Consider the following 144,179-nt stretch of genomic DNA (forward strand, 5'->3'; position numbering starts at 1 on the left):
CATAGGATCTCCACTTTACAGAAGAGGAAACAGAGGCTCAAAGAACAGATCTGCCCTGGGGCACATCGATAGATTTTTGGATTTGAACTCAGATCTGTCTAATTACAGAGCCAATTGGGTTTCTGCTACAGCATGACCTTTTGGATATTTGACGAACTTTCCTGCAGCACAGGTAAGAGCCTTCTGGAATGTGCTCCAACAGGCTGAGCAGGATCCAGTGGGCAAGAGTATAGTAGACAGTGGGCTTGGTGGCATAGTGTGTCCCATGAGGGAAATGATCTAGCTCACTGAGTGGTGCTTGGGGACAGGCCTGTGCAGAAGTCAGGAGCTTACAGAGAGGATTGCATCCAGTTGGAGGTTAAAACAACACCATCTCTAAGGCCCTACTGATTCCAAGACTGCAATCAGGACGAGAGGGGGAGGAGACAGCAGTCTTTTCCTGAAGAATGCAGGTGGCAGATAATGCTTAGTGTCCCAGGAGAAGCAGGTTGCACAACAATGTGAATGCAGTTAATGGCAATGAATTGTACACTTAAAAATGGCTAAAATGGTAAATTTTTTCTTGTGTATATTTTGCACACACACACACACAGACACACACACACACACACACAAAGTCAGTAGAAGAAGAAACAAAAAAAAAAGATAGATCTATGGTTAGACAAACAACACACCCAAACACAGGAAACATCCAATGTTATCAGACTGAAGGACGTTTGGTTTCACCCCTTAGACTCCAGGCCAAAAAAAAAAAAGCATATTTGCTACATGACTGTACATGCCTTGGGATCTGACTAGAGAAGGACCCAAAAGGAGTCAATAGCATTATTTGCTCACACACTGTGGTGATGGTACCAGCTCTGCGATGATAGGCCACTCGGAGTCCCTCTTCCTCTGTAGGTCAAGATTGACCCATCGACCCACTGAGGTTTAGTCATAATTATTAAAATCAACAGGTTCCTATCTTTAAGGTGTTTCATCCTTACCTTGCATGGGCTGCAAGAGTTCAGGTGATTTGGACCCTGCACGTAGGGTGGGAAACGGAAGGTAGAGAGACCCTAGGGAGGAAAGGGGAGGCTTCAGGAGTGACAACTAGTGGGCATGATTTCACCCCCTTTCCTGCATGGTGTCTAAGAGAACACATCCAGGGCCCTGTGGGTGATGAATGGTCGATCGTAGACCAAGAAATCTCTTCAGAGAATATGTTTTTTTTTTTCTATCTAAAGTCAAGTTCATTTTTCTGGCTTGGATTCCTTCAGATGAGTCCAAGAACTGGGACTTTGTTCTCATAAATCTAGTGTTCTTACCTGCCAAAAACTGTATTTAGGAAGAGGGGCAGGGACCCAGAGAGGCAGAGGAACAATTGCAGGAACAGACAGCATTTGTCTTGACCGGGGGAAGAGTTTGCGTTTTCCTCCCACCCCTGTCCCACTCTGTCCTATCCCCATACCTGCCTACCCCTTGGTTATAGTCAAAAGCTTTTTCCTGGACTCCCTGTACCGGGTTCTCCAGACTTCAAGCTAGACATTCTTTTGCAGCAAAGTCCTCCTGAAATCCCTTTTCCGACATTTCACATTCTAGTTGACGACCCTTTCTTCCCGAATGTGAGCCCCCAGGTTGGCATCATCACATCCCTCAGAGCTCACCGCACCTCCTTTCCCAGCCCTGTCCACTCTGTACCAGCCCCCGTGGGCTTCCCCCAAACCCATCTCCTTAACAACCGACCCTTTCTGGCCTCTGTGCTTTGTCATTAGTCATCCCTCCCATCATAAAACTGCCTCCCGCCTCATTAATTCAGGGCCACCACCTCCTGCCGTGCCCAGCTCACTGCCTTTAGGACACGCTCCAAAACAGCCATTTGAGTATTGGTTCACTGTGCCCTGTGTCCCCCGGTCCAGAGACCTTCTGTTTAACCATCTCCCTGGTTTTCTATCAGCATGTGATGCAAGGTGAAAGCAGGAAATTATGGGGGTGGGGACAGGCCAGGGAGAAGGGAGGGGCCGGGGAGGAGGGGGAGACCTAACTTCTTTGACAGCTCTTCCAACGATGATCTCTCTGACCTCCACTTTTAAAGGCACACGGTGCTGCCATTCCTGAGCCTTTGGAAGCTTCTGGGCTGCTTCTCATCTTTCCTGGCACAGGGTTAGCAATGAGCTTCCCATAGCTGCTCAGTCAGTTCCTACTTGTCCATGTGCCATCTTCCAACGTACAGCTACGACTGACTCCTTCCTCCTTTTCTCTACCCTTATGGTCTTCTGCTTTTCTTTCCCAAGCCCTCTCCTGTAACACTGATGGAGTTTCATGAACATGGGTGCAAACAGTCTTCTTTAACCAGATGTCTTGTGTGACTATTTACATTTTGTTGCTAACTTCTTTCTGGCTGAGTGTTCTCTCCTGGTACATGACAGACCTCTGGTCACTGTCGTTGCCTACCTAGCAACGTGATTCTCCGGGAAGACACAGAAATGGTGTTTAGCTGATGACCTGAGCAGGCTTTGTTGACTTTGGAGGGTGGGACTGATTACACGTGAGCTGACCCTGTGCCCTGTGAATCACTGAGCTTCCTAGAGCATCTTAGTCTGGGTGGTCATGCCAGCTGAAGCCCTGGGGAGGACACAAGGCTCCTTCGTCATTGGCCTGTTGGGCAAGCTACAGGTTCGTTTGAGCTACTCCTCTGTCATGTGTCATAGGTGTCCCAAGGGGGTCTGAAGAACCCTGCTTAGAGCCCTCAGTCTGCTTCTTCTCATTTCCCAGAGGGAAAACAGAAGATGCCCCAGGCACAATAAAAAAAGAATCCTCCACACCTCTGGATCACCCTGACAGATGACACCCCAGTACAGGAGTTATTTCTGAACAACAGAGGAGCTGCCAAGCTCCACCCTTGCTCTGGGCTCCCTCCATCCCACACGCTCACGTCCTACACAGGCTTCTAACCAGCCAGGGGCCCCAGAGAGAGATAAGGAAGAGCCAACCCAAGTTGGCAGGTTATTTCTTCCTTCCTACCTGTGTTGGTGGAGTTACGTATATGGGTGGAGAGTTTAGGCCTTAATTCAAATAACCAGAACTGAACACTCTAACTTTAATGAGGTCCTAGAAGCTTGGACCTATTTAAGCAGAAAAAAAGGTGACTGTGGTTACAGCAAGGAATGTACTACCTGTTCACCCAAATAATACATTATGGATTGAGTCCCTTCTCTATGCAAACCCTGTGTTGGGACCTGGGGGTACAAGGATGGCAAGTAGATATTGCCCTGTGCTGAGAGAGCTTAGAACCCATGGAAGACACAACAGGCATGTGTGGTGACTTCCTCGTGGCGAGTGTTCCACCAGGAGTGGGAAGAGAGTCATGCGGGATCCCAGACTAGGCATCAAGGATGGTTTCCATGCAAGGCGGCATCTGAGCCAAATAACAAGTTAGGTGCAGGAAGCAGGAAGGGGTCGAGCTGAGCTCAGAGCTCTCACTACATCCCATGTGGCCAACAGCTGGCGGGTTTGGGTACAGGTCAGAGGGATCAGGACCTTACATGGGGCAACACTTAACCCAAAGCACAACCAAGAGCCACGAGCAAGTTCCAAGCTGGGGCAGTGACTCACATTTTGGAAAGATGTCTCTGATGGCCAAGGGCAAAACAAATTGGGGTCCATGGTGGGGTGAGGGTGGGGGTCTATACAGTGTGGCAAGAAGCCCAGAGCCCAGTAGGGTCTTGGCAACAGAGTGGTGTCCTCCACGAGGTAGTGCAGAGGAACAGGACTCCTGAGGTCCTCAGGAGGTGGAATCACTGGGATTTAGAGATGGGGGTAAGGCTGATGGAGACTCAGGGGGTGAGGCTGATGGAGACGTCTGGGTGATGGTCATGTTTCCAGACTGGGCATCTGCATGGTAACATTTACCAAGATAGGGACACCTGGGGGCAGTTCAACAGAATTGGCTGTATCTTTCTTACTTAAAAAAGCAACAATAAGGGGCACCTGGGTGGCTCAGTGGGTTAAAGCCTCTGTCTTCAGCTCAGGTCATGATCCCAGGGTCCTGGGATCAAGCCCGGTATTGGGCTCTCTGCTCAGTGGGGAGCCTGCTTCCTCCTCTCTCTCTTTCTGCCTGCCTCTCTACCTACTTGTGATCTCTCTCTCTCTGTCAAATAAATAAATAAACTCTTTAAAAAAAAAAAAAAAAAACAATAAGAACAGAAGATGCCCCTTCCTGGAAATACCATGAACCTGAGGAAGGGGTCAGGCATAGACATTTTGCTGCCCAGCTCTTCATCTTAACCCTGTAATTGGACTTCATGTGCAATAAAGCACCAAGAAAACCCAGCTCCTCAGGCTGATGTCGTGGCATCCCAAAGCTAGATGTGATGACTTCAGATGTCGCTCCTCAGCCCCACATACTGCCCTGTATGTGTGCATGAGCATATCCCAGGCATCATGGCCCCTTGGCTTCTGAGACCTGGTACATGATGTCACCCGCCACCTGGAGCTCAGCCCCCAGCCCTCTTCCTGATGCCAGACCTCACTCAAAGCCCCCAGCTCCTCAGGCCTCCTGAGATCTTTCTTTGTCTGAGGCAGAGCCAGAGACTGTGCTCTTCCATTTCATGACACAAAAAGGAAATATTAGGGTGAGCAAAAAGATGGCACACGTCCTCCTGCACAAGGATGACCATTTGGTTACCTTGGCTTTAAGGTCTGGACTTGCCCAGAAATGGGAACGTTCCTCTAAAAGTGCTGAGCTGGGTTTAGCATGGAGAAGGACGCAGGGCTGACAAGGACACAGTCTCCGTTAGCCAGGAGGGACAACGGGCACTCACCTACGTCACTACAGTATCAAGCTGACCGTGATCGGTGCTGCTATGGGCTGAATTGTGTCTCACAGAATTCACATATTGAAGTCCTAACCCCTCAGCACTTAAAAAGGTGAGTCCATTTCAGGATAAGGTTTTTTAAAAGTAATTAAGTCAATAAGATCACGAGGGCAGGCCACGAGTATGACTGGGATCCTTCTAAGAAGAGATTAGGTTACTGACACACACAGAGGGCACAGAAGGAAGACCCCAGGAGGACACAGGGTGAAGACCACCATCTACAACTCAAGGAGAGAGGCCTTGGGAGAAACCAACCCCTTCTGGGACATGCAGCCTCCAGAAATGGGAGACAATAAATCTCTGTTCTTCTAGCCCCCAACTCGGTGGTACTTTCTTAAGGTCACCTGAGCAAACTCCCAGAAGTGCCATAATAGAGGAAAACCAAAAGTGCTACCAGCATGCAAAGGAGACAGAAATCGAGGCTTACAAAGAAGGAAGTCAGTGGAGGAGTTATTTGTGGGGGTTCCAGGATAGACTGGCTGGACTCAGGCACCCCTGACCTGCCAGTCGCCTCAGCGACTGTCCCCACCAGGTGTGGTCACAGAGAGGATCAACTGAGATCAACGGGTCTGTAGAGTAAGCCCACAGGAAAGAGTAGGTATTGCTTTATTAATTATTGTAGAGGAATCGTTCCTCACATAAGCAGAGAACACAAGAAGAGAGCACCCAAGAAGCCAGGGCTTGAGCAGGGGAAAGGTGAGTCACCTGCGAGAGCCAGGAGAAGGAAGATAGGACGGTGGAATGCAGGGCAGGCAGGAAAGCCAGGGAATGCTGGATTTCCCTGCCGGACTTTTTCTCCAGTAGAGAAAAAAGAACTGTTCAGGGTTCCTAAAGCAAGTCGGAAGCAGGGCAGGGAATGCTGACCAGCTAGTGGAAGAGGAATCTGAGAGAAAGGCAAAAATCCAGGCAGACCAGATGCAGGTTTCTCTGATGCAAAGAGGAGCCCAGTGAGTAACTGAGGCCCTTCTATTCATTGGCCTTAAATATTTATTTTAATGTTTGCATGCATAAACAATGCAAAGAGCCCAGATGCAGTCACTCCCTCCAGCTCTTAAAAGATTTCTGCAAAAATGTTCCTGGAAGAGACAGTTAATGCCTTTGCTCCTTTGCCCTGAAATTGATTTCTGAGCAGCGGGGCCCTGCACTTGCGAGCTGGCTGTAAGTGGGGTTCCTTGAGCCCCTCACACCTTCTGGGTGGGGATGTGATGAAACTTTGGGAGCTTGGGTTTTCAGAGAGAGAACAGTCCCTAGAGAATTCGGCGGGGAGGTGCCTGATGAATAAAGAAATGGGTGCTCCCAGGGTCCCGTCCATTCACCAATACTCTGCCCTTTAACCCTATATCAGAATGATTCAAGCATGAGCCCTGCCACCTCTTGGCATGAATGGAGCCTGCCTGTGCCCACCATCCCTCCTTTCCTGTCTACCTTGTGTTATTTGGGTAGCAGAGAGGTTGAAAGTTGTAGGTGGCTAGAGTATGATCTAGTTCAATGCTCCCATTTTGCAGATGAAGAAACCGAGGCCCAGAGAAAGGATCTGCTCAGTCTTTCAGTCCATCATTGCCCGCAGATGACACTGGAAATCAGACACCATGACTCCCAGCCCAGGGGGTTGTCCTGTCTGGCGCCCACCTGAGAAGCGTTGACCCACAGAAACATAACGCAAGCCAGAGACGTTGTTTCAGTCTTTCAAGTCGCCACATTTAAAAAGTGAAAAGAAACAGATGAAATTCACCTCCGTCGTGTAACAGCCGATGTGTGCAAAATGCACAAACTCCCTCAGTCCACACCTCTCATGCCACAATCTCGAAGCATGCTGTGCGCCTGCTTGGGCTTGGCAGGGAGGAGGGCAGGGAAGGGGTGGGGGTTGGTCAGACTCTGAATAGCAGCCTTTCCAAGAAAAGCAATCAATGTGCAAGCCCACTACGCCATACATTTTGCAGAAAGTCTGCACTTCTCTCGGGAGCATTAAGCATATAGAGAAATATCCTCATAATGAATGTGTAGGCCGTGGTCGACATTGTCCCAGCCTACAACACACAGAGGACTTTTCATCCAGGCACCCATTTCCAGTGTGCTTTTAGCTGACAAAGGACTCCTGTGGGCTGCTGGCATTCCAGTTATCTCCTGAGGTGGCTGGAAGTGGGTGGCAATGCCAACTTCTGGGAAGAATGTTGGAACAGAAGGGCCTGGGGAGAGAAAGGGACTGCCTCTCATACTAGAGCCCATGTTAGGTCAGCCCAGATGACTAACGTGGCATTCCCTCACTTTTTGGGTGCAGGGAACTATACCAACTCGCAGAGCTTCCAGAGTTCTATCTGAAACTGTAGCCAATGTCAGAGCTCCACTCATTTCCAACAGTCTGGAATTCCATTTCAATTCCTTTAAAAAGCAGTGGCCAACCGGCTTGGCCTTCACCTTGTCCAAAGGCATCAATGTGCATCTCGGGACTAAGGGCTTCTCTGCCCCTCTAGATGAGTTCTTTTGTTAGGGCCACTGAACAGATAGACCAACCAGGGCTGATGATAAATAACAGATTCCCAAAGGAACAGAACTCTCAGAGCAAGCCTGGTATACTCTCCACGACCAGCTGGCCCAAGGCATGGCTTACCTGACAGCCATCAAAGCCAATGCTCAGGTCAATGGAATTCACAAGCTCCTCTGACAATTGGTGGTCTCAGAGTGTGGTTGCAGAGTTTGCTTCTAGAGTTATTACTTGTCTCAGAGGGTAGTTGCAGAATTTGCTTCTAGAGTTAATACACACACATGGCCAGTGAGTCCTTGAAATGTGGCTGGTCCAAACTGAGAAGCCCTCTAAGTGCAAAATACATACCAGATAGCAAAGGCTTCAGATGAAAAAAAAAAAAAAAAAGATGTCAAATATCTCATCAAAAATGTTTATATTCATTCCATGTTGCAATTATTCCATCTTGCATATATTAGATATGTATTATTTTAAATGAGACATGTGGCTCACATTGTATTCCTACTGGACAGCAATGTTCTAGTAGAGGCATTTGCTCTGAAAAGCCACTTCCTGGGATTTAATTCCAGTGACACTGTATGGGATTTGACTAGCGGTGTGGGGATTGATGGCGTAAGCTTGGTGGCTGGTGACCAGGACAAGGATGTGAAATGGAAGGGCTGGTTGAAAGCACTAGAGCAACTGGGGCCCCCCTCTGCACACCCTCCCCTGATTCATGGCCCTGGAGGCCATGGCTTAAATTCAAGTGAGGCACCATCACCTGGAGGCAGGTCTCTCTGTTGGAAACCTGCAGCAGGACATCTCCAGATGAGACCTGAGTTACGTGATTGCTTCTCACCCTTTGGAATTGGAACATGAACTCTAGAGCTGAACCTTGTTGACACAAAGCATCCTTATAATGATGCAACTGATCTGTATCTTGCTTTTGGTGGTAAATGCACAAAGCTATGCAGGGATGGAAAGAGTTCCGTGGACGTGTGGTGATGAGGACGGCACAACCATGGGAGTGTACTAAATGTCGCTGCATGGTATACTTAAAAGTGGTGAAGATGGTAAATTTAGTTAAGTGTATTTTCCCACAATTTTTTCAAAGTCAGGGACTTTGGCCTAAAGATCTAAAGATCAATAACTTTCCTTCCTGATTTACCCTGTTCAAGAAGGTAGAACCAATAAGCCGTAGAGCTTGTTAGCAAGACCCGGGGTCCCAGCTTCCGGGTGATTGACCTTAAGAGAAGCAGAAGAAGGGTGTGTCCCTGGCACACCTGTTGGGAGAAGGCATGGACCGCCCTGGTGTTCCAGTGCCCAGGTCTCCCCTCAAACATGCTCCATACCCAGATGAGTCCTTTATGCCACCCACAGGTGGACCCCCAACCTATTAGTATGGAGGTAGCCTTGATCAAAAATGCTCATCATTGTGGGTGTCAGAGAGCCAAACGTCTAGGTGGAAGTATCAGTGCCTAGAGCTCCAAAGGCACTGGGAAGTCAAAGATTATTCCTGGTAGAGTAAATCGAATCTACTTTACCATGTGAGATGGGATTGGCATTTGGGGAGGTATTTCTCAATATCACCTCACTCAAGTTGCAAGGTTTTTCTTAAACAAACTCAGGGGGCTTGACTTCATGGGGCCCACCCAACAGTTATAGTCAAAGCAGCCCCAAGTTTCCTCGTTCACAGGAAATATGTAAAAGAGCCCACTGAGGGGCACCTGCGGGGCTCAGTCAGGTAAGAGTCTGCCTTCGGCTCAGGTCATGATCCCGAGGTCCTAGAATTGAGCCCCAAGTGGGCACCTTGCACAGCAGAGAGACTGCTTCTCCCTCTGTCCCTTCCCCACCTCACGTTCTCTCTCTCTCTCTCTCTCTCTCTCAAATAAATAATTAAATAAAATCTTTAACAACAACAACAACAACGAAAAGAGAAGGGCAGGGAGTCTATCTGTACCCCAAGAAATAGACCACCCAGAGATCTGCTGCTGAGTCACCAGGAGACACCAGTCAGCAGGGAGGAGGGAGCTGCCAGGCTGGGAGTGTCTCTCTTATCCCATCATAAGAGAGCACAAGATAACAAGGGTCCAATTTTGGTAATGGGGTCAATCCAGAAAATAATGACTTCTTTCCCCTTAAATTCACATTAGGCTGGCCAGAGCCCCTAGACTGCCCAGACTGTGTATTAAGAATGCCAGACAGCTCCGCCATAAATTTCAGCCACAAGCGCATGTATTTAGACCCAAAGTTCTTCATCCCCTCTGGTCTTGACCTCCACCATGGCCATCACCCAGAACCTGTGCCAGAAAGCAGTATCAGTGGTTCTGCATCTGACCTGGACAAAAACATGTGGACATCTATAAGATTCTGCTCCGTTTACGATGTCTCCTTGGCCACTTTACCATGAGCCAAGAGATTCAACTGTTTATGAAAAACAGTATTGTATTCCCTCTTGGTCATCTAAGTCATGGGAAATTTTTGTGCGGTGATGCATAAATCCCAGAAAGTTTGGTTTAAAAAGTCCTCTAAAGTGTGGGTGGTTCCTCAAATTTGTCCAGATTTACTGAATATCCTGTGTCCATAAAACAGGCCTGAAGGCTTCACCCGAACATCCACCCCCAAGAGGCCCTTTGGAATCATGGGCTCCCCCATTACGGAGTTTGGACAGCTGACTGTTACATGGAGTACTTTCAAAGTGAGCCTACAAAGCCCAAGTCAGCAGAATGGCTGGAGAATATGATGTTTTGATTCCGTTAAGGACGACCCTCCCATGATCCAAAATCCCTCTAATGAAGTCATTGTAGTAAGTCCCACAATGAGTTAACTGTTCTCTTTGAGAAATCCGTCTTTGGGTTTTTTTGTTCAGTCTGTCCTTGGTGTCTTATTCAATCCATCAACAAGTATTTCATGAGCACCTGTGTATCGAAGTGTGACAAGGCCCCTGACTTCTCGTCCCTTCTTCCAACCCTCCTCCCCCTCCTCAGGGAGTTTCTCCCATGGTCTTCTTCCATGACCAAGTGACCGTTGAAGAGCATTCAAATAAAAGCTCCCAAATACTGAGATGGAAAGAGGGAGAGCTGTACTCAGCAAAATTGGTCTTAACCAGTTTCTGTAAATACACAAACAGTGTGTGTTTAACCCCACCTTTGTAAGTATATATTTAGAGATGGATAAATAGGTAGATAGACAGATATTCATGTATATATTTCAACACAATAAATCTGAAAGCAGGTATACAAAACTGGCCACCGCATTACCCGACAGCATTTATTTTCTTTTCTTGTAGCTTCTTCTCGTATTTTTTCTAGAGTAAACACATATTGCATGTGAAATGAAAAATTACAAGTGGGTTTTCAAGGAAACACTAGCATGAGAGGAGATGGTAAGTCGGTGTGATAACCACTGAAAGAGGTTTATGTGTGTGTATAGTTTGCAGGGGTGTTCTGCGTTCTGGCTGAGATCATAGACACTCTGCACATTTTAGGGAAAAGTAAATTTTGTTGTTTTTCCTGTGTGACTGGGATTAAAATTATATATGTGTACCTGTACATTATATCACTATATTTAGTTATCAAAGAGCCTTGACAACCATTAGCATCATCAATGCCTAGACCAATCTTACCCACTACACTAACTGATCTTGACAATAGGAACTCTATTACCCACACCAGACCCACTAATCAACAAATTTCTGTGTGTTATTTCTATTCACCACGTGAAGCTTAGGTGTTTCTATTCCCTGATCAGGATGGGCTTCCAACGCAAAATGAGTCTTGGCTGGTGCCCTTATGAAGTCTTTTCAGCAATTAGTCTATTATCAATCCTTTTAATAATCCACATAGCAAATGATATCCTTGCAATTATATGGTATCTTTGCAACTTCCTTGGAAAATGAGGAAAGAGTCTTTCTGGCCCTGCCTTTGTTGTTCTGCTTGGGCAGGAGCCCAGAGGAGACTTAGGAATTGAAATTGATCTACATAAGAAAGAGCGCGACAGGAAGGAAAGGGTGGAAAGGCCCAGAATGAGGAAGGAAGTGGAAAGAGTTTGAAGAGGGGAGGGAGGGGAGAGCAGGGAAGATCCAGTACAGCTGGAATTCTTCTAAAAAAAAATATATATATATAAAAAAAAAAAAAAAAAAAAAAACGGGGAGGAGAGAGAGGAGAGGCCAAGAGGGTAGACAGCATGAGTTATAAGAACGCCACAATGTGACACACATTTGGCTTCCCTCCTCCCACCCAAGAAAACCTTCAGCAAATTTGCATTACTCCTCAAAGTTTGTGTCTCTTTGGCATCTATTAGTTGTCAGATCAGGAATCATTTTGCTTTGCTAGATGGGGAAGCGAGGGGGTAAAGAAGGTCGGGGGAGATCCCCTGGGAAGCATCAGGAACAGCCAGGTTCCGCCTTTGCTGAGTGGCCCTGCCCCCATGGTGCCACCACCCCTGGCATAAGCCGTGGCTGCATGGAGGCCAGCGGGAACCAAGTCCCACAGACTGGGGGGCTCCAACAACAGAGATCTTCTGTCTCACAGTTTGGGAGGCTAGAAGTCCAAGGTCAAAGTGTCACGGCGCTTGGTTTCTGCAGAGAGCTATGAGGCTAGGAGCGGCTCACACCCCTCTCCTTAGCCTGGAGATGGCCCTGAGGAAGAAACCATGGCCTCCCCATGGTTTCTTCCTCAGTGAGTGTCTCTGTGTCCAAATTTCCCCCTTTTTATAAAGACATAAGTCACACTGGATTAGGCCCCACCCGAGGGACCTGATTTTAACTTGATTACCTCTTCAATGACTCTATTTCCAAATAAGGTCACATTCTGAGGTACCAGGGCTTCGGACTTCAATGCATGGTGGGAGAGACAAAATTCAACCTCCAACACCCACTGGCAAACCCTTGACCTCTTGCTGCAGCTTCTACCTTGGAGGTCACACAGGGGAGTCCCTCCCCTTTTCCTTCACAGGTGCTCATCCTCAAGTCCAGGTCTCCCTGTTCTCATAAGGTATTGCACAAATTCCTCTGAATTCTGGCTTGGTGACCTAGCCCTTCCCCATTTTCAGCCAGGACATGGGGTTTTATCAGATGCTTCCATTTCTCTGGGAAATTCTGTAGGGATTGAGAAGAGAGGAGACTCTCCCAGGTGGGCTCAGATCCCGTTGAAGCTGAAGCTATTCTTTGTTTTGATGCCCCTGATTCCAGCTTCATCCCTGGGGGGCTGGGAGGGCTCCAGTGGAATGGACAGGAGGCTCTACTCCTATCCCCTTCGCTGCTCTGGGGTAGACCTGAGCCTTGGCCTCATCTCTCAGGGAACTCCCTGGTCCTTGTGGGGATGAGTTCACTCCCCACAGTCCGGCATCTTCACCCTAGATGCCTGGGAGGATCCGCAACTGGAGAGACGGGTGAGCGGAGCGTACATCCAGGCGGGGCAGAGTCCCTGGAGTAAAGGCCAGGATGGGGATGGACAACCTGACAACTGATGGAAGTTGGAGGAGGGGCCAGCTGGTCACCAGGTGTAGCAAAAGGTTTGCATCAAAACCCAAATTTCCTGCATGCAGTACCGGGGAGAACACAGCTCACAAGAGTAAGAATTTACATTTGAAAATGTCTTCAATTGTGTCTTAGGGGATTCGTAATCGTAGGGCTTCTTAACACAAGTGGTTTTCCCATGGAGGTCCCAGGGCGTGCTAAGGCTTCCTGTGCAGTCCTGTGGCCTTCTCCAGGGACCAGGGAGAGAGACAGACGAAGGGGTTCCAGTGCCCCTCCCCTGCTGTACCCCAGCCTCCCCCCTGGCTCCTAGCAGATGCCCCACCCTCACCTGCCTGATACACCCTGCTCCCCCACAGGATATCATAGCAAAAAAAAAAAAAAAAAAAAAAAAGTAAAAACCATATATTATATGCAATAAAAATAGATATTATTATATTTTAGATAATATATATTAATTATATGTTATGACTTTATATATAAAATATACATTGTTCTACATATATATAAATATACATATATATGCATCAATTATTTGCCTAATGAGATCTCCATGCATATAAAATCGTTCAATATATAACTATTCGGCTTACTTGTGATTTCATCTCAGGATCGCATCTGCTACATGACGTCAGCGTGGAGGGCTGTAATTCATTCCTGATGAGAAAGATCCTCTTCCACATCACAGGGAGCAGACTAATTTGAAAGGACCACTGTCTCCAGGGGAGATGCTCCAGCCGTCAAAAACTAGAAATATTTGGAGGCAGATCAACCTTGGCCTCGGATGCTTCTGGTGGTTCCTACTGCACCAAATCAGTGTTTCAAAATTAAACGCACTGATCTGGCTGCCGCCAAGGGACACCCCTTCCGGGAAAAGAAGATCCAACGTGGCAGGGCTGCGCACCTTCTGTGAAGTTGCAAGCTCCTGCTTCAAAGGCTATGCCTCCTAAGGAAGGAAGAGCATGGCGGTGGCGGGGGTGGGGGGCATTTCCCTGACACCCTGGTCCTGGGTCACTAAGTTCCTACATCTGGGGATAGGGTGCTCTAAGCAGAGTGGCTCGAAGGAGAGACACCAGGACCTGGCCTGCTCTACAGCCCACGTTAATTCTGTTCCCCAGCCTTTCGCGGGGTGCCTCCTGTACTGAACAATGTGCAAAGTATTCAGGTTGAAAGGGGAGAAAGGGGCAGGCCTTGCCCTTAGGAGGCTTCCAGTGTCGTTGGAGGGATGGAGCTTTATGCACAGACGATAAAATCCTGTGCAAGGTACTAGCTGGAAGGTGCACTCTTCTAGCCCAGGGAGCACCAAGGTGAGGCAGGGCCCAGTCTGGAAGCCCTGGGAGGCTTTCTGGAGCAAGTTCGTATGCATTGCCTTGCAGGACTTGCTTTATTGAGCCTTGGTTTATAAATATCTCCGGCCAACACAAATGCACTTCCACAAAAGGATAGAATTTCAGCATTAGAAGAAACCTTCATGTTCATTAACCCCACGGCTGGTCTGATGCTCGAAGCCCTTCTAGGATACATGCACGGAATCGTGGGTTGTTCTTTTCTGTGTGTGTGTGTGTGTGTGTGTGTGTGTGTGTTTCCTCTCAAGACAGGATGCTCACTACCACCTGCGGAGGGGTTTGAACCACCCCAGGACACTCATGCAGAGGCCCCAGTTTGCAGAGCCTGCTTCCAGCTACGGGGAGTATGAAGGCTGAGGAATGTCCCCCGTGTGTCTGGCTTGTTCTGCCTGCCCGGGGCCCCAAGCTCAGGGATTCCGGGCTCTCAGGTTGCATCTCGGGTGTTGGAATGGAGCGGCCAGCTGCCCGCGGTCACTCTGAAGGCACGCAGCAACTCAGGGCATGGCATGTGCCCTTCAGGACAAGCAGCACAGCCCGGCACCTGGGGCCCTCCCCAGGCTGTGCCCCTCCTCTGCCCTGGGGCCCATGGTAACCGCAGCCGTGGCAGGGCCTCGCCTGGTAGCTCGGCTCACCCCAATTAGACCCGCTGTTCGCTCTGCTTGCAGCATTCTCATCTCACATCGTTTTATGTCTGCCGTGGCCCCAGGGTCCCCGGTCACTCTTCCGAGTGCATCGAATACTCCAGGTCATGAGAGCACAGGGGCTGGGTCCCTACTGAGCTGCTCCCGGTAAAGCCAAATTATCCTCATTAATCCCACCTCCGGTCCCCAGTCAGACCCTCTGTGTCTTTCAGTGCCCTGCCCTCTCTTCCGACCCCTTCCTTTCTTGGCATCCCTCCCTGCCGTCCTCCCCGCACGGACCCCCAGCAGAGAAGAATTTTGTTCCATCGTCTCCGATAACCTATGAAGCACATAGTAGGTTTCAGCACGCGTTTGTCAAATGAAGACGTGAATACAATGTGAACCCGGCCCTCGCCACTAAATCTCACAATTACCCAGGGACCGGGAAATGACAACGCATCGTTGCAAACAAGCAGGAGGAGTATTTGCAAGGGTTGGAGGCTCAGAGCCCATAACCATGAGTCCTCCCGAGACATTTGATTGCTTGATAAACAAGATGTAAACACAAGATGCGTTTCTTCTTTCTCTGCTCCTTAGCCCTGCCATCCAAACATGGAGTCAGCTGCCTTTGTTAGAACACGTCTTGGGGGCGCCTGGTTGGCTCAGTGGGTTAAAGCCTCTGCCTTCGGCTCAGGTCATGATCCTAGGGTCCTGGGATCAAGCCCAGAGTCAGGCTCTCTGCTCAGCGGGGAGCCCACTTCCCCCTCTCTCTCTGTCTGCCTCTCAGCCTACTTGTAATCTCTGTCAAATAAATTAAAAATCTTAAAAAAAAAAAAAAGAAGAATACACGTCTTGGTTTGTCTGGGCTTAAATAAGTAGAAATGAAAACCGTGACCATTGCATTTGTGCAGCGATGTATAATCTTCAGGGAATTCTGTGAACAAAGCCATTGTGTATGCCAGTGATAGACTAGATGGCTTCTGGAGCTTTTTCTAGATCAATCCCCTTGTTTTATGGAAAAGAGCAGAGATTCCAAGTGACTTCCCCAAGTTCCTGCAGAGAGGTGGACACGGGGCTGGTTACCCCATTATCCCACGTTCAACCTGCTCTGCCCAGCCAGCTGCCTCTCCTCCAGCCTCTCCAGGAAAGACTCCCTCTTTCTACAGCTCCCCTCCAGGGATCTTCTAGACAACATCTTTTCTTTCCGGGGCTTATTCAGAAAAGATACGTGACGATGACAAACCATCTGTGGCTTTCCAACCTGTACCTGGAGTTCCTCCAAACCATTTGCTCCTGATCATAGGCGCCTGGTACGGCTTTCTCCTGCTCCCACAGTGGAAGCCCGCAGAAGTGGAGCTCTTCCCTGGTGGGATTGTCTGATGAAGATCTAGCCTCCATTTAAGAAATTTGGGAGGGTCGGGGTGCCTGGGTGGCTCAGTGGGTTAAAGCCTCTGCCTTCAGCTTGGGTCATGGGATCAAGCCCCGAATCGGGCTCTCTGCTCAGCGGGGCGCCTGCTTCCTCCTCTCTCTCTCTCTCCCTGCCTCTCTGCCTACTTGTAGATCTCTGTCTGTCAAATAAATAAATAAAATCTTTAAAAAAAAAAAGAAAGAAAGAAAGAAAGAAATGTGGGAGGGTGCCTTCTTGGAGCATATTAATTTTAGTAAGAACCAATTCTAACATGATTTCTATGCAAATAGAAATATAGTATTAGTGGCCATGGAGGTAAAGTGGGTTTCTTTTTTTTTTTTTTTAAGATTTTATTTATTTATTAGTCAGAAAGAGAGAGAGAGAGAAAGCACACAAGCAGGCAGAGAGGCAGGCAGAGGCAGAGAGAGAGGCAGGATCCCCGCTGAGCAAGGAGCCTTGATGCAGGGCTCAATCCCAGGACCCTGAGATCATGACCTGAGCCAAAGGCAGCGGCTTAACCCACTGAGCCACCCAGGTGTCCCGTAAAGTGGGTTTCTTAATGAAAAAAAAAAAAGGAAGAAAAAAAACCACCCTGATTTGTAGTGTTTGCTTATTTCTGGGGTGTAGATACTCCCACCATGGTTAATTTCCAGCTGCTAACATTCATTTGAGAGGAGCTGGAAAGAGATGTACACAGTTTTCTCTTATCAGCTCTGCTTGCTCTAGCCACCACGTTTCCTGAGATTTTTTTTTCTATGAGCCAGTGCCTTTTTAAGCTCACCTCACTGTAATCTATCTCTAAAAAACAGTGGAGTAAGGAAAAGACTTTCCTGACGGGTTTTGGGAGGACTGAATGAATACACACAAAGTTGACTCACAGCAGTACCTGGCCCACAGGAAGCACTCGAGAGACAAACACAACCATAATGACCACCATTGCAGCACACGTGATCTCCTGTAATCTCTTCAACAGCCACAGGAAGCAGATGCCCATCAAACAGCTGGCAGGAGCCTCTCCTTGGTGAGCAGGTGTGTAGGTACAGTTAAGAATATTGGGTAGTGTCTACTGCTCCGCTGGGGAAAGCAAGGCGACACAGTCATCTCTTGACGCCAGCACCCCAACTTCCCAGACCTCCTGAGGATGGGTGTGATGGTTCCTTTCTTGTGTCAATTTCACTAGGCAAAAGGATGCCTGAATAGCTTATAAAATGTGATTTCTGAGTGTGTCTCCAGAAGAGATTACTATTTGAATGGGTGGACAGAGGGTAGGTCCATCCTCACCAATGCAGGTGGACCTCCTCAATGTACTGGGGGCCTGAAGAGAACACAACAGTGAAGGGAGGGGGAGTTCTCACCCTCTGCTTGAGCTGAGACCGATTGGCGCCCTTGGTTCTCTAGCTTTCAGACTCAGACCAGGACTTACATCATCGATCTCCCCAAGAGAATTAATCAGTGTTCTTGAGAGGAGCAGAACCAGTAGGATATATAGAGAGATGTACAAGAGGACATTTATTAAAGGGATTGGCTTATGTGCTTATGAAGCCTGAGAAATCCCATCATCTGCCCCCTGCAAGCTGAAAAATCAGGTATAATTCAGCCTGAGAGTGAAGGTTCGAGAATGGGGAGACCCCCGAGAATCAAGTAGGTGGTCAGTTGGAGCCCTGGGGCATTTCAGCATCAGCACCCAGGAGGAGGTCCCACAAGCCTGCCCACTTACAGGTGCATCGGGCCCCTCTTGCCACTCTCCCAACCCAACACCTGTCGGTTGAGCTTGACACTGAGTTGCTGGGGAGGGCTCTGAGGTTTCCCTGGGCTGAACGCAGGCAACTTCCTTATCCCCCCCGAGCAGTATTCACAGCCCAGTCACTCCTCACCTGCCTTTGTCCATTTCAAACACATCTCAACGTGGTCTTTGAAAAAGAGAGGTAAGTGTGCCCGGCGCTGAATGGTGTTCACTGGCATGTGTAAACGAGGTGGGCTCATCTTGACTTATTAGTGTCAGCTCTGGGCACCTTTATTCCCTGATCATGAGGTTTGGATGGTTCTGTGGCACTAGATGCTTAGGGGAGGGGGGCAGAAGGCAGCCAGCTGCTGACTCGTGACTGCTCAGTCAGAGTGGGGCTGGTTGGGGGTGAGTCTGGGGCTGTCTTGTGGCTGCTTCTCCGAGGAGCTGAGTTCTGCTTCCCAAGGTCCTCACACACTCTCAAAGACGGTCTCTCCTGAAGGCTGCAGACAGCACCCTTGCCAAGTTGCCCAGGGCAGGGGTGCACAATGGAGGCCTGTTCCTGTGGAAGCCAGGAATATTCTATGAGAAGAAAGCAAAAGGAAAAAAATGTCTAAATATCTGTTTGTGCGTCCTACACCTCACCCACTCCAAACATTAACTTCATACCAAGCTCCCACTGAATCGGTGTCCAGGGACTTCAGGCAGCCCTCGGGCAGGTCAGGAAAGAACCGAGGAAAGTCAGCCATTTTTATACTAGTTCTGGTGAATGTCAGCCCCACAGCAGCCCATGCTTCATGCTTCAGGGTTTTTTTTAGGGGGGGGGGGCATTGGGGGGCTTGTGGGGGAGGTTCCTTTCTCTGTTTTGTTTTTTGTTTTTTTGTCTTAGTTTTTGATGAAATTATTTGCCACCGCTATATTCCAAGGGTGACGAGAGTGGAATTATTTTTTTTTCTGACTTGCATTCTTCTCCTATTTTTGATATTATTTTTTTTTTTCCTAGGTGAAAAGGGCATAACTTCAGCTGGCTCCATGAACTGGTAAATTTACATTTTGACCCTCCCTATCACACCTGTTAAGGATCACCTAAGCCATGGCCTGACTTCAACAAGTTTGGTTGCAAGCAGGGTTATGGCTTCAAGGGAGGTGAAGGAATACAGCTTTTATCTTACAATCACCTTGTTATGAGATTTAACCTTTGAGAAGGAAGATAGGCTGTCAGCTGACAGGATCAAGAAGCCCACATTCCATGCACCATTCTGGTCACCCAAGAGAAAAGAGGGCAGTTTCACAATCTAAAAATCACTTTCAGACTTACCCAAAGGCTCAGTGACCATCGGGAAAAAATTACAGAAAGGTCCTCAGAGCTTACTCTTATCAGAAGGAAAGACGGATTTTAAAGCTGCATTAGTGAAAATAATTTGATTCTGGCGCATAGACAGGCAGACAGATCAATGAGCCAAAATGAAGAGTCCCAAAAGATACTGGAAAACAGGTTAATTTAATGTGTAAAAAAAGGGCAAACGTCCAATCATTGAGGGGAAAATGGATTATTCCACAAATGGTCTTCTTTCATGTCCTTATAAAAAATGTCCTCATACTGTGTGCTTAAAAAAGAGAAAAGTCACGAAAATACCAGAAAAGAACACAAGATCATTTTTTATGTCATCTTGGAAGAGGAGACAGTCTTTCTCTTAAGACAAACTCAGAAGCCGTAAGTACAAATATCGATGAGGTAGATTGTATAAATATTTAAAGTTCGTTCATACCAAAAACACTAAAATGACGTCAGAATACAAATGAAAAGATGGAAGAAATATTTGGAAGATAGCTTATGGTTAAAGGACAGATATATCAAGAGCTTAATATGAAAACAGGACTCCTGAACCAAGCCAAAGGCCAACAACTCGAGTTTTTTAATAAGCAAAACTTATAAACAAGAACTTCACACACAGAGGGAAAGAGAAATCGCATATTTAAAAAGGCAGATTATAATCTATAAAATTTGTTACTACACTGTCAAAAACTATTTTTTGTTACTAATTAGGGTGACAAAGATCAGAACTTTGATAATGCGCAGTGTTGCCTAAGATGTGCGGAAACCAGCATTCTCCTGGACTGTGGAGGAAAGCATAGACAGGTGCGACCTTTTCCGAATATCTGTCCAAGTAAAAATGCACACACCCAGCAACCGCACTTGCAGGAACTCATCCTGGAGGTCTTTGCCCACACTCCTCACCTTTGTCAGAGCCAGAGAGAACTGAGTCCACCTAGACGTTCACCGAGATATTAAATTGGTTAAATGTTCGTAGCATGCACTATGAACATTCACACAACAGTAAACTCTGCAGCCCTGTAAATGAACGTGGTGGCTCTGTGTGTTAGAAGAGAAACAAGCTCCAAGGTTGCCACGTGAAAACCAGGGGGCGGAACATGTGTGCCTGCGCATGCGCGTTTGGGTACGCCGTTGTGCATTTGCGCAACAAAGCTTTACTGAGCCTCCTCCGCATGCAAGAAGCTTTTCTACACAGTGAACAAAATAGAGGAAATCCTCTTTTCACATATATAACGTTTGTGGAATTCACAGCCTTATTATATTATATTTTAGCTTTTTAAATCAACGGGGAGAAGAAAAAGTGGACAGGATGGAAAGTCATGTAGACAATAAAGAGATGAGGGGTCCACGGACAGAGATGTCACCGTAAGTCAGGTTCTCAGAGGAAAGCTGAGAAAAGCCAAGGTTTGGGGATGGTGAGGGAGAGAGGCTTCACACCTGGATGAGGAAGAGCTGTCCTCCTAGAAGAGGCAGCGAGTGCAAAGGCCCCAGAAGCACGGTGGTAGGATAGAGGAAGAGCCAGGAGCCAGGGAGGCTGAAGCAGTGGGTGCCAAAGAGAGCAGGAGGGAGGCATTCCAGAAGAGAGAGGGCATTGAAGAGCATCGGATATTTGAGGGACTCTGACTTAACACCCAGAGATGTGACATGATCTGACCCCGGGCTTTAAGAAAATACAGAGAAAATTTCCAAACAGATGCACACCAACCCGTAATGGTGGTGGCTTCCAGGAAGGGGAAGAAGAGTATGGGGCAGGCAGGGAAGAGTGGGAGAGAATTACTTTGCCTTATATTCTGCGACCTGTTTCGTTTCTTAGTTTTACTACACACAAACTGCTTTTTCCAGTAAGAGCTCCTTTGCCCTGTGTAAAATGCAAAATAGAAGACCATCCCTCAGAAACGGGCCCCTTTATTCCTGGATGGCTCAATAATCTAGAGGTTGCCTTGTTAGGCTCCACTCCCTCACATGGGGAAAAAGCTTCCAGAGTTGCAGGTGCCTGGGGAGGGATGCCAGGAATTGGAGGAGATATGAGTTGTCCTTCAAAGCACTGTGCACAAAAATAGAATAAATAGATGGGAACAGGTTGGGCTAAGAGATGAGCTCAGGAAGTTGCACAAAACCCAAGTCTGACCTCTCTTGGTGTCCACACAAAACCAAGAACATCCTGGCAGGAGGACATAGATGCAAACACCATCTGTCTAGTGTGTTCTGTGGGGAGGAGGGAAAAATTTTATTTTTAATTTAAAAAAAATTTTTTTAGGAAAATCTATGGCTCACCAATTTGTTTTTTGTTTTTTGTTTAGGAAAGAAATTGTAAAGGGGCACCTGAGTGGTTCAGTTCATTAAGCACTCAACTCTTGATTTTGGCTCAGGTCATGATCTTGGGATTATGAGATCAAGCCCTGAGTTGGGGGCGGGGGTGTGTCCCTGCTCAGCAGAGGGTCTGCTTGAGATTCTCTCTCTCCCTCTCCCCCTGCTTATGTTCACTCTAAAATAAGTAAACAAATCAAAGAAAAGAAAGAAAGAGAGAGAGAGAGAGAGAGAGAAAGAAGGAAAAAAGGAAAGGAGTTGTAAACAGCAATCCACTTTTGAATATACCTGGGATGCCCCCACCTTGTCCTCCACAACCATTCATATCATTCTCTCTCTTTAAGCCTGGCTCTAAAATCTTCACCTCTTCCAGAAAGCTCTCTCCAAGGAATTCCACCTACCTCATCCAGTCTACCATGAACTCTTCAGCACTCAAGCCACCGGGCCCCCACTTACCTGGTCCATGGCAAATGTCAGCAGCAGACCTGGAAAACTTGAATGTACTGAAGTCAAATACTTGACCAAATCAATGGGCCTCTCTGACCCTCTGTCTCATCTTCAGAATAATCGCATGAGATTAAAGGATCTCTATAAAATGATCTCGAACAAATCTACTCAATCATTCATTCTATGGTTCTAAAGCAACTGTTTGTTGGGATAGCCCATGACCCAACTCAGAGAATGAGTTGCTGAAAATGGAGCTCAAAGTCTCTGAGCAAGCCCAGCTTTCTTGTTAATAAGGACAGAGCCTTTCACATCAATGACTTTGAAGGTGACAGTTCTGATTTGGTATGAAAGTTCTCATATGTACTTTTTAAAATTATTTATGAGTTCCTCAAAGGCAAGCCTCATATCCTACTTTCCCTCATGTGCTCCATCTTCAAGGTTCAGCATTGAGTTATTGATGAGCCAGGTCAGTGAGAGAGGAAAGCCAAACTGGTTTTGGCCTCTGCTTATAGATTGAGCTGTTGCTTTGCCTCAAACCCTGCTATGGCTGTCCATTGCTCTTAGGGAACAGGTTTGTCTTCTGGTTCTCATTTTTCAAGGTGACCCACCTTCACCCTCTACCTACCCCCCAGCCTCAATGTGGGTCACTCAGCCACCACCCTTCCCAACTGGAACACCTCAAAGTGATCAGGAAGGGCTGATAGATGCCTGTGTGGAGTGGCCATGCTGTCTGGTGAGGAAAACAGTTCTGGGAGTCAGATATAATTTCTCTGCTTGTGTGAGCCTAGGACCTTCTCTTAACCTGGGTTTTCCCCATCTTAGGGTGGTTGAAGCATTAAGTAAGGTGCAAGAACACCCTGAAAATCTGTTTCATACAAACATAAGGCATTACTCCACCAAGCCAAATCTGAGGGCAGACTGGGGAGAAAGGAACCCTAGAGCTCTAAGATTTTGTGGAAATCAAACAAGCAAATCAAATCAGGAGGCACTGATTACAACGAAGTGTCATTCAGCTATTGAGAACAGTGAGTTAAATCTCTACCTGTTGACTTCAAGGACATCCATGAGGTATTGTTAAGTGAGAAAAGCTGAAGAAATGCTTTCGCAGGACACATGGCTGGCTTGGTTGGTAGAGCATGGACTCAATCTCAGGGTTATAAATTCAAACCCCACCTTGGGTGTAGAAATTACTTAAAAATAAAATCTTGGGGGAAAAAAGAAATGTATTTTGTAAAATCCTATCTTTGTAAAAACAGCGATTTTTTTTAAAGAAACATTAATTTAGCCATTTCTACCAATAAGGCCAGCATTGTCATGTTATGCTACTCAGGGAGTTTCATTCTCATGAGAGTCTATGTGAAACTGTGTCCCTACCCCCATCATTTGTGCCATTCTCAGCCTATGCAACTGTGCAAGGAATCCTGAATGAGACACTATGCAGGGACCTAGAGGACATTAAAAGAAGGATAAAGTGGTCACTACCCCTGCTCTCCTTCACAGTTATCCTGCTTTGAGATCACTTGAACACCAGGATCTCTGATCATCCTGTTCGAGCATTTCAGAGGCCAGAACTCTTCCGCCCATAGGCAAGTAAGTATCTTGAAAGCCTACTGGAAAAGAAGTTCAAATATGGGGCTCCCATACATGATAGCCCACTCACCTCAATTTCCTCAGGAACAGGTCCTCAAAAGTGACTGAGACACTCAAGGACATAGACATGAGAAGATGAGGGGAGGGGGTTCCCTCAGGAAAGACATCAAGACCAACTGCACGAATACTAGGTTTCCGGAATAGTGGAAAACCTGGAATCAACCTTCGTATCCATCAGGAATGGATAAAGAACGCTGGCACCTCAAAGTGATCCAAAAGGATGGGGGCAATTTATGCACCACAACAAGGAGAGATGTCAAGTGAAAAAAGCAGAATATGTATAGTGATTGCATTAAAAATAGCTTATGAATTATGATACGCATATATTATGTATATGCATATACTAATTGTATCTGCTTTGAAAAAGAGTCTTCATGGTTATATGCCAGCTGTAAATAATGGTTACTTGCTGGAGTAGACAAGGAGGGAGACAGACTTCTACTATTTACATTAGACGCTCAATAAAAGCAAACTCTGAACTTATGTCAGGAGTTCTTAACATCTTTTAAATAAAATGTATAGGATGAAAAAAGGAAAATAATTATTTTAAAAACTAAATAAAGTATTTTTAAAAAACAGATCTTTTGGGGCCTCCTGGGTGGCTCAGTGGGTTAAGCCTCTGCCTTCGGCTCAGGTCATGATCTCAGGGTCCTGGGATCGAGCCTTGCATCAGGCTCTCTGTTCAGCAGAGAGCATTCTTCCCCCTCCCTCTTTCTCTCCGCCTGTCTCTCTGCCTACTTGTGATCTCTGTCAAATAAATAAAATCTTTAAAAAACATATTTTTTAATTAGACTGTGGATTTTATTAATGCACTACATAATGTAATGTAATGCATTAATAGATGTAGCAGCAAGATGTAGCAGCAAATCTAATGCCTACTACCATTTCAAAAAGGCAAGGACCATACATAATACCTCAAGATGTCTATGACCATCATGTGGCATGAAAATGTCTGTGCTTCCTACTGGTGACAAAGTCACAGGTACTATGAACCCCAATGTGCCAAAACTCACTGAGAGGTCAGTGAAAATAAAGATACAATTTTTTTGCTGTTCAAGTTCATGGACTCCTGAATTCTATTTGCGAACCTCAACTGACGAACTCTGATCGTTTCTGCCATCTAGAACATCAGCACTTCTATCTTGGTCAATTCTTCCTTCTCTTCTCAAGGGACCACCTTGGAGAATTTGATCCATGCAGATATAGGGGATGTTCTTGAGGTGTCCAGTGTCAGTGAAATAACTCAAATTCAGATACTTCTCATGGTCTTCCCCTCCCCCCCACTTTCTTGAGATATAATTGATATTTAAGGTACACAGTGTATTGATTTGATACATTTATGTATTGCAAAATTATTACTACCATAGCATTAGTTAACACCTCCCTCTGTCACGTAATTACTTTTTTATTGTACTGAGAAAATTTTAAATCTTCTCTCTTAGTAACTTTAAATAATAATACAATACCATTAGTTATAATCACCATGCTGTACATTGATCCCTAGAACTCATTACCTTATAACTGGCAATTTGTACCCTTTGATCAACATCTCTCCACTTCCCACCCCTGGACCCCTGGTGACTACCCTACTTCTATTTCTCAGAGTTCAGCTTTTTTAGATTCCACATATAAGTGATATCCTACACTATTTGTCTCTCTCTGATTTATAAAATAGGTCTTTGAGACTTTGCCTTCCCTGGTTAGTGATGGTGGTGGGGATGATGGTGAAGGTGGTAACTGTGGTGATGGTGGTAAAGGTGATGGTCATGGTGGTGATGGTCATGGTGGTGATAGTATTGATTAGTGATGGTAATAATAGTGGTGATAGTGGTGCTGTTGATGACAATGGTGGTGGTGGTGAAGGTGATGGCCATTGTGGTGATGGTGGTGATGGTAATGGTCATGGTGGTGATGCTAATAATGATAATGGTCATGATGGTGATGGTTGTGGTGATGGCAAAGGTGATAGTCATGATGGTGGTGGTGATGATGGGATGGTGGTGGTGGTGAAGGTGATGGTCGTGGTGGTGATGATTGTGATGGTAATGGTCATGGTGGTGGTGGTGGTGGTAGTGATGGTGATGGTTGCGGTGGTGATGCTGGTAGTGGTAGTAATGGGGGTGAAGGTGATGGTCATGGGAGTGGAGTGGCTGCTATTGTATGTGTTCTGTCCAAGAGCTACTCACTCATGGACATCAAAATGTATAACTTCCCCACACTCTGGAAGCAGGAACATAAAGAGGGTGAGATAAAAGCCTTCTGTTCTACTGAAGAGTTCTGAAGCCCCAAATGCACTATGTTCTGCTGAATATTGTGATTGTCTTTTCCAGGCCAGGGAAACTAAACTGAATCTTATGAATGAGGCAGTTGGTATTCCCCGTGACAATTTTGTTTGCTATCAAAAACAGAGGGATGTTATCGACAGGAGGGATGTAGGGTAGAGGTGGCTCTTATATCTCCAGGGATAAGGTGGAATTGGACCTGGATTGTGAGTTAATGAAGATGCACTGAAATCCATATTGGAGGCCAAACTGGCCCTCACCAGGGAACAGAAATCAGACTGAGACTGGTAGGCCTTCCAAAATAGATGCTTCTGGTAGCAATTGCTATTTACTCTGTCATGCTTCTATGATCCCGGGTCTTCAGAGAAGATTTGTTGACTGTTACCATCTGGGCAGAGCTGTGCTTCAGGCGGCTTCAGGGACCCCCCCACCCCAAGGCTAGGTTGGGAAGAAGCCAGATGGTACTGACCTAGAACCTTGAGGCAATGCTTCAGGGTGAGATGGGTGGCCAGACTGACAGGTGGCCATGGTGCATGGAATATCCAAGCACTCATCAGAGCCCCCCACAAAGTACCTGGGGACTTCCTGTTGTCCTCAGGTTGGAGGCTCAGACTTCCAGTATCTGAACATTAGGGGTCATGCTTCTCCCAAAGTTTGTGAATTCAAGGTCATCTTAGTCACTTATGCTTTGTGGAGACTGAGTCACTTAAAACAAGTATCATTTAACTTCAAAATGACTAAATAGGGGCGCCTGGGTGGCTCAGAGGACTAAGCCTCTGCCTTCAGCTCAGGTCCTGGGATTGAGCCCTGCATCAGGCTCTCTGCTCAGCAGGGAGCCTGCTTCCCCATCTCTCTCTGATTGCCTCTCTGCCTACTTGTGATCTCTCTGTGTGTGTTAAATAAATAAAAATCTTTAAAAAAATAAAAAAATTTTTTTTAATTTTTTAGGACTAAATAAATAAATAATTATAAGATCACATGGAAGGGAAGAAAGGGGGTTGAGGAAGAGATGGGAGCAGGACAGGAGCTCCATTGGTACAACCAGAGAGAGGAAGGAGTTGGAGCAAGAGCAAAGACAAGCAGGGGGAGCCATGAAACAGCACATTGCTTTCTCCCTGGGTCAAAACACACCCCTTGTCCCAAGTCCACAGAGGGGCCTACAAAAACCTGGAAAAGCTAGTAGGAAGCAGGGCTGTCTGTCATAGAGAAGAGGAAAGGTCGACTTGATCCTTTAGCTGTGGAGACCTGGGGAAGTTGCATTCAAGCCCAGTAGGCTAAGGGTCAATGCTGGAGGCCTGGGCTTGGCCCCTGGCCCGGGGTCTTATGGGGACAGTAAGGGAGCCCTGAGGTCTCCTTCGAAGCTGCCCAGCCCAGTCCTCTAGGACAGAAAGGCAGGCAGGAAGTGAGTGTGTTGGGACAAGCAGTGTGCAAATGTGTATTTGCAGTGTGCACTGCCTCTGGGCTGCTGCAAGGGCTCCAAAGGGAGACACCTGACCCCGAAACACACGTGAGCTGGAAAAAAGAGTTCCACAGTGCAACAGAAACAAACATGAAAGTTAGGGGCCAAGCAATCAGCTGGAGGCAGCTTTGCATAGTTTGAAAAACTCACCAGGCCACTAAAAAACAATCCAACTTGGCCAAAAATTTGCCATGACTTTTTTTTTTTTTTTTTTAAATGAGCAGCTGTCCTGTTACTAATCCTGCCTCTTTCCTTAATCTCTTTTTCATGAGACTGGAGGGAACCAGTCAGGAGCCTAAAGCAAATATACTGTCATTGAAGCCCAGGGTTCCATTGTGATTGTCCTCTGTCTCCAAGGCCAGATGTAAGCCTGAGTGTGCCATGTTCACAGCTGGGCCCCCGGCACGGCACCTGGCACAAGCAAGCCCTTGGTGCCCATCGGCGTGGCTGCAAGCCTGAGAATGGGAAGGGGGGAGTAGATCTGTGAAATTGCGTCCCTTCTAACAAAGGTTAGAGAAAAAATATGGCCAACTTGGAATTCCATCTTGTAGACATGGGCTAGTCATTAAACAGAACCACCAGACATTGAGTTTTAAGAAATTGCCTCTTGACCCTCCAGTATCCTATCAGGAAGGGCACATGAGAGGTACGTGCTGCATTCTTTTCCTGAATCGTAGAACCAAGACTAGAAGGAACTTTAGAGCAAAGCTGCCTACTCAATGCAAGCTTTGTACAAAACCAGGTCAAGTGGTTTTTCCAGCCTCTGGACATTATGAAAGAAACCACTTCTTCTCAGGGCCTTTTTGTTCCGGGTGTTCGGATTTGCTATTGTAAATCATCTGATCAAGAGATAGTTGAGCACCTACTACATGCCAGGCTCTAGGAGTATGGCAGTGGGACTGACCTTGTCCAGATCTCATGGCACTCTCAGACTCTCCACCCAGGCTCTGCTGCTCCAGAAGCACACAGTGAATGGGCTCTGAAGAAGTATGCCCCATGTGGAGGCGATTCCAGTAAAGACTGCTTCACAGGAGAGGGTGACATAGCTGAATCCGTGGGTCAGCAACCAACAGCCAAACACATCTGCCCAGCTTGAGGGTACAGCAGCAGGACAGCCTCAAGGAAATCTGGGTAGAGGGGAGGATGTGAGGACAGGGGAGCAACCCCGACTTGGAGTTGGGAGCCCAGGTTCCCATCCCAAAGGATTTCACTTACCCGAGGGTTCGCTAGCTAGCTAGGCAAGCAAGGATGTAATCCTATGGAGAATAAAATGGACAAGGACAAGCTGTAGCACCCAAAAGTGTGAGCACACTCAGGGCACACTCGGGGCCAACTTCTTTCCAGCTGTCTGTCTGGTACTATGTTCACCCTCCACAAGAGTCCTCCCAGCCGACAGGCACACAGAAATTATTCCACCGAGGTGGGTTGCCTGAAATGTTGTATCTTCTCACAACTCTTGTCTACCCCAAATAATGCAACATTCTAGGTGGCTGAACAACTGAATCTAGACAGGAAGCAAGTTGATTCCTGGAGTCTTGAAGGCCCGCAGATACACTTCCTAGAAGGGCTTCTGGTGGGGTGGGAATTTTTATTGGCCCTGGAACAGAAAACCTAGGAGAAGAGATGGGGGTCTCGACCTGAAGCCCAGTATCTTTTTCATGGCACTGTTTATTCTACCCTGTCCCATATGGAAATCGGGTCTTGGTTGGGTCATGCCATATGGGGGTGGCAGTGGATTCCGCTTAAAACTGAGGTGTTCAAAAAAAAAAAAAAAAAAAAAACTGAGGTGTTCCTGCATTCCTGCTGGCTTTGACGGCACCCCACCCCCAAAGCCCCAGAGAAATTACACATGCCTGCTCACTCCGGGAACATGCCCGGCCCAGCAATGTCTGACAGTTTGGGGACACAGTAAGGAGCTGGCTGAGGCTCTAGGTCCCAAGTAAAAGATTGGGATGGGGGAGGGGCTGGTGAGGGAGGAAGAGGAAGGATTTCCGGATTACTTGACAAACATAAACCCAGGCCTGAGCTTCCGTCCCTGTTCTGAGGACGCAGGATCACAGCAGATCTCAGGTGCCTGTTTACTCCCACCATCTCCCCCATGCCTCTCTCTTTCTGTCTCTGTTATCTGGCACCGATAAAGTGCGGGCTCTAAAAATGTGTGGTCAGTCGTGAAGGCTGGGCTACTAAAAAGCTTCTAGGAATGAATGACTCAGCCAAGGCTGAAAAGAGCCACATTGTCTAGATGCGTCCCTTTGCTCACACACATCTCACAAAGAAAGCACTTTTATGACCATTTTACCACCTCTGTTGACCCATGGAGTGAGGCTGCAGTCTTGGGATTCCTGCTGCTTCTGGTTTTCTGTCTCCACACACACACGCTGTCCATCCCTGGTTGAGATTCCTGTGCTGTATCTCCTCCTCCATGAGACTTCTCGGCTATCTCCGAGGACCCTCATCAAAGCCCAAGGGTCAAAATCCCTACCTCAGGGTCCCCGTGTTTTGTTCTCCATGTCCTGACAAAATGACTTAAGGGGGACCAACGTGAGGTCTTTGTGGGTCCTACACGAGGACCTTGGGTCAGGAAAAGGAGGATTAGCTTCTCATGCTGTGCTGGTCACATGGGCTGTTAATAAAGTCCACCACTCTTGAAGTCCCCTCCATCTTGGTCCCACCAGGCATCGCATTCCAGTCAGAGAGCTCCCAGGCCACCCTCAAATATCTGGCTCGGACACACCTGGGCCAGCAGGTTTATGTAGTTAAGCTCCTGGAGAGCTTTACGGAGGCATCCTATTTGCCAAACAGCCTAATCTTCGAGACGTGCTCCTGGGCCACAGCTGAGACATTGCAGCATGTGAGACTATCTGATGTCCTTACAGACCCACCAGAGTGAAAACGGCCAGCGGCCGAGGTCAAGCATTACTGTTTAAACACCAACGGTGGAATTTGCAAATGGGTAAATACCATTTTGTGCGCAGGAGCCAAAGAATTTGTTCAAAAACAGCTACTCAGTATGTGTCAGGAGGCGGCCTTGGTTACAGAGCAATGGAGAAAGGGCAACAAAATACGGATTCCGGTGTTTCGTAAACCGACCATGGCAGGGAGACTAAGTGAAACGGCTCTCCTGCCAAATAGAATAATTCCAGATGCCAAGGGGATAAATTAGAGGCTGCAGTCTGTGGAACATCAGAGAGAGCTAGCCTCTAGTCTCTAGCTCTCTCGTCCCCTCTTAGAGATGGAAGTTTAATATGTTCAGAGAAACTGGAGATGGCCCAGACCCCTCCAGCTTGGACAGGCCCATGAGCTTCCGTGAGGAAGAATCCCCATTCTGTTCCATGCCCCACCTGCTCTGGTCAGATTTCAGCCCCCGGAAGGACTGCACGCTTGTTCTGGGAGCACCGGGAATCTATCTCAGGTTCTCATGAACAAAGCTGGTGCCGCCGAGCATCCACTGGCCTCTGGCAGGCCCAGGGCAGTGGGATCCTGCGTGCTGGGGTGTTGTGAAATCAAGAAACTCTCTCCCCCTCCCTTTCTGTGCATACTCAGGGCTTTCTAGGGTTTTAGCAAAAGAGCCTTTTAGGAGGATTTTGACTCACTGCTCCCCACCTCCATCACGCTCAGGGAGGTCTGGAGCAGAAGACAATCTAAGCAACAGGGATTACTGAGGATAACCCTCCCTCCCCCAATGTGGAGGCTTCATGACTGGGTCCAGCTGGTCTTGTTGAACTGGGTCTTTCCTGCAGTGCTCATGCAAATATAGTCACAGCTGGTCAAATCCCCGTGTGGTGGCTGGGCCTGTGAACCCCAGCTTGGGCTTGAACAGAGCCCCCATTTCAAAAGGAATTAGGCTTTTTCTTTTTTAAAACTGTTTTAGGAGGCAGTGTGTCTGGACTAGAGTCCCAGATACAAGCAATTTTCATCACAACGTAAGGTGTTAATGTCCTTCCACTCGTGCTTCTGTTGTTATAACAGGTTGGGAATTAATTCAATCTAAACAGTTACCTGTAAAACCATCATTTTAATTTAGAGAATATACAGATACTTCTGTAAAAACTATTAAACACCTAAAAAAAAAAAAAAAACTTAAAGAATAAAAAGGAGTAACTGCTTTGCCCTCAAAGAGGGATTGGAAGAAATAATCCCAAATCTCAATAAACTTTAACACTCAATGCTGGACATTTGCTGAGACTAGCTTTGTTCATGAGAACCTGAGAGACATCCCTGTGCTCCCAGAACAGGCAAATCTACTCCCAAATCTACCCAAAATATACTCTGGCTTTAAAATCCCATGAAAGGAGAGGAGAGAGAAAAATTCTCATTGGGAGGAATTTACCACCTGCTTCCATGTCTCTAAATGATCCACGGACACGAACTACAGTCATTCACATTCACTGGAAACCGCCTATATTTGTGCAAGAATTCATTCTGGCCAAGACCTGGCAACCCAGGAATGGGTCCAGGGCTTCTAATTTGTGAATCTGTCCCGACGCTACTCACAGCAGCCAGAGGTGAGTGCTAAAATTTCCGCAAGATTCCTGTATGGAGAGAATGCATGTGTAGGGCAAACTTGACTTCTTCAAATGGCATTTATAGCAACTTGCCTCTACATGTCTGTTAGGGAAGCAAGATGGGTATCAACTGCTTCATGAATGTAAATACAGAAATTCAGGAGAAGCTACCAATGGAGGCATGCTATAGTCAATAGATAAACCCCAGTCGTGAGATCAGCTAGGTCTCCCTATCATAACCAGATTCCCCTTGCATCTAAAGACAAAGCCTGTCCGCTTTGAGACTAAGTTTAACATCACTTGCTTTGGGGCATAATTGGGAACTGCCCAGAGCATGGATGTACCAATGCTAAGTGTGGTCTGACAAATTACAGCTGGGGTTCAGCCAGGAACTTCTCCCCTGCCAACTCGACTCCACAAGGCAAACCTTAAAGTAGTACAGGGGAGGAAATCCTCCGTTTCTCAGCAGGGGACACTCACGCCCCCACTGCCGCTTTGTAAACCCACCACGGAGTAAACATCTCAATTCCAAGTTCAGGTACCTGGTGGAACAAGGTGGGCTCACTCAGAACACCAGAGTGCTAGTTTTGAAGCTAATGTATTCCTGGCTTCAAGTCTATCCTTTCATCCAACCTGAGATGTTGGCATTCAGGATTCTGCAAACCACATTCCTGCTTTCCTCCCTGATAGGTTCTGCCCATAGGGGGTATGGGGCAGTGAGGGGGAGCTTTGAGGCTGGAAGAGGAGGAAGGAATTCTCTCCTGGTTTGCTTCCTGTTTACCCCTCTGCTGGCTTCCTGTCCCTGTCTGTTTCCACTGGCAACGCTTCTTGTTCTCTCGGGCAGGGTCAATTCCTTCCAGAAGCATTTGAGTCCAGGTTTTGGTTTTCTCCACCATCACAGAATCAACTTCAGCCAAAGAGCTTCCCCTACACAGAGACTGAGATACCCTCCCTGCTGGAAATTTCCTCCAAGCTCAAGGACACCAGAAGCCACTGAGGAGTATCCCCCATCCTGCCCAGTCTCAAAAATCTGAAATTGAGCCCACATGCCCACTCTCCAAGTGCCTAACTTTTAATAAGTCCAATATCTTGTCTTTGCTCCCCCAGCCTTGGGAAACCTGCTTCCTTGCAGGTGGCTACCTCCACTAATACCATTGGGTTCTCGTCCCACCTTTCCAGTTACCTGGTTAGTAATTCTTTGTATTGGATTACCTCTGGTATAGTAACCGGTGTGGTTTCTGTGTCCTGCCTGGACTGGAACTCATTCATCCTCAGTTAGGTTCTAAGCATATATGGCAGGAACTGGGGTGTGGAGTTTCCCAACTCCTTCTGACTGTGATGCTGGAGGGGGTATACCTGCCCATCCACGACCCACATTCAGATCTGGTTTATCTCAGCCAACCTCTGCACAAGTAGGGACAAGTTCACATTTAAAGGACATAGGGAAATTTACAGCACATGGAGCTTAATTACTGTACGATCTTGGTGGGGGGGTGGAGGGATGACCGCAGGAGCTCCCTGCTAAACACTTGAATGCTTCTCTTTGCTGACTAGCAGGGAGCTGTACGGAAGCAGCCTCATCATGGGTTTTCGAGAGAAGATGATCTTGTTATAGTTTGCAGTGGGATTTTCTCTGGAATCCGTATGGAAGTGCCTTGGCTCTGGCATAGCGGTGGGACCTGTGGCTGGTACAGAGTAGGAGCTCCACACTGATAACATGGTCTCTGACCTCATGTCCTTCAACATCAGGTTTCCAGGGCCCTTAGACGACTTTTTCCTTTTCAGCTGCGTAATGCTGGCCAGCTTGTTCTGCCTCGATGACGGTTGGCTTTCCTCAAGTGCCTGCGCATATTCCAGATCTCTAGCTTTGCTTTTCTCAATGAGTCTCTTCACCAGCGGGGACATATATGTCACATAGGCTGGCCAAGGATTGTGTTTCTCAAGCACACACAGGGGAAGCCCAATGTTCTCTGTGAGTTCTACCAGCAAAGAGAAAGACAGGTGATTTACAGGAGCTTGTCTATAATAATCCAGTTCTTCAAAGAACTAGGGGGTATTAGGACCATGTTTTGAACTTTACCCCATCATGCATAATTGGTCTTATACCCCTTGTATTCAGTGAGAATAAAATCAAAGCCAAAGATGGGAGATTGAATGACATTCCATGGGGTATATCAATTAAAAAACAGCATGGTGGTAAAGGGTGGAAAACTTGGGAGTCCAGCGGGCTGGGCTTCAGACCTTTGTATAATATTAAACTGTTTACACTCTGGACTTCTATTTCTTTTCCACCAACAAAAGTGGTTACCAAGAGGCCACTGTAAGGATTAAATAAAGCAATATATTTTAAGGGCTTGGAATGGTTCAGCTTAGGGCCTAAAAACATGGGCTCTGCGATTAGACTGGTTGAGCCCAAATTCCTTCTATACCCATGCAATCCCTGTGAACCTGAGGAACCCCTTAGCCTTTTTAAACCTTATTTGCTTTCAGTGCAAAATCATGGTTAGAATATAATCAATTTCATAGAGTCTTTTGTGGGTTAAAGGAAATGTAAAGCTTTTCGCACAGTACCTGGCACATAATAATCAGTAAATGGTAACTATGAACATTTTGGCTATGTCTCCTCTCCTGTACTATTTTGTTTAATCCCCCAGTTAACTGAGGATGAGCTCGAGGCCAACCAGCTTGCATAGCTAGTGAACAGTGGGTTTGAATTCAAATCTAACGGGCTCAGAAATCTATAAGCTTTTCACTATAGTTCTGGCCAGAAGTTTTGAGTATTTGGGGTAGGAAGGCTTTCTTAGAAAATTCTATTTATGAGTTTAACAAGCTTCTTCCTTTGTAGATACCAAATCATGGGAAGGTCATTCCCTCCCTCTTCCCTCCACAACTTCACTCTGTCTAGCAGAAATGCCTCATGATTTCTCTCCTGACGGTGCTACATTCCTTGTTTTCTCAAATGGTGCATACTTTGGTCATACTTTTTCAATAGGGGTTTGGGAGGCAAGGAAGTTAAAAGGTTGATCTTGCCATCTTCAATGTAAATTCTGTGAAAAACACTATCATTGGGCATAATCAGAGAAAATACAGATCATACAGTTATTCCCAGGCTGCCTTGTGGACATTCAGGAGCCAAGCTCACCTAGGGACAGATCTGTCAGTAAAGAATGTGTTTTGAAAGGCTTCATTTCCCTGCAAAAGTTGCATATTATTCTGCCTAAGGCAAGGTGTGTGACATCACCTCTCATGAAAAGAAAAAAATAAATGCACATCGAAGCTTCCAAATGCAGACTCGATGGTTCATCTTTGTCTCCTCCAAGCAAACGCAAAATGCCAAGATCTCAGAGCCTGGATAGCTCAGTCAGTAGAGTATGCACAAGACTCTTGGTCTAGGGGTTGTGAGTTCAAGCCCCAGGTTGGGTCCATGGAGATTACTTAAAAATAAAGTTTAAAAAAAAATACAAAGTATCTTGCAGGTTGAGGCATTTGTTTGTATCTGGCAGAGGTGAAACTATATTTGTCTGGAACAAAATGAGTAAAAACTCCTTCATCTCCCAGGCATGCTTTCTACCTGTATACTTTCTACCTGCATAACAAGAGTGGCCACCCTGAGCCCCACCTCTAAGTCTCCCCACCCCAGATCTCTCAGCTTTCGCTCTCAGCTCACAGCAGGAGCTCCCATTGCTAAGGTCCCAAGCCCTACCTTCTTCTGTCTTTATCTTTCGTGCATCGATCACCTCCATCACTAAAGAGTTCTTCACATCGAAGGCCCAAAGACCTTGGGGGAAAATAACACTTATTAGCCAGGGCTAGCACAGAGTGAACTGAGAGAAGAGGACGCACTTTCCACGGAGCTGGGGAGGGGCTATGTGGGCTCAACACAAGAGGTCAAAATAAACATCATTTTCTCTACCAGCATCCATGCATGGTCATGTTACTGGGCCAAGCTTCTGTCTCCTGGATGCACTTCTCAGCCAGCATTTCGGGGGAGGTGGTCACACCCGTGGGCAGTTTGATGGGAAGTGTGGTCTAGTGGTCCTCAAACTGTAGGATGCACCTGTCTAGAGGGCTTGTTAAGACCCTGAGTGCAGAGCCCCAACTCCAGAGTTCCTGATTCTACAATCAACGTTCTAAATCGTTAGTGGGGAGGAAAATGTTGACCATCTGTGAGGCTTTATTATTAACCCCTAGTGACAGGAAACAGATCCAGGAGGTCTCTGTAGGTCCTTTCCAGTTCTAAGACTAGAAAATGAACATGTCGGAATTTTTAGCCAAACATTTGTTATTTTATAAGTTCTGTCTGGCCATCTCTGTGGACCTTGAACATTTGAAATGCCATGGAACATTTCTACCAACACCTATGAATGTCCAGTGAAAAAAGTCTCAGATGGTTTTTCCTAAGTTCCCAGGTGATGCTGGTGCTATGGGTCAGGAGATCACACTTGGAGAACCTCCAGTCTAGAGCAGGGCTTCTCAAACTTCAGTGAACACTAACATTGCCTGGAGAGCTTGTTCAATCAGACACCTGGGCCTGCCCTGCGACTCTGACTCAGCATGCCAGGGGAGGTTGCTGGTCTGATTCTGACTCAGTAGATCTGCTTGGGAGACCGGGGAATGTGCATTTCTAAGAAGCTCTCAGGGGAGGCTGCTGCTCTGAGAACCACACACTGAGTAAATGCTGCTTTAACTGAATAATGATCCCATGCGTTTCTTTCTGCTGCAGCATCTGCAGGGGTTGACTTGCTGGTGTGTGAAACATTCCCCTGAGATAAGCAAATTCCCAGGTTTTCCACCTATTTTTTTCCTCCTAACCAAGGAAGTATGTTACTGACATGGCCAACCTTAAATCCCACTATATTTCTAAAGTAAGTTATTCCCAATGTCAACATTTTATTATAACACACTTAACAAAGGATAGCACATCCTAAACATTTATTCATATTCTTTTAAAAAAAAGTTACTTTTTGTCAAACCTGCTCAGATCCAGGCCTTATGAAGTCCCTTCTGTCTTAGTGGCAATTTTTCATGACAACACATTTTTAGGAGAATGCACAGTATCATTTTTCTGAGGTTAGAGAATAATAATGTTCACATGAATCTCTAGCCTACAGCTTCCGGTAATAATGAACAACAAAAAAAGAAAGTTCTATATCTCCTTCGAAGGCCGACCATGGATCTCAGGACTGCAGACCACTCATCCCAAGTCCCCAGTAATGAAGAGATTGTCAACCCAGGGCTCACCCAGCACACCTGTTCACCTCCAAAGGAAGAGATTTCTTGACTTATCTGCCATGCGGCAGAACTTTTGGAAATGTATGATAGGATTCATCCATCGTACCAGATGATGGGGAAATGTTTTGAATTCATGATATTTGGGGGGTTTGGATAAGGCTTTTTATCCTTACATCTAAGTTTCTAGCTAATAAACCCCAAAGCCTCAAAGAGGCTCCGTTCTCAGCAAACCGTTTGTTTCATTACGCACGTGCATTCACATAACCCAACATCTTGCCCAAAGCTTCTCACCATATCTCACGGGACCCCCTACAAGAGTCTTCTGTGGCTCTTAAACAATTCTACAGAGTGGTAGGGTTTTGCTATACCTGCTGATGCAGGAACCAGGAAACTACAAACCCAAGGCAGGGAATGTTTGAGACGGCCTCAGAACTCATGGGGAGGACTTGTTTGTTTGTTTGAAAATAAAGGAGAAAAATAGTTGACATTAAGTCTGAAGACAAGCTGTGGGCTTTTATAATTTCCTTCAACTCTGGCACAAAGGTTCCATTTTTGTCTCCCTATAAATGAAATGCAAACCAGCAGTCTACAGACAGAAACAGCATTGATGGGAGGGGCAGGAGGCATAACATTGAAGTGGGTTTCTTGTTTCTCCTACAGGCACAAAGGCTTATGTTCAATCCACTGGGTTTTCAAGCCCAGCCCTTCCCACCCCAACCCATCTCTTGTCCCACCATTTCCAGAACCTCATCTGATATGCTGCCCTTGCCTTAAATAAATTCAAAGGAGTGACACTTACCTAGAATCTGTCACAGATTTGTGACCCTGATGGTGTTCTTAATGTCTTAGGACCTCCATTATCTCTCTGCTCTGTTCTTCTCACAGAGGTTATGGTTGTTATAATAAACTGTCCAGAAACTAAAGTGCTTCTAAACCAGCAGTCCTCCAACTTTACTGCATATTGGAATTACCGGGGATCTTTTAAAAATTCATATGTCTGGTTCCTACCTGCAGCACTGTGATTTAGTTGGAATGGAATGGAATGCAGCCATCAGAATTTAAAAGCTTGGTTCTAGTGTGCAGCAAAGTTGGGAACCACTGTTCTAGGAACCAAATCAAGAAACACTGACGATTTGTAGGGTATTCATTACTTAGAAATAGGAAACAGGTTTAGGGGATCATTTAGTCCTTTTGCAATTTTAAGAGATACTTTCATTGAAGGATCCTTGGATATATATGTATAAATATACATATATATGTATATGACTAAAAGTCAGTGCCCTTTAAACATTTAAAAGTGCGTTTCCACTATTACCTGCCAATACCAGAATTTACTTGGATCAAAGGACAGCCAGAGCCTTTAAGTACTGAGCTAAGGAAACTGGCTGTGAATAGCATTCTCATCCAAAGCTAAATCTCCCCCTCTGTCTGTGGCCACAAGCTGCATCCTTATCTCAGGAAACCATCTTGCAAAGGGATTTTGTGGATTCCAGGCAGGACTGATGGATGAGTGCATTGACACAAGTCAACCCCACTCAGACTTTCTAGCCCACTAATGCTGTGGAAGTAATGCTCTTTGCACGCTCATGAAGGGCAAAACATTATCTTAATCCAGTGTTTCCTAAACCACGTCCCATAGAATGCAAGAATCTCTCAAGACATTAATTGGTGTTACACTTAAAGAGTGGGGAAATAGAGCCACCCTGTAAGGCTACGTAGATTGTTTAATCCAGGGGACAGAGCAGGCATGACTCAGTCAGGGAAGTTTGAAGAATGACCTGTTCAATAAATTCCTTTAGTGCCGGAACTTCTCAAGAGCCTGTAATATGCTACCTTGCCCTTTTACCTTCCAAAAGGGACATCGCTATGCAATACCCCCTCATCTCATTTGACCAGGACTTCATCCATCCACCCATCCATCCAAACACTGGATAGAGCATATCATGGAACTCGTAACCAGTAAACATTTGCGTGGATTCTAAAGCAATGTCCTTCTGCATCCTTGTTGTGGAACTCTGAGCATCAGACACAGCGATAACATAAGAGGACGGAAGGATGAACTTGCTCAAGGTATAGCCAGATCTTCAATGATGCCCTTCCGCTGAAATCAGCCTCAGAAACTCAGTCCTGCAAAGGAGTCCACACCAAGAACAAGCCAACATGAGGGCCTTGTGCTCCATTGGAAGCTAGATCTATTTTCCTCTTTTCAGCCTATCTCCTCTCTCCCCTGCTCCACACTGCAGGCATCTCATCTTGCTTACCTCTCGTCTCCCACTCCTCTCCTTGAGCCACACCCAAGAGTCGTGTCTGGCCCCAGAAGGAGAACAATTTCCCAAACAGGAAACTGATGTGGGGTGTTGTTTCACCTCTGCCTGCTATCTACCCCCACACCTCGCATATCCTCCCCTGCCCTCTGTTTCCTTTTCTGCCCTCTGGCTACTCTTCATTTATTTTGGCTGAAGAGGAAGCGGCTACTTGGGTTATTAGCATCTTGGAAGGTTTATCTCTAAGATCAGCAGAAATGTTCCTGGGCAGAAATCAACTTGGTACAGTGTGCGGTTGATGTGTTGGTGTCCATCCTAAGTGGCCTGCCCAAGAGACACAGACAGCCCCCCTCTTATAAGCCAAATGCCTGCTCTGACCTCCTGCATTCCAGGGACATACAGTGCACATCCAATAAGCTTCCCATTAACCCTGCCTCATCATGACTGTCTCCATCTCACTACTCTACCCCATACCATGGATGTTATGGAAACCCTTGTCATAGTCTTACCTCTACCTGTTCAGCTCTAGGGGGATACACACATTATAATGGTTTGATGTGTCTTTAAGGACACTGATATGGGGTACATAGGGGTATGCAGCAATATGCTGGCCCACTTGCTATCCTCATCTCTACCCCTCCCCGAACACATACACTCCAAACTCCAAGGAGAGGAGAAACAAGCCCATTACTGCACTCTATTAAGTTGTACCTGATGGACAGCTTAATTGGTAGTTTTCAGCATGTTCTGATATAGACCATGCCTCTCTCTGGGGGAAGCAACTGTCTCTAACTACATCTAGGGTGGGGAGGTGGGAGTTTATTCAGAATTGCCCAACATCTAAACACAGACCTGGCGTTACTGAATCACCATTTATGGTGGGTGGGAGGGGGATACACTGCTTCTGGAAAATGCATCTGTTCTCTACACATTTTCTCTAATGGTTATGCATGTGCCTTGAGAGAGACGGAGCGGAAATAAAGTCCAAGTACCTATGGCCAAGCGATATCAATTCATTCACACAGGCATGCATTCAACACCGAGTTCCAAGCACTACACCTTTAATGTGTGCGGGTTGTGCTCACCCAAAACACCTTGTGAATTCTCCACGTTCACCCTTTGCTGTGGGGTCATTTCTCCTCAATGTCAAAGGCCTACAAGGCAGATCTGTTTTCTCTGCCAATAACAAATCAAACAAGAATAATCCTTCATCAGTCTTATTCATCCTCAAGGAAAAAAAAAAAACAAAAAAAAAACCAGAAAAGTCTCTGTGCAGAGGTCAAGGCAAGCCCCAGGAGGCACTCTGCAGAGGGTTACTGAGCATCCCCAAATTCCACGTACCGCAATGAGGGCTGGAGATACAAAGCAGAACTGGGCATAGCCTTGGTTCAAGGAATTCGCAGCCCCTTGAAGAGGGCAGACCACAAGCTTCCTAGCTCAGCCTGGGTGAGGAGAGATGTCAAACAACAGATTGGAGAAGAGAAGATGTGTTTGTGCTGAGCCTTGGAAGACAAGGGAAATGATGGCCAGCAGGCATGGTTTAAATGCCAGCCTCAGTGTTGTCAAATGTTGAGTGGTGTGCTCAGGGTCCACATTCTTTTTCCAATTTGCAGATCATAGAGGCTATTTCCAAATGGTATCCTTTCTGCATATGAACCACAGTGCTGAGCTGGCTGAAGGAACACTTTACAAATTCACTACAGGAAGAATCACAGGCCATTGTATACCTATCCGGCAGAGCTACAGATCTGAATTTTATATTTAACCCAAGGTCTACTCAGTCATAAATATTAAAATATCCATCTTAAGATGTAATATGAAGACCCATTAGGCACAAAGCACATGCGGACATGTTATCTGTAGCTCAAGTTCCTAATCTTAACACCAAATTTCCAGAACAAGCCAAACAGGCATAATCCGAGGAGAGCTTTTCAACCTTTCCTTTCATGGACATTCTGGGGACACCTGTGCCTGGATAAGCTAGACAGGTAGGACAGATGTGGAAAAACAGGCAGCGAGAAATAGTCTTATAATTTCCTCTTCAGGAAACCAAATATGGAAGGCTGTCCCAGCAGTTTGTGCACAGAGACCCTCCCTCTGCCTGGAAGCTGGCTCATGAGCCGTGGGACTATGAAAATGTGGGCCCCGCGATGTTTAATCAATCAGAGAAAGGAAGTCCTGCTTCACGGGAACAATGGAGCATTGTGAACCTATGTAACACATGGGGGAAACAGGCAGGCATTTCCCAGGACTGGCCTCCCACAATGGGCCAGGCCACCCTCTTTGGAAATGCTCAGAGCACTAGAAACCCAGGCCAGCGTTTGTTTTGAAGAAGGTGAGTTGCATTTGAGACATGGCCTTGAAACAAAACACTAAAGTAGCTGCCTTCTATAGGATTCAATTGTTCCATCAGCCTATTGACAGTACGTCCGTAGCATCACATAATCACCCCAGTTCGTGCCAGCATGTGAGAAAATCCACTCATCGCCCGTGGCTTGCACCCAGCCCTTGGGTCACAGACAACTCTGAATTATAATTAAATCAAAATTTTCGAACGCTGGGGGGTTGAGTTGTCCCTACCTAAACCACAATCCCAACAAATCGTCCTCCTGAAAACTGAGAGATTGACTGTGCTTTGTCCCAGATCCCCTTGTTCATACTCAGCGACGACCTCGGTCCTAACACAACTCACAAAGTGGAAATGAAGCAAAAGGAAGAGGTGATGTTTGGGACCGAGGCCAAGGAAGGAGAGCTTTGAAGATGGGTACTCAGTGCTATTACTGGTGGACCGTTGGGTTAAGGAGGCTAATTTCAGTACTGTGCTAAGATAGTTCTATCTGATTAGCATAGTCCCAGACTCCTTCCTGAATGCGGCCAGCCCCCTCGTGCACTGGCAGATTGTGGGGAAGAATCAGAACAAATCATCACCTTTCTTAAAAAAGCAATTCAAGGCGTGTGTCCTGTCAGTGATGGCCAGTTGCATCTTGCTGTTTTTATTTACATGTGATCTCGTAACAGAGATCATACACCAGCACTGTAGAAAGTTTGGAAAATATTCTTTTTTTAATTTCACAATCCTGTTTGCCAATACACAACATTTATTTGAGCACTCCTGTTCTTGGCTTACATGGTGATGGACACAGGATGTACACATCCTTCTAAATCCATCCTTTTTGTCCTAACATGAAGTTTGTATTTTTTCAAATGAGGCAAGATGGGATTGCGAGGGAGACAAAACATAAGACTTTTTTTTTTAATTTTTTTATCTTTTTTATTTTACTTTTTTAATTAACATATAATGTATTATTAGCCCCAGGGGTACAGGTCTTTTTTATATCTTTTATATTTTTTAATTTTTTTATTAACATATAATGTATTATTAGCCCCAGGGGTACAGGTCTGTGAATCACCAGGTTTACACCCTTCACAGCACTCACCATAGCACATTACCTTCCCCAATGTCCGTAACACCACCACCCTCTCCCTACCCCCTCCCACCGCAACCCTCAGTTTGTTTTGCGAGATTAAGAGTCTCTTATGGTCGGTCTCCCTCCTGATCCCATCTTGTTTCAGTTCTTTTCTTTTCTTATCTCCCAAACCCCCCACGTTGCCTCTCAACTTCCTCATATCAGGGAGAGCATATGGTAGTTGTCTTTCTCCGATTGACCATAAGACACTCTTAATCTCACAAAACAAACTGAGGGTTGCGGTGGGAGGGGGTAGGGAGAGGGTGGTGGTGTTACGGACATTGGGGAAGGTAATGTGCTATGGTGAGTGCTGTGAAGGGTGTAAACCTGGCGATTCACAGACCCTGGGGCTACTAATACATTATATGTTAATAAAAAATTTTAAAAATAATTTTAAAGATTGTATTTTCTCATGTTCTTAAAGTCCTCATGGTTATTTTAGAGGCTGCTTCGTAATCCCATCAAGTGAATGACCTATTATGAATCATGCCTGCATTTGGGGATTTTAAGGTGTTCCAATTTTAGCTGCTGTAAGTGATGGCAGTGTCTTTTAAATGGAGAATTCATTGGTGCCCTTCTGTTGTTTATAAACCTGTATATAGCAAGGTGCTCAGGAAATGTTGGCTGCTGGGTTCTAGTCTCCCAAAGATCTCAGTACTGCCAAAGCCACTCTCCTCTCAATGCTGAGAGGTGACTTGTGTCCTCCCTGCTCCCCTGTCTTCATGGACAAAGAGCAATTGGGATATTTGTGGCCATAGTCTCTAGGGGTCCTACCATCTCCTAGGTCTGTCGTTCACTGGAGCACAACCCATGATGACGAGGTCAGAAAGAAAGACAAAATCTGGGAGTGACTGCTCCCAGTGCCAAAATGAGGCCGACTTCAGGCAGAACTGTAGCTAAACTGTTCCCTGCGCCCCACCACCCCATCTGGAAGGGTCAGGAGAGAAGTCAAAAAGAATCAGCTCCCTTGGGGACAAGACCAGCTGTGCACGGGGAAGTTGTTCCCCCAAAGCCACCCACCAGCTGCAATGCTTTAAGACTATATGTGTTATCAAGGAGCTTGCAATGAGATCAATGAAAAATACTCTAAATTTTCCAGGTATGGTGCCTAGAGCTCAAAATTGTAGGAGCCAACTGAAAGCCAGTCAACAACTGTCTCCAAACAAAGAAGGTACAAAATATCCCAGCCAACTGTCAAGACACTGGGTGACCGTGGAAGGAACCCAAGAACCTCAAAAAGCAAACCAATTCCCCAGAAAAGGACAAAGAGCATGAACCTTTTAGTGAAGGGCCACCAATTCCAACTCCCCATTCCACCCTCCAGCGGTAATGAGACCATCCCAGCAATATTGCTCCCAACTGAGATCATATATATTCTTGATAAGGTTCCTGAGTCATCAAGAAATCGTCAAATTGTGTGCCATATGTTCTAGTGAGAAAGCAAGGAAGTATGAAAACGATCCTTCCAAAGTTCTCGAGTTTCTTCCAGCAATGTGCAAAAGGGGAGGGTGCCAGGAACTTGGAAACATCCATATTTGTTCTCCAAAAAGTGACTAAATAGAAAGGGGGGAGGGTTTCGCTGGTTATATAGGTTGATGAAAGTGGTCCCTTTGGCTCTTGTTGACTCAGCCATCTTCTGAAAATTGACATACCAAATTACTCAGGTATATGTCCCATTATAAATTATTATATTGGCATCCTGAATTTTTAATCATTTTCCATTGAGTGTGGTCAAAATCACTTCCCCAAAACCGTATCACTCTACCACTTTGGTACCACTAGGACCTTGATAGTTAACTAAAACATGTTCCTAGAACCCATCTCTCTTCTGAGAATAGATTCTTATTTCTAACAGCATATTAAACAAGTTTCTCTAAGTGTTTTGTCTTTCATCTGTTTGAAACTAAGTCAGTATCTGCTATTACATCTATACTTCCACAAACATCTCCTCCATCTCCATGCCTGGTATCTGTCAATGACATCACCATCCTTCCTGAGACTCAACGTAGAAACTCAATTCCGCCTACCCTCTCGTACCCTGAATCTTTCCACCCCTATTCTTTTTCCCTCTTGCTTATCCTCCATATGGTGGCCACAAGAATTATCATTTATAAATATATTCACTCATCCATTCCACAAATATTTACTGAGGGCTTATTCGAGCACTACTCCAGGCATGACATTCTAATGAGAGAAAAACAACTGAGGAGGTTCTGATGGTGTCACACTTCTGTTCAAAATATTTACGACCTATTTCCAAGAATGCCCCTTTCTTAAAATTCGGTCCCAGAAAAGCCTCCAATCCAGGTTCCTATCACTATGATTCTCCCCTGCACACAAACTTATAGACACATGTGCACTCAACTCCTCCCTATCCCCCCATACTGGCCAAGTCCTAGACATGTACCACTGCCTTTGTCCTGAGCCTTCTTCTCACTCTCCACTTTGGGGAGCTGCATGTCCCCCAAAAACCAGAGCATAACTCAACCACTCAGAGAAATCTTTCCTAACCCTCCCAGGGAGCACATCTGTCCTTCCCCTGTGTTCTTGGCAGAAGGCAAACATGACCCTGTAATAAATAGCATTTACAACGTTTACATGAAGAAAATTGTCAGGGATCAAAAGGTGTTGGATTCATTTGGAGCCTTAAGTAAACTGATAAAACTGTGCTCAAAATCTGAAAACCTGAGGATAAGAAGCTGAAATGTGGAGATACCCCCACCCCTATACATCCCTGGGACTTTTCTGCAACAAATGCTTTGTTGGATCATCACCAAAGGACATGCCCTCTCTTCTCTCGAGGGAGGGCTGTTTTTCCCCTGAGGACCCAAAAGTTTCTGGACCTGGAGAATGGTATTCATCTTCCTTACTCCCCACTACCATTCTCAAACCATTTTCCTCCTTTCTTCTTTGAAGCTCATCCTATCAGACCATACCACTCCATACCACCTGGTTGTTGCCAGCCTCTGTCCTTCAGCTGCTGGCAACTTCAGTTTCTGGCATACTCGCTTCTTTGTACCATCATCACCCCATTATCAATAGTGGTCTCCTCATCATCTCACGAATGAGACATGCACACTGCCTTCCCTCCAACTACAATGGATAAAGTGTTCACATTCTTATCAAAAAACATCTCTCCACTGCACTCCAGACTCCTCCCCCTCTTATCTTCCAAAAATGGGGAATAGTTGACCACCCTCTAGTGTCCTTGTGTCCTTGAAACATCTTCCTACTTGGCTTCCATGACATCATACAGACCTGATTTCCTCCCATTTCACTTGTCACCCTCATTTTCAGATTCCACTGATATTTTCTGGGCTCATTTCTCTTTTTGTATCTCCACTTGTTCCCAGGATGACATCAATGAGTTCTGTGGCCTCAAAGCTCATTGCCAAATCTTACCACTAACCTGACCCCTTCCTCAAAGACCAAACATATATATCTAACTGCCAACTCTACGTCGTCATTTGTATGTCTAATAGGACCTCAAACTCGTCGTGATTCAGATACAACTCTCCACCTTATTCCCTAAAATGTTCCTCTCTAGTCTTTTCCATCATTCGCCAAATCACTCAATTCAAAAATGTCAAGGTTGTCTTTGATTCCTCTTGCTTCTTCACTTAGTACGTCCAATTCGTTATCTTCTCCCCGTCCACTCTGCCATTATATGTAACTTCTTTACATCTCCACCCTAGTCCAAGACATCAACATCTATTCACTGGACCACTGGACACCTGCTCACTGGTCTCCCTGTTTCCACTCTTATGCCCTTAAAATTCCCTCTTCAAAGAAGACCCAGAGTGATCATTTTTAAATATAAGTCATATTAAATCATTCCACTTCCAATACCCCAATGGCTCTCCCTGCCATCTGAGATATAATGCAAATACCTTACCTTGGTCTACAAATCTCTCCTTGATCTAGCCCCCACCTACCCTTCTGGCCTTAGCCAATTTCACTCCCCTACCACTCCCTGCAGAGCCAACACTGGCCCTTCCTCCTCTTCTCAAGCCCACCAAGCGTCCTTCTCCAGCCTCTGCCTGGGATACACTTTTTTCTGAGTTCCTCATGGGTTTCTCCTTCTTACGAGTCAGGATCCAGCCTAAGTGTGAATTCTTCAAGGCCTTCCGTGACAACCTAGAGTGGCCACCAATCACTACCAAATCTCCTATTTTAATTCTGTGAATGACACCATCCCTAACTGATATATATCCTATGATTTATTCATCTGTTTACTTTCTCTTAACCAGCTAGCAGATTGGTTCCATAAGAGCCGGGATCTCATTCATCACATTTCTCTGTCCCCAGGCACCTGGATCAAAATCATTAGATAAATGAATGTTCCTGCAATTGCCACAAAAATTGCCCCTGCAATTTCTAAGAATTTTTGGAAATCTAAATATCAGGCAGCTACCCACCCATGCAGGGGGGCACAAAGGGAACCACGGACTAAATAACTTGACAAGAGCTACTACTATAGAAGGTTGATTGGCAAAGGTGAGACATCACCCTGATAAATATGACAAACAGATAATGGTTCATGGGAAGAGCTGGGTTCAAGTCCTAGCACCATCACTTACTGCTTCTAAGTGGGCAACCATGTCCCCTCTCTCTGAGCCTTAGGGTTTCCCCATCTATAAAATGGGAATGATACACTTCCCTATCAGGATTTTGATAAAGATTAAATGAGAAACTGTATGGGAAGCACCCAGAAGGAGCAACGCTTGGAGCCACAACCATCCAGGATTCTGGTCTCCTGGAGAAGCTAAGTGAAACCTTGCTAATATAAAAAGCTCACAGGACCTAAATGTACCCAATTCCAACTCAAGCCCTACTCTGCTTTCCCTCTCAACATACCTATGCATTCCTATCCGATCCAGCATGTGCTCCGTCCCCTCTGTTCTCACCAGACATGGTCAGGTCTCACCTGTACCCAATGCCATACCTGGGGTATCTTCCATCTGTGATGCTGGATGTAACTGCCTTTTCATGGACATGTTTTCTTTCCTCAGAAAGATTATAAATTAGATGCATGCTCCTCCCAATACCTCCCCCACCCCACCGGTCTCCCTTCCAGGGGCTGGTCCAGCGATATTTCCCTTGGGAGACTGGTCAGCCCGGCACCCTCTTGTATATCAACTACCAGGGCCATTTGTTTCACTGTCTGTTACTTAGCTGGATCTTTCTCCCTTCCTACATTGTGTTTCTTAAAGCGCAGAAGTAAGATCTTTAATTTCCAGTCAACTGCCAGACCACACGTCGCCTGCTTTGAAGACTAACTATGGTCAAGTTCTAAGGCCAGACTTGCCTACCTTTTTCTAATCTCTTCTTGTCCTTCCTTCTCCCACCTGGAAGTTCTTGCAAGTCTCTGGTGCAGTTCATTTAACTAGGTTTCTGAGAAAAATAGAATGAGAAAGGTAAACCTGTAAAACATAATATATTATAACTAGTATGCACAGTTTTGGGGGAAGTGGGCAGTTGAATGTATAAAAAACTGTTACCTACAGTTGAAAGAGAAAATAGCAACTGCCAATCCCCCAGAGGTCGAGGACGGAGGGAAGGGTTTCCTGAAATTGGGGAGAAATATTAAGTTACTAGTCTCCAATGAATCTTTCTAGGCACAAATATATACAAGTAGTATACAATGACACATCATTGCTGTCCACATCGAAAATATGTGTGGGTAACGTGCCAGGAAATTTTGAAGTTCTGACAAAAGGAGTTTCTGTTGAGTCAGAAACTCAATTAAACAACGGGGGCTGTAATGTGTCTCCTTGGCATGGAGGAGGGATGTGTCGAATGCTTTTAAGATCCGGGAACAGGCCCCTCATGGTGTGTGTTGTGTGGACATCCTCTGCCCAACAAAGGCCTGGCCTTTGAGGTCCACCCACATGCAGCACCACAGGACATGCTCTCTCCTTGTTGTTCTTGTTGTGTTTCTGTGATATCATTGTGTACGTCAACATCTCAAGAGGGCAACTGATAAGAGAATTAGCCATAGTTCCTAAAAAGGCAAAGCTGTGTATTAAACAATAGTTCCCAGCGAAGTATGACATAGAATGAAGAACATGAGCTCAGGGCGGTCCACACAGCTGCTTAGCTGTGTGACCAGAAATAAGATACTTCAACCTCCTGATCTCTGCGTGCTCATCTCTATAAGAGGGGCAGTAACAAGAACTACGCTTGGATGGCCATGAGGCTTTTTGTCATAAGATAATTCAGAGAAATCCCTGGGCACAGGACCTAGTCCCATTGGTAAGATCCCACTGGTTGGGTTGGGTTGTGGTCATCATCATGATGGCAGGACTGAGATATCTTCCGTAATGCCAAAGCAGTGTGGTTCAATTTTCAGGCTGGAGAAATTAACCAAATGTGTCTCCTTCAAAATGGACAACCAAGCTGAAGATCAGGGAAGAGACTGGAGCAGTGAGAGGTCAGAGGATGGACTCAGGGCACCCACCAATACAACTGTTGCCATCCTGCTGTCCCCGCACGTCACCCATCCCATCCCAACTTTCAGGTCCCGACAACCCTTGTTACACCTTCTTCTCCCCAAAATGACACCTTCTAGAGATCATCTCTGAGCCCAGGCAGGTCTGAGACATCTGTGTTCACATGCACTCATACACACATAACCCCAAGTAGAACACCCGTAGAGTACACACACACATACACATACACATACACACACGTACACACAGGCATATACAAACACTGTGTTAACTCTCCAATATCACCAGCCATGTCTACAGTGCAAACTTCAGCTTTGACATCCCCTGTCCCAGATGAGTTCTATTTCTCTTCCCAGGTCACTGCAGCCCTGGTCTAGAATGACTTAATGAGCAAACTGGGCCAAGAAGTCTCACCAGATTCTCAGTAGGAATAATCTGGAGACTCAGGTATGCAAACAACTTTAAAAGGGACACAGGGTGGAGTACAGAATTGGAGTCGGGAGAACTGGTTTGAAAAATCCAGCTTCATTTCTGTATGTCCAGTCTTGAGCAAGTTACTTAATCTTTCTGAACCTCAGGTTTTCCTGCATCCAGGATGAGAAATGTCCTGTCCCATTCATGTTTAGGGTGATGCAATTAATTCAGGCAAAAGCATTTCATGGCCCAAAAAGATCTTTCTGAGTCTGCTTTCCTGTTGGAGACAATGAACCCGGAACTAATGGTATAAATTTCATTCTCTGGTTTATGACCAGGGCTCATTTTGGTAACAAGAATAACAAGTAACGCTGGCATCCAAGGTGAGCACTAGATGAACTCCAGAGAAAGCTGCTGGGTTGTGGAGCTCTATTCATAAGTGACCAAGACCACCAAGAGAGGGTTGTCTTGGACTTGTCTGCTTTCCTTGGAGAGAAGGTGGGATCAAATGGAAGAATGGAGTTTAAGTGTATCAGGTTTGGGAGTTTAGAATCATTTGCCCCTGAGAAGTCTTCAATAAGGCGATTACGAGAGGGTACCAGCCTCTCAGGAGCAGTAAGAATGAACACAAAGCTCTTTGCCCCTAACCCCTCATAGCCACTGACTTATCAGAACTAGTGGGGTGACAAGGCCCACAGGCTGAACAGACTCAGCAGCAACAGGACCCAAAGGCCTGTGGTAGGCAGCCTCCAAGATGGCCCCCAATGAGCCCCTCCTGGCATTCACATCCTAATGAAATCCCCTCTCCTTGAGTATGGGCTACATCTAGAGACTCCCTTCCAACAAACAGAATATGGAAAAATGGCAGGATGTCACTTCAGAGGTTAACTTACAAAAAACCATGGCTTCTATCTCGAGCATGCTCTCTCTTGTGCTCTCTCTTGTTCATTCTGAGAGAAGCCAGCTGCCATATTATGAGCTGCCCTATGGAGAAGCCTCGTGGTCAACAACCAATAACCATGTGAGTGAGACTGGAAGCAGATCCTGCCCCAGTTAAGCTTTCAGATGGGACCACAGCCTCACCAAAGCCATGACTGCACCCTCATGGAGAGACCATGACATAGTTACGTTACACTTGGATTCTTGACCAGCAGAAGTTGCGAGATAATAGATGTTTGTTACAACTGAGCTGTGGGGTAATTTGTTGCACAGCAAGAGATACAAGGCCCCTACCAGATGGAGCCCCTGAAACTAAGAGGGAAGAGAGCTTCCTACCCTGCCAGCAGTGGGAGTGATATGACTATATCACCCCACTCCCTTCTCTAGGGAACTAGGCAATTTCTACTGGAAGGAGGCAATGTATCTAAGTAAGAATATAGAGTTATAAAGTACTGCAGAAATAAAGCCATCCTGTAAAAGGCAATTTTAACCAGGCCATTTATGACACAGCAGACATACTGATGTGGCCAGAGGGTCAGGGATGGAGGAAGGTGTTGAAGGGGGGCTCAGAGATGGTACTGGGGCACTTGCCTTGCATAGTATTTGAGAGATATAGGAAGTTGAAATTGTAGAGTGTTCTTTTTAAGATCAGGTAAAAGGGTCTTTGGCATAAAAATGGCTTTGTGAGAGCAGCCAGATCAAAATGTCAGGCTCTATCATGGAACGACTTTTTTTTTAATTTTTTTTTTTTAAGATTTTTTATGTATTTATTTGACAGAGAAATCACAAGTAGATGGAGAGGCAGGCAGAGAGATAGAGAGGGAAGCAGGCTCCCTGCTGAGCAGAAAGCCCGATGCGGGCCTTGATCCCAGGACCCCGAGATCATGACCTGAGCCGAAGGCAGTGGCTTAACCCACTGAGCCACCCAGGCGCCCCTCATGGAACGATTTTATCCAACCCCAACACATACTCTTTGGGATTCTCCTCTGTCCTAAAGACAGGAGGATTGCTACCAATCTTTCTTTCCTGCTTGTGCATGCACAGGCACACACATACACACACACACACACACACACACACACATACACACACACACACAAAATAACCAGGAGCCTGGGCCCAAAAACACAAGGTCTAAAATGATGTGAATTTCAAGGTCACCATCTGCCTCACGCCTTACTTGGATTTGAGCTGTTCCGGTTCAACAGGATGAAAGGCACCTGCCCAGAGACCGAAGCTTCACCAAGAACTCTACAGAGAGCAAGTCCTTGTGGGATCCCATGAGGGTTCCCCCTGCATTGCTCATCAGCTCAGAACACAAGAATGAAGACATTGTTTATTGTGGCTGGTGGAAATGAAGAGCACCTTTATCCTGAAATGAATCCAGTTAGTTTCCTAAAGTGCTCTATCTTTAAAACTATTGACTTATCAACACTTAATGACGAATGTCTCCCACGGCCACATATGGTTCTGTAGTCATCTTCCTAAGCAATAAGTAATACCAGTAGTTACAAGTTGCCACAATCCCCAACCCCTGTGGTTCTGAGAGATCCATTCATCTCTGTTGGGGACAGTTCCTTCCAGTCCAACTTTGTAGCCCTCAAGTCTCTAGGTGTCTCTCTGCCTCAGTTTCCCTGTGTAAAATTAAGGATTTGGGTCTCCCGTCTCCCGTCCAGCTCTGTCCTCCTGCGTATCTCTGAAACCTCATACCGCAGGCCCCAGAAACTGGAATGCGCTCCGGTTTCCCAATATCCCACCAAATGAATTCCTTATGAGCACAACTTCTGGGTTTATACTAACAGAGAAAACACTGCAAGGCCTGACCTTCAAAACTCAGCTTGTTCTCACTCCCTGCTGTGTTTTGAGAAAGAAAAGCTAACTTTTGCCCTCTAGGGTGGGAAATGTGAAAGGCACAAGCCCGGCTCCGAGTTGGGACCACAACAAACCCCTCCAGGCGCAAAGCCCACAGACCTGGCGCTGACAAGTCTTTCCATCCACCGAGTGGAAATTCTAGACGCAGAAGGTGCCCAGACGGACCCTGCTTTTGCTCCCCTGCCAACCGCCGTAAACCTGTTTCTGTCCCGTTGGAGTTGCAACATGGAGCCAGAAATCTGGAAGAATTTAACACCCAGTCGGTTCAGACACAGGAAAACATTGTTCAAAGCAAACACTGGAATCCCTCCCTCATCATCCAGGAATGTAGAGACTGGGTTGAGATCAGCAGCTTCTCAGAAAAGCCATCGCTATGCTGCTCTGTTTGGGGCTACAGCCCAGGAGGGCCAGGAGGGGCTCCGGAGCTCTGTTCTGATTGAGACGTGGTCAAGGCTGGGAGGTCAGCACGTGGGGCCTCTCCCCTCTGGGGCAAACATGGGCAATGCCGCCCACCACCTCCAGCTACAGAACTCACTGCTTCCCTGTCAGACCCAGCCTGCTTGCAAAGGCCCTGTCCTGTCCCTGAACTTGGGAGAGGCTCAGGAGGCAAAGCGCCCTTGAAAACAAGAGGGGCTTGGGATGCTCCGGGATTTTCCATTTCCTTTGCCTGTGGCAGGCTGTGAAAGGGGCACTTTTCCTCGAGGAAGAAAGAAGGCTCTGTTGCCCGGCGAGGGTGCAGTGCCACTAACCAGAAGACGTGTGTGCTCCATGGGATGTGGCCACCAGTGTTCAACCCACTTGGACTGAGACTTAACTAATTCCATCTCCCCAAAGCCCTGTGCCAAGTCCCCACCCCATCTCCTCTGGCTCTGGAGAGTGGAGAGGAAGGACTGGCTTCACCCAGGGGCTGCATAATGGATCCAAGAAAGACGTTACACGTTAAATCACTTGTGTCACTGTGTCCCTCTGCCTCAAATTCTGCCTAAACTCCACCCACATAGATCCAGTTTTGAAACGAGTTGCTAAAACTTTTCTGACAATGTGTAGGACAGAAACTGCAAGTTAGGAACAGCTCAAGGAGAACAACGCAGAGAGCCCTAGATGGCGACTTTGCCCCCGGAAGTCTGAGGAGAGACATCATGGCGGGACTGCTGGGGAATTTCGGGGAGCAGCAAATCACACGACAGCTTGTGTCCTTGACCCTGACCACGACACTCACCCTGCTCCTCAGCTCCAAGGGATCCACAGAAAGGGTATTTAATGCCCTCACTTAATATGGATTGAGTGCCTCCTACTGAACTGGCTGAACAAGCGGGACGCCATATAAGCCAGGGAGCATATAAACCAGACCAGGGGTTGGGAAGGGTGCTCCTGGGACCAGAGCAGCTGCGGTGGTGGCGGTATCACCTAGGAGCTTGTCAGCAATGCAATTTCTCTGGCCCTACCCCAGTCAGCTGCATCAGAAACTGTGGCATGATGTCCAGTCACCTGAGCCCTAATGAGACCTCAGCCAATGCTGATGGGCACGGAGGTGTGAGAATCACTGATCTGACAGCCAACATTTCACTGGATAATAGGGAAAAGATTAATTTAAAAGGTGAATGGTCTGCTTTGGGAAAGGCTTAGACAAAGTGTCTTAACATGCTCCTAGATTCAGAAAAGTTGTGCCAAACTGTGGTGTCCCTGGACATTTTTGATTCCAGTGTCAGAAACACTTTTTCATGTCAGTTGGGTCCCTGGTAGCTTCCTAAAACTTTATTTTGAAGGAGAGGTGAGAGCCGCTTCTCTACTCATGAGCAATGAAACAGGTGGGATCTTTTACGAGGCAACAACCACCCTGCTTTGTGGAAGGCTGTCTGCTCTGTTGTCTTTGGAGTTCCCCACTCCGTTAATCGTTGTTGGCCATCAAGGAGGGGATACAACCAGACTTCCTAATTCAGTTGATTTTTAAATAAACTGGCCAATTGATGAAGTTAAATTTTGTATGTCCATTCAGCAAATCGACTCCATGTTGCCAGACTCAGTTATCTACTTGGCATTTAGTACAAGCTTGTCTGACTTGTTGGCAGCAATGGATCCCAATGGCTGCTCTCAGACTTCTTCTCTCTCCTAGTTTTGCCGCCTCACAGCCCACCGTTCCAAGAATCCTTGCCAGATCCTTCTTCTCTGCTCTAGCTTTAATGCAAGAGAGCTCCATGCTCTGTCCTGGGTGCCCTTCTCTTCATCTATCTGCACACCCTCCTAGTCTAATACCATCGCTGTGCCACAGCTCCCACATGTGTGTCTCCAGGCTTCCCTGAGCTCTTCTCAGAGCCTCTATGAACACTCAACTCCAGGTTCATATATCAAACACCCTTCCAGACATCAATTTTTGGATGTTTTATGGATGGGTCAGAACTACCCTGTTCATCACTGAGGTTGAACACACACACACACCAAGACCTGCTCCTCCCCAGCCTTCCCCATTTTACTAAACAGCACTCGAAACAAACCTTTTGCCAAAAAAACTAAGGAGTCTTTTTCCTCTCCCCTTCATCCTTAAGATCCAATGTATCATCAAGTCATGTCAATTCAGCCTGTAGAAATATCCTGAATCCATTGTTTTGTCTCCATGTTATCATGATGACTAATAACAATAAAAATAATAACTCATAGCATGGTTCCATGTTTTAAATATATTAACTCATTGAGCCTTCAAAACTAGGAGTTAAGTGCTACTATTATGGCCTCTTACAGAGGATAAAATGGCGGCACAGAGAGACTCAGTGACTTGCTCAAAGCCCTCCCTCTTGTGGAGGATCCAGGATTTGGACGTGGGCACCAGGATCCACGTGATTAAATATTTACAGTGCTGCCTCCATAACCACCAGTACACTCACACAGCCTCCAAACTGGACTCCCTGCTTCTATTCCTAATGCCATACTGTTTATTTTATACACACAGCAGCCAGAATGGTCTTTCTAATCATGCACCCACATTCACATGCTTCCTGGAGGGTTTCCACATAACCCTGGAATGAAATCCAAACCCCTATGAAAGTTGCCTCTCTCTCTCTCTCTCTCTCTCTCTCTCCCTTCCCACTCCAACCACATTGCCCTTCTCTCTGTCCTTGAACTCACCAAATTGCAGCCATTCTCTCCACCTGCAACGGTCCCCCCTGCACATACAGATTTGGTAAAAAGATGAGGTCAAAGATTGAATGGAGAACAGGAATGAGAACTGAACCATGGTGGGGGGGGATCAATATTTAAGGAATGGGAAGAAAGAAGAGCCCATGAGAAAACTGGGAAGAGACCCAGAGAGGAGGAAGAAGAACCGAGGGAGTAGACTCAAAAAGCCACGAGAAGGTATCTACAAGGAGACTATGGTATAATTTTTTTTAATTGGTCTCTGTCCCTTACTCCTGGCTCAAAACTCCTAAAACCTTTGGAAATTATTGTCTCTTGTGTGCTCATGAGATGGCTCAGGGGGGAGCTTTAGATAGCTTCAGGATGGTGGCTGATGGCCAGAAAGACCAAGCAGGTAATTAGATGGTTAGAACTTTCAGCTCCACCCCAACCTCCATGAACGGGAGAAGGGCTGGCCATTGACTTCAATCATCAATGGCGATTGACTTAACCAATCGTGGCTATGAAATGAAATCTCTATGAAAATCCCTAAGTGATGGGGTTCAGGGAGCTTTCAGGATTGTGAATACATCAAATTTCTGGGAAGGTGGGGGACCTGGAAAAAGCATGGAAGCTCTGTGCCACTCCCACCCCATCTCTTCCATGTGGCTGTTCCTGACTACATCCTACTTAATAAGGGAAACATAAGAAAGCATTTTCTTGAGTTTCATGAATCATCCTGGCAAATTATCCAACCCAATGAAGGAGTTGTACAAAATCCCAAATGTATGGCCAGTTAGCCCGACGTACAGGTGATCTCTGGAACTTGAAACTGGCATCTGCAATGGGACCGTGCATTAAAGTCGGCACTAGGAACACACCTATGAGAGCGACTATGTAAAATGACAGGGTAAAAGCCAGAATTTGTAGAGCTTTGGAATTAAATGGGAAAGAGGAAATCGAGGATAAGGAAAGTAATGACAAATCAGAAATGGAAACTCATGTAGGCTAGCACTGCCTCAGGGTGACATATCCTTCGTTTCACTTATTCCTTATGGTAAACCTACGAGAAAGCATCACCACTTTGTACAGAGAAACAGCCTCGGAAAAATCAAGCCATTTTCTCAAAGTCCTACATAGAGTGCATAATGAGGTTAGAATTTAAAACCAATGGAGCCCCTGGCTGGCTGAGTTGGTAAAGCATAAGACTCTTGAACTCAGGGTCATGGGTTCAAGCCCAGCATTGGATATAGAGCCTACTTTAAATGAATTAGTTAATTTAAAAAAAAAAGAATTCAAAACCAAGTCAGTCGGATTCTAAAACTAGTGTTCCCAACCAGTATGCCATGATTGCCTATCTAGAAACCCAAACAAATCTACAAATAAACGGTTAGCATTAGTGAGTTTAGCGAGGTTTTTGGATACAAAGAGAGCATAGCAAAGTCATTTGCATAAGATAAAATGTCTAGAAAGATACTGTGTACAATTGTTTCGAAGGCCTCAAAGTTAGGACTAAATCTAACAAAAGATGTGCAAGTCCTCTTTACGGAAAACTATACCTTACTGAAAAGACATGTTTAAACATCTCTATAAATCAAAGGAGGTACTGTGTTCATTGTCAAGAATGCCAATTCTCCTAAAATCGGGCCATAGATCTAATGTGATCTCAAAGAGAATCCCAACAGGAATGTTTATAGAAACTGACAAGCTGATTTCTAAAGTTTATTTATATATAAAAGGAGCTAAGAATAGAGACAGTAATCTTGAAGACTAATAAACTTGAGGAACGCGCTATGCTGGATTTCAAAAGCCCGAATAATTAAGACACTGTAGAAGGGCATTGTCTACAAGGTGCAACGTGGGATCAATAGACAATTGCTTGGAATAGAAAGCTCAGACAAGGGACGCCTGGGTGGCTCAGTGGGTTAAAGCCTCTGCCTTCGGCTCAGGTCATGATCCCAGGGTCCTGGGATCGAGCCCCACATCGGGCTCTCTGCTCAACAGAAAGCCTGCTTCCCCCTCTCTCTCTCTGGCTGCCTCTCTGCCTGTCTGTGATCTCTATCTGTCAAATAAATAAATAAAATCTTAAAAAAAAAAAAAAAAGAAAGAAAGAAAGAAAGCTCAGACAAGACCTACCCAATTGGCTCTCTGCAGCAGCGAGTGAAGGACGGTATTTTCATTAAATGGTGCTAGATCACTTGATGTGCATCTGGAAAAATAATTACCTTCTCGTAATACTCCAAAACTCAAGTCCAGGTGGGTCGTACTTGTTAGAACTAGAACAGTGAAGCTTCTAGAAGATAACAGAGGAAAATATCTTCATGCCCTTAGGGTAGAAAAAAGAGTTCTTAGAGTTAAGAATTTCTGTTCAACTGGAAGATGCCATGAAGAGAATGAAAAGTCTGAGAAGATTGTGGTCTTCCATACAACCAAAATGGGCTTATATTTGGAATATATTTTTTTAAATGTTTAGGGGCACCTGGCTGGCTCAGTCGGTGGGGCATGGGACTTTTGGTCTCAGGGTTGTGAGTTTGAGCACCACAGCGGGTGGAGAGATTACTTAAAAATAAAATCTTAAAAAGATAAATATAAAAATAAATTTTAAACCCTACTAATCAATAAGAAAAAAACAGGAAAAAAAACCTCAGAAAATTAGCAGAGAAACTTGAATAGTTTCATCACAAAAGACAATATGCAAATGGCACCATAAACAAATGAGAAGGTACTCAACCCACAGGGAATGTGTATTAAAACCCCCGTGAGATACCACTATACACCCTAAGAATGTCTACAATTTTTTAAACTGACAATGCCAAGTGGAAAAAGAGGAAAGTAATGAGACCACCCATAACGCTGACAGGCGGAATGTAAACTAAGCACAATTTGACATCATCTGCTAAAGACAGACATATGATCACCCTTAGACTTAACAATTGCACGCCCAGGTTCAGAAATGCATACCAGGAAAATGCATGGTCGAAAAGGTTTCTAACTGTGATGCTTGTGATATCCAAAAATTGAAAAGAACCCAAATAGCCACCTAGAATAAAAAGGATTTTAAAAAGTGGTATATCCATTGAATGTAACGGCAGGTAGCAACAGAAAGAAACAGGGGACTCCTGAGTGCATTTATCCTGAATGAATCTCACAAACATAATACTGCACGAAAGAAGTCTAGCAAAATGCAGTGTCTAGAAATACATTTACTCAGTGTAAAGGACAGGTGTGATGAGCACAAATTCAGGACAATAGTTACCTCTGAGGATTAGAGAAGAGATAAGTAACAGGAGTGGATGGGCTAGGGGACGAGGGGAGGTCCTGGGGCCTGGCAGCATCCTACCTCCTGACAAGGGTGTTGTTACCAAGTGTCCACTTCTGGTAAGTCACAAAGAGGTAGGCTGGATGTCTTTGGGCACTTGATGTATATTTCAAATTTTCTTAATAATTAAGGTATCAGGACGGCAGGGGAAGGGAGTGGAAGGGATAGGTAGAAATTGGGCAAAAGTTCCTAAAAGGAGGAGTGAGGTGGGGGAGGGTATGGGGGGCTGTGTGTGCACACCTGTGAACGATTCTCTTCGGCATCAGTGGGGAGACTTGTACTGGAAGATGGGGACAGGAGAGGATACAGAAGATCTGGTGTAATGGAGGAACAAGGGGGCAGAAGGTGGGGGAGGGTTAGGTCTTCCTGACTAAGAGTAAAATAATGGATCATTCGGCCAGAAACCCATTAACAAAAGAGCACAGGGCCTGGAAAAGCAGCGCAGGTGGCTTGCACCGAATCAAAGGAGGCCTGGCCATCAGCCAGTGACTTCAAGTCTATAATTAGCAAATCGGCCCTTGTCTCCTTAAGACCAAAAGTAAGCATCTAAAACCAAAACCAAAATCATTCTTTCCCGTGTTCCTAAAAACCTTAAAAAATATAAAGGTAAAATAAATATTTATTTTAGAGATAAACAATGAAAATTGAAAATCAAAGTAGGCTGAGTATTTCTCAGGGAGCAGGCCTGACCTGCTGCACATTCCTGGCGTCTGGCCCCCGCTGGGCTCTCACTGTCACTTGGATGGCGGATTCCTCAAGCCCCGCCCCCTGTGGAGCCCCGTCTTCTCTCTCTGCAGTGGAGTCCCCGTTTGCTGTAGGCCATGGACATGGAGGTGGGCCATTCCAACTTAAAATACCTCCTCCTAGACACCCTCCTCGAAGCCTGTCCTACCTGCCTGTCTGTCCTGTCATCAGCAATATGGTGGCCTGGGGGAAACTAGGACTGGGGAAGTCCCATGCGGTCCTGGGAAGAAACAGGGCTAGGGGCCAGGACAAGGGTCAGTAGCTGGTAGAGAAGTCTGAGCTGAGATGCACAGACTGGCTGAAGTTTGAACAGCGAAGGACCACGTCAGGAGCCAGAAAAGTGATGTTAGGAGGTCAAGCAGGCAATAGGATCGGAGGTCATATAGGGTCCAGAGACCAGGGACTCAAAGTCATGTGGGAGTATGGCATGGAAGCTCAGAGCTTGAAGCACTGGTGTCAGGTGGTGTTAGGTTCCAGCGCTGGACCTGGCTAGCCAGCAGTATAAATCTGGGCTGGTTACTGACCTCTTTTGCCCTCATATTTCTCTGGTAAAGTGGGCATTGCATACACATAAGGATGGGGATAGGGATGGACATGGGTTTGGGGTTAGGGATGGAGATGGGCTTGGGGAGCGTGAAGAGATAGGGATGGGCACAGAGTTGGAGACAGAGATAGGAGCATGAGCATGGGGGTGAGATTGGGAAGGGTAAAGGAACGGGAAGGGGCACAGAGTTGGAGATGGTTGGCCCTGGCAGGAATGAGATGGGGAAGAGAGCTTGCACGTGTACATGAGCAAAATGTCAACCTCACTGGGTGTTTGCTGCCATTTCAAAGCTTGCTTCTGTTCACCTCTTTGCAGGTTGGAGCTCATTCCTGGCAGTGACAGCGCCCTGCCATCTCCAAGCACGGTAACAAGTCCTGGCAGCAGAGCACCCTCCTGCCTCTGGTCCCATCCTCCTCAGCCTCTCCCATCCAGCCTCGCTCCCTGCCCTGCCTCCCCACCAGCTTTTTCCAAGCGTCCCTCTCCTCTGCTCCTCCCCGTCTGCGTTCAAACATCGCCACAAGTCCCCGCCTCCAGAAAATTCTTCTCTTGACCCCAAGTTTCCCTGACTTCTATTTTTCTCCTTTTCTCAGTCAAAATTCCCCAGGGAAAGGCCCGTACCCGCTGCCGCTCTTTCCTCACTCCCCAAGGCCCTGCAGCCTGGCGTTCATCCTCAGAGCTCCATGACAGCCACTGGGCAGGAAGGAGCTAGTGGGGTGACTCGTGAGGCACAGCGATCGGGGACTCCAAAAAGTGGGGGTCGGGCAGACATTCACGAAGACACACACACATGTGCACATGCAAGCACACACATACACACACAGAGACATACACACAGGCACACGCCTACATATACACACACATGCACACAGAGGCACACATATGCAGATGCACACAGGGACACAAATACACAAACACATGCTTACACACATACTGAGACACACACACACACACACACACAGAGGCACCTACACACACACGTACGCCAGCATACAGTCATACAGACACACAGGGACACACACAGAGATGCACACACACGCTGACAAACTGATTCCAATATCCAAGGGGCTCTCAGTCTGACTAAAGGAATGAGGAGGGAAGCCCAGGGCCAATCGTGGCTCAGCCTTCGGACTCAAGAGCACAAAAGCAAAGCTGCTAGAATCCAGAGCACCTGGGTGGCTCAGTGGCTTAAAGCCTCTGCCTTCAGCTCAGGTCATGATCCCAGGGTCCTGGGATTAAGCCTCACATCAGGCTCTCTGCTCAGCGGGGAGCCTACTTCCTCCTCTCTCTCTACCAGCTTCTCTGCCTACTTGTGATCTCTGTCTGTCAAATAAATAAATGAATTTTTTAAATATATATTTAAAAAAAATCTAGTTTCTAAAAAGAAAGAAAGAAAAGCTGCTAGAATCCTACATCCAGAGCAGACCAGGGCTTTGCAGGGCTGGAACACTGCACAGCGTGGGGAGGAAGCCACCGTGTACCCTGCATGAGTCCCAGCTGCAAGCCCTTGGAAGACATCCCTGAAATAATGTCCACTAAAGTGGAGGGAAAGAGTGCTCTGAAGTCTGAATTTGAACCCAAGAACTCTGGCTTCCCATAGTCTTGCTTCTCTGCAGCTCTCATACTGACTCAGTGTAGTTCAAGCAGGTTCAAAACCCGAGCGGCCAACACAGAGTGGTCTCTGTGGCTGTGGGTACCAGAACCACCACCACGGGGCCCCCGAAGAGACACCTGTTCTTGCTACCCCGTCTACACCACAGTACCTGTATGGATCCTAACTAAGGTCTACTGATTTTTTTTTTTTTTTTAAGATTTATTTGAGTGAGAGAGTGAGAGAGCACACGAGAGGGGCAGAGAGAGAGGGAGAAACAGGCTCCCCGCTGAGCAGGGAGTCTGATGTGGGGGCTCGATCCCAGGACCCCAGGATCATGACCTGAGCAGAAGGCAGACGCTCAACGACTGAGCCACGCAGGTACCCCCTGAGTGTTATTTTTACTTAATGTCACCTTTTATACCCTGTTCTTATTTTTAAATAAGCCACTTGAATATTCATTTTTTTTAAGAAGGCTGTTTATCTTTTTCTGTATAGGTTCCTCTAGGTTTTTAACAGTGAAGGCATTTACCAGTCCTAGCTTAGTATTCTCTTGGTGCTGAGCTCTGTCCAGAGGCCGAGCATCTCTGGGGACATGACACGTGATCCCTTGCTGCCCACCGCCCAGGAGAAAACATGGGTGTGGTGTGTGTGTGTGTGTGTGTGTGTGTGTGTGTGTGTGTGTGTGTTTTGTTTTCCTGTTTAAGTAGAATTGTCACCCTGACGACGGAGTAGAATCACCTGACGGGCTTTTTTAAACATACCCACGCAGGACCCCTCAGCAAACAAAGTTGATCAGGATCTGGGTGGTGGAGTTTGGACATCAGTATGTGTGACAGAGTCCCAGAGGGGTGTACTACCAGAATTGGCAGCCACTCAGGGAAAAGACTGCCTGACATCCTGGGAATCCGCAAACAAACCGAAGGCTCCCGTGAAGGACCTGTCTTCGTTGGTAGCTGGGTGTGTGCGTTTTCACTGTCACCCTGGACTGTCCCCATCAGAGACACCTGCTGCTCTACCCAGACGCCTACCTGAGAGGTCTCGGTGATTCCCCATGCTTCCTCCAGTCCCCTGGTGGTTCTCTTGCCTGGTGCTTATATTTTGTCTGCAAATAGTCTAGTCCTCAATCCCACCTCCCTGTTGTTCTTCTCACCGCAGCCAGCCATCCTCTCTCTGCCACCCTCTCAGGTGGTCCTGACGTCAGGGTAAACGGGCATTGTGACATCAGCAGTCACCATGCTCCCCACCCATGAATCTTCTGTCCTTGTTCTCTTCCTCCCCGGTGAGCCACACAGTCCTCAAACCCTGGTGCTGGAACAGTATTTCCTGTCCCCCTTAGTGAAATGCCTACTGTGTGCTGGGCATGATCTCATTCGGGACCTCTTCTGGCCGGAGAGCCAATGAGACATGGATTTTCTTCATTTTAACACACATTTATTCTGCACAGTACCTGGCCACGTACAGAGATGGATGAGACTGGTGGTCAAGTTCCTTGGTGCCAGAATCATCTAGAGAGCTTATGAAGACACAGATTATCGGTCCCAGCCTGGAGTTTCTGATTCAGTATCTGAAGGGTGGAGGCCAAGAATTTACCTTTCCAGCAAGCTCCTTACGACATTCCTCTGAAACAAAATGCTCTTTGGATGAACAGAAGAGAGAACTGCTGTCACCAGGAAGCTGTTTGGGGTGTGCAGTTTCTAATCCCACCTGTGACCCCAAATCTGAAATATCTTCCAAGATTCAAGGAGGACAGGTACAGAGCCGGCTGGGAAACGTGGAGGTGTCATTGCACATATCAACTTGGGATGGAGGTCCAGAGCCAGGCTGGACTTGTCTGTTACAGAGCTATCTGGCCCTTCTGGTAATACCTCTGACATGTTTTCTCCCTGCACGTTACATGAACCTACCCTCCCTGACTGCCCATGACCCAAACCCCCACTCAGACCCTTGTCACCTTGCTCTGTCCTGACATCAGATCTTTGCATCCATTCCCACCCCGTAATTCCAATTCCAGTGGGACCACGGCTCCAACCTCTCCTCAGACATCATGGAGGATACTCCAAATAAGGATGCAGAATCCCTGGCCTGGCTGTTTGGAGATGCTCTAGGGCTTGCATGAGCAAGAAAGGAAATGAGGTCTAAGAATGTTTCATTCTCTCTCCTGGCAAATCTAGGGAAGACTTGGACATCATTGCATCCAAAGATCAAGGGCAGGGCTAGTTTAGAGTTGCGGGGGTGGGAATGGCAGGTGACCTACCATATCCCATGGTTTCACAAGAACCTCCAAAGATGAAACTTTTAAAGTCTTAGGCAGCTTGAAGGAGTTGTTTGAGGCACTTATAGGTCTAGTACTGCAGGTAACAGGAGCTGGGACCCAGCCTGGAACTGAACCAATCAGTTAAAGAACCAGAGTGACATTGAGAAGTGACATCAGTCCTGCCAACTGACAGCACACAGACGGTGCTTCACGAGGCCATGATGCTAATCACATCCGTGTCTATGTTGTTCATGGCGAAACTCCAAGTCTTGGAAAGAAAATCTATAGCCTGAGCTATTTTCCTCCCACAGGGCTGGCCTGGCCTTTGTTGGCTTTAGGGAGGTGCATTTTTCCCTCCTCTGTGGGCAGCAAATTCCCCACGAGTCAGCACGATGTGCATCTGGGCTCACCCACTGGCTTCTATTGGCTGTGAGAGGGACAAGCCAAGCAAGTGTGCAATGTAAGCCCTGGTGCTCACCAGTTTGGAGATACTCATAGGCTGCCAAAGTCCCTCAGTGTACCTCGCCAGCCTCGTCACTGGTCCTCCTTGACAACCTCCCAACAGGCAAATGCTGAGTATGTTTCCTTCCCTTCATTCAGTGCAAAATTAAGGTTAAGGTACACAGGGGGCCCAAGAGCTAGCTCTCAGTCACCCGTGCCTGCACCCTGTGCCAAGTACTGTTCTCAACTTTTCAAGCACTAACTGATCCAGTGTTCAAAATCTGCATGGACCTAACACATAGGTTCTACTCTTTTAATCCCCATTTCACAAATGAAGAAACTGAGACACAGAGAAGTCAAGTGAGCAGCCCATAGATACACAGTTCCTCAATAGAAGAATCAGAGGTGCCAACTCCACGGTATATGTCATTAAGAAGGGGAAATTGGGGGCACCCAGGTGGCTCAGTCAGTTCAGTGTCTGACTCTCGGTTTTGCCTCAGGTCATGATCTCAGGGTTTGGAGATTGAGTCCCACATTGGACTGCATACTCAATGCAGCGAGAACATGCCTGTCCTCAACTTGGGATTCTCTCCCTCTCCCTCTGCCTCTCCCCCTGCCCTCACTCATGCTCTCTTGCTCTCTTAAAAAAAAAAAAAAATACAGAAGGGGAAACCAACTAGCTCTCTGCATCAGCTCAATGTAAGAACCTACTCAGAATCCATAGTGGACTTGCTCAGACCCCCAGCTCCCACCTCTCCTACATGCTCTTACATTCTCTTACTCTTCCCCCTCACTACTCCCCAAATCACTAAGTGGATTCAGATGTACCTCTTTGGCCCACACACTTGGATTTTCTGTGAAAACTGAAAAGAAAATCTCAGAGAAAACAGTACTTTCAGTCAGAAGTTTATCAGTTCTCCCCGTGGGTCCCCACCTTGCATCCAGAGTGTTAAACACTAGTACACATCAACCTGTCCTAGTAAGGTCCCCTACAGCCCTGTTTCTCAAGTTGAATAAGCCAAAAGTGGACAAATCAAACCAGGCAATCCACTGCCTGTCCTCTGGCCTGTGATATGGCCTGGAACAAGCTAGTTTTCTCCAGAACACACATAGCATGTTAAAAAAGAACTGGTACTTGGCAACAGTGCTAAAACTTAAAGTACGTCCTGAACGGCATAATGGCCAAGAGGGGTTGTGGAATCACAATTGCATTTCAATCAGCTGATATCCCTTTTATTACACAGGTTCCCCTTCCCTCCCTCCTGTTGTGTCTTTACTTGCTAAAGAAAGAGTTTCCTACAGTCTAGAGTATGTGGATGACATCTCTATGGTGTCCTTTAACTGGTTCCTCTGTCCCCTATGAGTTGGCCATAAGATCTAAAGCCTGGACTGGGTCCAGTTTCACTTTTCAATAGACAGTATGGTAAATAGGAGTGACATGATGCCAAGTTGTGTCTGATTTGTGATGTTAGCAGCTGCTAATGATTGCTGATAAGAAAAGTCATTTCATCAGGAGTTTCAAATTGATATCTTAATTTTACCATTCCTTCTCTGTTTTTTATGCAGACTAAATCTATAAGACATTTCTCATCAACACTGCTTACACTGAGGCTCAGTACATGGGAAAAGTGGAACAAATAAGTCATGGGTTTCTTTTCTCTTATTTATCAGTCTTCAAAATAATAAACTGGATATTTGCATGCTCCAAAAGTGACTGAAGTTTTTAGGTTTTGTGATGTACTTACACTTGAAGTGTTTCAATCCATTGCAGTCCTTATTCTTACAAATCCTCAAACTGTCCCTTCTCTAACCAGCCAGAACCTTTTCAAGCTGTTTCCTGAGTCCTTTTGACATGAGTCTAGATGTACTTGATAGCTCCCTTCCTGCTTCTATGACAGGCTGTTCTGGGTGCATCTAAAATGTAAGACAATTTCTTTTTTTTTTTAAGATTTTTATTTATTTATTTGACAGACAGAGATCATGAGCAGGCAGAGAGGCTGGAAGAGAGAGGAGGAAGCAGGCTCCCTGCTGAGCATAGAGCCTGATGTGGGGCTCGATCCCAGGACCTTGAGGTCATGACCCGAGCCGAAGGCAGAGGCTTAAGCCACTGAGCCACCCAGGTGCCCCTAAGACAATTTCTGAAAGGAGTCCTCTTCCTTTTGGTGCAGAAGGTTGTTGGATGCCACATGAAATTCACTCATAGCTATGTTTGGCCACATCTGAAGCCCTCCCCAGATGTTCTTCACAGGCCCTTCCTGCAGGACCCTGCCAGGAACAACTCAACATATACCATAACATTGTGTCTCAAGGCAGATTTCCAGAGATCTATGGTTGCACTACAAGCTACACTTATTTCACTTAAACACTTGTGGGTTCAGAATTCAAGAAGGGCTCAGCTGAATAGTTCTCCAGTCCACATGGCATCAGCCAGGACAGCAGAGCTAGAAGGTCTATTTCCAAGATGACTTCTTTATAACTTGTCTGGCACCGAGATGCTCCCTAATCTCTCCCTTCCTTTCTCTCTCCCCATGGTGTCTCATCCTCCAGACTTGTGCACATGGCTTGGGCTCCTCTCCAGCATGGTAGTCACAAGAGACATGAGATAGAAACCACAAGGCCAGTTGAGGACTTCCCCAGAACTAGCACAGCTTCACTTCTGCTCTGTTCTATTGGACAGAGGAATCACATCATTTGCCCAGATTCACAAGGGTGGTGCAATAGATCACACCTTCTGGAGCAATGACAAAGACAAACTGCAGAAGAGCATGTGATTGTCATGGCTATCTTCAGAAAATAAAGTCTCCCACAGTAACTACGCCTAGTCTCAGCCTCAGGAGTCCATTCCCAACAGCACTTTCCCTTGATTCTTTCATTCATCCACTCATCAAACGATTCCTGAGTTGGGCTAGTAACTCTTGCTGAGGACTGAAGGCAGAATTTCTTAGAAAATGAGAAAGGTTGGGAAACAACTTCAATTTTTTAAGTTGTATTTCTCATTAATTCCCAGCTTATTTTTATTTAATCTCATAAAAAGCAAACTTTGCCTGTCTTAGGCAAGCTCCAGTATCATCTCCTCTAGGAAGCCTTTCCTGATCTCCCTTTGGGCATATTGATAGATCCCACAGCAAGCACCTTGTTCACACACTAGCTGTGCAGATCCCACAGCACCTTGTTCACACACTAGCTGTGCAATGCTTATATCTGATTTGTAGTTGAATTCCCATGCACCCCCAAATAAAGACTGTATTTACCAACTAGATGGCCATGAGACTAAGTTCTGGCCCATGAAATGTAAGTGGAAGTGGTATGTGCAACTTTCAGGAAAGGTCCCAAAGAAGGAGTGTACCTTTGTCCTTTCCTTTCGTCTTTCTTGCTGCCAGGAATACAGACATGATAGCTGGAGCTAAAGCAGCCATTTTGTATCATACGATGACTTTGGGAATGGAAGCCACTTACAGCAGAACAATGAGTTAAAGAGCTCAAGTCCTTGACACTGTGGAGGGCCCCTCCCACTCTGGACCCAGTACAAGGTTTTCACATGAGACAGAAATGAACTTCTATAATGAACTTCTATGTGGCTTAAGCCACTGTTTAGGATTTCCTGCCACTCCCAGTTGAACTTAATCCTAGCTGATAAAACTCACATCAAGAGAGTGGGGTGGCAAAATGCAATGCAATGTCTTTTCTACTGAACTATGTACAGAACTTGCAGCTCTTAATGGGGAATACTAATTATACAATGTAATTCTATTTCCTAGGCAGGAGAATGGGTAAGGTCAAATAATAACACAATGGCCTAAACTAAATGCATCTGGTGACACTGTTTACGATGTCAAGAGCCTGCAAATGAACTCAATGCTGCTCAAAGAGGGGGAGGTGGGCTGATTAAAATATGGAATATCTGTGTAATGGAAATTTTATGGCTCTGTTTAAGCGAATGAGGCAAATCTCTATCTACAATGATCACAATAAATACTTGGGTAAAAATGCAAGGTCTTTAATATACTATAACCCCAAGGGAAAGCAAGCAAAATCAAAGGAAGCATGTTATACATGAAAAATATGGGCAAAAGTAGGTAACTGCAGAAGCTGGTCAATGGGTATGAGAGGGTTCATTGTACTTGTGTCTCTGTTCATGTATACCCTAGAGAAAATTCTGTAATAAAAGTGAAAACAAAAAACAAAACCACAGGGTTCTGGGCTCTGTTTTCATTTTTTGTGGGTTTTCTTCGCTTTTTATTTTAAAAATATTTTCAAAGTGCTGCCCTTGTGGGGAAGAAAAAAACCAAAAGGATGAGAAGGGATAGATGCATGTTTAGACGTTTGGACATGTATCGGTGATTGGCCTCTGGAGAGCTGCAAAATTCTAAAATTCCAACAGCAACCAAGGAGGGAAAGGAAGACCACAGGCCAAAGATGAGAGATGTGCTTTTCATTCCGTAGTTTGTTGTATCACGTGCCTGCATGAATTGTTCATTATAGAAAAACTAAACTAAAACTAAAAGAATGTATGAAAGAGAGTGTCACTAATCATATGGTAGAATTGCATACTTTCCAATAGGTCCGTAAGAAATACCCACCCCCTCATCCTGCCCCCTTCTGCGTCCTGTCTAGCTAATTCAGAGCCAGCCTTTAAGTTTCAGGTCAAAGGTCATCTTCCACAATGGGACACAGAACTCTAGAGCCTCGAAGAGCAGGCTAGGAACATAAATATCCCAAACAAATGCGCCTACTTCATTAAGGAGTGGTAGGGGTGAATGGCGAATGCCTGCTCAAAAGCCATTGAATTTGAAAATCTTTAAAATACAACAGTAGGTCTGGACCTTGGCTGCAGTCCTGAAAAAAAAAAAAATCCTCCCCTATCTCTGGTCCCCACCTTGCACAAAATTGATTGTCCCCTTCACTGTGCTCCAGGGCTCTTTGATCATAGGTCTTTCGATTAACTTATATTGCAGTATAGTTGTCATGTGCCTAACGAGCTGTCGCTCATTGAAAAATTAATGACAATGGCTGTCAGCCTTTCTTGAAGGCATATCAGGAGCCAGGCAAAATATGCCAAGAACTTCACATTGATTATCTCACTTGGTCCTCATAGTCACCCTAGAAATTAGGTACAATTTTTAATCCCCATTTTTCAGAGGAGGAAACTGAGTTTCAGGAAAGTTGTGACCTGCTCAAGGTCACACAAGTAGCAATGAGGTGGGTGGGCAGAGCTTGAATTTGAATCCAGACAATTTGGCTCCAGAATGTACCTACTTTACCAGTACTTCATTTTGGAAGACGGGACTTGTGTCCCAATCCTACCGGCAGATTCAGTGCTAACACCTTAGCTTCAATAAGACAAAATTAATTCAATAATACTTCATTGGGCAATAGGGCACGCAGAGTTTGCTTCCCTACGTCCATAAACACAACAACAGGGAGAACATTTTACTATGTCTCACCTGACTCATGGCTTCTTAAGAAAAATAGCTACTATTATGGATAAACCTTGAAAATATTAGGCTAAGTGAAAGAAGCCCATCACAAAAGACACCATCTCATATGAATGTCCAGAATAGGCAAATCCACAGAGAGAGAAGGTGGAGTAGAAGTTGCCAAGGATGGAAGCAGGGTGGGTGGGGGAGAATGGAACAATGGAGGAGGTGACAGCTAAAGGGTATTGAGCTTCTTGTTGGTGTGATGGCAATTCCCTAAAAGTTAACTGTGGGGATGTTTTCACAATTCTGTTAATACACAAGACAACCATTGAGTTGTACAATTTAGGTTGGTAAACTGTATAGAATGTGAGTTACAGCTCAATAAAGCTGTTTTTTTCTTTTTTATTTTTTTATTAACTATTTTTATTAACATACAATGTCTTATTAGCCCCAGGGGTACAGGTCAGTGAATCGCCAGGTTTACACACTTCACAGCACTCACCATAGCACATACCCTCCCCAGTGTCCATAACCCCACCACCCTCTCCCTACCCCCCTACCCCCAGCAACCCTCAGTTTCTTTTTGAGATTAAGAGTCTCTTATGGATTGTCTCCCTCCCGATCCTAACTTGTTTCATTCTTTCCTTCCCTACCCCCTAAACCCCCGACCCTGCCTCTCAAATTCCTCATATCAGAGAGATCATATGATAATTGTCTTTCTCTGACTGACTTACTTCGCTCAGCATAATACCCTCTAGTTCCATCCGCGTTGTCACAAATGCAGAGAATTCATTTCTTTTGATGGCTGCATAGTATTCCATTGTATATATAAACCACATCTTCTTTATCCACTCATCTGTTGATGGACATCTAGGTTCTTTCCATAGTTTGGCTATTGTGGACATTGCTGCTATAAACATTCAGGTTCACGTGCCCCTTCTGATCACTACATTTGTATCTTTAGGGTAAATATCCAGTATTTAGGCAGGACAGTAAATACCCAGTATTTAGTGTGATTGCTGGGTCATAGGGTAAAAACTGTTTTTTCTTAAAAGGTAACCTGCTGAATTAGCCTTCCAAATATATCCTAAAGATTAGATGAGAAGAAGAGATGAACCATACACATAAAAAATAACCAATAATGATAGATCGGACAACTGGCCAAGTAGAGAGAGATCTAGATAGACAGAAGACAAATACGTAGATAGATTGAGATATGCTTCCTCTTTTATTTTCCTCCATGTTCTCCCTTCTGAGGCCAGCAACTCAAGAGAGCAGATCTCTCAACAAATCATGGCAGTTGCTAGGTTATTAAAAGAAATGCCAAACAGCAAAGACAGTAATACACACCAAGCCACATAGACTCAAATCTTCTTCCACCAGTTCCTCCAGAACTTTCTTACCAGTTCTGTTATTCCCAGTTGTCCAGGCTGGCTGGTTACTTCCCTTAGATATGCATCAAAACCTCCAGCTCTGGACCGCGTTATCAAATTGGACCCCAAGGCACATCTCACCTAGTCAACCTTCAGCTTTCAACTCAAGAAAGAATCTTATAATATAGTTATCCAGAATAGCAGGCAAGCCCATCCGAATTTCTTTAATCTTTGGAACATTTTACGTAATTTATTTTGCAAGAGATCCACATGTTTAATTCCATTTTTCACTGGCAAGTGTTGATATAAGTTCTCATTCTCAGAAGCTCGGGAGTTACTCAGGGTGCTGGCAGAGGGAAGGAGAGGCTAGACAGGAGAAAGAACAGATTCTTCAAATCAAGAGTCCTAGAGCGCCAAGAAGAAGAGAACCTGCTTCAAGATGGCCTCCACTGGGGACCCTCACTGACCCATCAACTCGGAACATCTACCATTTCATGCATCACTCCCCAGAAACAAGCAGGAGGAGGAAGGATTCAAGTGCCTCACAAGGAGTTGGAGGCATGAAAGTAAAAGTAAAATCTTGCCCCATGGGAACTAAAACTGCATCACGGGATTTCCCTATGACCCAAGTAGGTAGTATCAGTGTGATGATCCACAATGCTCACCATTTACAGCTACATCAGGGACATGCATGCTGCTCCCTCCATCTGGAATGCTGTCTCCTCCTCTACTTTGCAAAGTTCTACCCAAGTTTCCAAACTCGTGCTAGCTTCTCACCTCTGGGAGGCCTTCTCTGATTCCACCAGGCAAAGCTCACCACTCCGTCTTTGGACCTCCACTAACGTACCATTCATACTTATCTCATTGTAATATTGTTGGCTCTTCACGTCTGTATACTCTAGTGGTTCAACGGCTTCTTGAGGATAGCAACTGTGTTTTAGTTACTGCTCTATCCAAGACATAAAGTGTTGACAATGTGCCAGCCCCACTTCCTGTTCTGCATTATTGAGCAATTATTTTTTAGAAACCCCATAGTTAATTAAAATAGTGCAGTTATATTGCACGACACTCTTAGTAAATTGAAAAGCATTACTTTTAATTAAGGCATTTTTAAGAGCAGCTTCCAGTTTAAACAAAATTGAGAAGGGTGGTAAAGAGATTTCCCATATAGTGCCTGCCCCCCCATCTGCATCCCCCCAGCAGGGTGGTACATTTGCTACCATTGATGAGCCTGCACTGACACATCAGCAGCAGACAAAGTCCATCATTTATCTTAGGGCTCACTCCTGGTATTGTATATTCTATGGGTTGGGACAAATGTATGACATATTTCTGTCATTATAATATTATCCAGATTGCTTCTCAGCCTTTTGGCTAAGATCAAGCATAATATTATCCAGAATGTTTTCCTTGCCTTACAAATCCATTATGCTCCACACAGTTATCTCCCTTCCCCATCCCCTGTCAACCACTGATTTTTTTATTGTTTCCATAGTTTTACTTTTTCCATAATATCATAAAGTTGGAATCACACAGTATGCAGCTTTTTCAGATTATTTCACTCATAATTAATACGCATTGATGGTCGCTACATGTCTTTTCCTGGCTTGATAGCTCGTTCCTTTTTAATGCTAATAATATTCCATTGTCTGGATGCACCACAATTTATCTATTCATCTACTGAAGGACATCTTGGTTGCTTCCAAGTTTTGGTAATAATAAATAAAGCTGTTAGAAACATCTGTGTGCAGCTCTTGTGTGGACACAGGTTTCAGTTCATCTGGATCAATACCAAGGAATACAATTGCTGGGTCAAATAGTAAGAGTGTGTTCCATTTTCTAAGAAACCACCAAACGGTCTTCCAAAGTGGCTGTACCATTTTGCACTCCCAACAGCAATACATGAGCGTTCCTCTTGCTCTATATTCTCACCAACATTTGGTGTCATCAGTCTTCCAGAGTTTGGCCTTCCAATAGGTCTGCAGTGATAGGTATCCCATTGTTTGAATTTGCAGTTCCCCTGATGACCCATAATGTGGAGATCAAAAGCATTGCACTTTCATTGTGAACATCAAAGACATCACAGCAAGTTTGGAAACTTGTCATTTCTACATTTTACTCTTCTAGGAACCCTGCAGTGGTCTGTGGCTCTCTTGACCTCCAACAGCTCCCGTGCATACATCAAAGTCCTACAGAAAAAGCATTCGGGAAATGACTGCTGATAAATTCCTACTTTGTTGCCAAATTCCTTTAAGATGGATAAATGCCAGAAGATGGTGGCTTTTCTGTAGGAGACAAAACTTGATATCTTTCCATTTCCTTTCCCACCCTAGATTATAGGATGGTGTGTACCTATAATAATTCTATAAGGCATGTTTCTGCCTCCTGACCCGGTCCAACAGCGGTCTCGTCCTAGCATATTCCTTCCCTGGCCACTGGTCCCCTGGAAGCCCCAGGGAGAAAGTATTTCTGTTCCAGGTGCTTCCTACTAACCTAGCAGCCTTAGGAATGTTCCTTTCCTTCTCAGAGGGCACAATCTCTTCATTATAAAAGAAAGATTGCAGTAATACCTGCCCTCTTCATTTTGCAAGGATGCTCTGAGTCTGAAACTAAGGCATAGATTTGGAAATGTTCATAAACTGTTCAAGGACCGTGCAAATGTAAAAGTTTTGCTCTCAGCTCCTTCTTCGCGAGTGGATTAGCCAGGTTTGGTATGGAGAATAGTTCCATTTACATGCAGAAAACATCTGACATAGAATTTACTCTCTATCATATGGAGCAAGAGCTGAATATTGCACACGGTGATAGGCAAGCCTAATCTTATTATGTAGCAGGGCAACCTTTTGTTAATCTAATGTTTCTTTTGAAAAATGAAAAGAGAAATCCTTCATGTTATTTGAAGTTTCAAATAAATAAATACCAGAAATTAAATATCACGATTCCAGTATGACCCCCTACCCACCCTCTCTGGCTGAAAGCCACTCTTGGGGTTATGAGCTCTTTCCAAATTGGGGGTTTATAATAATAGCTAAAATTTATTAAAAGCTTATTATGTGCCAGGCCCTGATATAAACATTTTACAAAGGCTAACTCAGCAACTAACAACAACTTTATAAGGCCTGTGCTCCATTTTATAGAGGAGGAGACTGAGGCACAGAAAGGGTAGACAGTTTGCTTCCAGACACGCAACTAGAGACTATCAGGGCTAGATTTTGAGTCGCTAAATTCTGATAGGTTTAACCAACGCCTTAACACAGTACCGATCATTTGATCAAGTTCAGTGTGGTTTTCATTCAACAATGGATTAATCTTTCAGAGCATATGTAGATCGAAGTTCTGAAATAGGAAGCCGACCCCAGGCACTGGATAAGGCAGCAAGTCCCCGTAGAATACCCACTCTGGGGGCATTGCTTCTCAGACGCCCCCTGCTGGTACCCACTCTAAACCCCATAGAGTCCTGTGTTGCCTCTAAACAATCCCATGAAACTGTGTGGGTTTGGGGTTTTTTTGTTGGTTTTTTTTTTTTTTCAGTCTTCTTAGATGGGAAACTGAATCCAATGGGCTTGATCCTGAACAATACAGCTGTGAAGCAGCAAGACTGAGACCCATACCCAGCTGTCCCACTGTCTTTCCTGCCTTAGTTTGCCCACATCCCGGAGAGCACCTTTGAGATTCCCGGGGCCATCCATGCACTTGTTCAACCCTCCGTGAGAAGACACTCTGAACTCTGATTTCTTGGGACAGAGCAGAGGTCATTTCCATTTTCCTGACAGCCCAGCCTGAAAGCTTTAAAGACTTTTCCAAAAAAAAAAAAAATTCAAAGCACCCTATGTGTGACACGTCTGATGTAGTACATTTAATTATTGAAATTTTTTCTTCACAATGGAGCTTAAAGCTGCTAAACATAGAAGGATAGAGGCTCTTGTGGTATATACTGGTTCAAGGTGCAGAAAGTGCTGCAGATATATTACAGTTACAACAGCAGCCAAAAACTACAACTAAAAATCAGACTCATTGCCGGACCTTTTGGTAGAGGGAATAAGTGACCTAAAATCCTGAGGAAGCCTGGGGAGAGGTGCCAGGCACGTGGGCACAGTCTGCAAGTGTAACATGAAAATAAGACCTTTCTCCGCCTTGTGTGCTCACTAAAATGTGGACCAGGGCCTTAGGGTATGGGGCCAGCTTCCCAGAATGGAGACTCCCCTAACCCCACCAGAATGTAAGCTCCTTAGCATCCAAGTCCGTGTTTCTCTTGTTTACTTTTGCATCCTTGGCACCTAGAACAGTGCCTGACATGAAAGAAAGTCTTGCTATTCTGCTGTGGGCTTGCCTAAGAAACCAACCTAAGAGAGAAATGTACCCATCATGCATTGGTTCAGCCCCTGGTGCATCTGCTACAAAGGAGATCCAATCTGTGACATCAACTCTTCCATGCTGGGGTAGCCCCCAACTCCAGCTACTGCCCCTCTCTTCCCAGATCTCAAGCTGCTGGCCCTGGTGACCAGCAGTCTCAGAGGGAGACTTTAGTAGCATTCAGGGAAATAAGGAGAATCCCTTTGGGGGGGGGGTGTGAAAATACAAGTTAGGTTAGATGTCATTCTGTTGTTTTTTTCTTGGGATTAACACATGAGAAAGAAAACATAGGCACTCCAAAACATTCTGTACCATAAGCATGATTGATTGATGATAGACACATAGATACATAGATACGAAGATAGATAGATAGATAGATGATAGAATTACATAAAATTCATATAAATATACATATATGCATGTTTCTATGTCTCTGTGTGTATATACATGCATTTATCAAGAAATATACAATGCTGCCTTCTTCCCCCCAAATCCAGTTTGTTGTTTGGTTGTTTTGTCTCCAGCCTCCTTCCTCCCAACTACACCAAAAAATTACATGAAAATAAATGGAAATATCTGTTCTTTATTTGGATGGCTTCCTGCAAAATACAGGATTTGCTTTATGGAACTGAAACATGGAACTGTCTCAGCTATAAGAGATGTGGTATGGGCTGAACTGTCCTCCAGAGAAAGAAGAAATGTTGGAACCCCTAAGCCCCAGTACCTGTGTATGTGAACTGAAAGTACATAGAGGCGATCGTGGGGTTCCCAAATGCTATGCAGGACAGGACTTCAGTAGGGAAACAGGCGGCTGGATCTCCAAACCCCAGGAAGGGGAAAATAAACAACCTCATCCACACTGAAAACCCTAATGCCTGAGGATGTGACATTCTCTCACAGACACATGGAAATTTCATTACAAATGGACATGTAAAACCCCCTATTACAATGGTCCTTTTATGAAGCTAAAACTGGATGTCTCTTAAATGCTGTTTTTCTGTTCCTTCAGAGAACTTCTCACCAGGCTGGCCCAGTGTAAAGAAAACGGTGCTTCTTCTAAGGGGGGGGTGGAATGAACATGAAGTCACCCTATTTTGCAATCAGTATTCTTCAACAGCCAAATGTGTTTAAATCCAAAACGCTCCCTCCCTGAATGAGATCACGGATGGAGTGAGTACTTGCAGCTTTCGGTAAGCCTTCTGAAAAAGCAGGATTTGAAAATAACAGATTCAACACATGTAGCTCCCTCTGAAATTCTGAATCAACCACACAGGTCCCTGTTCCCTGAGTGAAGGGCACAGTCTCTATGTTTGCCTTAAGCCAAAGGCAAAGATGCCGACCCAGGATGAAAGCTTGAGTGGATATTCACCATCTTCAAAATCACCAGTGATGTTCTGATGTCTTGTTCACGTATTTATTCATTCATCAACAAATACTATTTGAGCACTGTGGTCCAGCATGAGAAACAATGATCAGCAAAAACAGGCTCTGCTCGACCCTCAGGGAGTGTAGGTATGGTTTGTGCAGCCTACTAACTGGCATTAATCAATCACAAATAAACATACAATTTCACATTGCTTGGAGCACCAAGGTGGAGAGCTAATCCAAGGTTAGAGAAGAATTCTCAGAACAAGTGATAATCCAACTAAAATTGACAGTGTTGAGTAGAAGCCATACAGTAAAGAGAAAAGAGAAGGAATCATTCCAGGGGAAGGGATAGAATGATTGGTCATGAAATGGAGTGACCCTCAACAAGGTGGCGGGGGGGAGCGTGCAGTGGGAAATGAGCATGAAAGAGTTGCCAGGGACTGACACTGGAAAGAAGCCACATGAAGAAGCTTTGTCTTCATCCTAAGAGGAATAGGAAGGTATCAAGGTTTGAAGCAGGGGCTGACACTCTCAGCTTTGTGTTTTGAATCTTGGTAGATACAACGCAAAGAAGGTTGGAAGGGTCAAGATGGTAGCAGGTAGATCATGAAAGAGGCTGCTAAAGTAGTCCCTGTGACGGCTGATGACCTGGGATGCTGGTGGAGATGAAGGCAGGAAATTCAGAACTGCTCAGGAGGTCAAAGCAGGGCATCTTACTGGTTCATGACAGGCAGAATCAAGTGTGAGATGGCATCAAGGTCAACTCCTGGGTCCCTGGCATAACTAGATGCTCAATGAAACCAATAAGACAGGGCATGCTGGGAAAATAGCAGGTTTTAAGGAGCAGTTAGCTTGTGAGAGTTGATGCTGTTGTTTTAATTAATGGACTTTTTGCAGCAATGTTAGTTTTATAGAAAAGCCAAGAAGGAAGTACAGCAAGCTCCAATAGAATCCCTTTCCCACAGTTTCCCAGTATTAACACCATGCACGAGTGATATTTGTTGCAATTGATGGACCAATACTGAAACATTATTATTAACTAAGATCTATCATTATTATTACCTTAGTCTGCATTAGGACTCACTGTTGGAGATGTATGTATTTCTAGGGGCTTTGACAAATGTGTAATGTCATGTATTCACCACTTGCAGTGCCGTACCGAATAGTTCTACTGCCCTAAAGGTATCCTGGGTTTCAACTACTCATCCTCCTTCTCTCCTTCTGAACCCCTGCCAAACCCTGATCCCTTTAATCTCTCCATAGTTTTGCCTTTTCTGGAATATAATATAACTGGAATCATGCCAATCAAGCTAGTCTTCTCAAACTAGCTTCTTTCACTTAGCAGTGTGTGTGTGGAAGTTTCCTACATGTCTTTCTGTTCAATTTTTTTTTTTATCACTGAATAACATTCCTTTGTCTCGAGCAAGTCAGATCTCAGGGTTTAATCCAGTTTCTGGGGTTAGATATGTGTTTAATCAATATTTGTTGAGTAAATGAATTAAATGACTAATAAGCTATGTGGTGGCATTTATATAAAAAGCCACATGAAAAATTCATTATTTGATTCAAAATATATTTCGTGATTTACAATTATGTGCCAGGGACTGTAGTTGTTGCTGTGAACAAAACAGACTAAGATTACTGCTCCTTGGACCTTATATACTGGGAAGAGGAAATAATGAATAAAATTCAAACATAACAAGTAAATTACATTGGATACTAAAAGGATTGCCAAGGTGTGGGAGAAAAGAAAATGTGAAGCGAGGTGAGCAAAGTGTCCAGTTTGTGATGTTAAATTGAAGGCTGTGGCATGCTTCTTTGGTCAGTGATATTTAAACAAAGATTGAAGGGCAGGAGGTAATAGCCATGTGGATAGCAGGGGGAAGAGCAACCCAAAGAGAGGGAACAGCCAGTGCAAAGGCCCTGAGGTAGGGAAGTTCCTGGAAAGTTTGAAAAAGCAAAGAGGCCACGCGGGTGGAACAGAGAGAGAACAAGGGAGAAAGGAGTAAGATATGAGGCCCTAGGTGACAGGAGGGAAGACCCCATAAGGCCCTTTCTTCTTTTTTTTTTTTCTGAAGATTTTACTTATTTATTTGTTTTTTTTTTAATTTTTTATTTCTTTTCAGCGTAATAGTATTCATTGTTTTTGCACCACACCCAATGCTCCATGCAATCCGTGCCCTCTCCAATACCCACCACCTGGTTCCCCCAACCTCCCACCCCCCCGCCCCTTCAAAACCCTCAGATTGTTTTTCAGAGTCCATAGTCTCTCATGGTTCACCTCCCCTTCCAATTTCCCTCAACTCCCTTCTCCTCCCCATGTAGAAGAATGAAACTCGACCATTTTCTTACACTGTACACAAAGATAAACTCAAAATGGATAAAAGACCTCAATGTGAGACAGGAATCCATCAGAATCCTAGAGGAGAACATAGGCAGTAACCTCTTCGATATCAGGCACCGCAACTTCTTCCAAGATATGTCTCCAAAGGCAAAGGAAACAAAAGCGAAAATGAACTTTTGGGACTTCATCAAAATCAAAAACTTCTGCCCAGCAAAGGAAACAGTCAACAAAACAAAGAAGCAGCCTACGGAATGGGAGAAGATATTTGCAAATGACAGCACAGACAAGAGGTTGATATCCAGGATCTATAAAGAACTCCTCAAACTCAACACACACAAAACAGACAATTATATAAAAAAAAAATGGGCAGAATATATGGACAGACATTTCTCCAATGAAGACATACAAATGGCTATCAGACACATGAAAAAATGTTCATCATCACTAGCCACGAGGGAGATTCAAATTAAAACCACATTGAGATACCACCTTACACCAGTTAGAATGGCCAAAATTAGCAAGACAGGAAACATGTGTTGGAGAGGATGTGGAGAAAGGGGAACCCTCTTACACTGTTGGTGGGAATGCAAGTTGGTGCAGCCACTTTGGAAAACAGTGTGGAGATTCCTCAAGAAATTAAAAATAGAGCTTCCCAATGACCCTGCAATTGCACTACTGGGTATTTACCCCAAAGATACAGATGTAGTGAAAAGAAGGGCCATCTGTACCCCAATGTTTATAGCAGCAGTGGCCACGGTCGCCAAACTGTGGAAAGAACCAAGATGCCCTTCAACGGACGAATGGATAAGGAAGATGTGGTCCATATACACTATGGAGTATTATGCCTCCATCAGAAAGGATGAATACCCAACTTTTGTAGCAACATGGACAGGACTGGAAGAGATTATGCTGAGTGAAATAAGTCAAGCAGACAGAGTCAATTACCATAAGGCCCTTTCAACTCAGGTGCGGACTTGGACTTTTCTTGAATGGAATAGGGAACTGTTGCAACATGACCTACCTTGCATTTTGAAAGAATCCCTCTAGTCTCTTGAGAAGGCTGGAAAGAACAAGATTTATCCAATGACTGTAGTGATTCAAGCAAACTGTGACAGCAGCATCATTCTAGATACATTCTGGAGATGGAATCAACAGGTTTTCCTGTTGACAGATTGGCCATGGTGAGCAAAAGACAGAAAAAAATGGAAGATGACTTCAAGGTTTTTGACCTAAGCACCTAGAAGTATGGACTTATAATCAGCTGAAATACAGAAGGATGTGGGACGCCTGGGTAGATCAGTTGGTTAAGTATCCGACTCTTGATCTCAGCTCAAGTCTTGATCTCAGGGTCTTGAGTTGAAACTCCATGTTGCATAGAAGGATGCAAAGGGTACGGTCCAGGGTGACATAGATCCTGAGTTCAGTGTGAGAGGTGTTGAGTTGGGGATGCCCACTAGAGAGCAAATGAACAGAAATGTCAAGTAAGCAGCTGGAAGGGCCTGGGCTGGAGATATAGTTGGGAGTCTCTTAGTAAACAAAAGACACTCAAATTCACGATTCTAAGCAAGATCACCTAGCAAGTGTAGATGGAGAAGAGACACTGGATGTAGCCCAGAGGTTCTCCAACCACCACCCTTTACTACCTCTTCTGTTATACCCAGGTCCAAAACCATCATCGGCATTTCAGCTGCCCCCAGCCAGCCTCCCAGGTCCCACTCCTGCCCACCTTCAGCTTGTTCTCCACACGGTGACGAAGGTGGTCCCAGTGAAGTCAGGCCCTTACTCCTCTGCTCAAAAACACTGCCATGGAGAACAACCAAGATAACCATCATTGGACAAATGGATAAACAAAATGTGGCGTATTGATGCAATGGAAGATTTTTCAGAAATAAAAAAGACCCAAGTGTGGATACGTGCTATCACACGGAACCTTGAACATAGTGCAAGTGAAAGAAAGCCCATCACCACAGATCCCATATTCTATATCCCTTGGGTATAATGTGGCCAGAATAGACAAACCCACAAGGACAGAAAGTGGACTGCTGGTTGCCGAGGTTTGGAGGGAGGGAGGAATCGGCAGTGAAGGGGTTTCAGAAATCACATAGTGGTGATGGTTGCATAACTCTGAATGCACTAAAAACCATTGAATGGTAAATTTTAAATGGGTGATTGTATGGGACATAAATTATAGCTTCCATGACCATTTAGAAACCCTGCCACGGCTGCCTATCTCATGCAGACAGAAGCCTAGTTGTTCAAGGCCCCCCGATCCAGCCCAACGGTCTACTTTCTGATCTCTACACCTCTCACCCTGCCCTTGAACCTCCTGCCCCAGCCTTCTTGCTGTTCCTCGTATATACACACACAAGTTCTTTGCACCTGCTACCCCTTCTTCCTCCGCTCATCTGCATATTTTACCGCCCCACCCCACACAAGTCCCCATTCAGACATCACCTTGTCAGCTTGCCACCAGAGCCTTCCTTGGCACCTTCCTGTGGTGGCAGGGAACTCCACTCCACTCCCTTTACCATTGATCTTGCTTCCTTTTTGTTCACTTTCCTTATCATTGAGCCCCCTATGTCCTTACCCATTTTTTTACTGCCTGTGTCCCAGCTGGAAAGTGAGTTTCCATGAGGGTAAGGATTAGCATTGGTTTTGTTCACGGCTGAATGCACGGGACTTAGAACAGAGCCTGGTATCCAGAAGGCAGTCAAGAAGCCAATATATCTGCCGTGAAGAAATGATGATCTCTGTGTGCTGCCTTCAGATTTCTTTTCTGGGGTGTTTTTCTCCCTGCAAGTTTTCTACAATAGATAAGCATTACTTACATAGTCAGGGCAGGAGGTTGGGAAGGAAGTGGGGGGGGTGGAATAAGGAAACAAAAAATCCTTTTTTTTTCCTTAATAAGGAAAAAAAAATCCTGCCACTGCTTTCTACTGCTCACAGGATGAAATCCTAAAGTCCTTAGCAGATCCTGGCTCTTCTAAATGCTAAACTCCCCATCTCCTCTTTGCCCTAAGCCAGAATGAGTCCTTTGTGGCTCTGGTTCCCCAAAATGAAAACAAATGTTTTCTGAAAAAAAGAGAATGTTTCCTGTGCTTAAAAATGGTTAAGCAGGTTGTGGCTTGTTTGATTTTGTGTTGTTTAGCTAAGGGCCTTCAATATCCTTCTGAACATAGAACTCTAACGAGGCCATAGAGTAGCAAGACTTCGTGACACAGATGACCTACCAGCCCCTTTTCCGGTGGCTCGTCTCTAAGGACTCAGTTCTCTGGAACAAGTATTAGGAACACCGCCCTAGTCAAACAGGACTCATGGCAACCCTGAAAGCATCCCATGCTCTCTCCAGATGACGCTGCTAGAATCTTCAACCCATCTCTAGCAGCAGAGACCCTACTGCTGCTTCAGAACCCAGTGGCACAACGCCCTACCTATGAAGTCTCCCCCTATCTCCTGCTCTAAGTTAAAGTCTCACTGCCCTGTGTTTCAATAGAATTTTGTTTAGACGATGAAAGCGCGTGTCATAGTCCTTGCTTGAGCTCCAAGCAACTGTTCAAGTGTCCATCTCCAACACCAAGACCGTGAGCCCCTGGAGGGCAGCAGGGCCACCTCCCCCGCCTGGGATTCCCAAGGACCCAGGATGACACTGGGCTCTGCGAGTGTCTGCACTCCTAGAACTGAGTTTCTAGAGGCAGGTAGACCTCCCTCGGGGTGAGCAGAGCTGCAGGAAGCAAGCTGGAACACTGCATGTCCATCCTTTAACCCGCCCTCCTGGTTTCTGGTAACTCAGAGGTGAGTGTCCCAAAGATCTTTTTCTTAGCTGTTGTCATTCTTTGTCTTTGGCATTTCTTTAAAAAGCCTGGGTGTTGGGCCTAGTTTTATTGAGATATAATTGATGCATAACATCGTATTCATTTTAGGTGTACAACATAATGATTGAACATTATGTTGTGGAATGATCACAACAAACCTTGGTAACACCCACCACCTCACATAGTTAAAATTTTTTTTTCTTTTGATGAGGACTTTTAAGATCTACTCTCTTAGCAGCTTTTGAATATACAATACACTGTTGGTAGCTATAGTCACCATACTGTCATGACAGCCCCAGAACTTCATTATTATATAACTGGAACTTTGTACCCTTGACCCCCTTTACCCCCTTCTCCAATTCCCCACCCCCCAGCCTCTGGCAACTGCCAATCTGTATTCATTAGTTCATTTTTTTTTTTTCGTATCCCACATAGGAGATCATTCAGTATTTATCTATGTCTGCCTTATTTCACTTAGCATCATGTCCTAAATGTCCTATAGTGTTGTCACAAGTGGCAGGATTCCTTTCTTTTCCTGGCTGAATAATAGTCCGTTCTTTTTCAGGCTGAATAATATTCCATATAACAGAAATATGTGTGTGTGTGTGTGTGTATGGAGATATATATATATATATATATATATCTCAAAACTTCTTTATCCATTCATCCATTGATGGACACTTAGGCTGTTTCCATATCTTGGTTATTGTAAACAATGCTGCAATGAACATGGGCGTGCAGATCTCTTTCTGAGTTAGTGTTTATTTCCTTCAGGTATATACCCTGTGGGATATACCTGTGGGATTGCTGGATCGTATGGTAGTTTCATTTTTTACTTTTTGAGGAACCTCCACACTGGTTTCCATAGTGGCTGTACCAGCTTACATTCCAACCTACAGTGCACAAGGAATCTTTTTTCCCCACATCCTCGCCAACACTCATCTCTTGTTCTTTTTGATAATAGCCATCCTTAGAGGTATGAGGTGATCTCTCATGGTGGTTTTGATTTGCATTTCCCTGATGATTTGCATTTCCTGTGCCTGTTGTCCATTCATATAAGAGGGTTATTTTTAAATCAGAGGATCTGGATTCTGGAATTAACCTGGTCTGGCTAGGATCATGTCACTGAACTGGGAGTCGGGAAGCTTCTGTTTATGTCTGAACATCTCTAATATTGTAAGGGTTTGTGTCAGTCTTTTGACTCTTCTGAGACTCTATTTCTTCAGTTCCAAAATGAAAGGGTCTCGGAGATCCTTACCAGCTCTAAGACTAAAGATCAAATTAAAAGGAATGGCCATCAGGGTATGTATTTGCTGAGAACTTTAAAACCGTCTAATGACCATATAGTAGTGTCTCATGTAGTAAAGCTCCATGGTCTCCACCACCATCAGCAAGAGGAGCGACAAGTTTGTCATCCCCCTTTCTAGCCCTTTCAAGATGGTCTTTGAGGACATGTGCATCTTCTAGCTGGGTATCCCATTGGTGATCAGGTTGGAGAGAGCTTGACTGTGACTCACACCCACCCTACATGGCATCCCTGTGTTCAAACCCTATCCAGAAAACCCATTCATAAGGCCAACTTAAAGCATGTGGTCTTCATGTGCCACCAACCAGGACACTCTCTCCATCCAGGCATCTTGTCCCGATTTAGTTTGGAAAAAATCATTGCTAGAATGATGTCTCTGCTTCTCCTGTAATCAAAAAGCTCATGGGAACAATGAGTCGATTCTTCCTGGACTTTCAGGAGCCTCTGGGCAGAAGGAGGAGGACAGGGAATGGCAACAGACAGAAATCCTAGAGAGACAATCACAGAGCATTTGTCATAGAGCCTTTCCTAAGACCCTCCCTATAGAGCAGTGAAGGAGATTGATCTGGTTGGGGGGAGGGAGTGGCTCTGGATGGGTGACATCTCCAGCGAGGGAAAGCACAGATGTCTGTGCTGGCTGAGATAAGAGGCTTCTCAGGAAGTCTGAGTCACCTTGGGCTGACTCTCAAAGCCTAGAGACCTCACAGCCTCGCAGCCTGGAGGCAGAGCCAACACTTCCTCCCAGCCTGGGGGGCCCTGGGAGTCAGCATTTCCTGTTGGTGTCCTTTGACCTGGGCGGCCACCACCCCTGGGATGTTTCCGGCCACCCTCACCATGGACTGCGTGAGCCTGGTGTTAACGGGTCTTTGTCTCTCTGCTCATCTTGCATTCGTTTCCTCTGGAATGTTCCGAGCCCCTCGTATCACCCTGTGCCCGGAATCTGAACATTCCAGGGTGGGTGAGGCTTCAAGTTACTCATTCCTCCATGTGATTTCCCAACGGAGGATCCAGAGTCCTGAATTCTGGTCCAGGCCTACAAACTACTGACCGTCAGGGTCAAGGCCACTCTCTGAACCTTGATTTCCTCATATTCCTAATTGGGGGAGAGGAGTGAGATGGAACAGTTTGGGGGAAACAGACTTTGAGGACTGGAATGATACTAGGACCTTTATACTTCCTGCGAGGATTTGCTGGCTGATGCCTGCCGTTCCATCATCATTTGGAAAAGAAATACTTTAAGCTGTTATCATTCCCATATTCTTTAGTGTAAGCAAAGGATCCAAGGAGATTTCTGATGAAAGCAGACCCAACAGTAAAGTACACAAAGACATTGGTTCCCTCCGGGGGACGGAGGAAGCCCCAGGAAGACTAGGGAAGGGAAGAGGCACAGAGAGATCTCAGTTCACATGTTTCTTAGGATGTGGCCTCAACGAAGGGACTTTTGGAGATTTTGACATCCAGAAACATGAGTTAGAGCAGAACAGTCGTTGGAAGCCAGTGAAGGCACCCTTGGTTTTCTACCCTTGATCTTGCAAGACCATGACTTCAGAGTCTTACCAAAATTTCAAAAGCCAGGAGTGTTGTCTGGCGTCTCCAGTTAACAGCTTACGACACTGGGCAAGCCAACCCCCTGAGTCTCAGTTTCCTCAGCTGTCAAATGGGGATGACAGAAGGATGATGGGGAATAAAGGAGACCATACATGCCATGTCTGGCAATTGTTTAATTGGGTTTTCCTAAGATTTTATTTATTTATTTAATTTAGAGAGAAACCGGGGAAGGGGCAGAGGGAGAGGGGGAGAGAATCCCAAGCAGGCTCTGCACTGAGTGTGGAGCCCAAAGCGGGGCTCAGTCTCACAACCCTGAGATCATGACCTGAGCCGAAATCCCATGTCAGACACTTAACCAATGGAGCCACCCAGGCACCCCACCGTGTCTGACAACTGTAAGCCTGCAATAAATGGTAGCATCAAAAAAGAACAATAACAGTAATAACAACGCCACCCAGATGTCCCAACAGCTCCTCCTCCCAGAACCACTACTAAACCATCCTCCTAACCAATGCTCTATACACCCTTCTAAAAGATGTTTCAAACATCCCATTCCAGAAGAATACAAAACTGTTCTTAAATGAACCTAACCTCAACTTTTCACACACCTGTTTCCTCAGATTCACCTGTGGTAAAGAGGGGAAACCATCAGGCATGATCCTGCCCCCTCTGTAGGGGTCATCTTGGGGGTCATTCAGAGGAACAACAGAGTTGGAGCCCCCGACAAATGGACTCTCAACTTCCAAGAGAGAAATGGGTGTGGCAATGTGATCAGAAATGGGTGTGGCAACGTGATCAGACCACAAAGTGGATGAAGGGAAGCCCTCTCTGGGAGGGAGCAGACCACCCCCACCCAAGCCTGCTTCTGGCTTAGAAGCGAATCAGCTGGAAGAAGGACAGCAGCTGACTGGGGTGGACAGCCTGTGCCCTCCCAGGCACCAGAGAGCAGGCCATGGGGTCCGGGGACTGCCGCTGGGTGGCTGCCACAGACAATGCTGGGGGCCGGCTTCCGCTGCTGAGCTGTCTGCCTGAGAGCACCAGTCTTTGTCAAAAGAATGGATTTGTGCAGCTCAGACCCCACAGGGCTTGGGCATTGTGGACCTGTCTGTCTGCATTTCAACGCCGGGCTTCACCCTCCGCTGAAAGGGATCCTCTGGTCACACAGGCATCCAGAGCGGAAGCTGCAGCAATATGCAGCCTCGCCCTCTCATGCCAAGAGTTTTTTACGGGTCAGGCCAGAGCCCTGCACTGGAGACAGTGGAGAAATCCATAGGAATCAGAAGACCAGCCCCTGTCTGCAGACAGCTTGCTGTCTAGCCTGGAGAAGGAACTCACAGCAACTAAAGTAACAAGGATAAGGCACTGTCTCTCCTGAGCTCTGCCATTCTCGTACCTGGTAACTTTACACTCGCTCAGCATTTCCTAAAATGGGCATTGAAAACCAGAGATCCCCCTGCAGGCCAGCCTCTAAGAACCAGAAGACGGTCAAGCTACTGGTGCTATCCGGGGAAAATGTAATGGGACTGATCATTCACTACCTCCCACACATTTAAAAGGTAGAATGAAGGGTATGTTCCTACTCGTCGTTACAACCCAAGTGGCTAAACCCAAAGTCTGTGTATAAGTTACACAGACGGCCTTAGGTTCTTCGTTTGGCTAATTTTCATTTGATAAGGTGTGGTTCAGCTCGGCTAACGTCTTCTCGTTATTTGCAGGTTTTTTTCTTTTTCTTTTTTTTTTTTTAAAGACTTTTAAGACTAAATAAATTATTTATTTGACACAGAGAGAGATCACAAGTAAGGCAGAGAGGCAGGCAGAGAGAGAGGGGGGAAGCAGATCCCTGCCGAGCAGAGAGCCCGATGTGGGGCTTGATCCCAGGACCCTGAGATCATGCTGAACAGAAGGCAGAGGCTTAACCACCGAGCCACTCAGGCACCCCTATTTGCAGGTTACTTCTTTTTTTTTTGAGCCTTTCATAGTTTTATTTATTTTTTTTTTATTTATTTTCAGCATAGCAGTATTCATTATTTTTTCACCACACCCAGTGCTCCATGTAATCCATGCCCTCTCTAATACCCACCACCTGGTACTCCAACCTACCACCCCCCCGCAGGTTACTTCTTATAAGGTGTGTGTCTCTTTGTTCATTGTTGTTGTTGTCCCTACTGTCTCACACCATAGCCCCAAGGCACAAAAACAGATCAAGTGTTTAAAAGAAATTCACTGTCGGGCACCTGGGTGGCTCAGTGCGTTAAGCCGCTGCCTTTGGCTCAGGTCATGATCTCGGGGTCCTGGGTCGAGTCCGCATTGGGCTCTCTGCTCAGCAGGGAGCCTGCTTCTCTCTCTCTCTCTCTGTCTTTCTCTGCCTGCCTCTCTGTCTACTTGTGATCTCTCTCTGTCAAATAAATAAATCTTTTTAAAAAATAAAAAAAAATAAAAAGAAATAAAAGAAATTCACTGTGGCATAAAGGAATAAAAACGATGATGGAAGGAGTAACATAGAGCATAGTCAGAATGGCGTGATGGAAACACAGACGACATCACGAAAGAACATCATAATCACTAACAGCAAGCATGGCCTCCATGGGAATACGGACTGAGAACGGAGTAGGACTGTGACTAGGAAATCTGCAAATTCATTCATCTCCTATACGTTGCCAGAAAAAGAAACCCATGAACAGGAATTATGGCAATTTGTGTCTTAAAATCGAATTTCACTGGAACACTGACGGATCCACCCAAATCTCTAGGGGAAGTGTCAGTTAAGAAACTATTAAATCACTCACAGATCAATCAACTGAATTTTGTAAAGCAAGTGCAAAATCATATTTTCCAAAGGGGAAAAAAAAAAAAGATTTTGTCACTAAAGATGAAGAAGAAACCAAGACGTCGAGGCATCGTTCTAAATTATACTTGAGCAGCAAAAACAGTTCGCACTATTTCCAGGATCCCGGTGGGGGTGGGGAAGGACTTATGGATAATGACAGATGTTGGGCTTAGAATGAAATTGCACACTCTTATTTTAATATATTAGTAAATTCCTTTATCAGATGATACTGCTGGACACCATACTATCAGTGCATAGGAGCAACTGACATTTTCACTTGTAATTTGTCTAAACAAGTAGTTCTCAACTGGGGCCAGTTTTGCCCCCCTCCCTCCCACACACACACACACATACACACACACACACACACACACACACACACACACACACACATCAAGGGAACATTTGGAAATATCTACAAATATTTTTGGTTGTTATGGCTGGAAGGCGGGGGTGCTACGAGTGTCTGTGTGTAGACGCCAAAGATGCTGTCCGACACCTCACAAAGCAAAGACAGTCCCCCACAACAAAGAACTATCTGGCCCAGAATGTCAGTAGGGCTGAAGTTGAGAAACTCTGGTGTAAACCACTAATGTGCAGAATATGAGTCAGCTATAGGGACAGAAAGAGAGAAAAAGGGAGGGGAAGGAAGGGCCATAAAGACTGTAAAGACTTTTTGTTCTGTCTTTTCTTGAAAATCCATGCTTTGGAAGGAGATACGTGGTTAAGGATTATTTTTGATTCATAGTGTTCTCGAAGGATCTCGGTGTCCATATGATGAGGAATTGGACGTCCGCACACCATCCTACTTGATTGGCAGACTAGGCCAACAGGTCTCCTCCATCATGACTCAGTGTTGAAGTAAATCACAAAAACTGTGCATATGGTCAACTTGTGGTCACTGAAAGTTCATCTTTTAAGCTTTTCTTGTGAGGAGATGAGCCCGAGTTCGAGATTCTCCTTGTCCACCCTGCAAATCACAGGCACTCGGAAAGAACTCCTTTCTTGAGGATTGGAAAGGAGTGTTTAAGTTAAAACTTGATCGAGGATGGATTTTCAGGGCAAAAGCTACATCCCCCTTGGAGCAAATAGGGTTTAGAAGCGGGCTTGCTGCCTGCCTTGGTCCCAGATGGCCAGGACAAGAAGGAGGCTCTCTCCTGTGGGATTTCCAAACCCATCTGGGGGCTCTCTTACTCCCCACCACCCCATGCTGTGGAGTTAATCTTGTGGAAGAGGGCAGGGGGCCATCTTCTCTCTCACCTCTCTCCTCCATACCAAAGAGAGTTTCTAGTCTCCCCTTCGGTGAGAGTACTTCCATTCCCCAGTGGGAGAGTGGCCGCCAGGAGGGTTGAGTTATCACTCCTGCATGGGGTGTCCAGACAGCTGAGCTCCTCATAGAGTCCTATAAACCCCGGGGGTCAGGGAAGCAGCCATATGCCTCCACGGGAGCAGACAGGGGACTGAGGACCAGCAGCCCGAGGTGTGAGGGCCAGGACACCAAAGCACAAGTCAAGGTACTGCATGACTTGCAACTGGATAGGGATGAAGATAGGACGTCAGTGGGTACCGGTGCAGATTTCAACATCCCTAGGACTGACGCCTTTCCCCACCGCCCCCCTGCCCATGTTAGATAATGGATGATGGCACTCAGACTCCTTTCCAGAAAGACAAAGGAAGTGGGAAAACCATAGATTTGAACTTCAGAAAGAAAGAAAGAAACCCAAAAAATTCCTGACGTGACTGAGTGTACACTGACTCAGAAAGGTTGTGTTGTCTATGTTCAGGTACAATGGAACCTCCATTTCCAGAACTTAACTAGTATAATGGTTACAACACACGGAGCTCTCTTGCTTGCAAAGCTAAGGACAAAGATTGAAAATGGGAGTTCCCCTAAGCCCCCGAGCTTGGTGGAAATGTAGAAGGAAGGTGTAGATTTCTTTCCTGTGGGGTGTGGAGAAGAAGGTTCAAGAGAGGGAATACTTGCCCTTGAGGCACTGGCCATGCCCAACAGTTAAAAACCTAAACCTGGGGACAGCTGCTCTTGCCTTGGCTCTCCTCTCAACCACCACATGACCACATGCTCCACGCCCTGGGCTAGGAGTGCTCTGGCCCCGGAGACAATTGGAAAGCACTGAGAAAAAACATCTGTAATTTAGAACATTTCCTTGGAACAAATTATTTGGGCGTTGGGGTCTTCAGAAACGCTAGGATTTCCTTTACAGGAACCAGGAACTGGAAAAGAGTCATTCCACGGAGCCTGTGGGTTCCTCTCAACAGTCAAAAACAAGCAGTCTCCAAACCCATCCTGGAAGTGCCATCCACACGTAAATCCCCAGAAAGCAGCAGAGCTCCTTCCCTCTGGGTGAGCAGGAAGGGACAGGCGTAAAGATACAATCACAATATTTCCAAAGCCATCCTTTAAAGCTTACTCCAAAATTAAGCACACGCCCACATAGAACAACAGAGTACAATGCTCATCAAATGTGAGAGCCGAGATGTGCTTCCAAAATTATCCAGTCTGGCGACCTCATTCTGCAAATAAGAGCTCAGAGACCCAGAGACGACATGCCCTAATCTTTGTGACCAAGTGAGCTATTGGGAATAACACAGGGAATAAAACACCCATCCTCTAATTCCTAGTGCAGAACTGCTTTTTCTTCTTTGCTAACTCTTTTTCAAAATAAAGCCCATGTCAAATTTGTTTTTTGTTGTTTTGGTTTTTTGCAGGGTTTCTTGTTTATGTTTTTGTTTTTGTTTTTGTTTTTTCAGCACTGACCTCTTCCAGGATGACAGACAGCAGGACAAGGAAAGAAACACACAACAGTTTGATCTGGAAGGTGCCAGAAGGGGCAAAGGGATCCAGTCTGGTGGGCACTGGCCCCAAATGAGAAAGAGGCCTAGTCCTGATAGGCTAAAGCACTGGTTTTTAAATGTTTTTGATCAGCTATCATTTAAAAGTTTGAGCAAATGACTTTACTGGATGGGTTAAGCCTCTGCCTTCAGCTCAGGTCATGGTCTCAGGGTCCTGGGATCAAGCCCCTCATCGGGCTCTCTGCTCATCGGGGAGCCTGCTTCCCCCTCTCTCTCTGCCTGCCTCTCTGCCTACTTGTGATCTCTATCTCTCTCTCTCTCTTTCTCTGTGTCAAATAAATAAATAATTCTTTAAAAAAAAGATTGAGCTTCAAATTATAGAAAGATATACTGTACCAATATATTATATATATTAAGCAGGTGCACCAAAAGATAGAAAATATATATATATATATATATATATATATATATATATATATATTCTATATATATTAAGCAAATATGCCAAAAGATAGAAAAAATTTTAGGTTAATATTTCTAAACAATAAGTTTGAATGTAGGTTGACTTAGTAAAGTCTGACATTATAACAGATAGCCCACAATTTCACTGGCTTGGCACAAAGATTGGTCCTTGCTCATGTCATGGTCCTGCAATGCGTGGTCAAGGGAGCTCTGCTCCTTGGGTTCACCCGAGAATTCAGGATCCTTCCATCTCGGGCCTCTTCTTGTCACTGAAGCCCAAGTTCATCTGCCCCATGGCTCAAAGGGCCAATACTCTAGAGACAAGTTTCGACTGGAAGGAATGTGAGTGTGATTCAGGTAGCTGGCCACCTGGGGAGAAGGAAGACTCTTGTCCAAAGGCCAACTCCAAGGCTTCTGCCTGGCCCAGAGATTTTTTTAAAGGGCTTTCATCAGTTAAGGGAGGGCAGTGATGACATTTCTTGAGTCCATGCAGAGTCGATGATGTGAGCTACAGAATTATCTCGGTGCTCAAGGGTGTGCAAGAAGTTCTAGTTTCTCGGTGCCCAGAGAGAGGGTTGTGAGAAGGTCTGGTTCCTTGGCACCCAGGAGTTTGTGCAAAGCACAGCAAATTCTTCAGATACATAAAGGGAGGTCACTAAAGTCATTTGTATGACCTTAAAAAAGAAAAACATTTAGGTAAAAGATTGCTAGGCTAATCGGAAAGCTAAGGGGGTTTCAAACAGACTTGCTGCCCTTGGTGACTTGAGGACATTCTGGTCCTTCATTCCCCAAGGCCAGTGGTCTGCAAACCTCAAAGAAAGTTAGTTAGTTCTTACCTTTCAAGGGCTTTAAGTCAGCAAGCAAGAAGTGTGTTACCTTGAAGCAAGTTAACCCTTAAGACCAGCTGGAGCTACTATATTCCCTCCTCTGAGGCCCTGAGATTCTCTTCATTCTTCTACCAGCGGAGGGGGAGAGAAAGGGAGTCTTGAAGACTACTCAGTGAGGTGGAGGCTGGGGGTAAGAACAAGATCCGGAAGGAGGAGCATTATGGTGGCAAAGCTGTCCTCATTCCATGGGTCCAAATGAAGTCACATGGTTCCAGCTAACCACAAGGGGAGCTGGGAAATGTAGTCTAGTTCATGCCAGGGAGGAGAAGGCAATGGGGTTTGGTGAACACACAGCAAACTCTGACATCGAAGTTCAAGTCTCCCCACCCCCCATTATGCCCAAAGAGTGGCTGGTCACCCTGAGAGGTACATGTGTCCCCACTTCCTCATCAATCTAGAGATGTGGGTGAAGACTGACCCAGTCACCTCCCTTCCCTCTCCCACAGAGCAGGACCCCCAGAGGAGAGCCAGATTAGGGTAACATACGAAAACGTAAATAATATCTAGCAGTACTGAGCACCAACCGATGACCCAAAGAGGTTGGTGCTATTATTACCCCCATTTTTCCTATTAAAAAAAAAAAAAAACTCAGAGAGATTAAATAACCTGCCCCCAAATCACACAGCAGCAGGGATGGGACTTGACCTCACAAACTGGTTCCAGAGCCCGGGGGAAAATGGAAGAACAAGCCCTCCAGGTGGGGAGAGGGCAGGGGAGGTGCAGGCTGGGGCTGGCGTGAGGTGGGTGGTGCAGGGAGAGGAGGCAGCCAAGATGGGACTGCGGCCAGATGGTGGGCACCAAAGAGAAAAGGGAATGGAAGAAAGCAGGGATGAGCCTGCAAAGTCAGGCTGTTGCAGCTCACGGAGGAAGCATGCTCTCTAAGTCCAGGATTCTGGCCGTCCGGGTAATGCCCGTTGTCTGCTAGAGCCCCTTTCATGTTGGTGCCTCTCCTTGATTAAGCTCAGGAAGACCACGGGGAGTAAGGTGGCCACCCAGGGATGGTCACGGGCTGCCCAGACTGCCCAGCTGCTCCCAGAGTCTACACTTACTGCGTCCCCAGGGCAAACTCAGTCTTTCCTCTGTCTTGAAACCCAGGGTGTGAGTCAGGATCCTTCAGTCTCAGCCAGCAGGAAGTGGCCTCTGGCTCTCCCAACGGTGTGGTACTTTAGCTGCCTTCTAAAGAGCCCACCCCGCCCTGGGACCTGCTCTTCCCAAGTGGAGAAGCCCTGGGTTGATGGCTACAGGGCAGTCACCACACTCCCCTTGTTTTGGACTCCAAACCAATGAGCGTTTGAGTGTTGCTTCTGCTGTACTGACTGTCCGACCTCAGACAAATCACTTTGAGGATCTGTGCCTCAGTTTCCCCTGGCAAAATGAGCTTAGAAATGTGATGACTCATACCCCCGAGGAGATTCCTGAATAACTCTGTGTCTCTTCACCTCAAAATCGCTGAGTGGATGAATGGATCTCCCTCTGAGGATATGTCGGGTCATAATTTCCACTGAGACACAGATATGCATGGGGTCTACCTCCAATGAAGAGAGATCCATCTCTGCCAACGCCAGTGTGCTTGAAGACATCACAGAAGCCACACTAACACCATCACAGAGCTTCCTTGCACTGACGGCTGTTAACTCTCCCCCTGAGGAAAACGTCTGCTGGTTGGAGCTGCCATCTTGTTCAGGGATCCCACCTGGACTATGGCCTCAGTTTTAAGAAAGAAGACTTGTTGGCCTCTATTTTGATTTTTTGAATTGTCCCACCTGCCAACCCAGCAGGTACCATTTGCTTTAAACAATTTGTGTTGGCTATGACCCAAGTGCGTAGGAAGTGTTACGTCCTACGGTGCATTGGAATGCCATCGACCCACCCTAGTACACTTTGCCAGACTCTGTCACCCACGTAATCCCACTTAACACCCCAGTAGTCCTGGGGGAGCTCTGTCCCCATCTCCACTGCATGGATCACAAAACTACAGCACAAAGAATGAGAGTGACATGGTCAAGATCACAGAGGCCGTAGCATCAGGTTGAGCCAGGGCTCAAACCTTATCATCACTTGACGCCACGTTATACCTCATCTGGCCTCATCAGCAAGAAAGGAAGGTCCCATAAGCCAAGGAGAGGTGTGCTAAGTGAAAAGAAAAGGTAAAGGGTAAGTGAGGGGCACACAGCCATGGAAGGTCTGATGGTCCATGCCGGATAATGTGTGACTGCTACTAAGGTAGACCCTTCATTATTTGACCTCTTTGAACTTGCAGAATTGTGTTTTATTCTACAATTCATCCATTGCAACCATGAGAAGCTGTTGGAAATTATCGTGCGTGAAAATATCTTGCAAGCTCTCGAGGATACGTGCAATTATTCATTGTTAAGCCTCATGAGAGAAAATGTAAAAGACCCAACTTGTGCCCTTTTGGAGCTTCTAACTTGTTTAACCTATAGTATGTAATTCCTCTAAATTTCTTAACCAAGACTTTCTTCCTATAACTGAAACAGGAGGAAAGTGCAGGATAGAGCTGATGAATTTCTGTCAGGGTTTTCCCAGTGTCTGTCCCTACTCAACCATCACTGCCCCACCCCATTGACCCATTCCAACTTGGGATTCACTATGATCACTAGATCCTCTTCTTCTGTCCTTTATTCCTCTTGGAGTTCATTCCGACCACTTGGAGATTATTTAGTTCCACATCCATGAGGCCCACCTCCCAGTCTTGAGTTGACCAGGCAAACTATTGACAATTTCTATTTCATCCGATGTGTCCCTGGGGAGAGAGTTCGGGAACACCATACGTGTGGAACCGGCTGCAGCATGCCTCCAACTGGAAGCCTCATGACCTGCTACTAATAACCCTTGCTCAGGGAGTCTCCCAGGGAAAGTAGGACAGACAAGAGGGCCTTACAAAAAGTCAGCTTAGCCTGGCCTGGTGGTTCGGCCTCACAGCCCTGCACCCTTCCTTCCCACACAATCCTACCAAACAGCCTCCAGGAACAGTAACAGATAGATGAAGTTATCCACAGTGAGGCGGCCAGTAGCAAGCTTGAGGTGAAAACAATGGGATTTAGGTGGAGAGGTGGGAAACTGATGGGATTTGGGGGGCCACCCACCTGAGAACAGGTGTAAAACCCTCACTGGGCAGAGCTACACACAGACTGCCCCCCTCCTCTCCATCTTATATCTATGAAGGTATTTCCTGCTGCAGGAGGAAGAAAGAGAACCAGACCTCCCTCCCCAAACCCAGGAGCCCTCACCGCTTGAGGCATGGCCCCCCAGAAGGTGTGCAGGTGGCCCGTCCCCAACCCTCATCTCTCTCCGACCTCCTTCCCCACCCAGAGGGGTGTCAGACCTCATTTGCTGTTTGCAGCCTACAAGGCACTGAATAGTCAAATCCATCATCATGAAGGCCCAGAAAAAAATAAAATAAGGATGAAATCCAGGGTAGGAATCATAAAACACAGATCTTTTCTGGAATTGGACCCGGTCACCCTTCCCCATGAGTCACCCACAGAAGCAAGGGTATGTCATTCCGTGAACTGACAAAATCACATGCAGAGGAGGAAGGTGGCAGGCCTCCACCCCTTCCCTCTTTGTCCCCGCCTGGAAGGGACAGGGATGCCAGGAAAAGAAGGACTGGCAGGCAGAGTTCTGGGGACCCTGTCATGCCATCCTTTGTTTGCAGCTTTCTAGTTCACCGCTTCCTTCCTCCAGGCCTGGGGGCGGGGGGGGGGGGGGGGGGGGGGATGTCCCCTCCCCCACCACCGCGGGCATGCTGGGGGTTGCTGGGGGCTGCACTGGCCTAGCTAAGGGCAGAGGCACACCTTTCCAGGTAATGATGCCTGAGCTGGGGGGCATCTTTTCTGCCCTCCTCCCCTCCCTAGTAGTTCAAGCACCCTCCTTTCTCTCTCTCTCTCTCTCTCTCTCTCTCTCTCCCCTTCACTCTCTTCCAAGGAGATGAGATTCAGATTTGTGGGCTGTTGTTAATGCATTCCAGATGCCAGAAGCAATCTTGGCTCCAGCTCAGCAGTTCTGCCATTGGGCCTCTCCTCCCCCCAACCCCGACCCCACCCCCACCCCACTCCAACACCCTAAAGGGCATGGAGGAGAAAACAGGCGGGCTGGCGCCACCTGCTGGCAGCAGCCCGAAGCGCAGAGAGGAGGAAGAGGATTTTAGGGTGGGGCTGGAGGTTTCCGGTAACCGGCTTAATTCACAAGTTCTGGGTGGAAGAATCCGGTTTATCTGATGAAAAGTCCTTGAGGGAAGATTATATAAATTAGGACACTTCGGTCCTTAGAAATGAACAATGAACGGAACTGAAGATTTATGGAGCGCCTGCACAACCCTCTTTGTCTCACTTTGCCACTTTGTTATGTTCTATTTCTTTCTTTCCTTTTTTTTTTTTCCATTCTGGAATCCCAGCTGGGTTGCCTCTAATGTCAGATCCTTCGAAGGGTGGAGATTTTTGCATCCAGTCTTGTGTTCCACAAAATAAGCCACAAGAAGACTCCGTGCGAATGAACCAGAAAGTCTGTGGCCTGGTGAAATCCAGTAGGTAGAGGGGGAGGGAGATTTAATGTAAATGAAGCAAGTGGAAATAAATGGCCCTAGGATTGTTGGGACAAAGTGCCCGTGAGGATTTCCCAGGCTAGCTAGCTTCTAGGCCATTGTTGAGCCAGTCAAATGGGAGGAGACATTTCCAAGATGGCGAATTATGGCCATGTCCTACCAGGAGTGGAAACAACTGGGGGTTAGGATTCCCCAAAGCTCGAGTATAAAGCCCCCGCAGCCAAGGAGTCAGGTTCCTCCGGCAGCTGGGTGGAGTAGCTCAGAAGCCTAGACCATAATTTCTCTGAGAAAAGGATGAAGAGTTCAGTCTTCCGAGAGTGCAACCTTGGCCATGTGTGCATTTCTCCTGAACATGGTCCTTCCTACCCCCATCCGATCAGGCCTGACCCAGGACCCTGAAACCAGCAGACCAGCCAGAGAAGCAGGAGGCCCAGCCTTCCAAACAGTGAAGCGTCCCTTTTATTCATACATCTTTATTTATGCATCAAGGACAAAATTTCCACTGGGGAGGTTTTTCTGCACTCTTTCTGCCTTGTCTTCCCGTCAAGAGACTTCTGTCTTTGCCGGCTTGTCCCTGTGCCTTGGTAACAGAGAACGTGGACAGAACGGGCAACGAGAGAAGCATAACTGGAGCAGCGGTCACCGGCTTTCTGTTTCTGGCCAAGCCACCATGTACTTGGGTGATGATATGAAGTGGAGGGGTTGCTTAGAGACAAGCGGCGGATGGGCAGAGCCTTTAAACAGGGTGTGCGTGGAAGAGTCGAGAATGAGAAGGCTGGAGGTCTGCAGCAGGTCTGGAGACCAGTAATGTGGGAAATACTGAGAACACTTCAATGAGAGAAGAGATTTTATTTTTTTAAGTGATTTGTTGTGCATTTAGAATTTATTTCCCGGGGTACCTGGGTGGCTCAGTGGGTTAAGCCTCTGCCTTCAGCTCAGGTCATGATCCCAGGGTCCTGGGATCGAGCCCCACATCAGGCTCTGTGCTCAGCAGGGAGTCTGCTTCTCCCTCTCCCTCTGCCTGCCTCTCTGCCTACTTGTGATCTCTGTCTGTCGAATAAATAAATAAAATCTTTAAAAAAAAAAAAAGAATGTATTTCCCTCCCCCATTCCCACCTTAGGTGGTTTCTTAAAGGACTAAACATCAGAATTACTTGTGAGCTGCCTTTATTCAGGGGGGAGAGAAGCAAGTGTTCCCTGTTTTTTTGAATCAGCATCATGGAAGATGGGGCCCCAGAGGCTCCCATCTGCATATAATGTATATATGTTCTCATATCCCATGCGATGACATATCCAATGTATATATGATCTCAGCCCTGAAAAAGAGTGGTAATAATAAGAGCTGTAATCTCAGACCTTTTTTTTTCTTTCATAGTTAAAGCAAACATGTCCAAAGGAAGAAAAACCATAACCATGTCAGTTTCTCGATCTATGATGTCTTCCCCAGACGCCTGGAGGGAGACCTTTGGTCCGAGTTGCATAAGTGTTGATGAGACTCTGTGTGGGGTGGAGTTTATTAATGGGGTTTGAGGCTGTGGGATGTGTGGCAATGCTCTACCAATCTGGGCCAGTTGAACGTTCTGGTTCGGAGCACAGGGCCTTCAATTCTCCGCCTCTATCCAAAGCCCAGCAAGGTGACTTCTTCCCCATGTGACCCAAGCTAGTCATGTCTCTTCTTGGTACCTTGACTTCTTTGTTGCTAAGGTGGGGATAAAAACAGAACCGGTCCCTTGAAGTCAAGAGTCAGCCTAAGGAGTAAATGAGAGACGTGGTGAAGTGGTTAGCACAGTGGCCACCATTTATAAGAACGTTCATTCAGTGTCAGCAGCTCGTGGGCACATGAGCTGAAGTGGGCACACTCCAGCCCTCCATGAACGTCTGTGGTCTGATTATTCACTTAGATCAACCCAGAGGCCATCTGTGCTTGTCTCAGTAGCTGACTGTGTCCCTCCACAGGGGAGCTCTTCTCTTGGGTCCAAGGAATGTCTGAATTGGGGGGTGATGAGGGGTCTGGCTCTGTCTCCTCGTCCTGAACACAGTAACTCTGACTCTTTTCCACCTCCTGTAGCAGGCGTCCACTTCCCCTCGTGTGAATGTGGGGAAGAGACCATGATGGCCAACTATTCTGGGCAACTGTGGTCTTTGGAACAGAGAGACATCACAGGCCACTGATGTCCACTCAGAGCCCATGTAGGTGCCCCAGCAAGCCAGATACTGCTCAGGCCCTAGAGTTGCCCACATGCTCTGCTCCAGCCCGGCCAAGGTCCCCTCTCATTTCTCGAGAGGCTGGGCTCCCACCTCCTGTCTGCTCTTCCGTGGGGCTCCCAAAACCCAGGTCCCCTCCCTCTGGCTTCCCTGCTGCTTCTCACCACATCCAAAACTCCACCACCTTAGGGAGAAGAGTACCTATACAGGACCAGGAAAAAGACCGCATAGTAGTTTACAAATGGATACGGGACACGGCATTGTCGCAACCTTTCAAAATGCTTTCAGTGTTTTCAGACCTACTTCTTGGTCATGTCTTTTATGGCCATTTGCTGCCTCCTTATAATAAAAGGGTACATTCACCGTCCAGTCCCCGCTCCTCCACTGTCTAGACAGCGAGCGCCTGGCAAGTGGGGTGCGCTCACCCAAGGAGGGGTCCGAGATGAGGCACTATGGTGTGGTCAGAAGATGTTCTAGCTTTGCTTTCCAGTTGTTGTTGTTGTTGTTTTTTAAGATTTTTATTTACTTATTTGACAGAGATCACAGGTAGACAGAGAGGCAGGCAGAGAGAAAGGAGGAAGCAGGCTCCCCGCTGAGCAGAGAGCCCGATGCGGGACTCGATCCCAGGACCCTGGGATCATGACCCGAGCTGAAGGCATAGGCTTTAACCCACTGAGCCACCCAGGCACCCCTCCAATTGTTTTTATCTTATTTTTTTATCTTCCATTTTTGCATCTGTTTTAGATTTAGCATGGGAGAGTGGTGATGACTGTCTGCATGTATCCGAATGTGGAGGTACACAGTATCAACAGTATGGTGACCTCTGTCCTGGCCCACATCTCCTGTCCATCATTCTCTGATCTGGCTCTAGATAATTTTTCCTGCTTCATCAGCCCCCAGAGCGGTTCCCCTCCTGGCTAGGGTGGTATTTGCAGTCCCTAACGTCAAGCAGGACCAGGCACCAACCAGCCTTTGAAAGGACACCAGAGGCTCTGGGCTGAGCCTGCATTAACCCATCAGTAGCTGGGCTGGAGAGATGATTGGGCTCCTAGTGGATGGAGGGGCAACCCAAGGTCAGGCATGCCCTTGGTGACTTGGAAGTATTTCAGAACGCTAACAGCAGCCCTGCGCACCCCCGACCCCTGCTCAGTGGCCAGTCCCACTGCAGCCACACCCTTCCTTCCAGTGAGCCCTGCAAACTCTGCAAATCTTGCCTGCCTTTGCACAGTTCCCTAAGAGTCAAGCGCCTTTCCACCTTCTCTCTGCCTGTTAAAATGCCACTTACCCTTCAAGATCTATTCCGGATTCTCCCGTCTCAGAGAAAACCCTGTGGGGCTCCCAATTAGGACCAAGCCCTCCTTCCTTTGCTCACAGCACACCCTCGCATTTAGCACTTAACGCTTACGGTAATGTGTGCAAGTGGTCGGCACTGGCTCTTGCGCACGCGCTCTCTCTCCCCCCAGCCCTCTCTTCCCAGCTCGTACCCAAAGGAAACCCTATAAGCTTCTGGAGAGGAGCAGCTACCGTGTCTCCACAAGCCTAAGATGCATCATTATTTTATACCCCTCTAAGAAAGAAAAGAACCTGCCATTAGACAACATACCCTGATTTCCAAGATGCTGACGTTGTTTTTAAGTGTGACTTAGAATGAATGAATGAAATGTGAGGGACGCTTGCTTGCGTGGCTCAGTTGGTTGAATGTCTGCCTTCAGTTCAGAGCGTGATCCTGGGGTACTGGGATCGAATCCCGCATCAGGCTCCTTGCTCAGTGGGGAGCCTGCTTATCCTTCTCCCTCTGGGGCTGCCCCCCACCACCCCTAGTGCTCTCTTGCACTCTCTCTATGTGCATCAAATATATAAATAAAATCTTTTTTTTTTTTTTTGATTTTTTAAACAAATGGGAGGAGTGTCTGGGTGGCTCAGTTGGTTGATTAAGCATCTGACTCTTGGTCTTAGTTCAAGTCTTCATCTCAGGGTTGTAAGTTCAAGCCCTGCATTAGGCTCCACAGGGCGTGGAGTGTACTTTAAAAAAAGAGAAAAGGAAAGGAAAGGAAAAGAAAGGAAAGGGAAGGAAAGAAAAAAAACAGGGGACACCTGGGTGGCTCAGTCAGTTAAGTGTCTGACTTAAGCTCGGGTCATGATCCCAGGGTCCTGGGATCAAGCCCGGCATCCTGCTCTCTGCTCAGCGGGGAGCCTGCTTCCCCCTCTCTCTCTGCCTGCCTCTCTGCCTACTTGTAACCTCTGTCTGTCAAATAAATGAATAAAATCTTAAAAAAAAAAAAAAGAAAAGAAAGAAATTCATGGAGCCCTCCTCACATGTCAGGTGTGGTTTGGGGAAGCAGTTCAGGGCGAAGGGACCCGAGATCCCAGGCAGAGTTCCAGCTCTGTGGTAGCCTGAATGTCCCCAGAGAGCTGCTTAATCCCTTTGACATTCCCTGGACTGAAGGATGACAAGCTGGTGACATTTCATATGTACAGACTGCTTATGACCACACCAACAGTTTTTTATTTCTCTGTTTTATAAAAAAAAAAAAAAAAATACAAATGTATTTCTTAAATGGAAAACCAGCGTCCCTAACCCCTTTGATTTTAAGGATAGTGGGAGGGGCAGCTCCCAACCCACCTCCCACCTCCATCCCACCTCCCAGCCCCCACCCCACCCCACCCCCGCACAGGTCACGTGACCTTAGACGGGCCACTTTCTGCCTTTCATAGCTAAGGAAACGGGATCACAAAGTTGATCACAGGTACTCTGTCTACTAGAGGTATTTTATGGAGACAAACTGCAGGACTCGATGTCAAAGAGCTTTGGAAACCACAGAGCCAGACGAATGTGAGAGATTGCTACGGGCAAACAATGACATTACAGATTTGAAAGTGCTCGCTGCCCTCAAGAACAAGGACCCTATTCCACTCCAACGTATCCCCATAATAGACACAGAGTCCCTGCTCTCAGCATACGTCTGCCGCGCACGAAGCCTTCCGAAAATGTCAAAGTCATAAAGCGTTAATAGCAAGGCGTTGTAAAAGTTTCCCCAGCTTTCAGGAGCCCACTGGAACTAGTTTTCAATCTTAAAGAGTTGGAATCATTAAGATACATAAAATCCCAATCGAGTTTGCGGTGATCCAACAGTTCTGGCTCTCGGCACAGTTAATAAACTGGGAGACAGAGGTTTTTATCTAATGGGTCCCATTTTCCCATTTCTCTTGGTTCGGGTCAGAAAACTGGCTCAGTCCCTAAGCTTCTCCAAATCCGTGTAACCCTTGACTCCATTAGATGACTCAAGAACACCGTTATACTCTTCATTTTCACACTCGACAGTATTTTGTGACTCTGGAAAATGTAACTGGCTTGCAATGTCTAGCATGTAAAAGGTAGGCAATCTGCTATCTTTAAAGTGTAAGATCAGACTTAAATTACAGAAGCGAAAGGAAGACTCCAGGAATCCGGGATTATGGTTTCATGTGTGGTAATTCAGACCACTGGGTCTCAAAGTACTAGACCACATGTTAAAACACGGACTGCCGGGCCCCCATCCCTGAGCTGTTCCTTAGCCCAGACTCTGGCAGGATACCAGAATCTGCCTTTCTGGCAATCTCCCAGTGATGCTGGTGCTCTTGGGACCCCTCTTTGAGGACAATGGACTTCGTAGCTCCGGGAAGAGCCAGGACAGACAGACCACTGAACTGAAGCCTTCTCTTCTGTTTTTCTCGGGATGTGGGCTGTCACAATGTGAAGGGGCCAGGGTTAGAAAATGGAAAGACAAGGTGATGGGTCTCCTTGGTAAAGTCTTTCTCTACGTTTCTCTAAGTCTGCCTGTTTACTTGCCCTGGCATTCTCCGTTGAGAATCGTGGTCTTCTTTTAAAACCAGACTCTGGGGGCACCTGGGTGGCTCAGTGGGTTAAGCATCCGACGCTGGATTTGGGCTCAGGTCATGATCTCAGGGTCCTGGGATGGAGCCCCACAGAGGGCTCTGCACTCAACAGGAAGTCTGTTTGAGGATTCTCTCTCCCTCTCCCTCTGCCCCTCCCCTGCTCACACTGTCTTGCTGTCTCTCTCTCTCTGTCTCTCAAATAAATAAATCTTAAATAATAATAATAAGCCTAGAATCTGTCTCCCTGGGATTCCAAAGGGACTTTCCCTCTCAGGACCCAAAGAGACCTAGGTTCCCTGGGGAGAATCTGCTGATACCAATAACTACGACAGTGCGCACACACCCCTGCAATGCTTTAGGGGTTCATAAAAGAGGAGATGATGTCCTCGCATCTGGGGGTTCCCAGCCGGAGTGGGAAGTGATCTGCATTCCTCTAACCTGGAACTACTGGGGAGCATTCCTTCTGTTCTGCATACCGATTATTGCATAAACATTCTATACCCCTAAAAATACAGTTGACCCTTGAACAATAAAGGGGTCAGAGGCACAGACCCCCACGCAGCTGACAATCCATACATAACTTCTGACTTCCCTAAAACTTAACTACTCGTAACCTACTGTTGACCAGAAGCCTTAGCAGTAATGTAAATGGTCAACGAACACGTATTGGGTATGTTCTGTGTACTGGATACTGTATTCTTACAATAAAGGAAGCCTAAGAAAAGAAACATTATTAAGAAAATCATAAAATATTGAAAATCATAACATATCTAAAAATGAAAATATATTTACAGTGCTGTACTGATTTTTAAAAATCTGCCTAGAAGTGGACCCATGCAGTTCAAACCCACACTGGTCAAGGGTCAACTGTGTATATATGTGTGTATGTGTGTGTGCGTGTGTGTGCGTGTGTGTACATGCGTGCCATGTGTGGGTTTGTGTACGTGTGTGCACATGCATACATGTGTACGTGTGCGTTCATGTGTGTATGTGTGTGCATTGTGTGTATGGGTACATGTGTATGTGTGTGCGGGTCTGTATGTATGTCATGTGTATGTGTGTGCATGTGTGTACATGTGTGCCTGTGTGTACGTGTGTATATATGTGCATGTGTGCGTGTCGGTGTGAGTGCTGTGTGCATTTGTGTTGCATATGTGCACAATCACGTGTCTCCACGTGTGTGTCGTGTGTGTGTGCATACATATGCGTGTCTATATATGTGTGTACATATAACATACGTATAATACATATATTTATTAAAGGGCCCATCGAAGATCACAGAGACGTTTTCATTAAAGCAGCATACCTCCGGGCACCTGGGTGGCTCAGTGGGTTAAAGCCTCTGCCTTCGGCTCAGGTCATGATCCCAGGGTCCTGGGATCAAGCCCCGCATCGGGCTCTCTGTTCAGCAGGGAGCCTGCTTCCCTTCCTCTCTCTCTGCCTGCCTCTCTGCCTACTTGTGATCTCTGTCTGTCAAATAAATAAAAAATCTAAAAAAAAAAAAAAAAAAAAGCAGCGTACCTCAGCATAGGAACTCCTGCGTGACACTCCTGCTTACCAACTCCTAAAACATCCTCTGAGTATCAAGCAAACCAACCCTACTACCATGACCAAAGTAAACGGGACCACAGGAAGGTGCCCAGGGTAGAAGCCACCCTGCATGCAGGAGAGCTGAGCCGACCGCCCTGCTTGGGGTTGCTGAAGGAGGTTAGGGTGAGACCCTGGGCACGTGCCCTCCCCTCCTGGGCTCTCATTTCTCTTTCTGCAAAACGAGGATGATGCAAACCTCCACTGGAGAAGGAGTGTTTTCGGGCCCCCTGTCATGAACACAGTGACTTTCTGTTCTTCACATGCCACTCCTGGTCCCCTTTCCTCTGTGCTATGTGAGGAACTCGCCCGATCATCAGATTTGAGCCGGGGGTGGGGGGTGTCAGGTTCTCAGAAAGCCTGAGAACAGCCCCCCTAGGAAACCAAGGCAGACTCAGACTGTAGGGTCAGACTCAAATGGCAAAAGGAGCTCAGACAATGTCACATGGTGGAGTTTAAAAAGACGCATTTTTAAGAGCCTGGGCTTACTGAGTCAGCGATCTGGAACATTCTCAAGAGACTAAAAATAGCCCCAAGAGTGGACTGGATTCTAAACTACTCTTTAAAAACCTTTCTGTGCAAAAACAATTGGGCATCTCTTCTTTAAAACGGCTCTGTGTTTTTCTTTATTGAGATGTTCACGACTGCAAATGAGAAGGATTTTGGGGGGGCGGGGGGCGGTTCAAGCCTCAGGTGGGGCATGGAACGTCATGGCCCAGAGGGTCATCTGGTCCCAAGATTGTATCCAGCGGACCTTTGATCTCTCAAACAATTTACATTTTCAGAGCAAGACATTTTGAGGATTCTTTTTCAAGCATCAGCTTGGAGGACAAAGGGTTATCTTTAAGCAGCTGTTAGCAGCTGCCCTTGGCTTGGATCCGGGTATCACGTGCCTTCCTCGCACAAGAGATTTGTACCCAGTCTGAAGCAGGGGAAACAAGTATCTGCGTATCACCACCCTGGCTGCCTTCCCCCACCCGCCTCCCCTTTCCCCAATTCACACGAAAATACCCTTGGTCTCATGAAAGGCAGAAGTTCATGGTCCTGAAAATCTGAACCAGGTAAACCACTGAATCTCGGCATGAAGCAGAAGGACCTGGAAGGAAAAAGGACCTTCCCTGATTTTCCCAAGTGTGCTCTGAATGCAGGGACAGACGGGGAAGGGGGTGCAGAGACCCCAGGTCTGTCATTAACGGGAAAACCCCAGCGCTGGGAAGGGGCCTCCACATGCAACCAAGAGAACTTTCCTTCTGCCTTTCACGGGGTGCAGCACCTTATTGTGGACTAATGAACTTGAGTATGAACTCGGTGAAGGTGAGTGAAGTCCAGAGCCTGTGCATTCAACATCCACTTACTGAGCACTTACTATGCGCCGACCATGTGTTGGGTGCCAGGGATATGGAATAATAAGACAGGATACTGACCTTAAGGAGCACCCACTCAGTAGGGCACAAGGGTAGACACAGTACTGCAATTCACAGCAGGAGCTGTAATCATAGAGGCACACAGGAGTGCTATGGGAGCAAAGAAAGAGCCCAAGAGCATCACAGTAGGCTTCCTGGAGGAGGTGGCATCTAAGCGCAGTCCTTCTTATTCATTATTTTATTGGGCTGTTTATTATAAAAGTTATAACTGGGGGTGCCTGGGTGGCTCTGTCTGCTCAGCATCTGATTCTTGATTTCGGCTCGGGTCACGATCTCGGGGTCGTGAGATCCAGCCCCACGTCGGGCTCCACGCTCAGCCCAGACTCTGCTTGAGAGTCTCTCCCTCCTGCTCTCTCTCTGCCCCTCCCCCGACTCATGCATACGTTCTCTCTCTAAAATAAATTTAAAAACTGTTCTTAAAAACAGTTGTAACTGGGGCATCTGGGTGGCTCAGTCATTAAGCATCTGTCTTCTGCTCAGGTCATGATCTCAGGGTCCTGGGATCGAGCCCCGCCTCGGGCTCCCTGCTCAGTGGGAACCCTGCTTCTCCCTCTCCCTCTCCCACTCCCCCTGCTTGTGTTCCCTCTCTCACTGTATATCAAATCAATAAAGAAAATCTTTTTTAAAAAAAAGTTATAACTGGACTCAAGATACAAAAAGTAGAAAAATATACAGACTTATGGGGAAAAAAACGTATTAATCTTCCTCACGCTGCCCACAGTTCCCACTTCTAATCTAATGAAGGTTAACAATTTGGTAATCTGGTACAGGCCTTTGTGCACCTTTCACTGTGCTCCCACAAATCAACATGCACATAAAGGAAGAGCCTTACACGTTCTTTAAATTCTGCAGTAAAAATGCAGTTTGGTGCTGTGCACGTCACTCGGCTCCTTGGTCTTCCCAGGTAGCCCTATTTCAGCGGTTTCTCGAGAGGGAAACACGTGGGCCTAGATCTTCCTTTCACCAGCTGCACCCGGAGCAGCTGCGAGCCTTTCTAGCCCGTCTTTGCAGTCAGTGTTCAGGCCTCCATGCATTTTCTTTACTTACTTGTATTTTTCACTCGCGTGTATTTCAGTTAGAAAGCTCACTCCTCTCAGGTGAGCGTGGGGGTCAGAAGCTGGACAGGACAGCATACGACCACCCTCAACTCAACAGATCCAGGGACACGAGAGCAGACGGCCAGACAGGCTCAGAAGCGCACGCAATTTTTAATTCGCGCCTTTCACTGTCAGCCCTACAAATTAACGAGGTGGTTTTATGCAGCCCAGCTGGAATCTCGGGAAACACATCGATCTGATATGGGTAGGACGAGGTAGCAGACTGCCATCCAGAGGCGGCAAGCCAGCCCAGCCAGTCCCTTCCCCATGCAGGTGGCTGAGGGAGGCGCTGGGCAGGTACACCTGTCCGGTCCGGGTGTGACTGAGCACCGTGGGTCTAGCATGGCTAACCTGGAGTGGAAGGCGTCGGGCAGCTGGGGTGTGAACTCTGCCCAGAGCAGCCTGTGTGATAAGACAGTCCGTATGTGGAGGCTGCCATTGTCCGTGATGCTCTGTCCCGAGCCGTCAGTCCATCTGAGCCAGCTGGGGGTACACCTGACATTTTATTTCTCCTGGAGGTCATTGCCTGCCTGGATAAAGTCTTCTGCTTTGGCTTGGGCTGGGGATACCGGGCTCCCCTCACTGCTGCTGGGTCTTGGACCCCCGCATTCCCCCGGCAGTGTTCCCCTCGCTTGGCAAGAGGCCACGTAGCAAGAAGGTGGCGGACTTGAACCCAGGCTGCCCATTCTTGGCCGGCTCCCTAGCCCACCTCATACCAGTCCTTGCTATGCCGGTATAACGGGCAGGGTCGCTGCCCTGCGGAGCACGCCCTCCCTCCTCTCAGCAAGCTCGTGGGACTCCTTGAGAGACAGAGACATGAGGAAGGGCAGCTGTGCTACATCAGACGTGAATTTTATGCTGAAACGCTGCCAGAGTCATTTAGATGCAGAGAAGGGTGGGAACGGAGGATTGTTTGGTTTTGTTTGTGGAGAACCAGAATCTAGAAAAGCCAGATGATAGAGGGCAAGTCTCCGAACGCCCAGCCAAAGCGTTGGGACAGTAACGATCCTAAAATCCAGTTTTTGGCACGCGCCTCCCTTGCTCTGGGGTCTCTCTGTCCGTGTGTCCAGGGTGACTGCAGACCTGAGCAAGGTGGGGGTTACAGATAAGCTGAGGCTCGGGGCCACCTCCAACAGGGGCACCAGCAAGGAGACAATGGCAAAAGTGGAGAAGACAGCTCAGGGATTGTCGAGAAGGAAACCCAAAGGGTCTGGTAACTGGTGTGAGGTGGGATGAAGACGGTCAGCGTAGGAGTGTGCTCAGGCCCCAGGGACAAAGCAGCCCAGACCGGGGGCTCAAAAAACAGAAAATTATTGTCTCCGTTCTGGGGGCTAGAAGTCCAAGATCAAGGTGTCTGGTAAGCAGCCCTCCCGTCTCTGGAGGCCTCTCTCCTTGGCTTGTAGACGGCCGCCTTCCCCCTGTGTGAGTCTGTGCCCTGATGGCCTTACGAGGACACATCCAGGCCTACTGGATGAGGCCCCTCATCGCTCTAACTTAATCACCTCCATAAAGGCCCTTCTCCAAAGACAGTCACGTTCTGAGGGGCTGGGGGTTAGGACTTCAGCCTATGAATTTGGTAGGGATGCGACGTGGTCCAGAAAAGCTAGCACGAGGACAATGGGCTCGGTTCCGGGAAGACCAGGTTTGAGACCTCCCCAGCATTCCAGCAGGCTGTACTGCAGATCTGGGCATAAAGCTGAGGTTGCATATACACCCAGAAGTTGCTTGCCTGCCCAGCTCAGCACACAGGCACGGCTTTTCACCCAGAGTGCGAGTCCAGAAATGCCACGTCTCTGTTCCACCGAGCTCTGACCAAACCCAAGTGAGTCAGTTCCAGCTCAGCAAATTGGAAAGAGACCGCTTCATAAGTGAGAGGGTCTGTTTAATAATTAACCAGGCAGAAATCCCTGGAAGGCCTAATGAATGCCAGTCAGCTCCCTGGGATGCTCCTTCCTGCTGACCCCTTGGATTTCTCACCCCTGCCCCCATCACCCTGTGCCAATAAGAAGCATTCTGTGGCCCCAGGACTGGGCCCCAATCAATTTCACATGCCCTTCCCTTCATCCCTAAATGTACCTTTTTTTATTTTAGGATTTTATTTATTTATCAGAGAAAGAGAGCATAAGCGGGAATGGGGGGTGGGGAAAGGTGCAGAGGGAGAGAGAAGCAGGGTCCCCACTGAGCAGGGAGCCCAATGTGGGACTCGATCCCAGGACCCCAAGATCATGACCTGAGCTAAAGGCAGACACCCAACCGACTGAGCCACCCAGGCGCCTCCGTAAATGTATCTTATTAATATTTATATCCTTCCCGGCACCTAATACAGTTTCTTTCAGGCAGCAGTGGGCCAGTAAATACATGTTGACGGTCACACAGGCAGGACAGGCCTGGTCACTCAGAGAGGCACCACTGAGCCCTTAGGAGCTTGGCCTGTGGGTCAGACTTCCTAAGTCTGAGTTCTGGAGAATGAGCTGCTCCATGCCTCGGTTCCCTCATCGTCTCAGATGAGGGCGGTACTCACCACAGCTGCCTCATACAGCCGTCACAGACATCAGTGAGGTGAGGCATGTGTGTCCTGACTCCCATTCTCTATGGCTGAGACCTTATACAATGTATCAACATCACATCGACATCCAGAAGGCATCCCTAGTATTCAGAACCCCTAAAACGTCCCCCTTGGCACCCAGCCAAACCTCCAGCATGCTCACCGCACCCCTGTAGCTCTGACCTCGGGAAAACAGATGACAGCTGGGCTCCCCGGCAGCTGGCGGAAAACACAGATCGTGACCAGACAGGTTATTACTGTGCCTCAGAGAATCGTGAGCACTCCTTCGGCCCCAGGATGGCAAATAGCAAGACACTATCAGTACTAATTCTGAATAATGAGAAGTCATGGTCAAGAATTGGTGTTTCGGGAGAATTGCCATGGCCAAGGCTGAGCTTGGTGGACAAGAGCTCTGTGGTTGACTAGTGATGTCTGCCCGGGATGCGGCAGGGGATGCAACACACCAGGCATTCCTTTGCAAACCCCTCTTCAGCCAAAGCATCCACGTCCACGCAAGTATGAAGGAGGCACCCAGGATCCATATAGTTTATTACGACATGGATATGACACGTGTGGGGAAAGGCACACAAAAGGTGAGAAGTCCAATAAAAATATACATACTATTGATATGTGGGGGAAATTCCTGGTTATTTTTTTTTTAAGATTTTACTCATTTATTTGACAGAGAGAAAGAGATCACAAGTAGCAGAGAGGCAGACAGAGAGAGGGGGAAGCAGGCTCCCTGCTGAGCAGAGAGCCCGATGTGGGGCTCAATTCCAGGACCCCAGGATCATGACCTGAGCCAAAGGCAGAGGCTTTAACCCACTGCACAACCCAGGTGCCAAAATTCCTGTTTTAAAACCCTAATCAGTCTTGGAGATGCCTGGGTGGCTCTGCCTTAAGTGTCTGCCTTCAGCTCAGGTCATGATCTCAGAGTCCTGAATCAAGCCCTGCATGGGGCTCCCGGTTCAGCAGGAAGCCTGCTTCTCCCTCTCCCACTCCCACTGCTTGTGTTCCCTCTCTCGCTGTGTCTCTCTCTGTCAAATAAATAAATAAAATCTTTTTAAAAAATTAAAAATAAAAAATTTTTAATAATAAAATTTTTTTTAAAACCCTTGATAATCTGTTTTGAGTTTGTTTGTTGTTTTTTTGTATGGGGTGGGGGTCTTCAGAGATTCTTAACTTTTCTCAACATTCTTCAAAACAGTCAGGTGGTGTCACCTGCCTCTATTTATAGAGTCCATGCTTAAAAAAAAAAAAGAAAATGCCATAGAAAGTCTTGAGAATGGGCCCCAGATGTCATTTAGCTCAGTCCCTTGGTCACGGCAAGAGAACTTCCGGCAACAGCCCAGCACACCTGTTCAGTCCCTACATCGGCCCGCCGGGATAAGGCAGCTGGTCCAACCTGATCGACACGATTGCCAATGAAGTGTTTCCTTGGACTCAGCCAAAGTCCTCTCCCTCGAATCTCCCACTGACCACCCTAATTCTGTCTCCCACAGTCATCCAGTACACGAACACCTTGCTCAACATGACAGTCCTTCCAATCTCTGAACCCACGGGTACCCCGAGCCCCAGCCCCAAGACTTTCCTACTCCCTGCTAAACAGCCCCAGGACTACACCGTTTCCCAGGTCACCAGACGTCAGATCACCTGCTCGCCCTGGGCTCCCTTCTTTAGACCATCCTTGATCCCGGCTCTGTTCAGTTTCCTGCTCCCTGATCTCATTGTCAGAAAAGGCCTCCAGGCAGAAAGCCAGGGCGATTATAAAGCTCACTTCATTTACTTCTCCGTTCTAGGGCACTGCAATTACACACTTCCTGAGGTCCAATGCCTGGGAGGAGAAAAATGATTTCCTCTATCCTATCCAGTCTTCTGATCGTTTTCTATGGGAGGCTGAGTCTAGTCCTTGTTACCATATCATGCTAGAGGTGGAAGTCCCCAGAAAACATTTTTTTTTCCCTACTCGTTTATAATATAAAAGTCTTCCTGAGGCTTTTTAGAGACTGGTCGATGTCAGGTCCCACAGACAATGCACGGGAACGCCTGGTCCAGCAGTGTTCTGAAGGTTCTCTTCTGTCTGAATCTGTAGCTCTGTGTTCCCCAGGGCTCGAAACAGGTGGTCGTTTACTCCTACAATCCCTGCAAATGGGGCAGAACCATCGCTGTTTTGCAAACAAGAGAACCAGCTTGAAAAAGACTGAGGTTAAAAGCGATCAAGGTGGCCTTGTCCTTCCGGGTGACACCAAGCAAGATGTTGATGCCTTTCCTGTAAGTCCCAGCCTCCCAAACACATGTAATGTTGAAGTTTAAACGGAAAAATACGAGTGCTTTCTGAAGTCACTGTGACCTTAACCAACCACATATCTTTTTCTAAAGCTTCAGTGTGATCCTTTTACAAAACTGGGAAAATGGGGCACCTGGGTGATGCAATCAGTTAAACAGCCGGCTCTTGATTTTGGCTCCGGTCGTGATCTCAGGGTCGTGAGATCGAGCCCCAGGGCAGGCTCATGCTCAGCAGGGAGTCTGCTTGAAGGTTCTTTCTCCCTCTCCCTCTATCCCTCCCCACCCCTCCCCTTGTGCACTCACTCTCTCACTCTGAAAATAAATCAATCAATCTTTAAAAAAAAAATTGGGGGCAAAATGGGAGAATTAGGGGTGCCTGGGTGGCTCAGTGGGTTAAGCCTCTGCCTTCAGTTCAAGTCATGATCTCAGGGTCCTGGGATGGAGCCCCGGGGAGGGGCTCTCTGCTCAGCAGGGAGCATGTTTCCCCCCTTCTCTCTTCGCCTGCCTCTCTGCCTACTCGTGATCTCTATCAAATAAATAAATAAAATCTTTTTTAAAAAGTGGGAGAATTATCTTCTAAAAATTTTTAAGAACCAAACAAACTCAAGAAGAAGAGACAAGACATGCTTAAATTCTCAATTAAGAGCGGACACCCTTCTCTTTGATGTGGAGGTATGAGACAGATCACCTAGAAAGCTCCCCCCAAGGGAGTACACTTTTAACCTAATTTTTGGTAGATGCTTCTACCATCTGGGAGGCATCCACTATTCCATCTCTCCATTTTGTCTTGTTTTGTTTCTCTTCCAGAAGGATGCACGCAGGGCTGGTCTTTCAGTGGCCATACAGGTACCAAAAAATCCACTCTTCCCTAATTCAGGCAGGTTTTGCTGCTTGGAAACCGCTGTGCCTTCATTCCAAAATATGAAGTTGCAAATAAGCATCAATGGCTGAAAAGACATGCCAGCAGAAGCCAAAAATCAGACAGTAAGTACACGGTGTCCTACAAGGACCCCCACGGGTGGCAGCGCCAGCTGGCCATGACCATCGGTGGCTTTATCCTTATTTCCCACTGCTCCATCCCCCAAAGAAAGCCCCCTGTGATTTGAGAACACTGGAAATCTGCAGCCTAGCCCCAGTCCAGGCCTGAACACAGGACACGTATATTCACTTTTGCCTGTGCTGCTAGCTGGAGGGTACCCAGTAAATGTTTCTTGCCTGCCCTGAGGTGTCTGGCCTGGGGCTATACACTGGGAATATGAACGTGAACAAGGAAGCTAGGATCCCTCCTCCATCGAGTTTACAGACAACTGTTGGAGTGTGACGGTTAGTTTCATGTGTCTACTTGGCTGGGCTACAGAGACCTGTTATTTAGACAAACATGATTCTCGGTGTCGCTGCTCAAAGTATTTTGTACCTGTGATGAACATCTACAATCTGTTGCCTTTACGTAAAAGAGATCCCCCCGGGTAACGGGAGTGGGTTTTATCCAATTAGTTAAAATGCCTTCAGAGCAAACCTTGAGCATTTCCGGAAGAAAGCTGGCCTGGAGCTTGCAACACGAGCTCCTGCCTGAGGGTGCTGGCCGCCAGCTGCCCTGTGGATTCGGGACTTGGCCAGCTGCTGCCAAGTGCATAAGCAGCCAGTTCCTTGACATGCATCTGTGTGTATGTGTGTATGTGTGTGTGTGTGTGTGTGTGCATGCGTGTGCGTGAACTAGATACACAAACATCTATAGAGACTTAGTTCATGTAATGTGTCCTACTGTGTAGACATGGAGATGTAAAGATATGAACAGAGTTAGAGAGCGAGAGATGCACTGATCCCTTCTGCTGCTCCTGTTTCTCTGGAGAACCCTGACTGATCCAGGGAGACTCCCACGTACACAAGGGATGACTAGGCAGTGTCCTAAGTGCTATGACCAGGAAGCAACATCTGTGATCGTGGAAGCCTGAATCAGACGTTCCAGATGGGAACCTCGCATTCATCGTGTACCAGATGCACCATGACCCTGGGTCAATTCCTACATCCTCTAAGCCTCAGTTTGCTCGCGTGCAAACTAAGAGAGTATCCCCCTGTGGGTTCGTCGCAAGATCAACGAGGGTAACACTCTTCCTCGTGAACACTCAGGCGGGAGCAGGAGGCCAGGATTTAAACTCAGGTCGGCCAGGCTCTGACGTGTGTACCCTTAACCCTTGCTCTGTCAATGCACCTGGAGTTTGTCCTGCAACAGACACTTTGCCGCAGACAACCCACATGTCGCCGTAGCTTCAGCTCTGCTCTGCGGAGATGCCTCTTAAATTTTTTGTACTTTTGGCCCAATCCTAAGGTGGAATTCCAGGCTCCATGACAAGCCGGTACTTGGATGTGACCACTGGCTTCAAACCCAACGTATCCTATCTATCCATCCATCTGTTTATTTATTTTAGAGAGAGACAGCAGGAGCAGGAGGGGCAGAGGGAGAGAGAGACTCTCAAGCAGACTGTACTGAGTGTGCAGCCTGACATGGGGCTCAATCTTACAACCCTGAGTCACACCCTGAGCTGAAACCAAGAGTCGGACACTTGGCCAATGGTACCACCCAAGTGCCCCAAACCCAACATATCTTAAATTCAGACTCATCATCTTCCCCCACCATGGACCAATCCTGGCTTCTTCTCTGTCTGTTTGTATGACTCTGGGAAAACCACTGACCTTCTAATCCTCGGAGTTCGACGTTGGGGGAGGGAAAAGTTGGCAATAGGAGGAAAGCAGACACGTCACAGATAGTTCTCAACGTTTCTTTTTGTCCACAGGACCTTATCTCTGTGTCTCGTACATTCTAGGTCCATTATTCTATTTACTCCCCCAGCATCTATTAATCAGCACTGATTTTAATTAATCGCACCACAGGAAACATGGATTTAGTCTCAATTCACTACTTGCAGGCTAATTTTCCAGGAAAATCATCATTTTCCATTAAACCAAAATAACTAAGGCAGCGCTGCATTGGGACCGTTTCACTGACATTTTATGTTGATGTACTGCCATCTAGTGGACAGTGTGCACGTTACAAGCAAAAAGAGGGTGGGGCGCCTGGGTGGTTGAGTCAGTTAAAAGAGTCTGACTCCTGATTTCTGCTCAGGTCATGATGTCATGGGTGTGAGACAGAGCCCTGCGTTAAGTTTCTTTCTCTCTCTCTCTCTTTCTCTACCCCCTATCCCCCCTCCAACTCAAAAAAAAAAAAAAAAAAAAAGAGGGAAAATAGCGGGCAGAGAAAAGCAACATCCTAGAAGAAATGTTTACAATTATCAAGATGAATCCATGCACGACATTGTTGGATTTCAACAACCATCTGAAAAATGTAAACAACAAGATGTCTTTTACATATAAATTATAAACGAACACGATAGCAAGTTGCCAGTTCAGATAATCTTATGATCCCTCTCTTGTTCTAAGCAAAATGGGAAATAAGAGATTCAGCATTCTTTCCTGCAACTGACTGCTTTGCTACATTTGAATTCTCTGCGCCGTATGTTGGATGGGAATCTAAATTAAAGAAAAGCCACTCAGCTAGGGATTAGAGTTCCTGACCATTCCTTTCACTAGCTAGGAACTCTGTTTTCGTTTCTGAATCAATTACCATTATCACATGCTTACCATGAGCTGGGGGCCATGCTGAATATTTTATGTGGATTATCTCATTTAATCCTCGTGACTCCCTCCCCCTGCTAACTGGAAGGGTAAGGTGATCTCACACATTAGACTCAGCTTACTGACTCATCTATAAAAATGGGGTAAGTGACTTGCTCAAAGTCAAAACCAGGACACAGACCTGGATCCAAGCCGCAGGTGTGTCTGAACCAAACACAGGTTCTTCGTGATTACATCTGCCCAGGTACGACACTCCTGCACAACTCCAAGAATGTTGTGAGGATGAAACAAGTCACGGAAAGCACTTTTTGGGGAAAGCACAAAGTCTGAAAGCTTATACATAAAACACCCATACCACCACCATAGAGTGGAACATGCTCTATGTTCTATTAGGATAACCATTACTTTACAGAAGGATTTTTCGGTTATGGATTGCTTTTTCTCAGTAGTGACGGCCCCTCATTCATTCCTGGCTTCAGTAATTTTAACCTTTTTTTTCCTAGTCAGTTAAGCTGGAAGTTCGTCAATTTTGTGGATCCTTCCAAAGAACCCGTTTGGTTCTGTTGATTCTCTCTATTGTTCTCCTATTTTGTTTCTTTCCTCTCTCGTATTTCTTTCCTTGTTTTTTTTTGGGGGGGGGGTTACTTTGCTATTCCTATTCTAGTCTCCTAAGGTGAAAAATGGGACTATTGATTTGAGATCTGTTTTCTTAAGACTTTTAGTTTTAGACTCATAGCAAAATTGAGAATATGCAAATATTTTTCATAGACCCCCTGCCCTACAAATGCATAATCTTCCCCATGATCAACATCCCCACGAGTGGGATCTTTGTTACAGTTATGAACCCATACTGACACATCACCACCCCAGTCCACAGTTTTCCTTAGGGCTCCCTCTTGGTGGTGTACACTCTGCAACTGGGCAGATGTGCAACACCGTGCGTCCATCATTAAAGTACCAACACAGGACTCTGCCTTTTCCAGAATGTCATGGAGTTAGAATCAAAACATGTCATCTTTTCAGATCAGCTTCTCTCATTTAGTAATATACATTTGTTTCCTCCATGTCTTTTTGTGGCTTCTTTTTAGCGATGAATAATATTCCATTGTCTGGGTGACTCAGTCAAGTGTGTGACTCTTGATTTCGGCTCGGGTCATGATCTCAGGGTCATGAGATTGAGCCCTGTGTCGGGCTCCACACTGAGCGTGGAGTCGGACTGATTCTCTCTCCCTCTCCGTTTTCCCCACCACGACACCCTCACACATGGATGTGATAACACGCACAGACACATTCTCTCAAAAAACAAACAAACAAAAAAACTATTTTATTCCATTGTCTGGATGTACCACAGTTTAACCATTCATGTACCAAGGGACATCTGGTTGCTTCCAATTTGGGTCAATTATCAGAAAAACTGCCATAAGCACCCATATCCAGATTTTTGTATGGACATGTTTCATTTCATTTAGATAAACATCAAGGAGCACATTTGCTGGACCATATGCGAAAAGTATGTTCAGTTTTGTAAGAAAATGTTCAACTGCCTTCCTAAGTGGCTGCAGCATTTTGCATTCCCACCAGCAATTAATGAGAGTTTATAATTTGTAGTTATAAATACAGGGATTTATAGTTATAAATTTCCCTCTACCTACCATCATGGATGCATCCCATACATCTTGGTATGCTGTGTTTTCATTTTCATTAATCCCAAAAGTATTTTCTAATCTTCCTTGTGAGTTCTTCTGTGACCCACTGGTTATTTCAGTGTGTTAATTTCCACATATTTGTGAATTTCCCAAATTTTATTCTGCTGATTTCTAATATAACTCCACTGGGTAAGATGACTTACTTTGTATGGTTTTAGTACCTTTGGATTTACTGAGGATTGTTTTATGGCCTAACACGTGGTCTATCGTTAAGAATATCCCATATACGCTTGAGTAAAATGTGTATGGTAACTGTTCTTGGATGGAATAGATGTCTGTTAGATCTACTTGGTTTACAGTGCTCTTGGATTCTCTATTTCCCTGCTGTTCTGCCTCATTCATGTACCCGTTATTAGAAGTGAGATACTGGGGCACCTAGGTGGCACAGTTAAGCAGCTGTCTCTTGATTTCAGCTCAGATTGTGATCTCAGGGTCATGGGATCAAACCGTGTCAGCCTCTGGCCTCAGGAAATTCTCTTTCTCCTTCTCCCTTTCCCCTTCTCTCTCTCTAAAATAAATCTTTTTTTTTTTAAGTGAGATACTGAAATTTGCAACTGCCATTGTTAGACTTGCTGACCATGCCACCTTTCACTAGCAAAGCAACTCAAGTTTTCCTTCTAAGCAATAGTTACCATTACAGAGCATATGCCAAGCACCTGGGACTCTGTTGCATATTTCATATGAATTATCTCTTAATCATTAAAAATCACTAATAGTGAATATTTAACAATAATAATAATAATGATTGAATTGTCTATTTCTCCCTTCAATTCTCTCAGCATTTGCTTCATGCATTTTAAAGCTCTTGCCAAGTGCATATATAATTGTTATGTCTTCCTTATGGACTGGCCCTTTTATCAATATGTACTGTCCTTTGTCTCTTGGAGCATTTTTTTTTTTTTGTCTTAAAGTCTATTTTGAATATGTCATCTTACAGCTTTCTGACCTCATTATTTCTGATGAGAAGCAAGCTTTTAATCTTTTTGAGCACCCTTTATATGTGATGGGTTGTATCCTCTTGCTGCTTTCAACACTGTCATTGGCTTTTGACAGCTTGACTATGGTATGTTTAGATGTGGTTCTCTTTAAGTTTATCATACTTAGGATTTGTTGAGCTTCTTGGATATGCAGATTAATAACTGTTTTTTTTCCCAAATCTTTCATCAAATTTGGGAAGTTTTCAGGCAATAAATCTTCAAATATTCTTTCTGCCCCCTTCTTCTCCTCCTAGGACTCCCATAATGTGTATATTGGTATGCCTGATGTTGTCTCAAAAAAACCCTTGGGTTATCTTCACTCTCTATTCTTTTTTCTTTCTGCTCCTCAAACTGGATGATTACAACAGTCCTATTTTCAAGTTTTCTGATTATTTCACCTGTCAAATCTGATGAATTTTTCTTTTGGCTCTTTGAACATATTTAAGACAGTTGGCTTAAAGTCTGGGCTTCAAGGATGGTTTCTAAATTTTTTTTTTCCCCACACATGAGAAATAGTTCTTGTTTCTTTGCCTATCTCATAATTTGTTGAAAACTGGACAATTAAAATAAGGTACCAATTCTGGAAAATCAGATTTGTTGCCCTCCTTAAGGCTTTTTGTTCTTGCAGGGTTGTTTGTTTGGTTGTTTGTTTATTGATTGTTTTAATGACTTTCCTGAACCATTCCGTAAAGTCTGCATTATCTGTCATGCATAGCCACTGAAATCTCTGTTAGCTTAGTCTTCAGCTAATAATTAGATAGGACCTCCTCAAGCACCTGAAAAAGTATCTCCCACCTTTTGCTGAGGGGCTCCTGTGTACTAGGGCACTTCTCAAGACTCCAACAGTTGACAATTCTGCCTAAGCCTTTATTTTCTGTGTGTGCCGAGCCTCAAGATCATCCAGAGCTGAGAGACTGGCCCCTTGTCAGGTCTTTCCTGGGCATGTAAATCCTGCACCTGCATGTGCCTTTCCACATCCCTAGAAACAGCTAAGGCTTTTCAAAGCCTCCAATGGGCATCTCACCCTTAAAACTTTTGAATTTTCTTAACCAGTCTCATTTGCCCCAACTGGCATCACCCACCTGACAGCTGTGCGTTTAGGCAATTACCACCGATTATTTCCAACAAACAACCTGCGGACAGGGTTTTTCTCAATGGGTCATGTTAAATAAAGATAAGCCCTGTGACTGGGATTTTTCTAGAAAGCTGTCAGATCAAATAGTGACAATTCTTTTGAGTAACTCCAAGCCTATTTAGGGGAATTCCAAACTATGCCAGCTGCCCTTCACAGTTACCGTGGCTCAAGGCTGCTGGTTTTCAAGGCTACCACAGAGCAGGTAAGAGGCGGATGCGAGGGGCGCCTGGGTGGATCAGTAGGGTAAATTCTCTGCCTTCAGCTCAGGTCATGATCCCAGGGTCCAGGGATCGAGCCCCACAACAGGCTCTCTGCTCAGCAGGGAACCTGCTTCCCCTCCTCTCACTGCCTACTTGTGATCTCTGTCGAATCTAAAAAAAAAAAAAAAAAAGAGGGGGATGGGAGATTGGGACAAGTTAAAATACTGCAAAGCTTATTGTTCTTACAGAGTTTCAACCATTTCTCTTGAATGCATGTTCCTCAAACTATCACAGTTCTTTGATTAATTTCCAGAGTTTGAAAAAGTTGATTTTGACAATTTCTGCCAGTCTTCTCATTGTTTTTCTGGAGGACCAAATTTCAGAGATCCTTACTTCACCATTCTTGAAATGCTTCTCCAGGATCTCTTTTGATAGAAAATGGAATACATAAGATTTCTGTTGAATTAATGCCATCGGCATATACTGAACTCACTGAGAACAGCAGACATTCCACTTAGGATATACCATCCAAGTGAGGAAACTGGCCTCTCCAATTTCACAAAATATCAGCGCTGGTTTCTGGACTATGGCATCTACCTCCCAATTAGAACACCGGAGTTCAAGGTCAAATCCATCTGCTCTTCAGCAGCACCTGAGTGAAGAGGATCTAAGGGGCCGACCGTCCGCTAATAACTGCAAACCAGTGTTTCTCACCCCTTCAGTACCACGGCCGCTTGTTATGACAAATATTTTTAAATGCCCTTTTCTTTATTCAAAAAAACGTACAGACAGACATCATATAATGTACCTTAGGCGTTTTTTGAATCACTATGTCTAACTATAACTTGGGAGAAATGAAAGGAAGCAACTCATGGTGACATGTAATTCAATATGAAAATAAATGGTCACAATTGCTGAAGATACAGTAAGAAAGTAGTCAGAGGCTTACCTGTAGGTATATGTAATTACCATGAATGGGGCCACTATGGATGCTGACCAACGCAGCTACAATGACGTCTGAGTTGCAACTCAAATGCTATGAGCAACGTCGCCACTGGTGACAGGGGTTTCCAAAATGGTGAAAAACTCTTGCTAAAGTACTAAGCAAAGAGTACAACCTTCCCTCACTTGATAGTCGCATTTCTGGATGAGAATCACAAAACTGCAGTAACAAAAAATGTACATTTTAGTTTATGTATGTACAATGGACTGAGCGTCTAGGCTCCGATCATTATTGTCAGTATTCACCAGCTAGACACCATGGGAGACAGAGCTGGGTTTATTAGCACTCTTTGCACAAGGAAGATCCTTCGGATCACCATGGGATGCGCAGTACTGGGTGTTAGGAAGGATTTATTCTAGAACTTGGGCTTGTGTCATTTCCTTTCAAGAAGGGTTCCAGGAATCGTAGGTTCACTCTGGAGTGGGTGCTTGCAGAAAATGAAGCATGCTAATATGGGAGGTGGCAGAAATAGGGGCTAAAGCTAGCTGGCAAAGCAGCAGCAGTCAGTCACTCGTGGAAGCCAGGAGCAGAGGGTGTTTGGTCATTTTTTGTGGTTTGCGCAGTACCCTTGCTTCTATGCTCCAACATGATCACAGTGTCCTTATTTCTGCCTTGCTCCATCATGGTCACAGAATGGCTCTGTCAGATGTTAGTGTCGAATAAAACTATTTATGTTCAGCCGGACGCCGTAGGCTTAGCAGTTCGGGTCGGGGCAGCTTCCAGCCAACAGCTGTCAGGGGGTGATTTTTCTAATTATAAACAAAATTTTCATGTTTAATTGTTCAGGGGGAGATACAGACGTTATTCAAGATGCAGGACAACTGCTGGCTGTAGAGGACTGTCCTATGATCTACAAGCGCCTGGCATCCCTGGGGTCCACATGTTCAAATATCACCAGCCCCGTGACTAATCACTGTGTTAACCAACCCTTCCCTCCCTACCATCCCCCCGAGAACCACTGCTCTGAATATCCTAAGTCCAACCCCCGAATCACACTGAAGTCAGGATACACATTAAGAATACCTCAGACTACACCCCTCCAGAACTATCTCACCAAGCTGTAGTGAATGGCTTTGCATCAAAAGTTGGCTACAGGGGCACCTGGGTGGCTCAGTGGATTAAAGCCTCTGCTTTCAGCTCAGGTCATGATCCCAGGCTCCTGGGATCGAGCCCCACATCGGGCTCTCTGCCTGGTGGGGAGCCTGCTTCCTCTTCTCTCTCTGCCTGCCCCTCTGCCTACTTGTGATCTGTCAAATAAATAAATAAAATCTTTAAAAAAAAAAAAAAAAGAAGTTGGCTACAAAAGCCGTCGAGATCAAGGGCTATTTATCACAGAAACAGCACTAAAAGCATTAGCCGCCAGCAGCCAGTGTCCTCCACATAAAGCCTCCCATGAGAAATAATGTAGTTAGCACTGCTACCTGCTTACCTAATGTCCCTTTCACTTTCCCCTACTAATAAAATCTCACTTTTAGGCAAGACAGCAATGTGCCTACCGAAGTACCTGCTTTTCCAGACTTCCTGACACCTGAGTGATGCCATTTTGGCTAATGCGATGTAACCAGCAGCAGGACTCCGGTTTCTTTTTTTTTTCTTTTTTTAGATTTTTATTTATTTGACAGAGAGAGATCGATCACAAGCAGGCAGAGAAGCAGGCAGAGAGAGGGAGGAAGGGAAGCAGGCTCCCTGCTGAGCAGTGCTGGAGCCCAGGACCCTGAGATCATGACCTGAGCTGAGGGCAGAGGCTTTAACCCACTGAGCCACCCACACGCCCCTCCTGTAACTTCTGAGAAAGCTTTTGCTTTTCCGATAGAAGCAGACAGATGCAACTGGAGCCTATAATCTTCTTCCTCAAAAAGAGATGAGTCATCTTCAGCTGTGACAGTCATCTTGTGACCGTGAGGCCATGAGCATGGGGACAAAAACCAGCTCTGTAAAGAACTGTTCAGTAGCCACAGCAACACTAGCCAACGGGCCACTGCCAGACTTCCTTTGTGGAAAAACACCCAGACCCTTTTCTTGTCTAAGCCACTATTATTTGTAGGACTTTCCGTGACTTGTGGCTGAACAAATCATTGAGAGAGGAAATCAACAGTTACAACAGATATCTCATGGAATTAAAAAAAAAGAGGTTTATGTTAAGCCTTTAATATAATAACCAACTAGACAACAAACGATGCTCAAACTATGTGTGGGGAAGCTGTGTGCATTAAATCTTCATCTTTCCATAGCATGAAGTCAAGGGCTGATGTATCAAGTTGAAAAGCCAAGAAACACTGTAAACACCGTAAGAATATTACTTAGAGATATGGAGGTAAATACCCCAAAATATAGAAACAGAGGCAGCTGAAGACATTTGCTTCTGGGAGCAGAACTGAGAGTGAGAAAAGCTGCTTTCCTTTGCAGCCTCTGTAATACTTGATTTTCTGACTCAAGAGGTTTTTTTTTTTTTTTAGTTAATTGTAGTAAAAAGCTCTATGAGATTATTCTTTTTCTTGGCAATAAATTGTAACTTCTTCAGGAAATCATATGCTTTCTCCTTTCTTATGTAGAATAATAAAAAGGTTTTAAGGAGTACCTCCTGCTTCTCATAAGAATTAGATAATACTTTGATTTTATTTGTAACTGAAAAGTAAACTTAACATCTAATTTTAGAATGTGCTGTTCAAAACCAGCAACAGACTAAGTTTGAAAATCACTGACTGCACTGTGGTAAAAATTGGCACAGCTGAATTTCACCTACAAATACATTGTTTGGCTTCATGTGTTTTCTTCCTTCTTCCTTTTTTTTTTTTTTTTTTTTTTGAGAGAGAGAAAGAGCACACCCAAGTGGGTAGGGGATGAGCAGAGGGAGATGGGGAGAGAGAATCTTAAGTAGAGCCCAACTCCGGGCTGGATCTCAGGACCCTGAGATCATAACCTGAGCCGAAATCAAGAGCCGGACACAACCAAGCCACTGGGGGTGGTTAAGTCGGTTAAGCACCCAACTCCCGATTTCAGCTCAGATCATGATCTTGGGGTCCTGGGATCAAGGCCCACACCTGGCTCTGTCCCTAGTGGGGAATCTGCTTGAGGATTCTCTCCTTCTCCCTCTGCCCCTCCCCCTGCTCTCTAGCTCTCTCTCTAAAATAAATAAATCTTTAAAAAAAATAAATTTAATATTTAAGCATTAAAAGATGAGATTTCATGTAAACATCTAGGCTTTTCATTTCTCTTGAAAAATGGAAAAACTCAGGAACAGAGGGACCGTACTCCTGAGTGGCAACAACTATCTGGAAATGAGAAGCTTCTAGTCTCTCGGACGGTGTGTGGACTCTCCCAGTTGGTAGTTTTCACCTGGTCAGCTCCACCTGTCTGGTCTCACCCACACTACAGGATAGGGAATCCAACGTCTCTTCTTGTAAACAGAAACAGCACGGAACAATGCAAAGTGTAGCTTATCAGCTGTGCCACCAGTAAGTCAAAGCAGGCTGGTAAGCCATGTTGTGGAAACAAATTAACCAGGTAATCAAGTGGCTTTACACACCAGAAGTTTCTTTCTCACTTGCACTGTATGTCCCACAGGAATAGGCAAGGGGATTCTGCTCTACAAGTCATTCTGGGACTCAGGCTGGCAGAGGTTCTGCCATCTTGAGCACCACTGGTTGCCACGGAAGGGGAGGAAAGATTAGAGACTTCCCCTTCTTCACCCAGAAATTACACTGGTCACTTTCACTCAGATTTCATGGCCATAACTACTCATGGAGGCTCAATTAATTAAGAGAGCTGGGAAATGTAGAACAAACGAGATACTTGGTAAGCATTACTATCTCTACCACATGCAACCTTCGGTAAATTATTTTACTTATCTCACAGGGCACCTAGGTGGCGCAGTTGGTTAAGCGTCCCATTCCTGATTTCGACACAAGTCATGGATCTCAGGCCCCATGGGATTAAGTCCCATGTCGGGCTCCTTGCTCCGTCAGGAATCTGCTTCTCTCTCTCCTCGTCTCACTCTGCCCCGCCCCCTGCTCACATGCACTCTCTTCTCTCTCTCTAAAATAAATAAGTCCTTTTTAAAAATTTATTTTACTGGGACGCCTGGGTGGCTCAGTTGGTTAAGCAGCTGCCTTCAGCTCAGGTCATGATCCCAGCATCCTGGGATCGAGTCCCACATCCGGCTCCTTGCTTGGCAGGGAGCCTGCTTCTCCCTCTGCCTCTGCCTGCCATTCTGTCTGCCTGTGCTCACTCTCGCTCCTCTCTCTCTGACAAATAAATAAAAAAAATCTTTAAAAAAAATTTATTTTACTTATCTCAGTTCTAGTTAGGCATTTGTAACATGAGGCAATTAATGGTCTTTCCTCCCTCTTGAGGTTACAAGGTGAATCAAATTAGATCACACATGTTGGCAAGGATGCAGAGAGAGGGAAACCCTCCTGCGCTGCTGTTAGGACCACAAACTGGCGCAGCCATGCCGGAAAACAGTGTGGAAGTTTCTCAAAAACTTAAAAACAGAACTGCTCTACAACCCAGTAGGTCCCAGGGACCCAAAGGACACAAAAATACTGATTTAAAGGAGCACACACATCTCGATGGTCACAGCAGCTTTACCAGCAATAGCCAAATTATGGGAAGAGCCCAATGCCCGTCAGCTGATGAATGGATAAAGAAGATGTGGTGTATAAATACCATGATGTCACTCGGCCATAAAGAAGAATGAAATCTTGCTATTTGCAAGCCAGAGTGTATTATGCTGAGTGAAATACAGGGAAAAACAAATACCACATGATTTCATTCATATGTGGAATTTAAGAAACAAAACAGATGAACCCAGTGGAAGGAGAAAAAGAGAGAGAGACAGAAGCAAACAATAAGAGACCCTTAAAGACAGAGAACAGACTGAGGGCTGATGAAGCGGGTGGGCGGGGTACAGGTTAAATGGGTGATGGGCATGAAGGAGGGCACTTGGGAGGATCATTGGGTGTTGTAAGTGATGAACCACCCAATTCTACACCTGAAACCAATTTTACCATATATGTTAGCTAGAATTTAAATAAAAAATTGAAATTAAAAAGAAAAAAAGCGATCATACATATGGAAGAATCTTGATGAGCTCTAAAGTTATACAAATTCAAAAGGATCAGAGTCCCTACGCTATGGTGGAACATGCTATCAGCCCTCCACACGCACACACACGCGCGTGCACCTATGCATTTCAGAGGTGTGGTCCGAGAACACATACTCCGGGAGCTGTAAAATGCAACGTTGCTTTCATTCTAATGGCACCATGCAGCCAGTTCACCTGTGCTCCAGACGGACCCAGGGAACAGAAAAGAGAAAATAATGCTCACTGCCCTCCTCGGTGCCCCCCATATAACCTTTCAGTCTTGATGAATGATTAAAGCAGACGTGGCAGACTGTACTTCCCAAAGAAGGCTCACAGTCTCTCCCGGTCCACATAACCCTGTTTGTAATGTAGTCCTAACAGTCCCCCCCATCAAGCTTGGGTCCACCATGTACCCTTCCCTTGAACTCAGAGGGACCTTGGCAACCGTGTCAGCCACCAGAGAAGAGCTGAGGTGATGTTAAGTGGATTCTCAGACGAGTCATAAAAACACCATGTGCTTCTCCTGCTCTCTAGGGAAGCGCACTCTGAGAATCCAGCTGCCAGGTTGTGAAGAGGCCAAAAAAAGCCGACAAAGGGACTACAGAAAGACAGCACAATTGTAAGGTGTTCTTAGGGGCGCCTGGGCGGCTCAGGCAGTTAAGCATCCACCTTTGCCTCAGGTCATGATTCCAGGGTCCTGGGATGGAGCCCCAGACTGAGCTCTCTGTTCCGCAGGGGGCCTGTTTCTCCCTTTCCCTCTGCCTGCCGCTCTGCCTACTTGTGATCCCTCTTGCTTTCCATCAAATAAATAAAATCTTTTAGGAAAAAAAATGTAGTGTTCCAACAACAATGTAGCAAAGGTCCTAGCTGCCTGCCAACACCACCCTCCAGAGCTGTGGCTAAAGGTACCCCCAGAGTTTCCTGCCCAATGAGTAAAGACGGGGCTACAGCCGAACCCGATACTGTATAGCAGAAAAAAGCTGTCCGACCAGGCCACTTCCAAATTCCTGTCCCACAACATGTGTAAGCATTAACAAAGACTGTTACACCACTAAATTTTTATGCAGCAACGGCATCCGGAACCGCTAAACTCATCGGCACCAATAACAGTACCTTAATTGCCACACAGAGAAAATAACAACTACGTTTTTCCTGAATTATTACATCCTAAACAATTGTGGGGGCTGCTAAAAATACACTGTACTGGTAAGAATTCCATTAGGTTATAGCAAAAGAAAAGCCAAAATAGTAACACTTGAACAAGAGAGAAATTTGTTTCTCACCTAGAAATTTGGACAGGCAGCTCAGGGCTGCTATCCCTGTCAGGGAGAACGCAATCTCTACCTTATTTCTGCTCTTCATAAACAGGTTTCCATCCCACAGCCCTAGATGGCTGCTCAGGCTCCATTGATCACACGCCTACATTTCAGCTAGCAGGAAGGACAAAAGGGGATGGAATGGGTAGACCCCTCTTTATTATGTTTTTTCAAGATTGATTGATTGATTGATTTGAGAAAGAGAGAACGGGAGGGGGCAGAGCAGAGAGAGAAACTCAAGCAGACACCCCACTGAGTGCAGAGCCCCAGGCAGGGCTCTATCTCAGGACCCTGAGATCATGATGTGAGCCGAAATCAGGAGTCGGACGCTTTTTAACCCCCAATGTCCCTCTTTTTAAGACTACTTCCTGCAAGTGCATCCACTGGCCAGAACACAGTCACAGGGCCACATCAAGATGCAGGAAAATCTGAGAAAAGCTGTGTGTTGCCATGTCCCTGCTAAGAAGCAAGAAACAAGCAGAAGGCAAAAATGGGACTTTGGGAAGTAGTGGTAGATTCCGCACATGCATATTCCAAAATACAATTCCTAGTTGGCTTAGGATTACAGGTTCAAATCATGACGCAGCTCTCGGAAACCATACCAGTGTGGCCCCTGTCAGACGTCAGACTCTCAGCTCTAGAGCTTTCTGATTCAACACACGTCTTTACGCAGTATCCACTTTCCTCACCAGATGACAATAAGCAAAATGGCAAATAAACACTTAATAAATTAATGATTCCTAAGAAAGCAAAAGACATTCAGAGACAAATACTTCCTCTAAAAATCATAAATATCCTGGTGGGTCTTCCTGTCATCTGTGTTCCTTGGACAAGGCACTCGATAAACCTAAAATCCCGTTTCATCAGCTGTAAACAGGTATCACGCATTACTGGTTTGTCGTCAGGATGGAAGCAGATTACACATGCTGAAGTGCTTTGTAAACAGGAGGGTTTTATACAAATATAAAGTTATGCACCTTCAAAGCTATCACACCAACAAAGACACTTACTCAATTAAACATTTTTGTAAAATTTTTAACAATGTATAAATACATCCCACAAAATAATCTGTTGGTTAAAAGACACCAACAAAGTTTACAGAACGTACAACAGAATTTATAGACTCCTACAACTGCTTGTAGATTGTTACATATATTGCTTTAAGAAATACCAATAATACAAAGGCATGATTTACAATATCCCCATTATAGCAAGAAAAAAAATAGATTCATACAATAAAATGTCTTTTAGGCATTTATTATGCCAAGTATTTAAATGATTATTCTCACTAGGACATAAGAATAATACTCTTTTAGTGATAAAAGACAGATTTCATTAGGCCAAGGCCCACTGACGAGTTTCCAAGAAGTTCTAAAGTAAAATCTGGCTATCCCTTCCAAAAAATAAATAGAACAGCAGCAATCTCTAAGAATCCCCTAAACAGAAACTGTGAAAATTCCATTTACATTAATAGGGCCTTAAGTACATGAGTTATTATAAATAAAAATAAAATTTACAAACTAGTTAACCACTAGCCCAAATTTGGTTTCTACCTGCCTGTGAGTGCCTAAGATAAGAAGTTTCATCATGAAGTATATATTAACTTGTAAGATTAACAATTATCTCTAACTTACATGTAAGCCAAAGTGCTTACTTTTACCACAGAAGCAAAACCTTCTTCTGACAATAATTTACAGAAATAATATGGACACACCTAGAGTTCTGCAACAGACCAAGATCATCCCCTATATTCTACACATCCAGGTACAAATGTCTCCATTACATATGTACATGAACACACTTTCAGTCATTTGGAATCAACGGACATTACAGGACTACGTGCACACATACATAACCACACATACATAACCATGAACCACTTTTAACCATGAGCCACGCCATACTTCCACGCCCCAAAATGCTAAAAAGAGATTAAAAATTCTGTATGAAAACTACCTTCCCATTTTTTTAAAGTAGATTTTAGAATGGAAAAACAAACCCAACACTCCTCTTTGCAACGTGTACTGAGTTCCAAGAGCCTCAGAGTCAAGAATCTCTTCAGCTGTTCCCCAGTGTAAAAGGACACACGAGCTTGCTCTCACTCTCTTCAGGAAGCCTGCTCATCTCCAGTGTTCTGAAAAAGAGAAAGAACTCCTTCAGACTGAGAACTGTTCTACTTGACATGCCAGCCTCCAAAGCACTAGGAAAACATTCCATGTCTGTAAGGAGGGCCAGATACTACACTACCTTACAGAGCATGGCCCAATGATTTTAAAAATGATGGACATGCAGGGCACCTGGGTGGCTCAGCTGATTGGGCGATTGCCTTCGGCTCAGGTCATGATCCTAGAGTCCCGGGATTGAGTCCTGCATCGGGCTCCCTGCTTGGTGGGGAGTCTGCTTCTCCCACTGACCTTTTTCCTCTCATGCTCTCCCTCTCTCTCTCAAATAAATAAAATCTTTAAAAAAATAAATAAATAAAAATTTAAAAATTAAAAAAAAATTATGGACATGCGGAGAAGTACATCAAAGGATCCCCTGAGATGTCCAGCAAGTCCGTCTCATGTTAAGCAGAATACCAGCAGCTGCCAGGTAACTCTCCTGACCCTACCCATGTTATGTCAGGGTCAAGGTTCTATTTCCCTGTATTCAATGCCCCTCCCTGCTTCAGAAACACTAAAAATCCGAAGGAAAAAAACTATTCAATACGCACTTGACAATTACCATACAATGGACCCCTGCAACATCCTATCTGGGACTGTGCAAAAATACCTCAGGAAAAAAATCATGTCCCTACAACATTATTCATTTTCTGGACTTTTCATCATATACAAGAGAAACTGTACAGTAGAATGGAAAGAACAATGAATTTCAAAAGAACAGAGGTGGGTTAGGCCTTAGCTAAGTGTACTATATATATATATATATATATATATATATATATATATATATATATATATATATATATTAGCTGTATATCCTTAAGAAGTCACTCAGTCTGTCAGAGCCCTAGCCATCTAAATGTAGTCCTAGGACCATGAGCATCATAGTCCCTGGACCACCACCCACCTGGGAACTTGCAAGACATGCAAATTGTAAGACCCTGCCAGGTTAACTCTGGGAGTAGAACTCAGCAATCTTTGTTTTAGCCCTGCAGGGGATTCTTAAGCAGGTTCAAGTTTGAAAAACCATTGTCCTATATAACATTACCTGCCTGACCTACTGCCCTTAACAAATGTGAGATATCCCAGAAAGTACCCCGTCAAATCTCCCCAAGTGATTTAACCACAACTATTCACCTATGAATAGTACTTACTCCATTGAAACCCCTGATTTAAATCTTCATACAGGGGAACTAGAGTAAAACCTTTATGTTCTAAAAAACAATCAAACAAATCTGAGTACTCTAAAACAATCTTTAATGATAGAGTCTTATGTCTCTACTTGTTCTGACCATAAATCCAAAAATCATAACATATGTTCTCCGAAACTTCATTTAGAGCCACCAGAATTAATGGAAAGCTACTGAACTTAGGTAGTTTTTTAGAATTAAGTTGTTATCAATGATAGTTTATCCCTGGTTTTAAAATAATTTCAGGGCAGGGACCCTGGGTGGCTCAGCTGGACTCTTGATTTTAGCTCCAGTCACGACTTCAGAGTCATGAGGTCGAGCCCCGCATCAGGCTCTGTGCTGAGCATGGACCCTGCTTAAGATTCTCTCTCTCCAAGGGGAACCTTCCTACACTGCTGGTGGGAATGCAAGCTGCTGCAACCACGCTGGAAAACAGCATGGAGGTTCCTCAAAAAGTTGAAAACAGAGCTACCCTATGACCCAGCAATTGCACTACTGGGTATTTACCCTAAAGATACAAAGGCAGTGATCCGAAGGGGAACATGCACCCGAATGTTTATAGCAGCAATGCCCACAATAGCCAAACTATGGAAAGAACCTAGATGTCCATCAACAGATGAATGGATAAGGAAGATGTGGTGTATATATATACAATGGAATACTATGCAGCCATCAAAAGAAATGAAATCTTGCCATTTGCAACGACATGGATGGAACTAGAGGGTATTATGCTGAGCGAAATAAGTCAATCGGAGAACAAGTACTATCATATGATCTCCCCGATATGACGAAGTGAAGATGCAACGTGGGAGGTTTGGGGGGTAGGAAAAGAATAAATGAAACAAGATGGGCTCAGGAGGGAGACAAACCATAAGAGACTCTTAATCTCACAAAACAAACTGAGGGTTGCCAGGGGAAGAGGGTAGGGAGAGGGTGGTGGGGTTATGGACATTGGGGAGGGTATGTGCTATGGTGAGTGCTGTGAAGTGTGTAAACCCGGCGATTCACAGACCTGTACCCCTGGAGCTAATAATACACTATATGTTAATTAGAAAATTTAAAAAATTATTAAAAAAAAAAAAAAAGATTCTTTCTCTCCCCCTCTCCCTTGGCCCCTCCCATTTTCTTCTTTAAAAAATAATAAAAATAATACATAAATAATTTTCCCAAAGAAATAATAAAGAATAAATAAGATTTCAGGGCACTGACAATACATTTCTAGAAAGTCCTAAAAGTCAAAAGTAATTAACATAACTTTATCATCATCATCTCACATTCAAAGTTTTTTAAGTATTTCCTAAAAATCAAACTCTGTAAGAATTAGTCACTGACCCTCACACCCAGAAAACACTTACTTGTCTTAAAAACTGCTTTCCAAGATAAGATGTAGCCATGTTGGTTAAATTCTTCCTGCTGCCCACTTTGCACCTGATGTAACCATACAGGTTGGCACCTTGTAGCACCACACCCATGATAACCACCGCCTGGGAAAGAAAAAATAATCAGTGGTTACTGGCCTAAAATGCACTGACCTTCCTCTGTGTCAAAAAACAACAACAATAAAAAACACAACAAAACAAAGCAGACCACCACGGGAAAGAGAAGGAAAAGGAAACTCATGGGTGGGACTTGTGTCAATGAGACTCCTTAACCTGACAAAACAGGCCCATCCAATACCTGCTGAGCACAAGGCACTCACATCCGCCCAACATATATTAATTACACACATATGCTATACACCAGACCCCAAGCTGCCCCCTGGGGACGCAACGAAAGGACCATTCTCTCTCTAGGATTTTCCATGGGTCTACAAATAAAGATACAAAAATAAGTAAGTAAATGAGATTCAGAAGAGGCTCAAACGTTAATTATTCCTTTAAGAATTGTGAAAGAATGGTCAGAAGATCAAGCTTTCTCAGTTATTAACTAAGCATGCAAAGGGGAAACTCCACTCTAGGCGAGCGTGCGTGTATGTGTGTGTGTGTGTGTGTATGTGACAAACAACCATCTTCCAGGAAAACAAGGCAGAGCTGGGAGACAGCAATCAATGGCTGTTGGCCTCCTGCGAGGAGCAGGATGCAGGGAGAGCACTAGGAGGAAACATACTTTGGCACAGTTGCTCCTTCCTTATAGCCACATCTGGGAACCTACACATGACCCCACTAAGATCATTAAAGACAGTGAGTAAGAAACTCAAGCTTCCTCTTTAAAGATTATGGAAGAGGGGCACCTGGGTGGCTCAGTCGGTTAAGCGTCTGCCTTCAGCTCAGGTCACGATCCCCGGGTCCTGGGATCGAGTCCCGCATCAGGCTCCCTAATCAGCAGGGAATCTCCTTCTCCCTCTCCTTCTGCCCCTTTCCCTGCTTGTTCTCTCTCTCTCTCAAATAAATAAGTAAAATCTTTAAAAAAAAAAAAAGATTATGAAAGAAAAGTTAATTAGGACAATGTGAGGAGGTCCCACAGTTGCTCTAGAACAGGGGTGGGCAAAGTTTTTCTGTTAGAGCCTTTGCAGGCCATGTGATCTCTGTTGCAAACACTTCACTCTGCCATCCCAGTCCAAGAGCAGACACACACAACATGTAAACAAACAGGCAAGGCTGGGTTCCACTAAAAAGTTACAAAAGCAGGTGCTGGGCTAGATTTGGCACACAGGCCATAGTCTGCCAAGGCCTGCCCTAGAATAAACTCATCAACCCATCTGCTGTTAAAAGGGTCACCCGGGAAGTGTTTCTATGTGAAAAAGCAACACAGCTAAACAGAGTCTCTCGCCAATCCACACTTACTCTCCTTAACCTTTAATAAGCTATGCAGTTGATTTTAAGGACGTTAAAGGGTTTAAGTGTTTAATTAAGGAACAGATACAAATTCCTAGTAAAAGTGGAATTGCACTTGCTATTTAAAACTTGTGTTTCAGGGTATCTGGGTGGCTCAGTCATTAGGCGTGGGACTGAACCCCACATGGGGCTCCCTGTTCTGAGGGAAGCCTGCTTCTCCCTCTCCTGCTTCCCCTGCTTGTGTTTTTTCTCTTACTCTCTCTCTCTCTGTCAAATAAATAAATAAAATTTTTTTAAAAACTTGTGTTTCACAGAAATAAATACATTAGAATTATACAAGGTTGTTAGTTACCTAAATAAACATAAAACTATATTTTTATTTAAATAAAACTTCTCATGCTTCTCAAAGTGGGACACTCCTAACATGCTAGGGACCAGCAATCACAGACTGAGCATGGGTCCTACAACAAATTTTAAAATCTATTTGTAAGTTAATTGGGGTGCCTGGGTGGCTCAGTGGGTTAAGCCTGTGCCTTCGGATCCGGTCATGATCCCAGGATCCTGGGATCAAGCCCCGAGTTGGGCTCTCTGCTCAGTGGGGAACCTGCTTCCTCCTCTCTCTCTCTGCTTCCTCTTCTCTCTCTCTGCTTCCCTCTCTGCCTGCTTGTGATCTCTGCCTGTCAAATAAATAAATAAAATTTTAAAATCTATTTATAAGTTAAAACAGCAGACATCTGGTTTAAGGTGGTGTAGTGAAGCCTAACATCAAGAGCTCTCTATCCCTAACACAAAAGAGATTTTAAAAATACAAAGGTTAAAAAGAGATTTTTAAAAATAGGTTTGGGTGCCTGAGTGGCTCAGTTGGTTAAGCGACAGCCTTCGGCTCAGGTCATGATCCTGGAGCCCAGGGATCGAGTCCCGCATCGGGCTCCCAGCTCCATGCGGGGTCTGCTTCTCCCTCTGACCTTCTCCTCTCTCATGCTTTCTCTCCCCCACTCTCTCAAATGGATAAATAAAATCTTAAAAAAAAAAATAGGTTTAAAATAAAAGGGAAATAAGCCAGTACTAATAAACATTTAAAAAGGGGGAAGGGGCTGGGGGTCAGAGAAAGAACCAACTTGGTTCTGCTCTATACAACTCCTCTCTCTCCAAAGACCCTCTAACGGAAATTTCAGCGATGATCACTGCCCCTCAATATGTTGGAGGCAGAAGTCCAAAGGATCCAGACAGCCCTGAGAAAAAATTCAGACCCCTGCCTCCCAACCACCCACCACGCAACACAGGCACCTGATCCCAGCAGCCTGCCACAAGATGCCCCCTGGCGAGGAGAAGGAGAAGCAACACAGAAGGACCAGCCAGCATCAAGCCCATGTTCTCAGCGGGAAAGGGGGAAGTCGTTCCCAGAGAGCCTGAGTAATGGGAGCCCAAACCACCTTCCTTATAACCTTACCCAGCTGTTTTAGGAAGTGGAACCAGTGCTAGGGAAGGACTGGGCTGACTCCCCCAGAGTGCTAGGGCTCCGAGGCCTCAAGCAGGAAGGTAGCACCAGCACGGCGCACACAGCCACCCAGGAGAAAGAATCACACAACCTTAGAGAAGGCAAAACCCAAACAAGCTAGTATAGAGGAAGCCAGAGGCCAGGCTGTGCCCTCTACCTCACACCTACACCTCAGGCCGCCAAAGCCAGAATTCTGGCCCTAGCTCAGAGCAAAGCCCAGACGTCTCAGATACCACCCAGAGGCGGTCAAGGAGAAATCAACCGCACGAATCCAGCACGGTGAGGAGGTCGAGACACAGCAGCTACCACGAACTGAGCAACCTGGAGAGGGGAAGAGGGAAAACACATCCATGCAAAACTATGGAGGAGGAGGAAGACGAAGATGATGATGGTGGAGGAAAAGAAAATAATAAGAAAGGAATATAATATGTAAAAGGTGAAGAATCTATTCCGAAAGAAATACAGCCCACCAAAATAAAAGCATTTCTGGGAACACTGCACCCTACCAAGAACCCAGAGATAAGAATTCAAAGGAGCATGAAGGTTAACACAGGACAAGAGGAGATGAAAACAGGGCTGGCAGAGGTAAGGAACTACAGATGGAAGCTGCTGCCACACGCCCACTGGGAGTGGCCCAGTGTCCTCGCCCCTGTGTTCTCCAGCATGTTCCACCAGCATAGAAGCTCCACCAGAGCCTAGCTGGCCACCAACTGCACCTCAGGGCCTGGAACAGCTCTAACATCTGGAAGAGTCCTAAGAAGATTTGCAAACCGAATAAGCAGGAAGAGAAAAAATGAAAGATGGTAGAGGGGAACAGATAAAAACAACCCAACAAAGAGATAAATGGTCCCTCAGAATCCAAGAAGCCCAAAAATAGAACATAAATGAATGTAAACACTTGACAAAAGACAACCATCCTGATTCAAAGCAAAACCAGCATTGACATATTCGAGGAGTACAGTTTCCAGAAAAATCAACATAGAAAGATAAATATAAGGATACTCTGGAATTTTTTTAGCACTCAAGAATTAAAAAAAATAATTTCTTCATTCGGGGAGAGAAATGATGCACTCACTTACATGCAGGTTAAGTGAACCTGGCCTCAGATTTCTCTGCAATATTCAATAGAAGAAAATGATGATGTAATGTCTTCTAAAGGCTGCAAGAAAGAACCTTTGACTCACCGTGCCACATCATCAATCAAGAATGAAGTCAACTCGGGGTGCCTGGCTGGCTCAGTTGGTAGAAAGTGCGACTCCTGATCTCAAGGTGGTAAGTTAGAGACCCGCTTTGGGTGTAGACATTACTTAAAAATAAAAATTAGTAGTAAAAAAATAAAAATAAAAGAATGAAGCCAACAGATTCATATTCTTTTTCTTTTTTTTCAAGTAGGCTCCAAGCCCAGCATGGAGCCCAAAACAGGGCTTGAACTCACAACCCAGAGATTAAGACCTGAACTGAGGTCAAGAGTCAGATGTTCAACCAAATGAGCCACCCAGGCACCCCAACAGGCTCATATTCTTAAATATGACAGAGCGAAAGGAAAATAGCACCTACAAATTCTCTGAAAAAAAAATCACCCAACAAGGAAATTTAGCCAACCAGGAGGTAAAAGGAAAAGCTGCAGTTAACCCAACTGAATCAGTGTATTTAAATAGATCAAAGAATGAACACCCAGTAAGACACATCATTTCAAAAGGTCTAACTGCTAAACCTTGACAACAAAACTCATACTAGAGAAAACACAACTCAGGCAAGAGGAAGGGAAGAAACAAGAGAAGGAACAGAAGAATGTTTATCTCCTTCCCTTTCTGACAGATTCTAGAGGTCAAGAAAGAGGTTTAAACACCATACTTAAAACAACTAAAATTAGCCTATAATCATCAGAAATCCAAATGCGGAGGCAGGACGAGAAGTGGGAGAAAGCATGGCTGTTAACTCTGCCATCCTTCACAGCAGGAAACCAAGACTACTACGTTTCCCAATCCACAAAAGAGGGTGTGATACAAACATAAAGTAAGAGAGACCTACTAGAAAAACTAAAAATACACAATAAACCTCCCAAATCCCAAAAGGGGAAGTATGTATATGAATACACAAAGAAAAAAAAGGCCTATATAGCAAAACAGACATAAGAAAATAATTAAAATATGGGGAAAAAAACATAAGTAAAGCCAAAACATGCCTGGAATCAATAAATGTTAAGTGAAATAAACTCAACTATGAAATGAAAAAGAATCACAGTTTGGGTCAAGTGAGAGATTATATTTTCCAAAGATGGTAGCAATGACATCTGTTCCACGTGCTTTTCTAGAACTTTCATATTCCCCCCATCAAGCAAGCTACATAGCTTAATCCCCATTCCCTTGAATGTGGATGGGTGGCAAAAGTGATGACCTCTGAGCCTAGATTGTTGCCATGGCCTGAGTTGCATCTTCCCAAAATTCTAGGAAATTGAAATACTAACCCTGCACCTCAGAATGTCACTGTATCTGGAGAAAGCGTTTGTAAAACGGGGTCACTAGGGTGGAACCTGACCCTCTATGACTGGTGTCCTTGTAAAAAGAGATTAGGACACAAACACGCTTGGAGGAAAGACCACATGAAGATATGAGGGAAAGACGGCCACCCGCAAGCCAAGGAAAGAGGCCTCGGAAAGAAGAAATCAAACCTGCCAACATCTTGATCTGGGGCTTCTCGCCTCCAAAACTGTGAGAAAATGAAGTTCTGGTGTTTAAGGCCCTCAGAAGGCAGTACTTTGTTACAGCAGCTGGAGCAAACTCACACAGTGTAAAGGGCAATTCAGCTTGAACTAAGACACTCCCAATGAGAGCTGTGAACTGCCATGAGGCCGCCATGCTGTGAGGACGCGCTACATGGCCATGCGGGGAGACTACGCCGAGAGGCTGTGGGACTTCACAAACAGGCGATGCCTCCAGCCATGCCAGCCACTGCCTGACTGCAACCACATGGACCTTAACCCACAACCTTCCAGACAAGCCCCACTCAGTCCCAGTTCCTGAACCAGAGAAACTGTGAGAAATAATCAAAAAAAATTTTATTTTTATTATGTTACTTTATTTGTTATTTATACTTTATTTTTAGCTTGATGGGGGAAATATAAATTTATTTTTAAGGCACTACATTCTGGGAAGATTTACGATATACCAACAGCCAGCCAGAACAAGTTACCAACTAATATTTCCAGAGAAGAGCCCTCTGTTAGTTCCAAACTAAGCTAAACATGTTTGACTGGAGCTTACTGAACATCCACCAAGATAATACTGTGATAAATATACAGTAACCTCTGTACAAGATGGGTTAAGTCAAAATTCTGGAAGGCCCTAGGAGAATCAGTGTCTGAGAAAAGCAGAGTTGGGGAACAGAACTTGGGAAATGCATAATGGAGCTGCCTATTCAAGACAGGTCTCAAATGTTACCAGAGATGGTTGCTTCTGGTGATCACCCATCAGACACGCTAGGGAATTAGTAGGGACATCCTCACAGATGGATACTCACCAACCACTTCACTCTGAAGGAGAAGAGCGCGCTAAAGGCAAATATGACCCACAGCACCGGGCAGGCAATGAGTCCTAACCAAAATATTCTTGATTCGGCCTCGGAAACAGTTTTACTCTCTTGAGCAGACACCTAAGAAAGAACATGAACTTAATAACCAGTACTGTAGTATTTATCAGAAAAAAGTTTCACATTTTTCATGAAAATACCTAAGTCTAAAATCTGAATAAATTAATGAAGATGACCCAAGTCCCTCCCCCAACCCCAAAGAACAGTTGGTATATCTACCACTATTTAATTTTAGGAACTGGCTTAAATATGCTTTAACTCAAATTTTTTTTTATTTTCAGGGCAGAATGGACAGTCTGTCATGACACAAGACATGGGTAAAGGTAAAGCTTGTTTCTGACAGGCTTCTATTCAATTCTTCCTGTTCTTGTACTGTTTATTAATAAGGAAGCTTTGAATCACACTATAAGAGCTAAGACAATCAAGACAATCAAGGCTACAGCCATCCTGGAGACAAAAGATCAGGTCAGGGCCCAGAGAAAGAAATGGAATCACGGGATTTTGGATGATGCCAAAATGTCTTAGCAATACCCAGAAATTGTAAAGGGTGGTGAGCTGCTTCCATATAGATCTTATAATATAAAGGACATGGGCTTATCACTGAACACAAGACTGCCTTCTCAGAGGTGGAGCCTGTCAAGGCCCTTCCAAGCAGAAGGCAAACAACTTAATTAGTAGTGTTCTCCAAGAATTCTGTCCTCTGCCTCCCAGCCGATTCCACAGGGAAACTGAATGTTTGCTACAGATAGGCAGGCTAACCCAAAACAGATCAGCTTCCCCAAGGGTTCCCAAAGGCAGAGGCTTAAAGAACACTGTTCTGGTTGATTCAGATTCTCTCTGTCTACTTGTATCCCTCTTTTTCTTTTCCCTGCCCACACGAGGAAGTGGACTGTGCTTTGGAGCAAGGACAGAAGGAGCTACTTTGGAAGCAGTTATCTGATGACAGGGACAGATCCCTGGAGAGACCAGGCACAGCAACACAAAGCTGAGGGCCCTCAGAGGTCCTTTTATCAGCAGCCCCTGATAGGTAGCTTAGCACACAGAAGAAATTAGGACCCAAAATCCTTTCTCAGGGGCTTCTTTCCTGTACGCGCCTTACTTCCAGTCTCAACTAGACAGAAAAAATACAGTTTTAGAAGGCCATCTGGTTTAGTGCTCACAGGCCAAGGGATCTAGGGTAGTACTTTTAGTCCTTTATACTTCACCCATAAATACTTAAATGTAATCTGCACATAATTTATTGAATGAGATTTTGGAGGGGGAAAAAAAGGGTAGTTTACCTTCCTGGACTCAAACACCCAGTGGCTTTTTCCGTCTTCATCTATATGATTCCACCAACGCAGACCAACCATGAGTCTACCTGTGACATTCTGGTAAAGATTAATATAAACACACGCATTTTAAAAGCATTGTTTAAAGAACTACCATAAGGTCATATCTTAGTGCAACATATCACAAACCAAAAAAATCTTCAGCTTTATCTCCCATAACATCCAGTTAACAAAGACCACCACACACCAGGCCTGGATGAAAAAAAAAAAAAAAAAGATAATGCAACAGCATGACCAATAGGGGTTGAGGTGACAGGGTAATAAGCATGTCACTAAACATCACCCTTTCCCTTCTCATGAACTCTTGCCCTTTCTTCCAATTCCCTAATGTGTTCCTTGTTTTTTGTTTTTTGTTTTTTTTTTTTAAAGATTTTCTTTGGAGAGAGAGTGAGAGAAAGAGAGAATGAGTTGTGGGGTGGGTGGGAAAAAATGAATAAAATGAAAAACTGGCAGTCTGGAACCCAGAGGAATGCCCTCACCAGAAGCTGACCATCCTGGCACCCTAACCTGGCACTTCTGGCCTCTAGAATGTTAAAAATACATTTCTGGGGTGCCTGGATGGCTCAGTCGGTTAAGCATTTGCCTTCAGCTCAGGTCATGGTCTTCCTGCTCAGTGGGGAGTCTGCTTCTCCCTTGCCCTCTATGATCTCTCTCTCACAAATAAATAAATCTTAAACAAAGAAAGAAAGAAAGAAAGAGAGAGAGAGAGAAAGAGAGGGAGGGAGGGAAGGGAAGTTCCTATCATTTATAAGCCACCAGACTATGGGACTGTTAGAACATAGCAGCCCAAACCAATACAATGGTCACAGGCACTAGCCCTCATTTAATACCTCAAAGGTACCAAACCCCTTCCTCTTACTAATGTAACAAATTGCTCTGACAGCTCTCTCAAGGTCTATTTACTCAACTAATATTTATTGAGCACTTACTCTGTGCTGCTAATAAAAATGATGACCAACAAGCTTCAAGCATTACGTGGAAGAGAGACAGTCCAGCAAAACAAAAACAAAAACACACTGCCACCAGCTGCGGTAAGTGTGGTGAGGGAGAAATGCAGGACACCTCAAGAGGCTAGTAGGGAAATCTGATCTAAACTGCAAATCAGAAAATGTCTCCCTGGGAATCAACTTTGGGAACAAAATTAAAGGATAAGCAGGAATCACTCACTAATGTGGATTTCTGGTTAGAGGTGTTCACTAACAGATCCAAGGGTTCTGTGAACTTGTGTGAGGAAAAAAAATGCTCTCTTTATCTTCACTAACTTTGGGCTGAAATTTAGTTTGTCTTTAAATTATGAATGGAAACAATAAACCACAGTAGAATTAACAGCATGTGTGACTCAGACCAATAAAAACCACAGATATTTTTCACATTGTATTACACCTGGTGCAGTTATCACAAAATAGTGCTTATGCGCATCACGGCTTGGGAAGCAATCAGATAGGCCTCTAGATCTTATTATTTAATGCATTCATAAAGAAGCATATCACACAAAATCAGAAATTTCTCTTTTTAATGTTTTCATTATTTCTCAATATAAGTAACTTTCTTTGTAATCTTATGTATTTTCTTTCAAGTATTTAAAAGCACTCATGGGACACCTGGGTGGCTCAGTCATTAAGCATCTGACTTCACCTCAGGTCCTGATCCCAGGGTGCTGGAATCGAGCCCCGTGTCAGGCTCCTTGCTCAGCTGGAAGCCTGCTTCTCCTCCCATTCCCCCTTCTTGTGTTCCCTCTCTCGCTGTCTCTCTCTGTGTGTCAAATAAATTAAAAAGAAGAAGTAGAAGGAAGAGAAAAGGAGGAAGGGGGAGAAAGAGGAGGAGAAAGGAATGCAAATAAATAAATAAATAAATAAATAAATAAATAAACAAATAAATAAATAAATAAATAAATAAATGTACTTGGTAGCTTCATGAGATTGTGAAACCAGTGGCACAAAAAAGGTTAGGAATCCTGGGGTTAAGGTGATACAGCAGTGAGAACATTCCAGGACAAACCGTGGGCACAGAGCCCTAGGGAAGAAAGAAACATCTATGGATTTATGGGACTTAGTGACAGACCGGATAAGGAATAGGAAGAAGGGAAATCCTCCATCTCTTGTTTGCTCAGGTTAAACACCAGTGATTCGAGGCCCCCGGAAAGGGAGCTCAGATGGAAGTGCGACATCTTGAGGCCAGAAGGAATAGTGAGATTTCCCATAGGCTGAATGTGAGCTCCTTCAAGACAACTCGCTAAGTGAAATTGTCAAGCAGACAGGTCTGCCCCGGTGAGGACAAGCCTGGACTGGAGATCCAGGTCTGAGGGCCACATGGCTCATGGACAAGCAACTAAAATCAGAAGCACAGATGGTACTGATCAGGAAAGGAATACAGAAAAAAGGAAAAAAAGGAGGTTTCATACCAAAATTCATATTGTAGAAATGCTAATATTGAAAAGCTAAGGAAGAGGAGAGAGTCGGCGGTAAAACTGTAAGGCAGCCAGGGGTCTATTTTACTGGCATTTTCAAACACCACCTCTTAGAATATTTTCAAACTCCTTTCCCATTTTCCCATTCTTTACTTTTCTGTTTTGATCACTAGATTATTTTCAAAATTTCTCTCTGGCTTATTGTTTTGTTTTTGAACTTCTGGACCTCTAATTTTTAAGAAACCTTTATTCTACTGTTTTTCCTCTAAGTTCAGCCTTAGACACATTCTGAAAGTTTCAGTGTAGGTAATCATCACCACGAATGTATAAATAATCTGTATTTATAGTCTATTTCCTGTTTAAGCCATGAGCTTTCAGCAGGTTGGCTTTTATTTATAATTTGGATTTTGAAAAGCGTTGTTTTTTTTTTGTTGTTGTTAGTTTTTAGTTTTACTGCACTAGACTAGAAAATAGAGCTTTTCTGAGGAGCTTACTTGGGTCTTCTTCACAGTGATACTTAATCAACTTTTTTAAGTGCTCCACAGGAGCGGAACAGGAAGATAGTCTCCATATGTAAAAAGTTCCACAATATTGCTATTGTGTTGACCTCCTCATTTCATTCAGATCCTTTAGACCTTATTTATTTTTGTTGCTTTGATCTGTCAGACTCACAATAAGTTTTTCCCACCTTATCCTAGTGCCTCTAATAGTTTTTCCCCCATACATGATCTGAAGGAATGTCATTCTGTGAATGGTCCTCAATGTGATTCATAAGATGACCTTCTTTGTTCCCTTAAGTATTATCTTACTTTCTATTTTGTCTGATAATATTACAATGCCAGGTTTCTTTCTGTTTCTATCAGGCTGATATTATCTTGTGTCCTTTTACTTTTTCTAACGCTGCCATTTTATTCCGATCTTTTAGTTGGGACTTAAAATTTTAAGACTTTATTTATTTATCTGTCAGAAAGAGAGCACAACCAGGGGGGAGCAGCAGGCACAGCAGGCAGAGGGAGAAGCAGACTCCCTGCTGAGCAAGGAGCCCAATGCGGGACTTGATCCCAGGACCCTGAGATCATGACGTGAGCTGAAAGCAGAACCTTAAGGACTGAGCCACCCAGGTGCCCCACAGATAAAAATTTTAAATGTTATAGCCTCTATGGGGCTTGTTTTATTCCTTTTCTGATAATGTAAAAGAGGTTAAAAAATGGTTTTAGAACTTTAATAATACTTAGTAAAATTTAAAGTAAGTTGTGTGTCTCCCACAGTGTTGGCGAGGATAGCAATGAAAGCATGGTTCACATAGCAAGAGAAGGAAAACAAAGTAAGTTTAAATATCACAAGGCATAGTACAAGGTGATGGAAGTAGGAGCAAATTAGTTATAACAGTAAATGTAATTTGATTAAAATCTCTTTTTAAAGATAACAATTTGAAGATTGGGTAAAAAATCAAAAGTCCTAGGATGCCTGGGTGGCTCAGTCAGTTAAGCTTCTGCCTTCAGCTCAGGTCATGATCTCAGGGTCCTGGGATCAAGCCCCACTAGGGCTTCCTGCTCTGTGGGAG

General features: G+C 45.5%; 2 protein-coding genes across 11 annotated transcripts in view; both read right to left on the reverse strand.

Annotated features, from left to right (window-relative positions):
- Window positions 1-29,154: 29,154 nt before the first annotated feature.
- On the reverse strand, window positions 29,155-93,287 carry CDRT4 (CMT1A duplicated region transcript 4). Of its 10 annotated transcripts, none has more exons than XM_032321541.1 (5): window positions 62,851-63,035; window positions 48,345-48,406; window positions 48,152-48,233; window positions 35,580-35,654; window positions 29,674-33,855 (listed from the first exon to the last, which is right to left on the reverse strand). In XM_032321541.1, exons 3-5 carry the CDS (start codon window positions 48,219-48,221, stop codon window positions 33,398-33,400), a joined length of 603 nt encoding a protein of 200 aa, XP_032177432.1. In that variant the 5' UTR covers window positions 48,222-48,233; window positions 48,345-48,406; window positions 62,851-63,035; the 3' UTR covers window positions 29,674-33,397. The 10 variants fall into 10 exon arrangements, with proteins under 10 accessions (XP_032177431.1, XP_032177432.1, XP_032177433.1 ...); XM_032321542.1 differs by lacking the exon at window positions 48,345-48,406 and adding an exon at window positions 57,850-57,917; XM_032321540.1 differs by lacking the exon at window positions 48,345-48,406 and having other exon boundaries at window positions 29,155-33,855.
- A 35,310-nt stretch (window positions 93,288-128,597) lies between these two features.
- The window catches only part of LOC116577801 (Golgi apparatus membrane protein TVP23 homolog B), a 26,289-nt gene continuing 10,707 nt past the window's right edge, over window positions 128,598-144,179 (reverse strand). Inside the window, exons 4-7 of the mRNA XM_032321514.1 lie at window positions 140,158-140,247; window positions 138,809-138,940; window positions 132,373-132,501; window positions 128,598-129,799 (exon numbers count right to left, since the gene is read on the reverse strand). Coding sequence (XP_032177405.1) covers window positions 129,773-129,799; window positions 132,373-132,501; window positions 138,809-138,940; window positions 140,158-140,247 — 378 coding nt within the window. The 3' untranslated portion in view covers window positions 128,598-129,772. The remainder of the gene's footprint in view (window positions 129,800-132,372; window positions 132,502-138,808; window positions 138,941-140,157; window positions 140,248-144,179) is intronic.

This window comes from Mustela erminea, chromosome 18, assembly GCF_009829155.1.
Source record: "Mustela erminea isolate mMusErm1 chromosome 18, mMusErm1.Pri, whole genome shotgun sequence".
NCBI lineage: Eukaryota > Metazoa > Chordata > Mammalia > Carnivora > Mustelidae > Mustela > Mustela erminea.

What these genes read in the sequence shown, in the direction of transcription:
- CDRT4 (XM_032321540.1), bottom strand. Translation starts at nt 48,221, where the DNA reads ATGAACTGCACCAGAGACTTGCAAGAACTTCCAGGTGGGAGAAGGAAG. An exon ending in CAAGAAGAGATTAGAAAAAG is followed by an intron (nt 35,655 to 48,151) that starts GTAGGCAAGTCT and finishes TTTTCCCCCAAG; the next exon opens with GTCTTTGGGCCTTCGATGTG. An exon ending in AAAGATAAAGACAGAAGAAG is followed by an intron (nt 33,856 to 35,579) that starts GTAGGGCTTGGG and finishes CTTTGCTGGTAG; the next exon opens with AACTCACAGAGAACATTGGG.